The following is a 144,179-nucleotide window of genomic DNA, read 5'->3' on the forward strand; positions in this document are numbered from 1 at the left end:
GCTTCCCTTTCCTCTTCTGTAAAATGGGAATAGAAGCCGAGTCCGGCTCAGGGCGCTGTCTGAAGTACACGAGCTCCGCGCGGGGCCCGGCCGAGCGCTCCAGGCGCCCCAGCTCTGTCCACGAGGGACTGGCTGTTAGTAACAGAGCAAGATGAGGAGGCTGCGCTCTCCCGGGACTCGGTGAGCTCGGCCGGCCAGTCCGAACGGCGTCGCGGGCCTTGCGGGGTTCTTCGAGCCCTGTTCTGTCCCGACCCGGGTCCGAGTCGTCTAGCAGGGGCCCGGGCACCACGGGGACCGCTCAGTGAGGCTGACCCGGCCGCCTCCGAGGCGCGAGCCCAGGGACAGCCCTGGCCCCAAGGTGGGCGTGGGCTCGGGCGCGGCGAGCCGAGGGCCGGGGACGCCACGTGCCCCGCGCGCCCGGCCGGGGCCGTTCGGGCCGTCCTGAAGGACGCCCGCCGCCCGGCTCGGGGACCGGGGTGCCGCGGGGCTCTCGCACCGGAGCCCCGGGGTGGCTGGCTGCCGCCCGCCAGCCCGCGCTGCTATTTGCCAGGCATCGCGTCACCAGCGCCGCTCCGGGTCCGGCCCCCGCGGGCTGGCCCGGGAGGCGGCGCGGCGGCGGCGGCGGCGGCGTTCGCTGCCGCCTGGCCGCCCCGCCCTGGGAGCCGCCCTGGCCCTCATCAAGTGACCAGTCTCCCTCCCTGGAGAACGCTGCTTCGGAGGGGAGCGCGCTGCGTCCCGCAGGCCGGCGCCAAGCCGTCGTCATCTCCCTTCCTGTGCCGGGTGATCTGTCTCCTCACCCACCCGGAAAAACATAGTCCCCCCGCCTGTCCTTGTAGGGGAGCGCGCGCTGCCCAGCCGGGCGCCTCTCTTCATCCGCACCCTGGCTGTTTCTCACTTTCAAGTCCTCTAGCGCCCACCAAGCAGATAAAGGAGCTCCGCGGGAGAAATCTTAGGGGACCAACGAACGAGAGGGAGAGCGAGAGAGCCGGGGAAACTGACGGGAAAGCGAGGTTGGCGGAGGAACACCGCGACCGCCCGCTCAGTGCGCATGCGCGCGGACGGAACGAGTTCCGGTCTGGCCCGGGCCTGTCTCCTAAAAATAGCCCCGGTGTGGGGATCCGTGCGCGGATGTCCCAGCGAGTCCGGGGCTGAGGGAGGCGTCTCCGGGAGACGCGGGTGCTGGTGGCGGGTCCCGGCTGCAGCGTGTGCGCGCCCGCCGGCCGCTCCGGGGACACGGTAAGGGCCGCGGGCGCTCGGGCTCGGTCCCCGGGGCCGGAGGTGTCTGAGAGGGCGGCCTTTCGACGAGGGGGCCGGGTGGGGGCCGCGGGGCGCCGGGGCGGGACGCAGGGCGCCCGAGGCGGGGAGCCCGCCGGCCCCGGGGACGGCAGGACGGGGCGGCGCCCGGCTGGCGGGAGGCCGGGCGGCCGGCTCGCGGCGCTGCGGCGGGCGGGGTGCGGGTCGGCAGCCCGGGGTGGTCGGGTCGGCACCGAGGGGCGAGGCGCCCTGCGGGGTGGGGGCGGGGGGCCCCGAGGGCGGGTCCCGGGGGCCGAGGGTGTCGCGGGCCGGGGAGGGCGCGGGCAGCGCGGCCGGGGCGGCTGGACCGTCCCCCGGCGCGCAGGGCGTTCGGGGCTGGGGGGCGGCGGGGTGCGTCGCCTCTTTGAAAGTTGGGGGAGTCCCCCGGGGGCCCGGAGCCTCTCCCAGGGGCCATCCCTTCTCCTGAGCCCGGGGGCCGGGGTCTCCCCAGAGGGCGGACCCCCGCTGTGTGGAGGGTCTTCTGCGCTGTCGTTGGACTGGAAGTTCCCCTACTTCTGCTGCGGGAGAAGCTGGGTCTAACGGGCCGGAGCGTTTCGGTCCGAACTCGGCGGCGTGTGGAGGTGTCTGTCAGTGGCGGGGTCGGGGAGGTGGCGCGGCCGCGGGCACCTGCGGGTGCGCACACGGGGACCCTGCGTGCAAACGTCTTGGGTCAGGAGGGCTCAGGGAGGGACCCGCGGGCTGCCCCCGAGTCCAGTCCGGCTCGCAGGGAGGGTCTGCGGGATAGAAACTTTGCCTTTCCGTTCGGTCTCCTCTCCCTGGGAACGGTGAGCGTTCAGGGAGTAGGTGACGGTGCAGACAACTTGGGGAAAGGTGAGCGTGTCGGAGCTAGAAGCACCTTTTTGTCGCCACCCGTGGAAGTGTGTCGTTCCGGAGATGCGAGCCTCCGGAAACGGTCCGGGAGGGACCCGCGTGCAGCTTGGGTTAAAGCCGCGCGGCGTCAACCTGCAGTTTAGTTTTCAGTAGGATTGGGACCCAGGCTTGTGCTATCGGAGAGGCCTGCTGTGATGCATATAACCATTTAAAATAAACACTGTTTCAAATGCTTCCAAGTTTCTTTCCCCTTTCCTCTTGAAGCGCAGCATGTCTCCGTGTCTTGTATCGTGTGAGTGTACGAAGAGAAGGTAATTAGGGGGACGTTGCACAAGAGTGCTTTCCCTTTAAGAATCCAGGTGCGTTGTTTTGGCAACTGCCGAGTACTCCAGTTGTCAGTTTTAAAATCTGTTACCTTGGCAATGCTTGAACAGTCAGCCTGTGGAAAAGATAAACAACATAGCTTTTACAAAATAAATTTTTTTGAAAGCATAATACGACATTTATTTTAAAAACATGAATTAAGGAAGTGAGGATAAAATAACTATTGTGCTGTTAAGGCTTCTTCTGTATGTCCACTTTTGGGTTTTTTTGGGGGGAGGTATATTATTGGAGGGCTTAGTCTACTTGTTTCTTTAACTGTATGGTAACTTTTGTTTTAGTGAAAAATGATATTTTCACTGATGTGGATGGCAGTTTTAGACTGTCTAGCAAACGTAATGGACACATGGTATGTGTCATAAAATATGAAGATTAGTTGGTTCTATGTATATGACGCTGTCCTAATTGATTCTGGAATTGCTTTCAGTTTTCAGTGAGAATTATTGTAAAATGTTGCCATAATGGTGTTAAGATAATGAAAGTATTCTGAAGAGCTAAAACTGGCATTTAAATACTTTGTAGACTCAGTCTGTAGATTAACAATTTGTTTGCAAGACTGTTTCCAATAGAAACTTAATTACTAAAGCAGTCAGTATCTTGAAGTAATAGTGACCTGCCAAAGCAAATTTGCTTATCTGTTTCATTTAATTCACATTATTGTTACATGTGTATATAAAGTGTGGTTTCTTTTCCCCTACAGTGGAACAAAGGTGATAAAATTATATTTAACTCAAATTAATTTCAAGCAAATGTATTTTTTTTTTAAATTAAAATGGTAAGGGATGTGCTAATGGTGGTTGTTCAATGTAAGTAAGAGGTCATTGGGGCTCAGAAATAATAAGTGTAATGTCACCATTTTGAATTGTGGTTGGAGAATAACCTTGTTATGTTTCCTTAATTAGGCATGTGTGACAAAGATTGTTTTTTGTAAATGCAACTGGAAATAATCTTTTAAAGATGTTGAGTTGTTGGATTGGTGCTTTACTTTTCAAAACAATTGTGTTACAGCTTTGCATTTTCCACTTAGAATGCCATGAGCGTTAATATTAATTTTATTAATTTCAAGCAATAGCAACGTCACTCAGTTTGGTCACCAAGAGAGAAATAGTGAAGTGTGTTCTAAGCATGGTTACATCATTATGGAATGTTTAGTAAAACGTGATTTTAAAGTTTGAACTATTTCGATGCAGTCTTTAGGAGATTTGTGTTCTGATTTAGGAGAAGGAAGCTATAAACAAATTAGTTGTTGGGAAGTAGCATGCTGTCAGCCAGGTTTTTGAGAGCCTCCTTTTTTTTCTCCACTTGCTGCTTTTAATCTGGCTAGAGGACATAGCAATGCTGGTGGTTCTGGATTGTCTATGGGCATTTGTTCTGTCTGGTAATCAGACTAGACTGCCAGTTTGGTTTTTTTTTTTTTTTTGTATTTTTCTGAAGCTGGAAATGGGGAGAGACAGTCAGACAGACTCCCTCATGCACCCGACCAGGATCCACTCGGCATGCCCACCAGGGGGCGATGCTCTGCCCCTCCTGGGCGTAGCTCTGTTGCGACCAGAGCCACTCCAGTGCCCGGGGCAGAGGCCAAGGAACCATCCCCAGCGCCCGGGCCATCCCTGCTCCAATGGAGCCTCGCTGCGGGAGGGGAAGAGAGAGACAGAGAGGAAGGAGGGGGGGGGAGTGGAGAAGCAGATGGGCGCCCCTCCTGTGTGCCCTGGCCGGGAATTGAACCGGGACTTCTGCACGCCAGGCCGACGCTCCACCACTGAGCCAACCGGCCAGGGCCTTGTTTTTTTTTTTTTTTTGAAGATGCAAATACTCATAGTACCTGTGACTATTACAAAGTTTCACTGAAGTTTTCTTTGATCAGTGACAGGGCAATAAAAAACAACTTTATAGACTGAAAATGATCAGTATTGCTTTTTTCTAGACTAGAGAGAAAATCTGTGAACGTTCTTAGTAAATGAAGAATGGAGAGTCCTCTCAGTGTTTAAATAATTAGAGAAGTATATATAAACATAGAAGCTCAAATCAATCTTCCGGTTAGATAACCCCCTTCAAAAGGACACTTGAACATGTGCTGGTGTGCAGGTCCTTTGAAAGGAAGACTTTCAGATTGTCATGTCATGGGACTGTGGCTCAGGTCTTGCCCTGCCACTGACAAAGTTGTGAGGCCTCTGAAGAATCTGAAGGCACTGCACTACCTGGCCCTTGGAGTGTTTGGAATTGCATGGAATACTCGATATGAAGAGTTACGACACACTGCCTGAGGCTTCATGTGCACTAATGCACATTGCCTGAGCCCTCCTTCCTATAAAGAGTATGTGGGCACTTGGCCCAGCACCTGTATGTGTCGTATCTGTGACCGAGGACTCCACATAGTGCGTACACACAGGAGAACACACATGTATTTGTGTGGGACACAACATCCCAGTCTTGTAAATTTATTGTCAGGTTATACGTAATATGTTTAGTTGGCTATTCTACACCTGGTTTCTATCGGTAAGTATTGTTTGATTCTAAACTCTATAGTCTTCCCAAAGAGTAAAAAAAAAAAAAGGTTAGTTAAATATAAGTATTTTTCCTACTTTTCAATGAAATATGTCCTTTAGGACATACTGTGTCTTCAAGGTACAGTAATTAAAATTAGTAAAGTATTTTTATAACATACCTGGAATGGGTATATTTTAAGTATAGCTTTTCTGTAGTAGGTAGTCTACAAAGTGAGGTGAAAGTAGGTTTATGGTTGTGAGTATGTGAAATAGTTTATTCTTCTACTATTTATTAATTGTATTTTCCATACGAACAACTGTAAATCTCTTTTGCTCTACCCTAAGTTTTTATACATACTTCATTCTACCTGCTCTGTGGAACTAAATGATTTTACCTGTCTACTCTACACTGTATAGGCCTTTGTCCAGTTTATTATAATTGAGTGTAAACTGGCTTGTTAATCTCATGCATAGCACAGATGTGTGTTGACATAGAGTTAATAACTACTATATTTTAATGTGTTTGTTATTTACTGATTTTAATAATTATTTATTGAATTTAGTTGATATTGATTGAACTGAATATTGTATTTAATATCAAATTGTCTTAGTGATCCCTTGAGAGGAAATCATAAGCATGTAAGTTAAAGTTAGCTGGTGTCTGAGGTAAAATGCTGATACCTGAACATTGGCATGTGAGAGCGGGCAACTTACTCCTTTAGTTGAATAACTGATGGCGCAGAAAGCCAGGGGAGTGGTGCACGTGGCTGAAGAATAAGCACGAGTCGCTTAGCCTTCCAATAAACAGCAAACAGGGCACATCTTTTTATGGTTGTCCTGAGTCATGACTCATTTTATTTTCTTCCTCATACGAAATAATCTGTGAACTGAAATTCAACCATCAATAAAGTTATACTGTGAGAAATATTTGGTAGTGGATAGTACATATATAGTGCATGAGCTGGATCCATTTACTGGGTTATATCTGTGGACCAGCAGCATGCCTATGCGGGTTGACTTGGGTTAGTGTGAAGTGTGTGATTTGTGACCCTTGGAACAACAAGGTCCTCAGTGAACCTGGGACGTAACTGTTGGCTCATTAAAACCAGGTGCTTTTGTGCTGACGAGCACTGGATGTCTGTCTCACCTCTTATTCCATCACTAACAGTTACTGGTCTTTTACATGGAGACGGAAATGAAATTTCTGAAGTTCAAAATGTTGTTTTTTTACAGAGACAGAGAGTCAGAGAGAGGGATAGACAGGGACAGACAGACAGGAATGGAGAGATGAGATGCATCAATCATTAGTTTTTCGTTGTGACACCTTAGTTGTTAATTGATTGCTTTCTCATATGTGCCTTGACCGGGCTACAGCAGACTGAGTGACCCCTTGCTCGAGCCAACGATCTTGGGTCCAAGCTGGTGAGCTTTGCTCAAACCAGATGAGCCCACGCTCAAGCTGGCGACCACGAGGTCTCAAACCTGGGTCCTCGGCATCCCAGTCCAACGCTCTATCTACTTCACCACTGCCTGGTGAGGCTCAAACTGTTTTTTAAGAAAAACTTTGAAGGCACAGAAAATCAGAGAGGCAGTCATGTAAGGGATGAGAGATTGGCCTTTAAAATCATGCCGTCCGTCAGGACACCTGCGCTAGTACTTTGTGTTCTTTGGCAAATTCTCACTCCTCTGCAGCTCATTGTGTAAAATAGCAAATATCATATTATCTGCTTCATACAGCTGTTGAGAAGGTTAAATGAGATATGTATTGTGAAGTTTTGGCACAGTCCTTGGTACCTAGAATGCGGTCATTTTTGTTCCCTCACACTACGGTTGTTACTGCTACTGCTGTTGCTGTTGTGTAGTCGTGGTTCACTTCATAATAGGATTCCACCCTATCTTTCCAGGTTCATTGTCAGCCACCACCTTCATTGCCTCTGACTCAGATAACGCCACTATTTGCTCTTCCCTGAAAAGGCCATAAATGCTGAAGGTTGCCACCTTTATTTTCCTAGCCCAGAAATTTCCCTGAGTTTGATACCCACTTGGAAATCTAGTTGGAATTTCAAACATAATATTAGCCATATGACTAAAATACAGCTGTTTATTTCTGTCCCGCAACCTTCCTCCCTTCTATCCCCAAACCTGGTGTCCTTGCTGGCTTCCTTTGTCTCAGTAAATGGCAACACCTATGTGGGTTCATTTTTCTCTCCGAGCCGGTTCATGCATGCAGTCTGTCGCACCTTCAGAACTTACCTGGAGCTGGCCTACCACCTCTCTGTCTCAAAGCACCATTATTTCTTGTGAATTACCACATAGCCTCCTCCTGGGGCTTCTTGTTTCTCTTCTTGCTCCCCACAAGTGTTTTTATCGCACACCAGTGCCAGGGATTATTTTAAGAGCTAAATCATGTCATTTCTCTGCTTAGACTCTTCCCATTTCTCTGGAATTAAAGGCTGTACTCCTTCCCATGACCCGAATGGCTCCAAAGGAGTGTTCTCCCTGCCTCCTTCTTCCTCGCACTGTTCTTCTCTCATTCATTGGCCACCAGCCACGCGGACCCCTCAGTGCTCTTTAAACTCACTATGACCTTATTTTAGGGTCTCTTGAACTTCTTAAAACACCTGCTTGGGATGCTCTTCATAGGACTGGTGTGGCTACACCCTTCAGAACTTGGCCAGCATCTCACTTCCTCCCTCAGGCCATCCTGTTGAATGTTAGACTTCATTAGTTAATCTCACACATTTAGTTCCTTTGGGATACTTACCTGTAATTTATATGTGTCCCTGTTTGGTTAGTCACTGCTTACTTACGGTCTTTCTCTGTTATCTGAATGGAGGCGCTGTGGAGGCACAGGCCAGGTCTGTCTTGCTGGTGGCCAGCTCTCCAGGACGTAGCACACTGCCTGGCACTCGGAAGACAGTAACTATGTGAACGAGTGCTTCTGTGTCTGTTCACGTGTTTGCCAGGAATTGGCCTGCTCCTTTGCTGCTGTCCCTATTCTACTCAATGTCCTTTACGTTGTAGTGCTAACGTCATGTGAGATTCCAAGGTTAATCTCTCTAGACAGAGTTTTCCTTCCTTGCTCTTGATACAAGATTTGTGGTCTAAACACCATTTTAGAATATTTGGAGTGTTGACGTCGTTCCCTTCTGCTAGGCTGCATTCCTACATCACAGACCATCTTGCTCCATTTGTGCACGCAATCGATTGTGGGCCTGGTGGACGCTCAGTGAATGCTGACGTTTTTTCCTAATCAGCGACAAGGTACCACCACAAACTTGTTTTCCCAGTCCACCTATGAAAATGATAAACCTACTTTCCAGACTAAAACACTACCTTATGAATATACATGTTGATTTACCGTCATCAGCATTCTGGGTCAAGGCAGTAATCCCAGAGCTGTTGAGCTCAAGTGGCATTTCCTGATCGTCCAAGCTGCCATCTTGCCAAGGTCTGTATTTCCACTTTGAAATGCCTCTCTCTGTAAAAACAGTGTTAGAAAGTGTAGTAAGTTATTAGTTGCTCCTTATTGACCAATATCCCTTCCATTTCCTCCCTTCAGCTTATCCACCGAATTTCACGTTATTTCAGAAAGTCTAGGGGGAGGGGACTCTGCAGTTTAACACAGTATACATGAAATACAATACTGTGCGAACTGTATTGCTAACAAAGATTTACCAAGAGCTTTTGTAGCCAGCGTTAGAACCGAAGCTCTATTTGTAGCAGTGAAAATCATTCCATATTTTAAACAGCTGGCTTACAAATGGGCTTTTGGATTAGATCCTGTTTGCAAGTTGGGGACTTCTTTAGCAAAATGTTTTTGATGCTGAAGACCTTTTTCTTAATGGTGTTAACCTTCATTTGATGTGGATGATGGAAAGAGAGGGAGAGAAGACTCTGGAAGTTAAGACTTGGTTCTTCAGAAATGGCTCAGTTCCCGAAAGTGAAATTTTAGTGTTGGCAAAGAAGGTTTGTTTGTTTAAACTTTTAGTTCTAGCCAAAACTTAGAGAAAAGTTACAAGAATAGTACAATGAGCTTCCATCTACCTGTCACGTAGAGTCACCAGTTATTAACATTTGGCATGTTTGCTTTATTATTCTTTGTATTTACAGAGCAACCCCGAAGTCTGGAAACAGATATTATTAGCGTTGACTGTATTTACAGTTTGGGGCTCCTTGATTCCACCTTTGGGAGTCTGCCCAAGGTGGAGGTTTGCTCAGTTAAAGTCAAGAGCTTGTCTGAGGCAGAACATCACAGGTGCGTGCAAGGGATGATAGGGTTCTGCATTTACGCACTGTGTGCTCCGGTGACAGGGGAGCCCCATGTTAGACGTGTAAGCTCACTGAGCATACTATGTCTTGTGAAGTAATAGCAGGAATCCACTCCAAAGACTCCTTTTGCTTCCTCTCCTTCCTTTTCTCCCTCTTCCTCTTATAAATATTTTTATTATGGAACTATTTGAGAGTGGGTTGACCTACTTCATGATCTTTTATTCCTAATTGCTTTAACGGATATCTTCAAAGAACAAGGATATATTCTTACATACCATAATATGATGAGTTCGATAAATTTAATATTGATCCTATAATACAGTTCCTGGTGACATCTCAATTGTGCCCATTATGTCCTTTAATAGCATTTTTCTAACTCAGGATTATCTATTACGTCATAGTTGGGATTGTACTATAGTTGTCATATCTCGTCTCTTTTAATCTGAAACATTCCTTCCCCCTTTTTTCCTTTTTCCTGACATTAGACGTCTTGAAGAGTGCAGGCCCTTTGTCTTGTCGGCTGTCTGGCAGTTTGGGTTTGTCAGACTGCTTCTTTGTGGTTAGATTCCAGCTATGTATTTTTGGCAGGAATACCACATTAGTGATGCTCTGTCCGCAGGGTGCTACATTTGGGGGCAGTGTGATGTCAGTTTGATCCATTCTTCATGATGTTTGCATGGATCACTTTGTGAAGATTTGCCTGCTGGTTGTCTCTGTATAAAGTTACCATTGTCATCTTTGTTATTATGGAATAATTTGTGGGGAGACACTTTGAAGCTGTAAATATTCTGTCCTCCCTAAAGTGTTCACATTCTAGTTTCAGCACCCATTGATGATTCTTGCCTGAATCAGTTACTACACAATGGTTCCAAAATGGTGTCTTTCTATTATTCTTTCCACGTGTATTAGTTGGCATTTTATTCCATTGTAAATAACATGTTGCTTATGTAACATCAGTATAAAGTCATAGCTCTTTTTATTAAGTAGGTTATAGTCAATTACCTATTAGTATAGTATTCATGTTGCTGCTGCACATGAACTCCCATGTGGTCAGTGGGTGCTCCCTCAGCTTAATGCATTGATTGTTCTGACACGTTCCTGTCACTTTTGGAGCACTTCCGTCTTTTGGGACAGTAAGTTATTCCAGACTTATCTGCTTTCCTGCTGCTGTCTTAGAATCAGCCATTTCTTCCAGGAGTCCTGGTTTCTTTTATTGGGTCAGAGTATTCAGAGATCGGACTGGGCAGTTGACGGGCTTGCTGAGACTGAGATTGTGATGCTGTAGAGCCCGTTCAGCTGTGCAGGTTAAGGAAACGTGACTTTATGATGACTCCTCAGGCAGGGGATAGCATTGCTCTTTGTGGTCCCGAAACTCCTTAGAAGATAGTCCTTCCCTTTGAAAGTGTGAACGATGTAAGTGACTGCTTTCACCTAATTTTTCTATTTAATTTTGTAATAGTTGGGTGTTGTTTTCTAAGACATTTTAGGGTTCTTGGAAGTAAAAATCCTGTTCTGTATCTCTGTATATTCAGTGAATATGTCCCACAGGGCCTTGAATGTAGTTTGATACCCATATGTTGTTTACAACATGTAATTATAATAATGACTCATTATCTTTATTACTCTTATACCATAATTAAATATTCTTCTGTTTGTTATAACATTTTAGGTGATTTTGTGGATTCTTTCAAATAAATCGGTGATTTATCTGTTCTGCTTTTAGTAACTGTTATCCTGAAGAAATCAGAAACTTCAAAAGTTTTTCACCTTCAAAATTTAAAGCCCTCATTCCTGAGATGAAAGTCTATAATTAAAGAGCATCAGTGGAACTGACTTTGGCATTGCTGTTTTATAGGGTCTTGTTCTTCTGCAAGTCGCAACCCTTCTGGGCATCACTTTCATAATAAAATGAGGTGCTGTCTAGAGCCTTTTTAACTTTACATGCTTTATACCTAATCAACGTTGAATTGTTTATGAAAGTAAAATGAAGTGCCACAAACTCTAGTGCAAAGAATATCGCACTCCTGAGCCAGGAGGCAGTGGGTCCAAATTCCCTATGAGCATTGTGTTACATTGGCAATTTGCGTCCCTGTCGTTGTCGTTACCTTATTCATTCATTCTGCTGGGCCAGGCGATGACGCACCAGTGAATGGGCTCTGTGTTCCATTGGGTGGATGGCAGTGTGGACACGTGTTTAGAGTCCACTTTGTGATGTGCTGTATGTGGACAGTGCAGAGTTCTCTAGGAACACAAAGAAGGGGCAGTTCACCCGGTTTCACGGAGGTGGAAAAATTTGTTCCAGAGGAAGTGACGCCTTCAATATAGGTTGGCACCTGCAGAGTGAATAGGACAGCTGTGTGAAGAGGGAGGTGGGTGGAACCAGGCCTGTGTTGGTTAGGACAGGGATGCACTTAAAAGAGTGTGAATTGCTTGCTGAGCCTTGGGAGCAGAGTGTGGACAGACGGGCGTGCGGGGGTGGGCATGCGGGAGTGGGAAGCATGGGGCTGAAGGGGGAGACGGGCCAGGCTGTGAGGAGCCCCTAAGCTATGCTAAGGACTTTGTACTTTGTCCCAGGTGAAATGGAAGCATCTTAACTCTGGCAGGAGATTAATTAAAAAGATAACTGATTGCACTGTGGAGAATTCTCTGGGGAGAGTTAAAACTGGTAGGCAGGGAGAATGATTAGAGGGCATTACAACAAATGGGTTAAAAGGGGTAAGGTGGCCTGGGCTGGCGTGGTGGGATGAGGATTGAAGAAATTGGTAGGTGAAAGAGAGAGAGAGAGAGACAGATAGACAGAGGAGGTGTAATGAGAGGACTCAGTGATGGCAGGCAGGTGGGCGGAGACAGAGAGTGACAGGTGAGGGTTAGGTGTCTAGGCAGCCAAGGGAGGGAGCGAGTGGGCTGTTTCCGAGACAGGAGGAACGGGAAGAGCAGCAGGCTTGAGAAGACACTGCGCTTGCCTGTGAGCGTGCGCCTGGCTGGGTCAGAATCTATGTCCGCGCGGTGTTTGATTCCCTGTACGACGTGGAGCAGCACCCGGGCATGGCAAGGCCTGAGGAGGTGGCCGTGCAATGGGTGGTTGAAGAGGAGTGGATGTACAGATGGGAAACGGGCAGGGAACTGACAGGATTTATCTACAGAAAGCCTAAGAAAGTCTGCATAGTAACTCGTTCTCTTATTGGAGGGCGGCATTTAGAAACCAGGATCTGGATGCTGGGTGTGCTCATTGCTCCCAGGCTGCCCTCGTTTCTAGGCCTTCTCAGTAGAGCTACGGAGTGCATGTGTGTGCACTGAACCACACATCCACTTCTGCAGTCAGTTCTGTAACACGGCCTGTGTGTTCCTGCATTCGCTGAGAGCGATGCGGAGTTGTGCAGTCAATATGACAGGGTTAGTGGGATCAATGGAGTTAGGGGGACAAACTCAAAAACTCCCAGTGACACATTAAAAAGAAAGACTAGGAGCCTGATAAACCTATTTAAATAGCAGTACGGCTTAGACATTATGGTTAAGAAATACATAAATACATAGCGAATACAGTACTTCACTATGAAAAACACTTGCGTGTTTGTAGAAAGGGTATTGCTTATAAGATATTATGACGTGGTGGACGGGGAGTTAGCTGAGATCAGATGAAGCGTGACCCGACGTGGTGGGGTGGCTTATAGACCTGCGGTACTGCCGTAGCCTGTTTTTTTTGGAATCAGTTCTCCCTGGGGTGCTGTGCAATTTATTCTTCACTTCCCTAATAATTTTTAATTTTTTCCATTTCTTTTCTGAATTCAGCCAGCTTTTTTGTAGTTGGTCCATTTTTGTTTTTAATGTTGACATTTCCAACTCAGAGTAGTTTTCATGTCTTCAAATGCTTGTATGAATATATTAAATCCTACTTGGGATATTGAGTTACCTTTTTCTATTTTTTCTGCTTTGGGGTTATAGTGGTAGGGAGTTTTCCTCAAGTGACATATGTCAAATTCTGTTTTCTTTCTGGATTTCACATTTCCGTTGGTCATTTTATGGAATCGGGGTATTTAATAGTATTCCCAGTTTAATGGTGCCTTCTTCTTCTTTTTTTTTTTTTTTTTTTGTATTTTTCTGAAGCTGGAGACAGGGAGAGACAGTCAGACAGACTCCCGCATGCGCCCGACCGGGATCCACCCGGCACGCCCACCAGGGGCGATGCTCTGCCCACCAGGGGGCGATGCTCTGCCCCTCCGGGGTGTCACTCTGCCGCGACCAGAGCCACTCTAGCGCCTGGGGCAGAGGCCAAGGAGCCATCCCCAGCGCCCGGGCCATCCTTGCTCCAATGGAGCCTTAGCTGCGGGAGGGGAAGAGAGAGACAGAGAGGAAGGAGGGGGTGGGGGTGGAGAAGCAAATGGGCGCTTCTCCTAAGTGCCCTGGCCGGGAATCGAACCTGGGTCCCCCGCACGCCAGGCTGATGCTCTACCACTGAGCCAACCGGCCAGGGCCGGTGCCCTCTTCTTTCCGTATAGAACTGTCCTGCTGTCTGCACGGTCTTTGTTCTTTGTTTGATGGTTGGAGAAGGCTTGTAAGACTTCCAGTGTTAGGATTCTCTTTGGCCTTAAAGACCTTAAATTTTTCCCCTTTCCCTTTTCCTTTACTGTCCAGTTGCCGATGGACAGGTCCTTTCTTTTGCCTGTTTCCTCCACCAGGAACTGGGGTTGCAAAGTCACATCCCTTTCTGGCCGGTGGCGTCTTCGCTGGGGCCTGTCCCTTTAGATCACCAGAATTTTGAACTTCCTTCCCCATTCTGATCCACCCGATACGTTCCCAGTATTTCCAGATTCAGGGCGGGTGGAATATCCTTGGTGGTCCTTGCGCAGGACTGAGGCCCTTTCTGAGCCCCCTCGCCATCGTGGAGGGACAGCCTGAGATGCAGGTGCTGGATTTGGTGAGTTTTCTGTTTCCATTCAGTGTTTGTGTGGGATCAGCATTCTTGTCTGGAGCCCATGCTGCAAGCGTGGTTTTGTGTCGAGTTTCCTTTTCCTTTGTTTTTCCATATGGTTTAGGGAAATATTTTTAGAATTACTTAGATACTCCAGCACCATTGTTCTCAATAAAGTCTCTACTTCTGAGGGAGAGGGAGTGGGAATCTATTGATTTATGCCAGCAATTTTCACCTAGTGCACTGCAAGAACTTCTAAAACACGCAGTACCTGACTGTTTAGTCAGGGGCATGACCTCTTTTCCCTTAGATTGCCAAATAAATAAATGACAACAGCCCACATAACAATAGCCGTCAGGAGTGAATAAATCCAAATTATACCTATTTCTTTTTTTTTTTTTTTAAAGAAGTCTTTTGGGTTCTTTTTTTTTTTTTCTTTTTTTTTTTTATTCATTTTTAGAGAGGAGAGGGAGAGACAGAGAGGAGAGACAAAGAGAGAGAAGGGGGGGAGGAGCTGGAAGCATCAACTCCCATATGTGCCTTGACCAGGCAAGCCCAGGGTTTCGAACCGGCGACCTCAGCATTTCCAGGTCGACGCTTTATCCTCTGCGCCACCACAGGTCAGGCTTTTTTTTTCCTTTTTGTCAGATTGTCTAAATATGTATTTTTTGGTGTGTCGTAGAATTTTAGTAATTCATTTGTGTGCCATGAGATGGAAAAGGTTGAAAACCACTGATATATCCTGTCAGTGCTACAGAGCTTTTAGTTAAGAGAAGACGTGGGCAGTCAGCTTACACTGCTGAGCTAGGCAGAGACTGCAGAAAGTACCTTGAATGAGAAAAAAACTGACTAAATATAAATACTCTGACTGTGTTCTGATAGCATGGAGATGTGGGTTCTGGGGGATTGCAAGCACCCTAAGTGCTGTTTTCTGTACAGCACGGTTATTAATCAAAGGTTTGTTTCTACAGTGTCTAGTGGGAATGCCTTGGCTTTATTCTAACGTGAGTGACTGATAGGCCTGTATTGAGCTGTGGTCTTTGACACTTCCTTATGCTAATGGAAATTTAATATATAAAGTTTTTTGAAAAGGCAACTTGTAAATTTATGATTGATCTGTTAGATATTAACTTCCTTGTAAACTAAACCACATATGCTTATTTCCATTTTTCTACTCTTTTGGTTTTCTCAGTTTTATTTTATGATCTTGATGACTGTTCTCTGATTATAATGAATGGTAGGAGTGGTGTTATTCCTTGACCCCACTCCTTATTGTGTTTAATAAGGTGGGACTATATCTGTTTATTGTAGCTAATGTTAATTGGTTTTCTGTCTTCTATGCTCTTTAACATGAAAAATTTAAGAGAATGTTGGAATTATGCATGGACCTTCTTCATGATTGTTTTCCAGAGTTGTTTAAAATATTTGTTTTGGTTAAGCATTTCTTTCCCTAGAATTAAAGTTTTTTATATCAGGTTGTATGTTGTTGGAGTAGACATGGACTTTTTTCGTTAGTCCTTTTACATTAAAAGAACAATTAAAACTAAAAGGCATATTGACCTTAATTTAAACATCAGAAATTTTTAATAATATTAATGAAAACCTCTTGCTGTTCATGATGTGTCTTTGGAATTCTCCTCGGGGCTTTCTAAGGGTGTTTAAAGGAAGTCAGTACCTGTGCCCAGCTGTCTGTCTTTGGAACCTCATTTATGAGCTTTTGTTTCTTGTTTCAAATTTTCTTTAAGTCTTAAGTAATGACTTGACATGCTCTTTTTTTTTTTTTCCTGTATTTTCCCCAAAGTTAGAAATGGGGAAGCAGAGAGACAGACTCCTGCATGTGCCCAACTGGGATCCACCTGGCATGCCCACCAGGGGGCGATGCTCTGCCCATCTGGGACGTTGCTCCGTTGTAACCAGAGCAATTCTAGCGCCTGAGGTGTAGGCCATAGAGCCATCCCCAGCGCCAGGGCCAACCTTGCTCCAATGGAGCCTTGGCTGCAGGAGGGGAAGAGAGAAAGAGAGAGAAAGGAGAGGGGGAAGGGTGGAGAAGCAGATGGGTGCTTCTCTTGTGTGCCCTGGCTGAGAATTGAACCCGGACTTCCACACGCCAGACCGACCGACACTACCGCTGAGCCAACTGGCCAGGGCCTTGACATGCTCTTTATACATTTTCTTTCTATTGCCCCCTTCTTTCATGTTTACCTGCTAAATATGGTGACCCCGAAGCAAAGTCCATGGCATGGCTTCTGCACCCCTCTTCTGAGCTCAACCCCATGTATCTTACCACTGTAACTATTTCTATGTTTTTGATTCTGAAACATAAACACATCGAGTTCTTTGCTTCTAGGAGGTAATGGCTTAGGGAGGCTAGAACCACATTAATTACTGTGGTTAATTACCAAGTGATTTGTAAATAAATCTCGGACACATTGGAGTAGGGAGTTTGGGGAAGATGTTCAGAAGTGACCAGGGGCCACTTCACGGAAGGATTGGCATTGGAGCTGGATGTCAGATTTTATTGTCAGGCGTGGAAAAGATTCTAGGCAGAGAAAAGGGTTTGTGTGAAAGAGGTGAAGCGGGAAAGATAGAGGTAGGTATGGGACACCATCTGGCTGGAAAGGTGGGCTTTTCAGAGGGTGGTAAGGTGGTAAGGTGGGAATGCGAGCTTGCGGCCAGATTGTAGAACATCTCGACTGCAGAGCAGGTTGGGCTTGGTTTTTTAGGTAAGGAGGAGCTGTTGAAAGTTTGTAAAGTTGGCTTCCTTTACTATGCCAGTGCAGGCTAATGAAGATGATGTGTAAATCTTTTATTACTAAAGCGTGGTTCCTTAGAGAAAAAGGCTTACTATCACTGCGTGTGTGTGTGTGTGTGTGTGTGTGTGTGTGTGTTTGAGAGAGAGAGAGAGAGAAAGAGGGGGGGAGGAGACAGGCAGGAAGGAAGAGAGATGAGAAGCATCAATTCTTTCTTGTGGCACTTTACTTAGTTCATTGATTGCTTCTCATATGTGCCTTGAACAGGGGCTCGAGCTGAGCCAGTGACCCCTTGCTCAAGCCAGTGAACCTTTGGCTTCCAGCCAGTGACCTTTGGGCTCAAGCCAGTGACCGTGGGATCATGTTAGTGATCCCACACTCAACTTGGCAAGCCTGCACTCAAGCTGGCGACCTCGGGGCTTTGAACCTGGGATCTCAGTGTCCCAGGCCGACGCAGTATCACTTTTCAGAAAGCACGGTGCCAGGTTTGTTCTTTGTTTGAAGGGAATTGGTGAGAATGCCTGGCTTTCAAGTAGAAGACATAAAGATAGGTTATCCTTTTCTCATTCTCCTTTGTATCCCACTTCTTGATCTTCTTTCCCCTGCCAGACCAATGCTGTGTGCTCTCTGTAAAGAACAGATTCCTTCAGATGAGTGTTTTCTTTAGACACCTCTAGTTCTTTGTATCTGTCTTACCATACATATCATGTGTGACCTTATACAAAAGGCAGGAGAAGTATACACACACTGCATTGAGGGTTTTTGTGCTGTGACTTAGTTCCTGCATTTTTCTCCTGTACATTCTCAGTAAATATATCTCTTAAATTGCTGTCTTTCAAATGACCCTCAGTTTTGCACTTTGCAAAATTTGGACTGAGCTGAGGTTTTGAAAAGATAACTTGAAGCCATTTCTACCCTGCTTTTCTAGATCAGTGCTTCTCAAGCTCTTTTCTGCTGTGAGATAGGACAGGTGAGATTCTGACACACACACTCCCACGGAGCTCCTTAGCTGAGAAGCTCAATAGCACGGGATCTGTCGTTGCCACAGCCCTCCCAGCGCGCGGTGGAGCTGTGTCAGGCAGCGGGTCCCTGCAGTGCTCAGGGCTGCAGTCACCATTCTTCCCAGTTCTCGCTGCTTCAGAAGGCGTCAGAATGCAGGCTGAGGTGAGGTGAGGTGATCTGAAGACCCTCCCTTCATTTTATTTTAGGGTTCAAACCAGCACTTTAGAAGCATTCAGTTATACTCAAGAGAAATCCCAAGTTATCTTTCAAGATAACTTGAAACCTTCGGACTTCTTTTCCACTAGTTCAGGTGTTCTTGTTTTCTGTTTGTTTCAAATAGATCCTAAACCCCGTTTGCACGAGACTGGTAGTCTAGGTTTACTCCTGGCTTCCATTTCGTTTCTACAAACTCTAGTTTGTGTCCCTAAAAAGACCTCTGAGGTCTCTTTCATTTCATTCTTTAGGAAATTGCAGCATATCATGAATACAGTGTCCAAACTCATTCTAGATTCCAGCCAACATCCTTATTAACATAGACATCTGTTGACAGGCTTTGCCCGTTGACTGATCAGACTTTCATCAAAGTGATGTATATTTTGCCATTATGTTAAATGCATAGTGCCATATTTTAAAGTGTGCTCATTTTTAAACTTGTGTGTGTGTACAAAATGGGCTCCTTTTTATTAGTCTGGGTGGTTGAGGACGGCAAAAATGATAGCGTCCGGTACATAGATGCCTGAGAGATAATATTGGCTGTGTTAACTCTTTAAGGTCAGGTGACGGGCAGAACAAATGGAACTTCAGCATTTGAGTAGCCAAATCCTCCACACAAAGACTGACAGCATCATTGAGATGTTTTGTAAATATGAATATTAACAATTAATGTGAAAACTGTCAGTATGGTTGCTAATTCTGAATTGGAGGGATGATAAATAATTTAAGAGAATAAATTATTACGTACTAGTTATTTACCTAAAAATGCCTCCTAACCTGTGGATGACAACAAATATGTGTATCACGACAGGGAAGGTGCTTGCTACCATATGAAGTGAGATTACAGAAAAGAAAGCCTGAAGCACTTTAAATTTATTATTAAGAATGGGAGCTGGAAATGAACACAGATTTCCACACAGAGCTTGTGTGCCAGTGTTCATAGGAGCGTCATTCAGAACAGACGAAAAGTGTCCATCAACTGATGAATGAATAAATACAGTGTATTTCCGTACAATAGAATACAGTTTGTCAGAAAAAATGGATGAAGGATGGATACATATTACTACATGGGTGGATCTTGAAAGCATTTTTAAGCGAAATAAACCAGTCACAAAATACAGTACATTGTGTGGTTCAGAGCAGGCACACTATAGAGACAGACAGTAGATGGCCCACTGCTTAGGACTGGCGTGAGCACTGGTGACAGTGGATGGGGACAGGGAATGGGGAGTGACTGCAAATGGGTCCTAGGTTTCTTTTAAAGGTGATGCCACTGTTCTGGAGTTAGGTAGTGGTTGCACATTCCTGTGAATATAAAAAACATGCAGGTGTATACTTTAAATGGGTGAATTGTGTGGTATGTGAATTATATCCCATTAAAGCTGTTTTGTATTTCTTTAAAAAAGCAGAAGCTGTGCTTTGGGCCTCATGGGTAATTTAGGGGGATATTGATGGAGGTGGAAGGGCTTGGGGGACAATGGGCATTCCTTGACGTTAGTGTACTGTCACATGCGGCACAAATGCTGCCTCCTCTGTCCGCTAGCAGAGAGTGTAAGCAGTCGTGTTTCAGTGGGGACTGTGTGAGAGCTGAAACGGCGCATCATTCCAGTTGGCAGGATTAGCCTGGCCTTTCTCTTATCTTTGCATTTTTTTGTCACGTTAAATTCAGTGTTTTCCTGTTTTCAAGGTGGTACGTGATTGTGCTGTGCCCATCTGTCTGTCCCGCACCCTGCTTTGCTCTTTTTGTTCACACCTGCTCAAGTCTGTCATCTCCCTTACATCCTGTAATTGGAACTGTCCCTGGGTGATTACAATCACTCTCTTCCTCAAATGCTAGCTTCTGTGAAATTTTACTGACTTGAAAATACTGTTTCTTGTGACTTACTATGTATTTGTAGGCTTATAAATCCTTTACGGCCTCAGCAGTATTTTTGTTCTCAATTTTAGTCTCAGATATGAAATGATTCCAAAAGTATTCCAAAACTTCTGATTTGACCTTTGCTGTTGTATTTGCCTCTTTGATGTCAAATGATTTCCAGTGACATCCATCTGTTCCATTTGTCCCTTTCTGGGTTCTCCCTTTATAAATGTATTGTCCCTCCCCCCATAAGTAATTAGAACTTTTGTGATGATGAGTAAAAAACCAGCCCCAGTCAGTAGTACTACTAAGTTCAGACTGAATGCTGGGCACTCCGCTAAGTACATTAGATGCTTATTTAATCCTCACAACTACATTTGTGAAGTGTATGAACTATTAGTGTATTATTATAGACGAAGAAACCAAGACTTAAAAGATAATGCTGGTTGTTCTTGGTCTGCACTTTGTAAAGTCAGAATTATGTATCTATAGCTTTCCAGTGTTGAAGACTGGCTTTCAATATGTGTGAATTGTGGATCTTTGTACGTTCTTTGGTGGTAGCTCAAAAATTTGCAAGTTTATTCCTATGTGGAATCATACAACATGGACTGTAGTATTTGGCTTTTTTCTCTCACCAGAAAGTTTCTGTGATTCATTGATGTTTGTGTCCATCAGTACTGTGTTCATTCTCCTGTTGCCTAGTGTTCCATTGTATGTTTATACCACAACTTCTGCATTCACCTTTTATGGACATTTTGGTGTTCCCAGTTTGGAGCTATTATGAATGGAGCTCCTATGCACATTTGAGAAAAGCCTTTGTGTAGACATATACTTTCATTATTTGGGAAAATACCAAGGAGTAGGGTTTCTGGATTGCATGCTAAGTGTATGTTTTACCTTATGAGAAACTGTGAAATTGTTTTATCGAAGTAGTTGTATCATTTTACAGTTCCACCAGCAATAAGAGTTGCAGTTTCTCCATATCTTCATCAATACTTTGTGTTGTCCACTTTGTTAAGTGTAGCTATTTTGAGAAATTTACAGCAATCCCCTCCTTACCCACGGGGGATACATTCCGAGACCCCCATTGGATGCCTGAAGCCATGGATAGTACCAAACCCTACATAGACTGTTTTTTCTGCACATACATACCTATGATAGATACAGTAAGAGATTAACAACAGTAATAAAATAGAACAGTTATAACTGTGCTTTAATAAAAGTTATGTAATGTGGTCTAATTCTCTCTCAGATAGCCTATTGTACTCTACCTACCCTTTTACTTAAAGGAAGCCCTTTATGGCTTCTCTTTGGCAGATCCAAATAGTCAGCTTGTCTAACTCTTGCGCTTTGGGGCCATTGTTAAGTAAAATAAGAGTCCCTTGAGCACAGGTGCTGTGACACCATGATGGTGCTGTCTGATAACCTAGAAGCCACTAAGTGACAGTGGGTGGGCAGCATATACAGTGTGGATGCTTGGACGAAGGGACGACTCGTGTCCCGTGTGGGACAGGGCTAGACAGCATGAAATTTTATCACGCTACTCAGAATAGTGTGCTGCTGAAAATTTATGAATTGTTGTTTTTGGAATTTTTTACTTACCATTTTTTCAGACCCTCACTGAATCCGTGGAAAGTGTAACTGCAGATAAGGGGGAGGGGGGGCTGCTGTATTCTGGCATTGTTATTTTAGTCGGCATTTCTCTGAGTAATGAAGTTAAACATTTTTTTGTGTGTGTGAGAGACGGAGAGAGAGACAGAGAGAGGGACGGATAGGGACAGTCAGGAAGGAGAGAGATGAGAAGTGTCAATTCTTTGTTGCGGCACCTTGGTTGTTCATTGATTGCTTTCTCATATGTGCCTTGGGGGGGGGGACTACAGCAGAGTGAGTGACCCTTGCTCAAGCCAGCAACCTTGGGTCCAAGCTGGTGAGCTGTTTTCAAGCCAGATGAGCCTGTGCTCAACCTGGCAACCTCGGGGTTTCAAACCCTGAGTCCCAGTTCAACGCTCTATCCACTGTACCACAGCCTGGTCAGGCTGATGTTAAACATTTTTAATTAATTTACTTAATGGTTAATCACATGTCATCTTTGGTGAAATGTCTGTTCAGATCTTTTTCCCATTTTTAATTGGGTTGTTTGTCTTCCTATCACTAAACTATGAGAGATCTTTATATATATATTCTGGATAGAAGTCTTTTCTCATAATTACCATTGTTGAATATATATTTTTTTACCATATGTGGCTTGATTTTTATCTTAATGGTGTCTTTCAGAAAGCAGAAGGTTTTAATTTTGATAAAGTGCTGTTTGTCAATTTTTTTGTTTATAGTATTTGCTTTTTGTGGTGTGTCTCCTAACTCTTTGCATTACATGAGGCACTGGACATTTTTTTAATCCTGTGTTTACTTTTGGAAGTTTCACAGTTTATCTTTTACATACCAGTCTATGATATACTTTGAATTTTTGTGAATTGTATGAGGGAGTATCAAAAGTTATGTATTCTAGAAGACAAGGTAGCGATGGAGTAGGCGGACGTGCCAACTTCCACCTCCTAGAAACAAAGTGTATTACAAACTAATTTTAAGAACCATCATCTGGAAGAACCAACTTTGGACTAAACTAAGAGGACTCTTCAACCAAGGAACACTGAAGAAGCCACACTGAGACTGGTAGGAAAAGTAGAAACGCAGAGAGGGCTGCCCAGTTCCCCAGAGTGAATGGCAGCTGGGACAGACTCGCATGGCAGGAAGTGAGTTTAGCAGAGAGAGGAGGGTCCTGAGTCCCAGGAACAAAGCCCCCGCCTGCAGCCCCAGAGCCTAGAAGAGGTGTATGGACAGTATTGAGCTGGAAACAAGACAGGATACTGTTTGTGAGAAAGAGACTGATTTCTCAGACTCAGGATTCTTCTTAAAGGAATCGCGCAGAAAACCTCTTTCACAACCACTCACCCAGGGCTCCGGGAGATGGGTAGAGAGGAGAGGACCGGAGTAGCAGGAAGAGAGTGTAATCTAGGAGGCATAGGGAGAAACATTTTGAGAGACAGCCACCCTAACCCCTGGGACGAGTCCCTCCCCAAATCTGAAGTGAATATTTCCCCTGGAAACAGCAATACCAGCAAAGGGAAGCAGGACACCAGCCAAACAAGCTCTCCCGCAGCACTCAGAGCAGAGTCGCTTAGAAGGAGGGAGCTTTCGGGACTACAGTAGTGAGTGTTAGGGTCTGAGCTGCAGCGCCCGCACCCACATGGCTGAGGGCTCGCCCGCAGGCGGCGGCGGGACGCAGAGCGCGGTTCTGTTGGCAAGGGCGGAAGCCGGCTGGCCACCACTGGGCCCAGGTGTGAGCTCAGTCTTGCCCGGCTGGGTAGGAGGGGACGTGCGAAAGTGGTTAAGCCCAGCTGTGGGCCGCCTGCAATCCAACCTGCGGGGGGAAGGGCGGGAACCCCGGAAGGGGCGGAGACCAGCCCTTGAGCAAGGGTGCAGGAGCACAGCCTTGCCTCGCCCACGGAACCGAGGCTTGTGGCCTGACTTGGGAGCAGGCTTCTCCCGCAGAGGTGAAGCCAAAAGCCCAGAACAGGCGGAGTCCCGCTACTGAGCGTGGGCACGCAGTCCCGCCCAGCCTGTGGAGCCAAGGCTTGCAGCTGTCCAATGAGCAGGCTCCTCCTGCAGGGGCAAGGTGAAAGCCTGTAATCAGGCGGAGACCCCAGCTGGGCAAAGGTGCTCACCCCTGCCCTCAGGGCCGAGCATAACGCTAGAAAAAGCCTGGCTGGGCGGTTGCTCAGTGGAGAGAGCATCGGACTGGGATGCACATCACCCAGGTTCGAGACCCCGAGCTCGCCAGCTTGAACAAGAGTTCATCTGGTTTGAGCAAAAGCTCACCAGCTTGAACCTAAGGTCGCTGGCTTGAGCAAGGGGTTACTCAGTCTGCTGAAGGCTCGCGGTCAAGGCATGTATGAAAAAGCAATCAATAGACAATTAAAGTGTTGCAGTGTGCAATGAAAAACTAATGATTGATGCTTCTCATGTCTCCATTTCTTTTTGTCTGTCCCTGTCTATCCCTCTCTCTGACTCTCTAAAAAGAAACAAAAAACTAGAAAAAGCTCAAATAAACAACTTGACCCTGCATCTAAAAGAACTAGGAAAGGAACAGCAAGTAGTAGAAGGAAGGAAATAATAAAGATCAGAGCAGAAATAAATGACGTAGAGGCTAAAGAAATAATACAGAGGATCAATGAAACCAGGAACTGGTTCTTTGAAAAGGTAAACAATATCAATGAACCTTTAACCAGACTCACCAAGAAAAAAAGAGAGAGGACTCAAATAAATAAAATTAGAAATGAGAATGGAGAAATAACTGACACAACAGAAATACAAAATATTGTAAGAAAATACTATGAGGAACTGTATGCCAAAAAACTAGACAACCTAGATGAAATGGACAAATTCCTTGAAACATATAATCTTCCAAAAATTAATCTGGAAGAATCAGAAAACCTAAACAGACCAATTACAACAAATGAGATAGAAAGTTATCAAAAAGCTCCCAAAAAAAGAAAAGTCCTGGGCCTGATGGCTTCACAAGTGACTTCTACCAAATATTCAAAGAAGAACTAACTCCTATCCTTCTCAAGCTATTTCAAAAAATTCAAGAGGAAGGAAGACTTCCAAGCTCCTTTTATGAGGCGAGTATAATTCTGATTCCAAAACCAGGCAAAGACAACACAAAGAAAGAAAATTATAGGTCAATATCCCTGATGAATTTAGATGCTAAAACCCTCAACAAAATATTAGCAAACCGGATCCAGCAATATATGAAAAAAATCACACACCATGATCAAGTGGGATTTATTCTTGGGAGGGAAGGCTGGTACAATATTCGTAAATCAATCAATGTGATTCATCACATAAACAAAATGAAGGAGAAAAACCACAAGATCATTTCAATAGATGCAGAAAAAGCATTTGATAAAATCCAGCACCCATTCATGATCAAAACTCTCAGCAAAGTGGGAATACAGGGAACATACCTCAACATGATAAAGGCCATCTATGACAAACCCACAGCTAACATTATACTCAATGGGCAAAAATTAAAAGCAATCCCCTTAAGATCAGGAACAAGGCAGGTGTGCCCCCTTTCACCACTCTTATTCAACATAGTTCTGGAAGTCCTAGCTATAGCAATCAAACAAGAAAAAAAATAAAAGGCATCCAAATTGGAAAAGAAGAAGTAAACCTATCATTTGCAGATGATATGATATTGTACAATATATAGAAAACCCTAAAGTCTCAGTCAAAAAATTACTGGACCTGATAAATGAATTCAGCAAGGTGGCAGGATATAAAATTAATACGTAGAAATCGGAGGCATTTTTATACACTAACAATGAACTGTCAGAAAGAGAAATTAAGGAAGCAATCCCCTTCACCATTGCAACCAAAAAAATAAAGTACCTAGGAATAAATTTAACCAGGGAGATTAAAGACTTGTACTCAGAAAATTATAAAACATTTATAAAAGAAAGGGAAGATACAAACAAGTGAAAGCATATATTGTGCTCATGGTTAGGAAGAATAAACATAGTTAAAATGTCTATATTACCCAAAGCAATTTATTAATTTAATGCAATACTGATTAGAATACCAATGACTTACTTCAAAGATATAGAACACATATTCCAAAAATTTATATGGAACTAAAAGAGAACACGAATAGCCTCAGCAATCTTGAAAAGGAAGAAAAAAGTGGGAGGTATCACACTTCCGGATATCAAGTTATACTACAAGGCCATTGTACTCAAAACAGCCTGGTACTGGCATAAGAACAGGCGTATAGATCAATGGAACAGAACTGGGAACCCAGAAATAAACCCGCACTTTTATGGACAACTGATATTTGACAAAGGAGGTAAGATCATACATTGGAGTAAAGACAGCCTCTTCAACAAATGGTGTTGGGAAAATTGGACAGCTACCTGCAAAAAAAATGAAACTAGACCACCAACTTACAGCATTCACAAAACTAAATTCAAAATGGATAAAGACTTAAATGTAAGCTGTAAAACCATAAGCATCTTAGGAGAAAACATAGGCAGTAAGCTCTCTGAAATCTCTTGCAGCAATATATTTGCCGATTTATCTCCACGGGCAAGTGAAATAAAATACAGGATAAACAAATGGGACTATATCAAACTAAAAAGCTTCTGCACAGCTAAAGACAATAAGAATAGAATAAAAAGACAAACTATACAATGGGAGAATATATTTGACAATACGTCTGATAAGGGGTTAATAACCAAAATTTATAAAGAACTTGCAAAACTCAATAACAGGAAGACAAACAATCCAATCAAAAAATGGTTGAATGAAATGAATAGACACTTCTCCAAAGAGGACATACAGATGGCCAATAGGCATATGAAAAAATGCTCAACATCACTAATCATTATAGAAATGCAAATTAAAACCACAATGAGATATCATCTCACACCAGTCAGAATGGTGCTCATCAACAAAACAACACAGAGTAAGTGCTGGCGAGGATATGGAGAAAAGGGAACCCTCCTGCACTGCTGGTGGGAATGCAGACTGGTGCAGCCACTGTGGAAAACAGTATGGAGATTCCTCAAAAAATTAAAAATCGAACTGCCTTTTAACCCAGCTATACCACTTTTAGGAATATACCCCAAGAACACCATAGCACTGTTTGAAAAGAAGAAATGCACCCCCATGTTTATGGCAGCATTGTTCACAATAGCGAAGATCTGGAAACAGCCCAAGTGTCTGTCAGTGGACGAGTGGATTAAAAAGCTTTGGTACATATATACTATGGAATACTACTCAGCCATAAGAAATGATGACATCGGATCATTTACAACAACATGGATGGACCTTGATAACATTATACTGAGCGAAATAAATAAATCAGAAAAAAACCTAAGAACTATATGATTCCATACCTAGGTGGGACATAAAATGAGACTCAGAGACATGGACAAGAGTATGAGGGTTACAAGGTGGGGGGGGGGAGGAGAGGGAAGGGTTTGGGGGAGGGGAGGGGCACAAAGAAAACCAGTTAGAGCCTGACCAGTTGGTGGCGCAGTGGATAGAGCGTCGGACTGGGATGCAGAGGACCCAGGTTCGAGACCCTGCGGTCGCCAGCTTGAACGCGGGCTCATCTGGTTTGAGCAAAGCTCACCAGCTTGGACTCAAAGTCGCTGGCTCAAGCAAGGGGTTACTCGGTCTGCTGAAGGCCCGCGGTCAAGGCACATATGAGAAAGCAATCAATGAATAACTAAAGTGTCGCAACGAAAAACTGATGATTGATGCTTCTCATCTCCCTCCGTTCCTGTCTGCCTGTTCCTATCTATCCCTCTGTCTGACTCTCTCTCTGTCCCTGTAAAAAAAAAAAAAAAAGAAAAGAAAACCAGTTAGAAGGTGATGGAAGACAATTGGACTTTGGGTGATGGGAATGCAGCATAAGCAGATGTCAAAATAACCTAGAGATGTTTTCTCTGAACATATGTACCCTGATTTATCAATGTCATCACATTAAAATTAATAAAATAAAAGAGTTATGTATTCTAGTATCATTTGTTGGTACGCTTTCTTTTCCCCATTGAATTACCTTGACGTCTTTGTTGAATATCAAGTGACAGTAGGGGTGTGAATTCACTTCCGGATTCTCTAGTCTGTTCCATTGATTTATGTTATTTTGTTGTATTTTTGTTTTAAAAACACAATACATGCTGTATGTAGCCTCCAACCTTTATTTCTTTACAAAAATTTTTTAAGTATAATAAATTCTGCATGACCATTGTTAGTTCCTACAAGGATTTGAATTGGGATTATGTTGAATTGTAAATCAGTTTGAGAAGAACCATTATCTCAAGAATATTGACTGAGTGTTCTGATCCATGAACATGCTATAACTATTATATGTAGGTCTTCCTTTATTTCTCTTGCAGTGGTTTTTAGTATTCAGGGTAATAATCTTGCACATACATTGTTAAATTTGTCTTTAAATAGTTCATACTTTCAATATTGAGGGGAATGGTATTTTATAAAAGTTTAATTTTGTATTTGTAATTACCAGTATATAGATATATGACTTAAATTTATTTTTATTTTTATTTTTACCTTGTATCCCACACCCTTGCAAAACCTACCTTTTAGTTCTAGTTACATTGTTATAGATCTTTGGGGGATTTCTATGTATGTTGTCATGTCATGCAAATAGAGGCTGTTTTATTTGTTCCTGTGCAATCTGGCTGTCTTCCTTCTCTTCCATGCGTTACTGCACTTGTTAGCACTTCTACTATAATTGTGATTAGAAATGACAAGAGTGGGTGTCCTTGCTTTGTTTCCAGTTGGGGATAGGGCATAGGTTAATGCCTTTCATTATTAAGTATGATATTTGACTTAGGTTTCCGTAGATGCCTTTCCTTAGGTTGAGGAAGTTCCCTTTAGTCCTGGTTTGATGAGAGGTTTCTCCACATACTCCAAGGTATGGAGTATGTTTTATCATCAGTAAATGCTTTCTCTCTTTTGAAATTAATCCTGTTTCTTTCTTCTATATAGTATGTTAATGTGAATTACTTTGATTTTGGGATACTAAACCAACCTTGCATTCCTGAGACAAACTCCACTTGCACTGGTATGTAGTTTCTTTCCTTGTGGTCTCCTGCCTTGTTTTGGTATCAGGGTTATGCTGACCGCTTTAAATATGGTAAGTGTTTTATTTCCTGAAAGATTTTGTAGAAGAATGATATATCTTCAGATACTGAAAGAATTCACTAGGGAAGACATCTGGGTCTGGAGTTTTCTTTGTGGGAAGCCTTTTTATTTTGAATTCAATTTCTTTATTAAATAAAGGGTTAGTTAGACTTTCATTTTGCATCTGTTTTGATAATGTGCATGTTTCAAGGAATTTTGTCTATTTAAGTTGTCAAATTTATTGTCCACATTGTACTTAGTATTACCTTAATGGTCTTTTTTTGTTTTTTGTTTTTGTTTTTTTTTTTGTATTTTTCTGAAGCTGGAAACGGGGATAGACAGTCAGACTCCCGCATGCGCCCAACCGGGATCCACCCGGCACGCCCACCAGGGGGCAACGCTCTGCCCACCAGGGCGCGATGCTCTGCCCCTCCGGGGTGTCGCTCTGTTGCAACCAGAGCCATTCTAGTGTCTGAGGCAGAGGCCATAGAGCCATCCTCAGTGCCCGGGCCAACTTTGCTCCAGTGGAGCCTTGGCTGTGGTAGGGGAAGAGAGAGACAGAGAGGAAGGAGAGGGGGAGGGGTGGAGAAGCAGATGGGTGCTTCTCCTGTGTGCCCTGGCCAGGAATCGAACTCGGGACTCCTGCACGCCAGGCCGACGTTCTACCACTGAGCCAACCGGCCAGGGCACCTTAATGTTCTTTTAATGTTGGAAATACCTGTAGTACATTCCTCTCTTTCAGTTCTGATGTTGGTAATTTGTGTCTTCTCTTAGCTGTTCTTGACCAGTCTGGCTAAAGGTGGTTTTCAAAGAACCAGCTTTTGTTTTCATTGATTTTTATCTATTGTGTATCTGATCTACTTTACCAATTGCTATCATTTCCGTACCTCTATTTTTTGTTTAATATGTTTTATCCCTTTAGCTTCTTAAGGTGGAAACTAATTTATAACAGTGTTAAACTTTTATTCTTTTCTAACATAAACACTTAAAAATTATAAATTTCCAAGTATTCTTAGTTCCACACCACATTATCAGATGATATGTTTTTGTTATTTATTTCAAAGTATTTTTAATTTTCCTCATGATTTCTTTGACCTATGAGTTATTTGAAAAGTGTTAATTTCCAAATACTTTGAATATTTTACAATATCTTTCTGGTATTGACCTTTAATTGTTTTGTGGTCAGAAAAACTTTTTATAGCAGCGGTTCTCAACCTGTGGGTCGCGACCCCGGCGGGCGTCGCGACCCACAGGTTGAGAACCACTGTTTTATAGGATTTCAGTTCTTGTATTTCTCTGTGTATCTTATTTTATGGTAGAATGTGTGTTCTCTTGTTGACTGCACTCAGAGAGGTACACAATTAGACTGGGCTGGTTCATAGTGTTGTTCAGGTGTTACATTTCTTTACTGATTTTCTTTCTACTTGTTTTACTTATTCTGAGGGAGTATTGACATCTGCAGCCATAATTGTAGATTTATCCCATTCTCCTTTTAGTTCTATCAGTGTTTGTTTCATGTATTTTAAACCTGTTACTGGCTGTATAAACATTCAAAGTTTATTTTGTATTTCTGATAAGTTGACACTTTAAATAGTATGATCTATGTCACTTTTTATCCCTGGTAGTAATCATTCTCCTACAGTCTACTTTGAGATTGGCACTCTAGCTTTCTTAAGATTACTATGTGTATGGTATATCCTATTCTAGTTTGTTTAACCTGTGTATAGCATTATATTTAAATTGGGTACCTTTATCAAATTTGACAATGTCTACTTTTAGTCAGATAGTTTCTACCTTTTTTTTTTTTTTGACAGAGAGATAGAGAGAGGAACAGATAGGGTCAGACAGGCAGGAAGGGAGAGAGATGAGAAGCATCCATTCTTCCTTGCAGCAGCTCAGTTGTTCGTTGATTGCTTTCTTATACGTGCCTTAAGGTGGGGGGGAGGGACTACAGCAGAGCCAGTGACCCCTTGCTCAAGCCAGCGACCTTTGGGCTCAAGCTGGTAAACCCATACTCAAGCCGTGGACCTTGGGTTTTTGAACCTGGGTCCTCTGCTTCCCAGTCCAACGCTCTATCCATTAGTCACTGCCTGGTTAGGCAGTTTCTACCTTGTAATTGGATCATTTAACCTTATATATATATTTAATGTAATTATCCATATACAGGGGGTCCTTGGGTTACTACAGTCTCAACATGCAATGTTTTGAGTTTACAATGCTCACTCCCATAAAAATCTAAAAAAAATGAGACGTGAGTGTTTTGGCTTATGCCGTTAGCATCATACTTACGGACTATTGGGCAAACTAGTTTGGTTGCGCTTGGTGGAAGAATATGTAGTATTCTTTTTCTGTGGCTTAGTTGTGTTTTTATGTTCTAGATTATGATTTCATAACTGTGCTAGGATAAGTAAGTGACTTAGGCTAGGGTGTGTTTTGACTTGCACCAAAATTCGGGTTACGTCACTGTAACTGTGGGAAGGGAACTGTGTTGTAACCTGAGGACCCCCTGTAAGTTGGATTTCAGTTGACCATCTTGCTGTATGGTTTTTAATTTTATTCCACGTATTTTGTGTCTCCCTTTTTCTCTTTTTCTACCTTTTCTTTTTTGGATTGCATATATTTTAGTGATTCATTTTATCTATCTTGGTTAATTAGTCTTATTTTACTAGCTTCTTTAGTGGTTGCTCTAGGGTTTTACAGACTGCATTTGAGCTTCTCACAATCTACTTTCATCACTTCATGAATAATGTAAGATCCTCACTGCAGTGTACTTCCAATTTTCTTTCCCTTGTTCTTGCCTCTATTTGTGTCATTAGTTTATTCTACATGTTAATATTACTTTATATTATTACCTCCTTTGCTTTACACAACCAAGGATCTTTTTAAAAAATTAGAAGAAAATACATTAAATGGTAAACTCACCTATTTATCAATTCTGTTGTTATTCCTTTGTGTAGAATTAGGTTTCTGTCTCCTATTTATTTTTAATTCATGATATATCTTTTAGAGCACTTTTAGGTTTACAGAAAAATTGAATGAAAAGTACAGAGTTTCTACATACTCACCCCTCTATTCTTTCCCTCACTCCATGTCCCCTGTTATTAACATCTTTTATGGGTGTGGTACATTCATTATGATTGATGAACCCATATTGATACTTTATCATTAAATAAGTCCATAGTTGACATTAGGACTCACTCTGTTGTATGGTTCTGCTGTCCTTTTTCTTTCTGCAGAACATCTTTCAATGTTCCTTGTCACGCACACCTGCTGGTGACAGATTCTCAACTTCTGTGTCTGAGATGTCTTTATTTCCCCACCATCTGTGAAGGATATTTTTGTTGTATGTAGATTTTAGTTTGCAGATTTTTTTTTCCTTTCTAGCACTTTAAAGGTGCTGTTCCTTTGTTTTAAACTTGTGTGCATAATTTTTGACAAGGAGTTTGTGGTAATTCTTTGTTCCTCTGTATGTGGTATGTCTTCCCCCCACTTTGGTGGCTTTTAGATTTTTTTTGTATCTCTGAATTTCCCCAGTTTGATTAGTACAATGACTTGATGTAGTTTCTTGGCGCTCAAGTGTTTTTGTTTGTTGAGTTTCTTGAATATATGGGTTCAGTTTTCAACTTTGGAAATTCTTTGTCTCCTATTTTTTCTGACATTTCTTTTCTTCCCATCCTTCTAGGACGCCAATTATGCACCATTTTTAGATTGCTTTGATATTCTCACAGGTCCTCCATGTTCTGCTCTTTGCTTCTTTCTTTTTATTTATGTATTTTTCATTCTGTTTTTACATCTTTGATTTAGGGATCTTTTCTTTTTTTCCTGCTTAACCTGTTGCTAAGTCTGTCTAGTTACTTTCTGAGATACTATCTTTTACATTTTAGAAATCCATTTGATTATTTTTAAGTACTTTCATATGTTTGTAATATTTTAAAGTATATATTTTAATATATAATTATATTTTAATATTTTAAAGTTTATATGTCTTTAAAGATACCATCTCTCTGTTCCTGTGTCTGTGTCCTTTTTCAGATTTTTCTGCTGGCGTGGGTCACACATTTTCCCATCTCTTATGTTTAGTAAGTTTTGATTGACTCTTGGACATTCATCACTTTACTGTTGGGATTTTGTGGATTTCCTCACAGGAGATTTAAACTTTGTTTGGTAGGCTGTTGCAGTTCTTGTAGATCTCTTTGAACCTTTTAAGGCTCATTTGTAGACTTTGTTCTGGCAGGTCTAGCATAGCCTTGACTGCAGACCTAGTTTAGCACTGCTAGTGGGGGGGATTCTGCTCCAGGTTCAGTGAAGGCTTTCTCCCCACTGGTCAGAACGCGAACATCCCCCAGTCTTCTGTCACCTCTGGGAACTGTTGAGCCCACTGCTTCCTCCTGATCCTTGTCCTTCGCATGGCTTTGTGGAGTTTCTTCCTGCAGGGCTCCTGTTCAGTGAAAAACTTCATTGTCAAGTATGGTAGCAGTTAGCCCCGTGTGGCTGCTGAGAACATGAATTGTGGCTCGTTCAGATTTATGCTGTAAGTATAAAACACACACTGAATTTCAGTCAGTTATTACCTGAAATGATAATGTTTTGAGGACAGTGGGTTAAGTGAATTGTGTTAAAATTAGTTTCACCTGCCTCATTTTACTTTCTAATGTGGTTACTAGAAAATTGAAAATCACATATTAGGCTTACCTTACATTTCTTTTGGGAAGACATCTCTGCAGATTTCAGAAACACTCTGTCTTCTTGAGCTCCGCCCTCTCCTGCTCCTGCTCCTGCTCAGTGGCACGGATTCCCACGGCCTCCACCTCCCTGCGGTCTGGTCCATTTCCTCTCTCTCCTGGTCGCTGTGAGACCGCACTGTGCTTGGCTTCCATTCCCCAGGCTGCCCTCCAGACTCGGCCTGTTTGCAGGCACCGCAGTGCTGAGCTGCTAGCTGTCCAGTGTTTTAACATCGTCGTGTTTCATACCTGACTTATCTTTCCATTAAGTTTGGGGGAGAGCATGTCTGGTACGAGTTACTACACCATGGCCGCTAGCAGACTCCTTTTCAGGCGTGAGTAGTGTGATGTCCATGTATGACAGCTGACCGTCATTCTAATCAAAACAGCATTGCCACTAGGTCCAAGTTCTGATTACAAACCGAAATTCCTATTTGAGCAAATATCACATTTTATTGTGTTTGAGGACTGATGTTATCTTTACACCTGTTTCACTTTTGTCCTAATCTGGATTGACTTTAAAGCTGTTTATTTTCATGCAGAAACCTTTTTTTTTCTTTTGACACTGCATTATGTGCAGGGTGGAGGTGTTCAATGAAGTTTTTATACTTTCCAAACAGAAGACAGTGATTTCCATTATATATGTATTGAGTTGTTTTTTTTTTTAAATCAAGATCTGAGGAGATGCTTAGGTTAATAGGCCCTAAGGGTTGACAGTAGAGTTTTAATATCGTGTCGGCAGCACATTGGCCTCACTTTGCGTATTGGCACTCACCGATCAGGCGCTTAAATAATAAGCAGATATAGCAAGAGAGAGGAGTTAGGGAGCAATTTATTTATTTGGGGTCATTTAGGTCTTAGTTCTCATCAACAGTTGTTCTCGGTGTTGTGTGTCTGCTTGGTAAAGTGCACTTGAGACATTTGAAGAGAGGAGTTTGAACTGTGATCATTTCATTTAACCTGTTTTGTTAATACGGAAAATTGGAAATTGACAGCACCTTGTCACAGTATAAAATAGGATATTTAGCATCAAACTATCGCTGAAACAATAATGCCTTCGAAGGTCTTATTTATTTCCGAGTGCCTTTAAATTTTTTTTTACCGTGTGATTTTCGTGATAATGTCTTGTGTAATTTTTCTTTGTGGTAACTGTCATATTGAAATTTAAAACATATTTCACAAGTTATTGTTATGTGACTGTCATTCTTGTTCAGAGCAGACACCCACCTGTTAGTTGTCAGGGTGCCTGCCACAGGTAGGTGTTGATGCACAGTGTTTATCAACATATAGCAGAAGCTGCTCACATGGCTCGGTCCTCTGAGACAGAGGTTTACCTTGCTGTCTTTTGAATCTGTTGCTACAGTATGCGTTCATTTTTTCCACTTATTTAATTCATTCACAAAAAGCATGAACTGAACTGTGGTTAGGCATCACTGTTAAAGCCTGCCTGAGTTAGAATCCTGGCCCCACCCCTCACTAGTTTAGCAGCATGCTCTTGGCATGTTGCTTCTTAGTATTTGTTTCTTCTGGAGGATGATAGTGAGGTTCTTGTTGGCTTTCCCTTAGTTAATACATGGAAGGCAATTAGGATACTGATTAGCCGATGACAGTTACTGACTGCTGTTGTTGCGGTTGTTTTTGTTGGTCATCCCTGGATACCCTTTGTCATGTTTTTGTCCCCTTCCTATGGCAGTATTTCCTCTCTTGCTTAGTTTTTTTCTCACAAAGGACTTTGTGTCTATCTGCCATGCCTATTACATATGCCTCATTCACTGGGGTAAAAACTTGAACAAAGTTACGGAATTTGACAGTTTGTACAATGGCTTGTAGTCCTGGTTAGAAACAATGTAGGTTAAGTGGAGGTAGAAGGGAGCTGGGGGGCTGGTGGTACCAGGTGTGGGAGGTGCCACAGTTAGCAGAACAGTGTCTAGCCTCGCCTGGATAAGGGGAGCGGGATTTGGAGGTTCAGTGTATGAAACTTAATTTTAGCTGGCTGCAGTGTTAACCTTTCAGTGTTTTATTTTTTGAAGGTCAGAGTATGTTTCATTGTGGATCATTATAAAAGAACTACAAAAACTTGATTTTTAGTCTATTACCTTTAGAAACTATTTGAGAACTATGTGCAAAACACCAAGTGATCCTAACAGTTTGTTTATGCAGGCGGGCTGCTTGCGGCCCCCTGAGGCCATTTATCTGCCCCCCCCCCCGCACTTCCGGAAGGGGCACCTCTTTCATTGGTGGTCAGTGAGGAGCACTGTCTGTGGCGGCCCTCCAACGGTCTGAGGGACAGTGAACTGGCCCCCTGTGTAAAAAGTTTGGGGACCCCTGGTTTATAGAATCGAGGCATGAGTTTTGATGTAAGAACATGGATATGATGTGTAACTATTCAATCTGTGTTTAATCAGTTATTTACCATGGGGTCCAATTCCTGCTGTGATGTTGATACAAAGCTATTGCTAAAATACATATTAAAATAATTAGTTTTGTTTAGATTTGAGGAAACATGAGGACTAGTTTGACTTTGAATTACTGGATTTTAGAAGTTGGTAAGAACACTATATTTGAGGAGTTTTCTTCTTTCCTACATTTCAATGCAATTGGAGTACAAGTTGAAATTGGCTTTTTAAAGCAGGCTCCTTTTAACCTCGCAAAAAAGGCAGACTTGAGAGTGTGAATATGTATTTTAAAGTTCAAGCTTTTAATACTTAATTTGTTAATATAAAGAGAATATGGAAGTGGGAAAGCTGAAAAAGGTGTTCATTTCAAATAGAAATAAAATTACAGCATCGCAGTAATTAATATGGTTGAATCAGTATTTCTGAGGAGAAACTTGGAGATTGGCAAAATGACCTAGCATGCAATTCCAGATTATTAGATGAGCATCGTAATTGGGGTGATTTTTACCCTAGTTACTACATCATGGCTGCTAGCAAAATCTTGTTAAAGCATGAAGAGTTTGATGCCCATGTATGAGAGCCGATTGTCATTTCAATGAAAAACACCATTGTCATTGTCTTGCTATTATGTTAAAGCAGAAATGTAGCAGGACTGGTTAGTATTCACCAGTTTTCCTTTATTAATATGAATTATTGATGATCAGTGTTATATTCGTGTTTGGTATGTTATGGTTATTATTTTCATTTTATGGTCCTTTTAAAAGATGTTGAAAGCTATAAGGATATACATTGCATATGAAGACAAACATGTTTCTGGCAGGAGAAATTACTGACCCATTGACAATTTTCTTTTTAAAGAAGAGCATAGTGCAGTGAATATTTTCAACTATTTTATCAAAACATAAATTCACTGCGCTGTGTGTAGCAGGTAAATACATATAAAGCATTATCATGTGATACAGAGGATAGGAAAATGGAATATAGGAGACCATCTTGTGAATCTTGGGAGTGCATAGACTGTTACTGAACATCTAAGTACAACTCCCTGAAAAACTGGGTAGTGACATTAGAAATGCTCAGTTGGCTAACATTGTTTTTAGTAGCCAAATAAAACAACTGACTTTAACATTTTTATTTTTCTATTATTCGGCAAGTGTTGTGGAGCTGCCAGCATAGTGTTATTATTGGAATTTGTAAAAATGAGATGTATATTTAATTCTCTGTCTGAGAGAACAATTACTAACCCATCTCATATTTTTTTTCTTTATTAAGGAATTGCATTTTGTGACAAAGAAACAAAGAAGAGTTTTCTGCAAGGATTGTATCTAAGTGCACTTTTTGTTGATACATCATTTGTAGTAAAACGCTTTTCATTTTCCTATGCTATTAAGTAAGTAAATATAGTTGAAATGTTTTGTTAAGACACTTGACTCTGAGCGTTAGATGTAATCCATTCAGACTGTCTTGTGAGTTTGAATGGTGGGCATCTTGAGGTTTATTTTGGGGATTAATGTAGGTGAATTAGGAAATTTATAGACTCCAGTTGACGTGCTTAATATTATATACAGTTCTCGTGTATTTTGTCTGACACTGCTCAGATAACCCCAGATCTTTTCATCTTTGCTATTTCCTTATCAATTTTTTTTATAAAAAAAAAGGAAGGGAGGGTTTGAGGATATGAATTAATTAATAAGCTGAGGAAGAGAGTTTTCAAATGAGACAGCTCTAGCCTTGTTTTTGGAAAGGTGGGATGAGTCAATGAAAAAAAGAAGCTAATTTAAGAGATCCTTTAAAATGGAACTTTTTTTGTACTTTGAATTTATTGCCTTAAATCCCAGGCCCATAATTGCAAAGCCCTTGTTTAGGCTGTTATGAGTTAAAAACTTAATTGGTCCAGGTTAATAATGTAAGATATGTAGTCCTAGTTAGAAGTTTTCTGAGTAAAACCTCATCTGAAGTCTACCTTTTTTTTTTTTTTTTTTAAACTGAGACAGAGAGATAGACAGGGACAGACAGACAGGAACAGAGAGATGAGAAGCATCAATCATTAGTTTTTCGTTGCGCATTGTGACACCTTAGTTGTTCATTGATTGCTTTCTCATATGTGCCTTGATCAGGGGGCTACAGCAGACCAAGTGACCCCTTACTCAAGGCAGCGACCTTGGGTCCAGGCTGTTGAGGTTTTGCTCAAACCAGATGAGCCCGTGCTCAAGCTGGCGATCTTGGGGTCTCGAACCTGGGTCCTTCCGCATCCCAGTCCGACGCTCTATCCACTGCGCCACCGCCTGGTCAGGCTACCTTTTTTTTTAAGTGGAAAGAATATTGTATTGATACTAGACTATTTAAAAATAATGCAATTTTGAAAAATGTTAGGGAGTAGTTTTTTATAAGAAGTTAGCATTACAATTTTAAATATTATATATTACTGATTATGCCTGATTATATCAATACAAAACTTGGGAAAGGCACTTAAGAGATTTTTTTTTTTTTTTTTTTTTTGTATTTTTCCGAAGCTGGAAACGGGGAGGCAGTCAGACAGACTCCCGCATGCGCCCTACCGGGATCCACCCAGCATGCCCACCAGGGAGCGATGCTCTGCCCATCTTGGGGCGTCGCTCTGCCACAATCAGAGCCATTCTAGCGCCTGAGGCAGAGGCCATGGAGCCATCCTCAGTGCCCAGGCCATCTTTGCTCCAATGGAGCCTTGGCTGTGGGAGGGGAGGAGAGAGACAGAGAGGAAGGAGAAGGGGAGGGGTGGAGAAGCAGATGAGCACTTCTCCTGTGTGCCCTGGCCGGGAATCGAACCTGGGACTCCTGCACGCCAGGCCGACGCTCTACCACTGGGCCAACCATCCAGGGCCAAGAGATTTTTTTTGTTCTTGTCATTTTAAGAATAATTTTTCTATTTAACATAAGATCTAATTTTTTTTCCTTGAGTAATTAAATGTTATAAAGCAGGGGTCCCCAAACTGCAGCCCGTGGGGTGCATGCGGCCCCCTTGAAGCCATTTATCCGGCCCCCGCCGCACTTCCGGAAGGGGCACCTCTTTCATTGGTGGTCAGTGAGAGGAGCACATTGACCATCTCATTAGCCAAAAGCAGGCCCATAGTTCCCATTGAAATACTGGTCAGTTTGTTGATTTAAATTTACTTGTTTTTTATTTTAAATACTGTATTTGTTCCCGTTTTGTTTTTTTACTTTAAAATAAGATATGTGCAGTGTGCATAGGGATTTGTTCATAGTTGTTTTTTTAAAATTTTTTAAAATTCATTTTAGAGAAGAGAGACACAGAGAGAGAGAGACAGAGAGAAGGGGGGGGGGGGAGAAGCAGGAAGCATCAACTCCCATATATGCCTTGACCAGGTAAGCCGAGGGATTTGAACCGGCAACCTCAGCATTCCAGGTCAACGCTTTATCCACTGTGCCACCACAGGCCAGGCTCATAGTTATTTTTATAGTCCGGCCCTCCAACGGTCTGAGGGACAGTGAACTGGCCCCCTGTGTAAAAAGTCTGGGGGTCCCTGTTATAAAGTATGATTGTGAACTTACAAAATAAGTTTTTTTGTTAAACTGCTTATTTCAATATCAGTTTCTTGTGGCTATATAACAGTACATTTTGTGAAATTCTCAGTGTGGGGTGCCAGGAGAATAGACCTTGTTTTCAGTTGAAGTGAAGAATCTTTCAGTCCAAATCTTACGTGTATACAGACAGGCTGGGAATAATAAAGTTTTATTCATATTTTTAAAACACAAGCTTTGGTTACTGTTGTGTAAAATCTCTGAATGTTTATTTGCTTTTTTTTTAAAAAAAGTACAAATCTTGGAATTCCTTTGTTCACTAACTGCTCAAAAGGGTGTGATTTGAGTTAAAGCTCTGTAGGCATTTAGCCATTCTTACACCCGTAGCTCAGAACTCTGCACCTTCTCTGAACCTGGATAATAATGGCTGTGTGCGTAACTTCGGCTGTTATATTTGGGTCCTTTAGGGCAGTGGTCCCCAACCTTTTTTGGACCATGGACCGGTTTAATGTCAGAAAATATTTTCACGGACTGGCCTTAGGGTGAGATGGATAAATGTATCATGTGACCAAGACAAGCGTCAAGAGTGAGTCTTAGACTGATGTAACAGAGGGAATCTGGTCATTTTTAAAAAATAAAACATCGTTCAGACTTAAATATAAATGAAACGGAATAATGTAAGTTATTCTTTTTCTGCAGACCGGTACCAAATGGCCCACGGACCGGGAGCGGTCTGCGGCCCGGGGGTTGGGAACCGCTGCTTTAGGGCATGTTCTTTGATGCTTCCTTCCCTATGCTCAAGTAGACAGTGTCTTATTCTCTATTGCAGGCTGCCTATGGCTCCAAGGGTGTGCTTGAGTTAGTAACTACTTGTTTAGGAGTTTCAGTGAGTACTTAGATGGAAGGTGCTCTTTCCTGTTGAATAGATTCATATGTTGACTGAGTAGCCTTTTTTTTTTTTTTTTTTTTTTTCTGCAGGGAGGCAGAGAGACTCCCCACATGGCCCAACCGGGATCCACCCGGCATGCCCACCAGGGGGCGATGCTCTGCCCATCTGGGCCGATGCTCCCTTGTGGATAGAGCCATTCTAACACCTGAGGCGGAGGCCATGGAGCCATCCTCAGTGCCTGAGTCAACTTTGCTCCAATGGAGACTTGGCTGCAGGAGGGGAAGAGAGAGAGAGGAAGGACAGGGAGAAGGAGTTGGGTGCTTCTCCTGTGTGCCCTGACCGGGAATCGAACCCTGGACTTCCCTATGCCTGGCTAAGGCTCTACCACTGAGCCAACTGGCCAGGGCCCTGAGTAGCTTTGTGTGTGTGTGTGTGTGTGTGTGTGTGTGACAGAGAGAGGAACAGACAGATTGGAAGGGAGAGAGATGAGAAGCATCAATTCTTTGTTGCGGTACCTTAGTTTCTCAGTGATTGCTTTCTCATATGTGCTTTGACTGGCTACAGCAGACTGAGTGATCCCTTGCTCGAGCCAGCAACCTTGGGTCCAAGCTGGTGAGCCTTGCTCAAACCAGATGAGCCCGCGCTCAAACTGACGACCTCGGAGTTTTGAACCTGGGTCCTCTGTGTCTCAGTCCGACACTATCCACTGCGCCATGGCCTGGTCAGGCCCTGAGTAGCTTTTGATTAGGGATTTCCCCCTATAATTCTACCCTAATATAGAGTAGAAATTGAAGGATTGGCACAGAGATTGGGCAAAACTTTCTCCTACTTTTTTTCTTTTCCTTCATGTCTTGGGACTCCTTTGGGCTCTTATATTTTAGGTCTGTGATCCACTTTGAGTTAACTTTTTTATCTAGTGTGAGATAAGGGACGAGATACATTTCTTTGCAATTGGAAATCAGTTGTTCCAGAAGCATTTTTGAGAAAATAATATTTTCTCTTGTTGAGTTACCTTGTCACCTTTGTTGAAAATCAATAGAGCATCATATGTGGTTCTATTTCAGGACTTTCTCTCTGTTCTGTTGACCTATGTATCTGTCCTTATGACAACACTGCACTTTCTTAAATACTGTAGCTTTATAGTGAGTCTTAAAAGCAAGTGGTGTAAATCCTCCAACTTGATTCTTCTGTATCTAAGCTGTTTTTCTATTCTAGGTCCTTTCCATTTCTCTGTGTAGTTTAGAACCAGCATGTCAGTCTCTACAGAAATGCCTAATGACATTTTGATTATGAATGCTTTTATCCTAGAGGCTACTTTGGGGAGAGTTGATCTCTTAAGTGTGTTAAGTATTCCGATGCATGAACTTGGTATTTTTCTTCATTTAAATTGTCTTTAGTTTTTCTCTGCAGTGTTTTGTAGTTTTTAGTGTAAATGTGTTAATGTTTTGTTAAACAGATCTTTATATTTTTGTCTTGTGAATGGCAACTTAGAGAAAATCAGTTTTTGTTGTGGTAAGTATATAGAAATATAATTGATTTTTGTGTAAAACTTTGTAATTTGTGGTTCTGCTCAACTCATTATTAGTTCCAATGGTATTATTTTATATTCTTTCTTATATTCCTTCAGATGTTTGGTGTAGACCATCATCTTGTCTGTGAATAAAGAATATTTTGCTTTCTCCTTTCACATCTTATACCTTTTATTTGCTTATTGCATAGCCTTGTGGTCCCAGTGCAATGTTGAACTGGAGTGGTGAGCTGACATCCCCGCCTTAGTCCGGATCTTAGGTCCAGAACATGGTCTTTCACCAGCACTGCTGGCCACCGTAGGTGTTGTAGATACTCTCTCAGATTGAGGGTGACAGATTTCCTTCTATTCAGAGCCTGCTGAGACTCTTTTTTCTTATCATGAATGGATATTACATTTTTTATCAACAGTTATCTGTGTCTTTTGAGATAATTACATTCTTTTTTCCTCTTTGTTAATGTGGTAAATAACGTTGCTTGATTTTTAGATATTGAACCAACAAATCATATATTTCTGAGATAATCCCCACTTTTGGTCATGATATGTTATACTTTTTATATATTACTAGATTCATTTACTAAAACTTAGTAAACATTTTTTAAAAATCTGTGTTCATTGTAGATATTGGCTTTTTATTTTAAATTATTTTTGTTTTATCCAGATAATAGACTGAGTTGGAAAGCTTTCCTGGTTTTGAAAAATTTCTGTATAATTGGTGTTATTTCTTTACGTCTTTGATAAAATTCACCAATGAAGACCTCTGGGTTTGGAGTTTCTTTGTGGGAAGGTTTTAAGCTATGAATTCAATTTTTTGATTCACACTGGGCTATTTAGATTTATATTATTCTTGAAAAAGAGTTGTTTGAATATTTCAAGGGATTTGTTTTATGGAAGTTCTGTAATTTATGAACATGAAGTTGCATATTATATTATTTTAATGTTTAAAGGATCTATGATGGTAATCCCGACTTTTGTTCTGGTTTTTGAGACCTTTCCTATTTCTCAAAAGAGCACTTAATGTGTAATATTTTTCTGTATTTGTCTGCATCCTACAAAGTTTATGTGTTCATTTACATTGAGTTCAAAGAATTTTAAAATTCCTTTGTGATTCTTTTTGATCTATTTAATTTCCAAATATATATATAATATGTATTTTTATTCAGTGAGGGGAGGGGAGACAGAGAGACTCCCACATGTGCCCCAAGCGGAATCCACCCAGCAAGCCCACTAGGGGGGATGCTCTGCCCATCTGAGGCCCTTGCTCTGTTGTAACTGAAGCCTTTTTTTTTTTTTTTAAGTGTCTGAGGTGGAGGCTATGGAGCCATCCTCAGTGCCCGGGGCTAACTTGCTCCAATTGAGCCATGGCTGCAGGAGGGGAGGAGAAGAGAGAGAGAGAGAGAAAGAGAGAAGCTAGAGGGGGAGAGGTGGAGAAGCAGATGGGTGCTTCTCCTGTGTGCCTTGACTGGGAATCAAACCCAGGACATCCACATGCTGGGCCAATGCTCTACCTATGAGCCAACTGGCCAGGGCCTCAAATATTTATCTTCTAGCTATTTTTCTCTAATAGGCTTCTAATTTAATTGTCTTGCAGTCCAAGAACATACTTTGTATATTTATTATAAGTATAGGATGTTGCCTGTTAGTGACTGTGTGGCGTGCACTAAACATTCTGCTGTTTTTGAATGGAACTTTCTAAAAATGTTAATTAGGTCAAATTGGTTAAGAGTGTTCTTCAAGATTTATCCCTTCTGATTTTCTATTTGTTCCAGTAATTGCTAAGTGAGGAGTGTGGAAATCTTCAACTTTAATTATGGATTTGTCTGTTTCTCCTTTCACTTTTTGGTTCATGTATTTTGAAGCTCTGTTATCAGGTGCATGCATATTTAGTTTTTTATTGTCTTCTTGATGAAGTGGATGCTCTTTCTTGACATGTTCCTCTTTATCTCTGGTCATATGTTGTGAAATAGTTTGCATAGTTGCTGACTGAAAGTCTGATGTTATTTTTATTTTGTACCTCCAAATGTAAATTTCCTATTTTTTTGGACTGCTCTTGAGACTTTTTCAGTGATTGTTTTAGTCATTTCATTAGGATGTACCTTAGAATGGTTTCCTTTGAGAAAAAATACTGCTTAGATATTTTCAGGGTTTTTTTTAAAATAAAATTTGGAAACACTGGCCAATGTTTCTTTCAAATATTTCACTCCCCCCCCCCCCCACCCTTTACTTTTGAGTGGTGGAATTCCAGTATACTTTTGGTATTGTTTCTCTTAGTACTTCTGCTCTTAGATTTTTTAATTAATTGATTTTTTTATAATGTTCTTTTTTTTTCAGAGACAGAGAGAGTCAGAGAGAGAGAGAGAGATATGGACAGACAGACAGGAATGGAGAGAGAGATGAGAAGCATCATCAGTTTTTCATTGTGACACCTTAGCTCTTTGCTTTCTCATATGTGCCTTGACCACGGGCTTTCAGCAGACTGAGTAACCCCTTGCTGGAGCCAGCGACCTTAGGTCCAAGCTGGTGAGCTTTGCTCAAACCAGATGAGCCCGCGCTCAAGCTGGCGACCTTGGGGTCTCGAACCTGGGTCCTCCGCATCCCAGTCCAACACTCTATCCACTGTGCCACCGCCTGGTCAGGCTGCTCTTAGATTTTAAAAAAAAATAATTTTCTTCTCTGCTTTATTTGTACGGTTAATATTTTTCATGTCTTCAGGTTCACTGGTCTTTACTTCTGCAACATATAATCTGTTCTTAATCCCATCCAGTGTGTTTTTTATTTTTATTTTTTTTCTTTTTCACTTCTCCGAAGCTGGAAACGGAGAGGCAGTCAGACAGACTCCAACCGGGATCCACCTGGCATGCCCATCAGGGGGCGATGCTCTGCCTGTTTTTTATTTTTGAATATTATTTTTTATTTCTGGAAGTTTTATTTCTTCCATTTCTCTCCTTACTATGTTCTTATTTTCCTTTACCTTTTCTAACATACAGATCTTATTTATAATCATTGTTTTAGTGTCCTCATCTGTTAACTCCATAAACTTTACTGTTCCTGGGTCTCTTTATGTCAACTGATTTTTCTTGTCATAAGCTACAATTGTCCTCCTTCTCTTTACTTCCTGTAATTTTTGTTTGGATGTTGGACATTGTGATTTCACATTGTTTGGTGAAGATTTCACATTGTTGGGTGAAGAATTTTTCTGTATATTGTTATACAGTGTTGAACTGTTTTTTTGTACACATATAAATAAATTACTTGGTATCAGTTGAATCCTTTTAAAGCAACTTGTCCAGAGCAGTCTTTATTGTAGAGTTATTTAGTCATCCATTGAACTTACAGCTTTCTGAGGCTAATCATGCATGCCCTTTTGAGGATTATTTTCCATTCTAATTACAGTTGACCTAACCAGGTAGGTTTGAATTGCACAAGTTTACTTTTCAATTGACTGCAGTTCAGTTGACCCCTTGCTGTTAAGTTGATAGCAGTTCACTTGGCCCGCACAGTTCAAATCTGTTATTTAAGGATAAATTTTGGTTGGGAACCAATGTATTTGGAGGGCTACCTGTAATTATACATAATTTTGGAGAGAGGTTGGTGCTCCAACCCCAAAATTGTTTAAGGTTCAACTGTAATTCCAATCAATATTATTAACATTCTATTAGTCTGTTTTTCTTTTGTGTTTTAAAGGAAATTTAATGGCCTGAGAATAGCTTAGGGTTTTCTAGATACACTATCTTGTCATCTGCAAATACTGACAGTTTTACTTCTTTTCCAATTTGGATACCTTTTATTTCTTCTTTACTGACTGCTGTGGCTAGGACTTCCAGTACTCTGTTGAATAAGGGTGATGAAAATGGATATTCCATTCTTGTTCCTGCTCCTTAGTTTTTTCCTGTTAAGTATGATGTTAGCTGTGGGTTTTTTGTCATATATGTTCTTGATTGTGTTATGTTCTCTGTATTCCCACTTTGCTGACAGTTTTTATCATGAATGGGTATTGAATTTTGTCAAATGGTTTTTTTTTTGTATCTGTTGATATGATCATAAGATTTTTATTCATTTTAGCTTAGTTGAAAGAAAAGATCAAAGTGGAAGGGACTTTCTGTACTCAAAACTTAGAAATCTACAATAATTACTTCTGTGAAATAGTGCCCCAGGGATAAACAGAAGCTCTACAGAGCCCGGGAGAGGGTCAGTATGTCTCTAGACACTTGCTTCATGACAAAATGGGCAGTTTAGAGTATTAGGGACAGAATTGTCCAATAAATGACATGAAAACAATTGGTGATCCTTACAGAAGAAAATCACTCATGCTCCATGACAAATGCAAAAGTCAGTGTGAGATGATTGCACATCTCAACCTGAAAGGCACAAACTGTACAATTTTAGAAGCTAATACATAAAGAACATGTTTATGATCTTCAGAAAACCAAAGAGTTATTGAAATAAAACTCTAATACAAATGAAACAAGTGATAAATTTTATTTCCTTATGATTAAGAAATCTTGTTCTTGCTAAGTTACTTTCGGAGAATAGTGAGGCAAGCCGAAGGGGAAGAACATATTTGCAATGTGTAAAACGGACAGAAGGCGTATATCAGGATATTCAGAGCAGTCCTACAAATCAACATGACAGAGACAAGCCAACAGAAAAATGGGCAAGAGACATGAAAATAATCCAGATATTTATGAAGCATGTGAAAAAGGTGCTTAACCTTATCAGTAATACGGGTAATATAAATTAAAACTGCAAAGAAGCTTCTAGAGTGGCTAAGATTAAAAAGAGTTCAGTGTATATGAAAAATTCATTATACACTATGGGTAGGAGTGTATGCTATTGCAACCATGTTAGGAAACTTTTTGATAGTCACATGTCCCATGACCCGTAATTTCTTTCCATGGGCATGTCCCTAAGAGTAATGCTGATCACGTGCACTGATATGTTAGTAACATAGGGAGTGGCAGTATTTGTGAATGCTTCAGACACAATCCTTTGTTCATCAACAGTTGATGGACTGAATAAAATTGTGATCTGTTAATATCATGTAGTAAAAATGGGTGAACTACAGCTACATACTGCACAGATGAATATCAAATACTCAGAAATGCCAGAAACAGAAGAATTTATAATTTGTGATTCCATTTATGTAAAGTCAGATCAAAACACAGAAATTAAACAGGTCCAATGTGTACATTTTATTTGTACACAAGATATGTTAACACCAAATATGCCAATTCCTCATTTCATTGCTTTCCTGTTTCTATACTCTTTCAGTGCTCCTTTGAACATTCATTTAGAAATCTGATTCTGAGTATTAAGGTATACCCCAAGTCAAATGTATTATTATAAGCAGAGATAGGGTTAGACCAGAGAAGCATTTATATACAGGTTTCATTTGAGTGATATAAAGTTAAAAGTTTTTAGTGAACTTACTATTTGAATCATTATGCAGAGAACTGAGGTGGTTTCTAAGTGATAATTTATCTTTATTCGGGATGCCATTGTTGGCAAAGCTTCTTCCTCCACCCCTAGAAATCATGACAACCTGAAAAATATTTGGGACAGGTATAATAAGTTCCTGCAGCTCACAAAGAGGGAGTGTTCCTATTGAGAGGATGGTGGTGGTGGTACAGCTCAGAGAGAGGGAGTGTTCCTATTGAGAGGATGGTGGTGGTGGTACAGCTCACAGAGAGGGAGTGTTCCTATTGAGAGGATGGTGGTGGTGGTGGTACAGCTCAGAGAGAGGGAGTGTTCCTATTGAGAGGATGGTGGTGGTGGAGGTACAGCTCACAGAGAGGGAGTGTTCCTATTGAGAGGATGATGGTGGTGGAGGTACAGCTCACAGAGAGGGAGTGTTCCTATTGAGAGGATGGTGGTGGTGGTGGTACAGCTCAGAGAGAGGGAGTGTTCCTATTGAGAGGATGGTGGTGGTGGTACAGCTCAGAGAGAGGGAGTGTTCCTATTGAGAGGATGGTGGTGGTGGTGGTACAGCTCACAGAGAGGGAGTGTTCCTATTGAGAGGATGGTGGTGGTGGAGGTACAGCTCAGAGAGAGGGAGTGTTCCTATTGAGAGGATGGTGGTGGTGGAGGTACAGCTCACAGAGAGGGAGTGTTCCTATTGAGAGGATGATGGTGGTGGAGGTACAGCTCAGAGAGAGGGAGTGTTCCTATTGAGAGGATGGTGGTGGTGGAGGTACAGCTCACAGAGAGGGAGTGTTCCTATTGAGAGGATGGTGGTGGTGGTGGTACAGCTCAGAGAGAGGGAGTGTTCCTATTGAGAGGATGGTGGTGGTGGAGGTACAGCTCACAGAGAGGGAGTGTTCCTATTGAGAGGATGATGGTGGTGGTGGTACAGCTCACAGAGAGGGAGTGTTCCTATTGAGAGGATGATGGTGGTGGAGGTACAGCTCACAGAGAGGGAGTGTTCCTATTGAGAGGATGATGGTGGTGGAGGTACAGCTCACAGAGAGGGAGTGTTCCTATTGAGAGGATGGTGGTGGTGGTGGTACAGCTCAGAGAGAGGGAGTGTTCCTATTGAGAGGATGGTGGTGGTGGTACAGCTCAGAGAGAGGGAGTGTTCCTATTGAGAGGATGGTGGTGGTGGTGGTACAGCTCAGAGAGAGGGAGTGTTCCTATTGAGAGGATGATGGTGGTGGAGGTACAGCTCACAGAGAGGGAGTGTTCCTATTGAGAGGATGGTGGTGGTGGAGGTACAGCTCACAGAGAGGGAGTGTTCCTATTGAGAGGATGGTGGTGGTGGAGGTACAGCTCAGAGAGAGGGAGTGTTCCTATTGAGAGGATGATGGTGGTGGAGGTACAGCTCACAGAGAGGGAGTGTTCCTATTGAGAGGATGATGGTGGTGGAGGTACAGCTCACAGAGAGGGAGTGTTCCTATTGAGAGGATGGTGGTGGTGGAGGTACAGCTCACAGAGAGGGAGTGTTCCTATTGAGAGGATGATGGTGGTGGTGGTACAGCTCAGAGAGAGGGAGTGTTCCTATTGAGAGGATGGTGGTGGTGGAGGTACAGCTCACAGAGAGGGAGTGTTCCTATTGAGAGGATGATGGTGGTGGAGGTACAGCTCACAGAGAGGAAGTGTTCCTATTGAGAGGATGATGGTGGTGGAGGTACAGCTCACAGAGAGGGAGTGTTCCTATTGAGAGGATGATGGTGGTGGAGGTACAGCTCACAGAGAGGGAGTGTTCCTATTGAGAGGATGATGGTGGTGGTACAGCTCACAGAGAGGGAGTGTTCCTATTGAGAGGATGATGGTGGTGGAGGTACAGCTCACAGAGAGGGAGTGTTCCTATTGAGAGGATGATGGTGGTGGAGGTACAGCTCACAGAGAGGGAGTGTTCCTATTGAGAGGATGATGGTGGTGGAGGTACAGCTCACAGAGAGGGAGTGTTCCTATTGAGAGGATGGTGGTGGTGGAGGTACAGCTCACAGAGAGGGAGTGTTCCTATTGAGAGGATGATGGTGGTGGAGGTACAGCTCACAGAGAGGGAGTGTTCCTATTGAGAGGATGGTGGTGGTGGAGGTACAGCTCACAGAGAGGGAGTGTTCCTATTGAGAGGATGGTGGTGGTGGTGGTACAGCTCACAGAGAGGGAGTGTTCCTATTGAGAGGATGGTGGTGGTGGTGGAGGACTGGAATGTCCTTTTCATTCCCACACTTTGCCTTGTTGTGGCCTTTATTTCTTTTGTGTGGACCATGTGTGTACAGGACATTGCTCTTTTGTAGGTGTAATCAATCTGGTAATGGAAGGCCATGTGTGGGTGGGCTTTTGTCTTAATAAGGGCAGTTTATACCATCTCCCTCCTAATAATGCTTGTAATAATACTGTGAGTGTCGCTAAGGAGCCCAAGGTGCCCTGCGGTTGATCCTGTGGGGCTCAGAAGATAACTGGCCTTCGAGATTCTAAGTTCTAGCTGCTCCGATCATCTAATTAACATGAAACAGATTAAGGCGAGAAAATACTCCAGATTTATTGCTGGTGTACATTTGAGGGTGCCATGAGATAATTAGACCCCTCTGACGATTTTGGAGAGAAGGAAAGGGGACAGGGATTTCAAGGGGACAGGTAGCCAGGAAACAGCAAATATGTGGTAAACAAATTCTTGCTGGGCAACCCAGGAACCATGGGACACAGAGGGAAATCTAAGAGCGGGTGTTTGCTTGGCCCCTCCCTGGGTGTCACACTTAAATCAGATAGGCTAAGGTGAAGGAGCTAAATTCCCTTCCATTCTGGGATCAGGTTCTTTCCGAATTCCTTCAGGCAAGTTAGGGGGAGGGTCAGAGGTTTTCTGCGTGTTTTGTTTCTTCATAGCCAGCATAAAATCCATATCCTGAAAGGCATATTTTGTGACGGCAAAACTTGGGTCCCTTCATTTTTCTTAGTGTCCTGTAAGAGTTCAAGCGATGTTCTTGCTCCATTTGTAGAGCTGATTGAGGTTCCAATATGGCCCTTCGTTGGTATATCTAGAAAGAAAACGTACATTTTACAGACTGGTCATTCTGTAAAAAATTTGAACTTATATTGTCTTTTTAGTCAGTGTAATATGGATTATTTCATGTGATTAATACTTTATATAATTTTTAAGTTAAAGTGTGTCTTGCCTTAAGGAAGCACAATTTTAAGAAAACTTTATACTCTCTGTACAATTAAATGGAGTGATTACTTCTAGTTTCCATATGTTTAAACTCTGTAGCAAATTTAAAAGGATGCCTTACTGACCAGTATTTTTGACCAGTACATACATTTTAGCACTCTACTGCGTATTGTATAAAACAAGGTGTGTGTTTCTCCGATGGGAATAGAGCAGGGGTTGGGAACCTATGGCTTGCAAACCAGATGTGGCTCTTTTGATGGCTGCATCTGGATTGCAGACAAATCTTTAATAAAAAAAAAAATAATAACATTAAAAATATAAAACATTCTCATGTATTACAATCCATTCATTTCCTACCGTTCATGTTCATGGTTGCGGGTGGCTGGAGCCAATCAGCTGTCCTCCGGGACAACACCAAATTTTTATTGGATAATGCGTAATGTACACGGGTCGTTGTATGGCTCTCACGGAATTACATTTTAAAATATGTGGCGTTCATGGCTCTCAGCCAAAAAGGCTCCCGACCCCTGGAATAGAGGCTAATAGGAATGTGCTCCTACTGGTTTACCCCTAAGTTTTTCCGCTTTTAGCATCAGTTTTAAAATGTCTTTGATCTAAAAATAATGGATCAAAGCATACAAAAATATCTAACCTGTTATTAGTCAGAGAAGTAAACCACTTTTAAATTGTTAGATTTTACCCCAAACATTTGAAATAGGTGGTATTTGGTGTTCTAACTCAGGCCATGGCGCCCTATTCGGTCCTCCAGGGTCCTAACTTTATACAGGTGGCTGGTGGGGTTAGAGCCTGGCGGCAGCTCACCTTTGCAGAGGTGGAGGAAGGCTCTTCTCCAGTGCGGGGTGGATGCGGCCCTCCACTGGGGCCCAGTCAGGGACGTGCAGAGTGGAGGACAAGCTATGTCGGTCCCGGTTCCCCTTCTTGCTCTGCACCCATGGGTAGGGCGCAGCCTCCACTATTGTTCGCAGTGGCCTTGAGTCACAATGGTTTCTTGCCTTTCTTTGGTAGATTTATAGCACTTGGGTTGTTTTGCAGGCCAGCATATCTGCTATGAGAACTGCTGAATTCTTACAGCCTTCCTTCTTGAGTTACTAAGCGTTATTTGCTCCCTGCTATCTGTCGTTTGGACTTCTTGAATCAGATTTCAATGTTTTGAGTTTTATAAGTCAGAACTTTATAATTAAGTTTGAACGTTTGATCCTTTATGAAAGTTTTATATGGCAAAACTGTATTTATATGCACAGTAAAGTGGGTCATTTTGTTGTTGACTCATTTCTTTAAGTAGTCACTAATAGCTGTCATGTGTTCATACAACATATCATTGTATTTTAGAAATACGTAATTAGATACAACATGTACAAATCTGGCTACAGTTCTGGCTGAAATGAAATGTTGAGTGATTTTCCATAAAACAGTAGATTAATGATAGTCTTAAGTTAATTCAGAATTTGAATTTCTGCCCAGATTTTGTTTGTAAACACTAACTGAAACATCCTGTTTTAGAAGAACCAAAGACCAATTTCTAATATTAAAAGTAATTGAAAGCTAATTCTGTGAGGGCCCAGAGCCTCTGACTGCGTTCCAAGTCACCGTAAATAGTTTCCGTCCAGTGTGTCTAAGAGAATGGACAGTAGGAGTGGGTTTTTCTTTATGTATTTTATAAAGGGGTATAGTGCCTAATTGTGTGTCTGTCTGTGTGTGCGTAAAGTAGTTGCACTGTCCGGTACTGACACTGTGATGAAAATTATTATTATTATTATTTTTTTTTTCCATTTTTCTGAAGCTGGAAACAGGGAGAGACAGTCAGACAGACTCCCGCATGCGCCTGACCGGGATCCACCCGGCACGCCCACCATGGGGCGACGCTCTGCCCACCAGGGGGCGGTGCTCTGCCCATCCTGGGCGTCGCCATGTTGCGACCAGAGCCACTCTAGCGCCTGAGGTAGAGGCCACAGAGCCATCCCCAGCGCCCGGGCCATCTTTGCTCCAATGGAGCCTTGGCTGCGGGAGGGGAAGAGAGAGACAGAGAGGAAAGCGCGGCGGAGGGGTGGAGAAGCAAATGGGCGCTTCTCCTGTGTGCCCTGGCCGGGAATCGAACCCGGGTCCTCCGCACGCTAGGCCGACGCTCTACCGGTGAGCCAACCGGCCAGGGCTGTGATGAAAATTATTTGGCATTGCTTGGTTTTGTTTTTTCAAGGAGATCCTGACAACTGACAGCCTTTAAAAGGTTGGCTCCTAGAGAGAGCTCACAGCCTGGAGCCTGAATTCTTTCTTTATACATTGATTTATTGCTCACTCATTAACTAAACAATTACTTATTGAGCTTCTCTTGTGGGTTAGGCACTTTGGTATCTGCTTAAATTATAGGGGCAAATACAACGGATTTGATCCTCTTCCTCACTGAGCTTACAGTTTGGCGGGAGGGGGTTGGGGGAAGAAATGAAACATTTAATTGTACAAGTACTTAAATTACAGTTGTGGTAAATGCCATAAGAGAGAAGGACAATGTGCTCTGAAGTGTATGAGGACCCCTAACAGTCTGGGTGTTAGAGGACGTTTCATGGGGGAAGTAGTGGTCATGCTGAGACATAAAGACTGTGTAGGACTTAGTACGGGTGCTTGGACAGCGGATGGTGAGGTAGGAGCTTCCTCATGCAGAAGGGCCTGTGCCCGGGAGCTCACTGGGCAAGCTGCGTGGCCCAGAATGAGGATGGTGGCCCAGAATGAGGATGGTGGCCCAGAATGAGGATGGTGGCCCAGAATGAGGGTGGTGGCCCAGAATGAGGGTGGTGGCCCAGAATGAGGGTGGTGGCCCAGAATGAGGGTGGTGGCAGAGGCGGGACAAGGTTAGACGGGACTTTCTAGGTCAGGGTCACGGCCTTGGTAGGGGGTTGATGACTTGAGTTCCTGGTGTTTGGTGTTTGTCTTTTGCACATTGCACAGCAATTTGAATGCATCTGTTGTGGTCTTCTTTTTTTTTTTTTTTCATTTTTCCGAAGCTGGAAACGGGGAGGCATGCGCCCGACCAGGATCCACCCGGCATGCCCACCAGGGGTTCTGCCCCTCTGGGGTGTCGCTCTGTTGCATCCAGAGCCATTCTAGCGCCTGAGGCAGAGGCCACAGAGCCATCCCCAGCGCCCAGGCCATCTTTGTTCCAGTGGAGTCTCGGCTGCGGGAGGGGAAGAGAGAGAGAGGAAGGAGAGGGGGAGGGGTGGAGAAGCAGATGGGTGCTTCTCCTGTGTGCCCTGGCCGGGAATCGAACCCGGTACTCCTGCACGCCAGGCCGACGCTCTATCGCTGAGCCAACCAGCCAGGGCCAATTGTGGTCTTCTTAACATTTGTAGACTTACCTATGCTGCCAAGGATTTTATATCTTATCTCTTTTAATTCTCACAAGTGTCTGAGCATTATTCCTGTTCTAATATTTTTAGGATGTGGCAGCTGAAGCTTAGAGAAGTTCAGTAACTAAGGTGCTTTGTTAGTGAGGGGCGGAGCTGGGGTTGAGCCCAGGCAGGCTCACTTGCAGGACCTGCCCTCCTGACCACTACCGTGAGCCGCTCCTCTGTGATATGTGAGCCAAGCAAATAAACAAAGCCAAGTGGTGGAGGAGAAAGCATTTACCTTTTATGGAAGATTAGTGTGTACTCTGCATTGATTGTGCCTTAGTGGCTTTAATATACTTTCTCATTTCCCTTAATATGCACACGCCCTAAGTATGTGGTATCGGCCCTGTTAAATGAAGAAACTGGCCCAGAGAGATTGTGACTTCGTCAAGATCTTAACAGCTTGTTCATGACAGAGTGAGGGTTTAAAATGGGCTCTCTGACTCTAAGGCTAGTATGTTTTCTATTCTGTTACTTAAAAATAAGACCTATGTTGACCTAAAAATGAGAACTTTCTCCTTGAGGAATATGATTGAATTTAATGGTTATATCCCAGGCTCCAGTCTTGTTCTTATGAATAAATTAAGCTCATCAGTGTTTAAGATTGTGCATTGAGTTTTGAGGATAAACAGTGGAGCAAATTGAAATACTTAAAAACAAATAGTAGGTAGCTCTTATATGTATACGTAGTAAAGATTTTTCTTTTTGTAAAGATTTTTTTATTAGAAGAATGTGTACAGATTTTTCTTTTTTAAAATTATTTTAGAAGACATAAAATGGGAAGATGTTATCTAGCAAATTCATATTCATTTATAATGTCTCTGAAGAATTCAGACAAAATTACAATATTGATGTATTCAATAGCTTTTTATAACTCACAGATAATTGTTAGCATTTGTGTAGGGCTACATCTTGATCCTGCTCAATTTAGTCAGCTACTTGGTTTTCTTCTTTTTGAATTTGAGAGGGCAGGTGAAAATGTAATGAGGTAAGTAGACTAATGCATTTTAAATATTGGCTTAGCACCAGAGTTCAAGACTTTCATATTACTGGCACTTGGTAACTGTCCCCTGAAACCCAGTGAGAGGCATGTAAGCTTGGTAGTAACGGTGTAGTTTCTTCTTCAGGATATGGTTTGGGGATGGATGGATGGATGGATGGATGGTTGGATGGATGGATTCATTCATTCATTTTTAGTAAGCCCTCTGCAGAATGACTTAGTCTGAGGCATATTCTTTTAAAAAATTAATCACCTGTCATCTGCCTTCCCTTTCATGCTGTCAGTGGATGATGTGGTGTCTTTTGGGTACTGAATGCCTGTAAAGTCATTTTACATTGAGATTCTCTGGGTTGATGGATACACTGTTCAGAGCTGTGGCCATGGGGTTTCTTATTACAGTGAAGGAGAAAACCTGTCTCACCGAGCCAGCAGAACCTGTCTGAAAGGACCCTGGATTTTGATTGGTTGGCCGGATGTGTGAGAATTCCAAAGCAGTTCTGAGAGGTAGCTGAGAATTTTAGGAAGCAACCAGTAGCTAAATCAACACACTTACTGTTCTGTTGCCTCTCCCTTTATCATTATTAGTCATCCATGAATTTGCCTTTTTTCTGAGTATGATTATGGTCTGTATATATTATCAGAATTGATTTTATAACCTTAGGTACCAATTTGACAATAAGTTATTGGAAATTACATATGTGATTCCATTTTTTAAATTTCTATTATATATGCAAAAGAACTATTATGTTTCAAGGGAATTATACATGTGAAATTGCAGGCACACAGTAAATAAAACACTTATTTTCTGGTCATAAGTATTAATAACAGCATGCTTGCAAATCTGTTTGTTAATAGTAACAGTCACCTTCCCTCAGATGTTCCCATGGTATTTTATTCCAGCCTCTTGTGGTACATACACGGTTTCTTTTCCTTCGGAATTGTCAGGTACCAAAGGTCATGTGACTAGTTTAGTAACCTGTTTGGGGCTAGGACGCAGGAATTTTTTACTCAACTTCTAGTAGTCCTCAGTCAGATAATGCTTTGAAATTTAAGCAATTTGTGAAGAAAGAGTAACTAGAAATTGCACATAATGCTAATGTAGAAGGGACTTTTTTTTTTTTTGCAAGGGGGGGTGTGGGGACAGACAGACAGGAAGGGAGAGAGATGAGAAGCATCAATTCTTTGTTGTGGCACCTTAGTTGTTATTGATTACTTTCTCACATGTGCCTTGATAAGTGGTATTGGGTGCTCCAGTAAAGCGAGTGACCCCTTGCTCAAGGCAGCAACCTTGGGCTCAAGCCAGCAACCATGGGGTCATGTCTATGATCCCACGCTCAAGGTAGCAACCCTGCATTCAAGCTGGTGTGGTGAGCCCGCACATAAGCCAGAGACCTTGGGTTTGGTACCTGGGTCCTCTGCATCCCAGTCCAGCGCTCTATCCACTGCGCCACTGCCTGGTCAGGCTAGGTGGGACGTTTTAATCATTTAAAGTCATGCTTGCTTGCTTTTTCTTCTTAATTTTATTTTATTTTTTCATTTTTCTGAAGCTGGAAACAGGGAGAGACAGTCAGACAGACTCCCGCATGCGCCCGACCGGGATCCACCCGGCACGCCCACCATGGGGCGACGCTCTGCCCACCAGGGGGCAATGCTCTGCCCCTCCGGGGCGTCGCCATGTTGCGACCAGAGCCACTCTAGTGCCTGAGGTAGAGGCCACAGAGCCATCCCCAGCGCCCGGGCCATCTTTGCTCCAATGGAGCCTTAGCTGCGGGAGGGGAAGAGAGAGAGAGGAAAGCGCGGCGGAGGGGTGGAGAAGCAAATGGGCGCTTCTCCTGTGTGCCCTGGCCGGAAATCGAACCCGGGTCCTCCGCACGCTAGGCCGACGCTCTACCGCTGAGCCAACCGGCCAGGGCTCTTCTTAATTTTAAAAGCAGGTGTTGGTTTTTGTTGTTTGTAATAATTCTCATCACAACAATGGCATTTATTTTAGAAAAAAAATAAAAACTGTCCACAAGTTATTAATTTCAATAATGAATATACAATGCAGTGCTATCTTTGTTGGTACGTATATCATATCAATAGAATTTTTAAAAGCAATACTAGAATCACGTATTTTTTGCCCACAACAATAAATATATTGTGAATATTTGTTGTAAAACGGTCAGGCCTTGTAATGGCTGCCGTATTTTATTGTACAGACAGGCTGTCACCGTGCGCTCACGTGTTTGCCCTTTATGTTTTCACACTTTGATTGCATTGAGATGAACACCTAGAGACATATCTTTTGTCATTGTCTTATTTCCTTAGAATTTTGAAAGTAGGTTTTTCAAGGGAAGTTGAAATTCAGATTTATTTTTAGTTGAATTTATTGGGGTGACGCTGGTAAACATAATTATACAATTTTCAGGTGCCCAATTCTACAGCACATCTCTGTGCATCGTTTTGTCTGTTCCCCTCAAGTCCAGCCCCTGTCCAGCACCATTTGTCCCCACGATGCCCTCTTCTACCTCCCTAGATTTCTTTTTTAAAAAAAGTTGTTTTTAATATTGTCCAAATTGTTTAAAAACCTTATACAGTGGTACCTTGAGATATGAACAGACCAACATACAAATTTTTTTAAGATACGAACTGCGACTCAGTCTGTATTTTTGTTCGAGATCTGAGCGGAATTCCAAGATACGAGTCCTGATTCGGGAAGCTGCCGCTAGTTGGCGCATTGGTGCACGGGTCCAGTATCGACAGTCTGATATACGAGTTGACTGATTTACAAGCTCGGTTACAGAACGAATTAAATTTGTATCTCAAGGTACCACTGTAGAGGATAGTTTGGGCTGTTCATTTGCAAAGACAATAATATTTTGTTCTTGGTACTTTCGCTTTCTTTCATTTTTATATTTTACCCCAGGGGCACATTTCCCCTGCAGTACTGTCTAGATGCCCAAGACTCCTCAAGGCGTATTTTGAGCTCTCATGTCATTTCTGAGTGTTCTTTCTAGCTTCCTATTTGACATTTCCAGTTGTGAGATCTGTGACCACTTCACGTTTAATATGCTCAAAATTGAATTCTCACGTACTTCTCTTTCAAAGAAGGCATGAATCATTCAAGACTTTCTGTTAGATAGCTGTTTATTAAAAACATTCAGTTGCTGATTTTACATAGTTACTTTATTAGAACATTTATTTTAGAAGCTTTTGAGCAAATTTTATACATAGTTGATTTACTAGAATCATCAAAATGTTGTGTTCTAGATTGGTGTTTATTTAATAAGGGCCCGGCTGAAAGTAAAGTTCACCTTCTGTTTAAAGTCCATGCTCTTAAAATATTTATGTACAGAAGCAGCAAGGTTCTTAAAAACAGTAAACAAAATTGATTTTAAAAGACTGAACATCTGTAATCGGTATTAGTATGACTTGGTCTGAATCTGTGTGCAAGATTCTATGGTGTGTCCTAAATTAAGACAGCAAAACCCGAATCGGGAATCTTTTTAAAACTCTAGTTCCTGATTTTAAAAAAATGACATACAAAAAAAAAATTTCTGTTACCTGAGAGTTCAGACTGATTTTTTTTTTTTTTTTTTTTTACTGTACTAATGTTACCTGTATACATTTATAGGCCTGGAGATTTAATTAGAGAGATTCATTTTTACCCCGTGGGATAAGATTTATTTCTCTGGGAGGGGGGGGGAATGCCAAACTATGCTTGCTAAAGCTAGGCCTTACTTTTAAAGGTAGTTTTTAAATGTTGCCATTTCTACTAAAACTTATTGTATTAATAAAATTTTCAGTTATTTTAAAGGTATGCACATACTTTTGAAACAGTGCTAAAAGATACATAATGTAGTATTTACCATTTCAGCCATGTTTAAGTGGCCAAGTGTGCATGCAGTTCAGTGGCGTTCCGTAAACTCTGCTGTGCAAAGATCACCACCGCCCGTCCCCAGAGCTTCTCATCACCTCCCACTGGAACTGTCCATTGAGCAACAACCTCCCACCCTCCCTCCCTGCTGGCCCTGGCAGCCGCCATTTTACTTCAGTCTCTGAACTTGACTGCTCTGCTAGCACATACGGGTGGATTTATATTGTATTTGTTCTGTGACTGGCTTATTTTACCGAGCGTCATATTTTCAAGATTCATCAGTGTTATGGCATGTGATAGAATTTCCTATTTTAAGGCTAAAAACATTCCACTTGGTGAATATATTTTACTTCTCTGGGTTGGGTTTTTGTTTTTTTTCCTCGCTTCTCCACTTTTGTGCCAATGGACAGTTGGGCTGTTGTCACCTTTTGACTGCAGTGCTGTCAACATTAGTGAATATATATGTTATTTGGGTCCTTTCAGTCCTTTTGTTGGTGTTCCTAGAGGTGGAATTGTTGCATTAAATGGTAATCCTGTATTTATACTTTTGAGTAACCAGACTGTTTTCCACAACAGTGGTACCGTGTTACACTTCTAAAACAAGGCACAGGGGCTCCAGTTGCCCACATCCACATGAACACTTGTTTTGTGTTTTGTAAGAGCCCTCCAGGTGGGTGGGAAGCGGTACCTTACTGTGGCTTTGATTGCTTTGGTGCAGGAGTGAGGAATGATTTTGCACATCTTTTCGTGTGCTTATTTGCCATTTGTATATCTTTGGAGAAATGTCTAGTTAACTCTCTTGCCTATAGTTTTAAATGGGTGATTCATTTTTTTGTTATTGAATATTAGGCATTTTAAAAAATGTATTCTGAGCCCTGGCCGGTTGGCTCAGTGGTAGAGCGTCGGCCTGGCGTGCGGGGGACCCGAGTTCGATTCCTGGCCAGGGCACATAGGAGAAGCGCCCATTTGCTTCTCCACCCCCCTCCCCTCCTTCCTCTCTGTCTCTCTCTTGCCCTCCCGCAGCCAAGGCTCCATTGGAGCAAAGATGGCCCGGGCGCTGGGGATGGCTCCTTGGCCTCTGCCCCAGGCGCTAGTGTGGCTCTGGTTGTGGCAGAGCAACGCCCCCTGGTGGGCAGAGCTTCGCCCCTGGTGGGCGTGCCGGGTGGATCCCGGTCGGGCGCATGCGGGAGTCTGTCTGGCTGTCTCTCCCCGTTTCCAGCTTCAGAAAAAAAATAAATAAATAAAAATAAAAGATACTGTATTTTGTCAAATCCTTTTTCTGCATCAGTTGAGATGATCACGTGGGTTTTATTTCCTTTTCTTCGTGTGGAGTATCACCTTGATTAATTGTAGTATGTTGAATTATTCTTGTATTTCAGGCATAAATCCCACTTGGTCATGCTGCTGAATTTTTCACTATTTTGTGTCTTTAAATAATTCTTCTCCCCCATGTTCCCCTTCTCTGGGGCGCCAGCTCTATGTATCTCGGAACTTCTCTCCACGTTTCATAATTTCTTCATGCTCTTTTTGGTATTTTATATTTTTATATCTTTTGGGGCTGCAGTATAGATATTTTCCTCTTTATAATCTTTTGGGTCATTGATTCTTCAGTCGTATCTAACCAATTGTTTGAACTCACTCATCAACTTCCTAATTACTGTTTTCAAAATCATATTTTTTAGTTTTGTATTTTAAAGAATTATCTGCTAAAATTCTTTGTTTTTAATTTTTTGAGCATATTAACTTATTTTAAAGTCCTTTTCTGATAACATTATCTGGATCTACTGTGCGTGTATTTCTCTGGCCATTTTTAAATTTTGGTTTTCAGTCAGGTCTTGACTGGTTATTTTTTATTTTTAGACATTTTATATAAAAATTATAAACTAATTTGAATTTCTGGATGGTATCATTTTTTTCTAATGAGATTTACTTTCACTAAAACCTTTTGAAAAGCTTTAGCATGCAGCTGGCTGAATGACATTGGGTCAGTTTGAGCAGGGCTGAGGTGACAGGGAGCTCTCCCTCCCTCCTGCTGCCCTGGTCTGGTGCTGGTGTACCTTCTTACCCAGGCTGCAGTACTTGGGGCTCCCTGCAGCCCCCTGGTGTGCTTGCCGGGGCTGTCGCTACCCAGCAGGCCCTGGGTCCTATGTCTGTGCCGACCTGTAGAACCTCGCTTAGCTCCTCGGCTCCTCTTCTGCGGTAAGTGAGCCTTAAGTCGAGTCGCACCGGCTTCTTCCAGATCTCGGTCCTACTAGTTCTTACTGTCTGAAAGTTCTCCAGTGGTTTTAAACAGATTACGTACTTAAATTAAAATGTTTAAAATTGATCTTAGAGGAAGGTAGTGATAGATATATGAATTTCCAACTGCCCTTTGGTCTTACCTCCTGACTGCCTGATCCCACCCTTAACTACCGGACAATCGCTCCTGGGACAGGGGTTCCAGGAAGCTGGTCTATCGCCCCAAGGAGGAGTATTCAGAAAGCAGAACATACTAGCACACCCTTGCTTGAGGCTATCCCCAACCCTATAAAATTTTTCCTCAGTCTGTTTTTGGGGCCCTTCTTTCAGAGAAGTGCCCCGGCAGGTCTTTCTCCTCTAATAAAGCCTGCACACCTGGAGTTGAGTGCTGTCTCATTCTTACAGGTAGTGCCTAGGGGGGAGACTGAGAAGAAACAGAAACATCAGTTTGTTTTTCCACTCATTCACGCACTCACTGGTTGATTCTTGTATGTGTCCTGACCAGGGATCAAACCTGCAATCTTGGCGTGTCGGGATGATGCTCTAACCAACTGAGCAACCTGGCCAGGGCTGGGCAGATTACTTTTTGTTTTGTTTTTCTAGTTCTTAGAAGAAGGTTTGTTTGAAGGAGCCTACTCCATCATTGTCAAAATCAAACTGCTCAGATACGTTCTAGAATTCAGTTTTTGCCATGGTAGCGATAAAAATGGAAAAGCTTATTACTTTTGAGCAGAAAGCCAGATTTAATCAAATACTCAATTTCTATAGTACAATTGAAGTTTTATAGATATACATATATAGTATTTCATTTAAGTGTGTATTAGTACAGAAGTATATAGTATCTTTGTGGATTGATAAATGGTCATTTTGCGGCTGGCATCTACAACAAATTTGCAAGAAGAGTTTGTAAAGGCAGATGGGGGCTATCCAGGTTTTTAGTTTATCGTTTGACATAGAGGCCATCAGAAGTTTTTAGGATATTTTATAATATTAAAGAGGAGAAGCTATGGATCTTGACTCCCTGAGTTCCTGTTCTAAGCCACGCCTCTTGCTGTGTGACCTTGGACACACTTATAGCTATTACCTCCGTGCTTCTTCTGTAACCGTATTTATAAAATGGGATGGTAGTTATAACTGACTAGGATTGCAGTTAGGGGTAAATGAGTTAAAATGTATCAGATGTTTAGAAAAGTGTCTGATACATTGAAGGATCTCCCAAGTGTTGGCTCTTGGGCATTGCACAAAACTCAAAGGTGACAATTGCACTCATTTTGCCAGAACTAGAGACATAGAAAGATTCAAGAGAGATTTTAGGGGTAAAATTCATAAGGCTCTAACTTATTTACTAACTTTATATAACCGAAAATTTCAACTACTAATGCTGTCAATGTGCAGCATAAAAGCAGGTTTGAAATTAGTATAACATTTTCATGGTTTGCAAATTTATAGAACTTAAATTGTCTAATTTGTGTTTTCTTTTAGATCGTAGAGAAAATTTCAGCTGTAGCCCTTGGAGTAGAAGCTGAAATAAAGAAGTTGTGTACAATGCTTTGGGGTATTGGAGAGAACTAACTCGTGAATTAAACGTTTGGACTGTAAGGAAGGAAAGGTGACTGAAGATGGGGCGGAAGAAAATACAAATCACGCGCATAATGGACGAAAGGAACCGGCAGGTAATGAGCCTTTTCATTGATCCCGTTGAGGTGTTTTTTATAAAAGGGCTTAGGTTAAAGTGGTTGGCTTTTTCTTAAATTTAATTTCAAGTCTACGCAGTGGATAAAGTGTTGACCTGGAATATTGAGGTCGATGGCTCGAAACCCTGGGCTTACCTGGTCAAGGCACATATGAGAGTTGATGCTTCCTGCTCCTCTCCCCCTTTTCTACCCCCCCCTCCACCTCAAATGAATTAAAAAAAAAAAAAAGCAGTGGGTTCCATGAGTCTCATTTGGCCCTGGCCAGTTGGCTCAGCGGTAGAGTGTCAGCTTTACGTGTGGAAGTCCCAAATTCAATTCCCGGTCAGGGCACACAGGAGAATTGACAGTCTGCTTCTACACCTCCTTGTGTGTGTGTCTTGTCTGTCTGTCTCTCTCACTCCCTTCTCTCTTTCCTCTCTCTCTTCTTTCTTCTCTCCTTTTTCTCTCTTCTCTCTCTCTCCTTCTCCCACAGCCATGGCTCAAATGATTTGAGCAAGTTGGCCCCAGGCGTTGAGGATGGCTCCATGGCCTTCACCTCAGGCCCTAAAATTGCTCAGTTGCTGAGCAGTGGAGCAGTGGCCCCAGATAGGCAGTGCATCGCCTGGTAGGGTGTTTGCCAGGTAGATCTTGATTGGGACACATGCATGAGTCTATCTCTGCTGCCCTGCCTCTCTCTTAATAAAAAAATATAATTTCAAGTCTAAATATTTTTTATTTTTGTACTAAATTAAATATTTTGGAAATTATCAAGTTTTGCTTTTTAGTATGTGCTTTAAGGAAACTTTTTTTTCAGAAATGATGTGTTAATTACAAAAAACATAAGTAAGAAGAAAAGTAAAATCACCACAGTTCTACCACCTCCATCCATTGTGTAGATTTATCATCATGTATTTAATATCCTGTACATTGTTTTTATATGTTGTTCATTTTCTTTACTTCTTAAATGAGAAGTGGGGAGGCAGAGAGATTCTTGCATGCTCACTGACTGGGATCCACCCAGTAAACCCCCTACTGGGCAGTGCACTGCCCATCTGGGGCTGCTGCTCTGTTGCTCAGCAACCAGCCTACTTTAGTGCCTGAGGTGGAGGCCATGGAGCCATTCTCAGTGCCCAGGTCCAACTTGGTCCAACTGAGCTATGGCTGTGAAAGGGAAAGAGAGAAAAAAGAGAGAGAGAAGGGAAAGGGGGAGGGTAGAGAAGCAGATGGTTGCTTCTCCTGTGTGCCCAATACTAGAACACGGCCATGCCTGTTTGCTTACATACTGTCTGTGACTGTTTTCATGATACAGCAACATAGTTGATAGTCAGCCCAGAGACCTTGTGGTCCTAGGTCTAAAGTCTTTACTCTCAGGCTCTTTAAGGGAAATTTTGTCAACCCCTTGGTTTAAAGAAAAGAAGTAAAAACGATTTCCCAGGTTATGTAAATGAACTATGCAAAGCAGATGGAGGAGGGAGAGATGCCATCTCTGGACAAGTTCCTTATCAGGAGATGTTTTCAGAACAGCTGGTTTCTGGGAGCTTACCAGGAACAGAATAGCACTAAAAACGTGTTCTGCGACATCTGAGTCGCAGCTCACCTGGTAATGCGGTGTCATTCACGAGCAGCTGGGAGTGAGGTCGGGGGGGGGAGCGGCGAGGGCTGCCTGCGGAGTGAATGAGGAGCCCCGGTTCCGGCTCGGGAGGGCTCTACAGCTACAGTGAGAGGCTCACGCGGCAGGGCCACCCACAGGTGAGACACTCGGGAAGACCGATAAAGTAACCATTCCCTAATTCGAGGAAGGATTCTCAGCAAGAAGGCAAGTACATTTCCAAATCTCCACAGAACAAAGGGTTTTGACATGCAGAGGAGGCATAGGCATGCAGGCCCTGGCCAGTTGGCTCAATGGTAGAGTGTCGGCCAGCATGTGGAAGTCCCGGGTTCGATTCCCAGTCAGGGCACAGAGAAGACGTGTCCATCTGCTTCTCCAGTCCTCCCCTTCTCTCTCTCTCTCTCTCTCTCTCTGTCTGTCTTTCCTTCTCACAGCCATGGCTCTGAATGATTCTAGTGAGTTGGCCCTGGGTGCTGAGGATGGCTCCATGGCCTCCGTCTCAGGTGCTAAAATAGCTTGGTTGCTGAGCAATGGAGGAGCAGACACAGGTGGGCAGAGTGCTGCTGGATAGGGGGCTTGCTGGGTAGTTCCCAGTCGGGGTGCGTGTGGGAGTCTGTCTCTGCCTCCCCACCTCTCACTTAATGAAAAAAAAAAAGAGGCATGGGAACCCACTTCATGAATACATGCAGTGTGCATGTTAAATAGAGTTTGTTAGGGAGCAGCATTGAAGTAGAGCGCTCATCACCCCATAGAGATGGGGTTTAAGGTGGGAGAGACCTTAACATGCAGAGAGACTGCACCACCAGTAGAGAGAACTCCACGTGATCAGAGGGAAGGGTGCAGGAAAGTTAAGTTGCAGCTTTTTTTTTTTTTTTTGTATTTTTCTAAAGTGAGAGGTGGGGAGGCAGACAGACAGACTACTGCATGTGCCCGACCAGGATCCACCCGGCATGCCCACCATGGGGCGATGCTCTGCCCATCTGGGCCGTTGCTCTGCTGAGGCCGGAGCCATTCTAGTGCCTGAACCAGAGGACATGGAGCCATCCTCAGCACCCGAGCCAACCTTGCTCCAGTGGAGCCTTGGCTGCAGGAGGGGAAGAGAGAGACAGAGAGGAAGGAGAGAGGGAAGGGTGGAGAAGCAGATGGCACTTCTTCTGTTTGCCCTGACTGGGAATCGAACCTGGGACTTCCACACGCCGAGCCGATGCTCTACCACTGAGCCAACCGGCCCAAGCAGTGCAGCTTCATAAATGAAGAAAATGACCTGTGAAAACGATGGAGCCTGCCGCCCTAACTCAACAGTTAGAACCAGACGTCTTATAAAACTTGATGTCTAAAAGGAAGGTCTGTGACAGCCATAAACACCGAATTAAAAACTTTAAAGTTGAGGCAAAATGTAGACTCTAAATGATTCTTTTCCTGCTTTGTATCTTATTTTGTTATGTCTAATCTTTTAGGCAGAATGGTCTTATCTTAAGCTACAGTCAGTTCAGAAAGTTCTCCCTTATCCATGGGGGTACCTTCCAAGCCCCAGTGGCCACCTAAGACTATGCAATGTATGCGCCCCCCTGCGTGTACTGTGCTTTTCCTGCTCACGCCCACCTTTTCACTTAGAGCATGCACTGGCCAGCCTGTCTCTGGCAGGTCCACATTGCCAGCATCACACGTGTGCTTTGGGGCCATTATTAAGTAAAATAGGTCACTTGAACACAAGCACTGCGATGCCAGGACAGTGGATTTGACAGCTCAGATGGCTGCTGAAAGACTAATGGGCGAGTAGCACGCACAGCACAGGTATGCTGGACAACGGAGACTCACGTCCCAGGTGACAGCATGAGATTTCACTGTGCGACTTAGAAGAGTGCCCGATTTAAAACTAACGTGTTGTTTATTCTTTTCCTTGCACCAATCCTAACACTAAGCCTAACCCTAGCCTAAGAATGAAGAAAAACAACACTTATGAATTGTTTATTTCTGGAATCTTCCACCTAATATTTTCAGACCACAGTTGACCACGGGTAACTAACGCCTCATAAAGCAGACCCACAGGTACGGGGTTCTGCTCTGTCGTCTGGGAGAGACTGGAGAGTACGGGTACGATCTCTGAAATGTGCGGTAGAATTCTCCAGCTGGAGCCTCCTGTTTTAGAAGTTTATCAGTTATTGATCCAATAACAGACTGTCAGGTTAGACCTAGTCCTTCTTGTGTAAGTTTTGGCAGATTGTGTCTTTCAAAGAATGGGTCTCTTCATCTACATTATTAAATCTGTAGGTATAGAATGTTTTATTGTTCTTTTATTACCTTTCTAATGTCTCTGGATGTGAGTGTATGATGTCCCTCTTTTATTTTTGATATTTAGCAATTTGTACCTTTTTTTTTTGTTACCATGGCTATTATTCTAAAGAAGCTGTTACTTGTTAGGTCAATTAAAAATAACAGAAAAGAGCATCTGATACTCTTATTTACGTAGCTTGGTGTATGTGGTCTGTGTTTTTCTCCTCTCTAAAGAACTTCTTTGAACATTTCTTCACGGCAGGTCTACTGTTAGTGGACTTCCTCAATTTTTATTTGTCTGAGAAAGTCTTGGTTTCTTTTGAAGTGTGATTTCTCAAGAGACAGCACTTTAGGTTGGTGGGTTTTTCCCTTGGACACTTTAAACATAGCCCTCTGCTCCCCCCTTCACTGCAGTTTCTGAGGAAGCTGGAAGTAATTCGTCTACTCACACTTCTGTAGGTAAGGCATTCTCCCCTCAGGCTTCTCAAGATTTTTTTTTTTTGTTTGATTTTTATAGTTTATATATAATATACCTTGGTATTGTTTTTGGGTTTTGAGAGGGGTTTTTTTTGGTTGGTTGTTGTTTGCATTTATCTTGTTTGGAGTTCTTTGAGCTTCCCAGATGTGTGGTTTGGTGTCTGATGTTAATTTGGGGAAATTCTCAAATGTTATTGATTCAAATATTTCTTCTGTTATTTCTTTCTTCTCCTTGTGGTGTTCACAATTTCTGTTGACATATCCCCAAGCTCAGAGAGTCTTTCCTTATTAGTTTTCAGCCTGCTCATGAACCCATCAAAGACAAAGACCCATCATTTATGTTAGTGTTTTTTCATTGCCAGCATTTAGAAAAAAACATTTTTTTTTTTTTTTAGAATTCCTGTCTCTCTGCTCACCTGCTGTTGCATGTTGTCTACTTTTTCCATTAGAACCCTTCGCATGTCAGTCATAGTTGTTTTGAATTACTGGTCTGATGGTCCCCAGATACAGTCAGATTTCTGCTGTATCCAACCCTGCATCGGGTGCTTGCTCTGTGGATTCAGTTGTGTTTCTGGCCCTAGAATGCCCTGTAGTTTTTTTGTCAAAAGTCAGACAAGATGCCCCGGGTAAAAGGAGCCACAGGAACAGGCCTTTAGTGATGTGGTGGTGTGGTGTGGGGGCGAGAAGTGACCTGTACCCCGTGATCAGGACTCCGTCTTTAGGGCGATGTGGACCGTGCACTGTGAGGGCTTTGTGGTCCCCACCGCCACCTCCAGGGGACCAGGATGGCTGGAGGGAACTGGAGCCGGTGGTTCCCTTCCCCTCAGGCTTGGGGAGGATAGGTCCCAGGGCAGGCCTTGTTAGGAGCGGAGTGCTCTGGCCTGTTTCGAATGGCTACTTCCCCCTTCCCACTGGAAGCCCAAGGGGATCTTCTCTGAGCTTTATCGGTAGGACCTGATACAGGACCCAGAGGACCAGAGGGCAGTAAAACTCACAGAAGTGTGGGCATGTCCCCCTAAGACTGGGTCCTCCGGAGCCTTTAGCTTCTAGGCATTTTCTTAATTGTAGTTCCGGTCTTCCTCCTCTGGTACTGCTTCTGATTTTGTAGACCAAAGTTGCCCTGTGACTTCAGTCCTCTGAGGGATCTGAGAAGAGCTGTTACTTTGTTTTGTCGGCTTATGACTTGTTATTAGGCTGGAGTGGCAACTCCCAAACTCCTTTACATGCTAGACTAGAAACCGTGTCTCTCACGGACTTTTAAATTCAACAGTGAGATAAGGCTAGAGGGTAAGGGCCACCGGTCAGCTGTCTCCTCTGGTTCTTCACTTTTTGCAGCGCAGTGGCCGCCAGGGATTAAGGAATGTCCTCTGGATCCTGCTGCCAGAGCCCTGGAGACGCAGGACGCCCGTGGGCCGGTGGTCCTGCGGCAGGCAGGGGAGGAACCTTCTCCACCTTTGAAAGCTTCAGTTAAGAAGACTCGTTTTCAGGCAGCCTGCTTGCAAGAACCACTAATGCTTTTAATAAACATGCCCATTTTCCTTTGGCTGGCTAGGTCACCTTTACAAAGAGAAAGTTTGGGTTAATGAAGAAGGCCTACGAACTCAGCGTGCTCTGTGACTGTGAAATCGCGCTCATCATTTTCAACAGCTCCAACAAGCTGTTCCAGTACGCCAGCACTGACATGGACAAGGTGCTCCTCAAGTACACCGAGTACAACGAGCCCCACGAGAGCAGAACCAACTCCGACATTGTCGAGGTAACGCTCCCGCCCACCGCACTGTGGGCGGTAATGATGTCTCCCATTCAGTGCCTTCAGTGTCAGACTGCTCTTTCCTCCGACCTATAGATCAGCTATGGGTGTACCTCTTTTCTGAAGCATTCCTTAGGTCTGATTGCTGCTTTGTGATGAACCACTTACCTTATAAACATATCCTATATTTCGGCCTGTTTATTGGGCAGAATACACTAGGCTGTTGTACCATGTAGCTATAGAATATATGGCATTTCCTCTATGATTACTTACTTTATGATTTTTAAAATTTGTATTCTAAGAAACCATGATCACTTTTGACAGGACAAAGTGACAGTTTTAGTGTCTTAGTTATTTCATTATGTCAGTCATTGCCCACAACTCTAAACTCGAATGAAATGACAGAAAACAGGATGAATAATACTTGTTTTATGAATTGTGCGTTAGCAGCGGGAGCAGGAGGTCCCATTCTCCTCTGTCCGCTGCCCTGCGGTATCGCTTATAATCCTGCCAGCCTAACTGCCTGAAAAGAAAGAAAAAGGATGTTTTTAGAGTGATTTCTATCTATTCAGAAATAGTGTTTAAAAAGAAAACCTTAAAAAGGATAACCCAATATGCTTCCCCTTTAATTCTTTTCTCTTGCAAAATCTCATGAAAGGTAACTTGCCATGTGTATTTCTAATAGCTAATCTTTACTTCTGTCTTTTGTTTATATTTAGCAATTCTGCTTCATTTTTACTCAATTATTTTTATACCCTTGGGCTTAGTTCTGTAATATTGCAAACCTATTTCAGTAAATGAGGTATTTCCTTGGTTACAGTACTGAAACCATGTGAGTGATGCCTAACTAACTATGGAACAAGAAATGAAGTTCCAATCTAGATTTTATTCAAGTAATTGAAATTAATATAAAGATACTTTTTGTGTAGGAATCTTAACGTCTCCACAGATTATATCATAGTTCGATAATGAGTTTTAAATGTACCCTATATCTTTCAACCGTAGCTGTCTTAGTTATGCCTTTTTGGACAGTAATTGTTACTGCAAAAAAAAAAATTCTGCTACTTGTATTAAAAGAGTACTTCTGTTACTCTCTAACAGTTAATCAATTGTCTGAAAGAGAAGAAAAAGTATAGCATAATCACAGTGAGGACTCATCTCTGTTGTTGGATTTGCCCAGTTGTATTTAAGTGGCTTCCTACTGTGAACTCGCCTGAGATGTGTATGAAGTTCTCATTTGGGCTTTGGTTGAATGCTTCAGTTACACTACATGGTTACATCTTTAGCCAGACCCCTTACCACAGTTAGATGAACTGTAAATTATTTTATGTCATTGAGCATTTTTGGTATACCTTATCACTGACATGCAGTATGAACTTTTCAGTAGTCTTTCGCCCTCTTACAGAATGAACTTTGAATCATAATTTTGTAAATTTGGGATCACCATTCAGGTGAGCTTTATAAAAGACTTTGTAACTGACTTGCCTTGAAATGGGGAGTATCCCTGGTGGGTTTAGTTTAAAATACCTTAATTTTGAAATCTCTATTTCTTTTACAAAGTTGCACTGCCTTAAGTCAAACAAAGAAATAGAGTTGACTTTAATACTGTCACAAATAGATGTTTAAGCTGGTTGCACCATGGGAGGCAGCAAGCCCCTTCTTAACCCTAACTACTGTGTTCCTTTATGGGATCCGTTTTGCTCTTGGCCCTTGAAGTTGTGGGTACTTTGCACAACCTAAAGCTAACTTTTCTTTTTCTTCTTCTTCTTTTTTTTAATCAAAAGAGAGGTAGGGAGGCAGACAGACTCCCGCATGCACCCCAGTCAGATCCACCTGCAACCCCGGTCTGGGGCTGATGTTCTGCCCATTTGGTGCCACTGCTCTGTTGCTTAGCAACCGAGCTATTTTAGTGCCTGAGGTGAGGCCATGGAGCCATCCTTAGCACCTGGAGCCAACTTGCTCATTTGAACCATGGCTGCAGGAGGAGGAGAGAGAGAGAGAGGGAAAGGGAGGGAGGGAAGGAGGGAGAGGGCAAGAGAGGGAGTGAAGGGGAAGGGTGAAGAAGCAGATAGTCGCTTCTCCTGTGTGCCCTGACCAGGAGTCAAACCCAGGACTTCCACACGCTGGGCCGATGCTCTGCCGCTGAGCCATTCAGCCAGGGCTAACTTTTCTAGAGAAGATGAATATAGTTTGATTCAGTCATTACAGAATTTTCAAGAAACTCCCTTAGTCTTCACCTCTGTTGTGATCAGAGAGTAGAGCCCAAGCATTTTTTTTTTTTTTTTTTTGTATTTTTCTGAAGCTGGAAACGGGGAGAGACAGTCAGACAGACTCCCGCATGCGCCCGACCGGGATCCACCCGGCACGCCCACCAGGGGCGACGCTCTGCCCACCAGGGGGCGATGCTCTGCCCCTCTGGGGCGTCGCTCTGCCGCGACCAGAGCCACTCTAGCGCCTGGGGCAGAGGCCAAGGAGCCATCCCCAGCGCCCGGGCCATCTTTGCTCCAATGGAGCCTTGGCTGCGGGAGGGGAAGAGAGAGACAGAGAGGAAGGGGGGGGTGGAGAAGCAAATGGGCGCTTCTCCTATGTGCCCTGGCCGGGAATCGAACCCGGGTCCCCCGCACACCAGGCCGACGCTCTACCGCTGAGCCAACCGGCCAGGGCCAGCCCAAGCATTTTTTAGCAGTCTCCCATATTACAGTCTGCTTCAGTATGGAGGAAAACTTGTGCAGCCCAGTTACCAATTGGGATTTTGATTATTTTCTTTATAATTGAAATACTCATATGTGAACACAAATCTTACTACTGTAGTAGGTTTTTATGAAGTTCTGAATTACATAAACTTAGTGGATAGAAGGTACAGTTGGTTATAAGGGATTAATTTGTTACGTTAGAATAAATTATAAGACTTAATTCTCCTTTCTGGTATGTTAATGACTTACTGAGTTAGCCTTTGTTATATTGTAAGACAGTGGTGGTTACACTTGTGAGATACTGTCTCCCACATATAAGGTGATATAATCACAGCCCCACAGTAGTGAGTGAGTAGCTGAGTTCTTGTATCAGTGGGATCACAGCTGATGTTAATGCAGCTACACACAGTGTTGTGAGCTAGACGAAGTTTACCAGGCAAGAGCAATAATAAATACTTATATTGAGCTTCCTATGGGTCAGACACTTTTTAACATGCTTTACAGAGATCTCACTCAGATGTTTTTAGAATACTAGGATAAGTATTTTTTCCTTTTTTGTGTAGTTTCCTCTCAAACAGTTGTAGCAACCAGAAGCACACTTTCCGATGTCCACTGATGCATTTGAGAAGACTGTGTGAGGGGCTCCTGTGTGCCGTGGGCTTGCACAGGGGTGTGTGGAGAGAGCCCTAACCAAGCCCAGGCTGTTCTTTCTACCGGAGTTTTGTAAACCACAAGGATCGACTTTTCTAACCGAAGATTTTACACCTGTAAACTTCTAATGTGGTGGTGTATGATGGTCTAGGCTCTCTGGCCATCTCGTGTGTCGAGCACATGAGCATTAAATGGAGGCACATACACAGCCGTAGTGATGCTTGTGTGTGTGTGTGTGTGTGTGTGTGTGTGTGTGTGTGTCCCTGTGCAGTACGTTTAACAGGGAATCTGCCTGAAAACTCCGGAGCGGCTTTCCCGGGGCCTCTCGCCTGGATGCACCCATTTCCTGTTACGTGTGTGTTAGTCTTTAATAGCAGCAGGGTTTTACTTTCCCTCTTACCACCAAATGCCCTTTGACAGAGTTGACTATATTGAGATGGGGTCTTCTGTAGGTGTGTGTCTGCCGTGTCCCGCACACAAGCCCTGTGGGGCGCACTGTGAGGAGAGGGGGCGGTGTCCTGTGTTGTCAGCCCCTTGGCAGAGCCCATGGCTGTGGGAGCAAGGCTGGCGTGTTTCTGGGGGCACCGCAGGAAATACAGAGTGCAGTTGTTGCTATTTGAGTATTGTGAGGATAAACAGAGAAAGACAGACATGACATATTTATCCACCTTTCAGGTTTTAACCATGGGTGTTAGAAACCCTTGGCAGAAGGGTGTCTATCTTTGCTCTTTTGTGTTGCGTATTTACCTGTATTTTAAAACTATAGCTTTAAAAAATTTTAATCAGCCCTGGCTGGTTGGCTCAGTGGTAGAGCGTCGGCCTGGCATGCGGGGGACCCGGGTTCGATTCCCGGCCAGGGCACATAAGAGAAGCACCCATTTGCTTTTCCAACCCCCCTCCTTCCTCTCTTCCCCTCCCGCAGCCAAGGCTCCTTTGGAGCAAAGATGGCCCGGGCGCTGGGGATGGCTCCTTGGCCTCTGCCCCAGGCGCTAGAGTGGCTCTGGTCTTGGCAGAGTGATGCCCCGGAGGGGCAGAGCATCGCCCTTGCCGGGTGGATCCCGGTCAGGCGCATGCGGGAGTCTGTCTGACTGTCTCTCCCATTTCCAGCTTCAGAAAAAAAAAATTTTTTTTAATCAACTTTAACATTTCAATGATGGCTGATAACAAGTTATTTGTATGTAGCCTTTTAAAAATCAATAACATTTACATATTTTAAGTGGCACTTAGGTATTTTAAAAGAAGGTCTGAGTGTCTTGTAGGATGTATCAATACATGCCACCCACATTGAGAAAACTAAATGTATGAAGATAGAAACTTACACATTAGTAACTTAGGTTGTCATTAAGATAAACTCTAGAATAGCCTTCATCCCAGGATGTCTTTGAAATGGAGAACATCATGCTGTGTTTAAAATGACATCTTATTTGACCTGACATGTGGTGGTGCAGTGAATTAAGAGTCGACCTGAATGAAGGCTGAGGTCGCTGGTTCAGAACCCTGGCTTTGCCTGGTCATGGCACATATGGGAGTTGATGCTTCCTGCTTCTTCACTTCTCTCTCTCTCTCTCTCTCTCTCTCTCTCTCTCTCCTCTCTAAAATGAATAAAATCTAAAAATACATACATACATACATACATAAATAAATAAAATGGCATCTTATTTGAAAATGTTTATACACTGCTTTTTAAGGAATGTATATATATATATAATGTGTGTGTGTATATATATATATATTTTTTTCTTTTTACAAAAAATGAGTTTCATTACTTTATTTCCTATTTTTTATTAGGCATTATGCAAAGATCACCAAAGATACACATTGTATACTTTCATGTTGTTAAGCATTGATACACTTAATGTGGCAAACTTTTGTTTGGTCCTATAGAAAGTAGTAATTTAATTGAAGTGTACAAAAAATGTTATAACCCCAAGTTTTCAGTAAATTAAGATTTAAAACTGGTGAGTTGTATTATGCAATTGTAGAAGAACATGCGATACATCCTAGGAGTCCTAGAAAGTAGAAATGAAAATCGCCGGTCAGTTGCCATTACTTAATATGTATGTGTGTATATATTTAATTTATACTAAGTAAAAGCCCAGAACCAATAGAAGGGTTCTGTGTCAAAATAAATATTATGCTATATAGAGTGAGGATTTAAGCAGCTGCTACACAATAAATGCCTGAAAATACTTTCATATTCTTTTTTTTTTGCTTTGCAGCAATATTTAATGTTTCAAATATTTCAGTATTTTTTAAATAGCTGTGACTTGGTGGCATTGAAGATCAATAAATAGCTTATGTGGGGGGTCAGATCCTGCGCTGCCATTTAAGGGCGGAGATACAAGGGCAGCGTCCACTCATCCCTCTTGTTAATATCTCGTGAGTTTCCCAAGTAGAGGTATTCTGTTCCCTGTGGGAATAGATGGTACTTAAACATTTTGACTTGCATGATCTCATTTGGTCTTCAAATCCAAGGTAAGCTTTTTCAGAAGCAGGGACGATGACTTGTGTACCCAGTGTGTACGACTTGTGCTGAGTCACGTAGCATTTAGCGGCTGAGCTGCAGTTAGAACCTTGCTCTTGGACGTCGCCTCTCGCCTGGTCCCCCATTTATGGACGCCATTGGCGCTCTGGACTGTTGCACCGTCGATAGATTAGATTCTGTGCCTGTACCAGTCATGTGTAACATGTAGCAAGTGGGAGTAAGATTTTCTCAGTAATGAATGGATACTAAGTGAGGATGATTGTGATAAGAATAATAGATAACTTTTATCAAGTACTTCATATGACCTGGTACTCTCCCCAGGGCTTATATTTCTGTCACCTTATGACATTCCTCTGCTGAGCCCACTTCACAGGGAGGAAACTGAGGCACAGTGAAGAATGAAGTAAGATGATGACAATTTAGATTCTAAAAAAAATCTGCTCTTTGGAGTCTTAATAATCCTTGCCTACTTTCAAATTACAAATAAATTTAGAAATAATATGATATTATTTCCAAATTAACATAAGATGTATCTTAAGGAAATCAATATAAGACATAAAAACAGGTGGTAATAAAAGCGATCATTCCAGGAATACATTATTTAAAATCAGCTATTCTCAAAGTGTTGTACCTGACCAGAGGTGTCGGCATCACCACAGAACTTACTTGAAATCTAAGTTTTGGGCCCCACCTCAGACCCGCCCCATATGAACTTGAATTAACTTGCCCTGCATGCAGCAGGCTTCAGGCTGATAGCTTCAGGTGAATGTGAAGGCGCCTGGCTGTTGTTAGCCAGCTTTCAAAATACTTTTATTCCTGGGGATATCTTCTGAAATAATTTCAGGCAGTGAGCAGGCAGAAATTACTTTTCAAGATCTTTCTAAAAGCAATCCAAAACAGTATCCCAATATTGTGAATTGCAAAGTAGGGATACGTTTCTAAATAGATACCTTTCAGTTCAATTCTGCATGGTTGCATGGACTGCTGTGAGTGCACTTAGGGGTCCGAGGGTGTGAGGGAGATGGACTGCAGCTCCTCAGCTGAGCGAAGGGAAGATAAGTGACTGTCTCCTGAGCTTATCTGGTCCTGACCTTAAAGAACTGGAGGTGTGAGCATGTCAGGGTTTCACGACAGTACTGTGACGTTCTCAGAGAACCTTTATGAGCCTGCATTACATATGAGGACCTGGGTGGACAGGGGGGTGTTAAGAGGCTGGCCTAATGTTTTACAGGGCTGCAGTGGGATGTGGGGGAGGGGGAATAATGAGACTTGGGCACACGAGATAGCTTCCTCCACCTCCAGCCCTGCTCCTGTATTCCTGAGCCTGAGCACAGCCTGGTGACTCACTGGGTGGGGCAGCCCTCCTCGCGGCCCCGCCCACGTGTCCAATCAGCACCTCACACAGCCGTCCAGGCTTCTGCAGTTTTCACTCACGACTGTCATTTGCTCTGTTTGAATATTATTACTCATCCCACAATCAGTGGTTGTCATTATGTGCTTCTTATCAGGAACTATGCATCTCTATGTGTGATTTCAATTTTCTTGAGGTCACATTCTTCTCCATCAGAGATTGATGTTGATATATGAGTAGGTGATCTTGGGGGGAAGGGGTGACACATGTCACTTATAGCTTACATTTCTGTGATGCCTCTCCTGTGATTATTGACAAATACCTATGTGTCCTTTTTATGTCTCTAGATATCAAAGATTGAGTGTTTAGTACTGATGATCAGATAAGTTTTTCTTTTTTATCTGGAAGTTCTCTGATACATTGGCCAGATTGTTGACCAGTGAGAGCAGGCGGGTGCAGAGGTTTGGGAGGGTGGTCAGAGAGAACTTCCTCTAGAGGTGACACCATCACACGAGTCCTTTAAAAGATAGGATTGGAGAGGAGAAAGGGGTAGAATAAAGCTGTTCTAGGTGGGGGGGGGGGGTGCTTATGTGGGAAATAGGATATGAGAGTTATTTTATAGAGGTTAGGTCTGCTAAGTATAGCTGTAATAGGGCGTGAAGAGTGGAACTAGCCGAGACCCGGGAAGTAAACCAGGTCCCAAAGAAGTGTATATGAGCCGACTCTCTCCTGAAGGTCTGGGTCGCTATTGGAAGAACTCAATAGGACCTGTGGTGGCGCAGTAGGTAAAGCGTGGACCTGGAACGCTGAGGTTGCCGGTTCAGAGCCCTGGGCTTGCCTGGTCAAGGCACATATGGGAGTTGATGCTTCCTGCTCTCCGCGTCTCTCTCTCTCTAAAAAAAAAAAATATATATATATATATTTTAAGATTTTATTTATATTTATTCAGTATTTATTCAACAACTTGATAGACTAGCTGCCTAAGTTACTCTCTTGTACTTTCCGAGCTTTAAACTGTTAGATTTGAATTGTAATTTTTCTTGGAAGGGGTTAAAGAGAAAGGGTGAAAATATTGAATAAAATGCATTATTTGTCCATTTTTTATTTTATTTTATTTGCATTGGTGTTTATCGTACTGTATACAAGACATTGTGCCAGACACTGGGACTATAGTGGTAACTGGCTTATATTTCTGTTGCTTTTTTTAACAAGATGATGTGTTGGTTATTTTATTATCTTAATTGGTAAGTCCCTTTGTTGGATAGGCTTCAAAAGGATTCAAGACACTTGCAATCCCAAGATTTTTGTATGTTTCCCACCAAAGATGAATCACTCAGCATGTATACATTATATTACAGTTAGAGCTACAAGCTCATTTAGAGCAAAAATTCGGGGTACTTACTGCATGCAAAACAATGTCTGTGTGCCTGGAAAGTGAGATATATATAGTCTAAGGCAGTGGTAGTCAACCTGGTCCCTACCGCCCACTAGTGGGCGTTCCAGCTTTCATGGTGAGTGGTAGCGGAACAATCAAAGTATAAATAAAAAGATAGATTTAACTATAGTAAGTTGTTTTATAAAGATTTATTCTGCAAAACTTAGCGAAAATCCGACATAAAATACTTGGTAATTGCCTGACCTGTGGTGGCGCAGTGGATAAAACGTCGACCTGGAAATGCTGAGGTTGCCGGTTCGAAACCCTGGGCTTGCCTGGTCAAGGCACATATGGGAGTTGATGCTTCCAGCTCCAACCCCCTTCTCTCTCTCTCTGTCTCTCTCTCTCCCTCTCCCTCTCTCTGTCCTCTCTAAAAATGAATAAATTAAAAAAAAATAAAATACTTGGTACGTAATTATTATTATACGCTTTAACTTGCTGTAACTCTGCTTTATAAATTTTATAAAGTTAAGTTACTTCCCTACTTTATAAATCACCATTACTGTGGAACTGATGGGCGGTTAGAAAACTTTACTACTAACAGAGATACAAAAGTGGGCAGTAGGTATAAAAATGTTGACTACACCTAGTCTAAGGGATATTTCAGTTCCCTCATTAATGCAGACATGCATTCTTTTCAAACACACGGTTTAAAATTAAGCAGATAGCTATATAGTTTTCATATTTATTTTGAAGTTATTTTTGTAGCTTAGTTCTGAAATTATTTAGGAATCTAAAGAAAGAGAGTGTCTTCTTGGCATGGATTAGTTGTAACTCTACTTTTTAATTTATAATTATATAATCAGCGCCATGCCTGTAAACAATTCCAAATGGTAGTGTGAACTTTATAATTTTGTTTGGTGGGTTGATTCACAACTTCTTTTAAATAATACTTTTTCTTTATTTGTTGATTTTAGAGAGAGAGAGAGAGAGAGAGAGAGAGAGAGAGACATCAACTTGTTTCATGTATTCATTGGTTGATTTGTATGTGCCCTGACTGGGGATTGAACCTGCAACCTTGGTGAATGGGGAGTGTCTCCGTCCAGCCAAGCGACCCAGCCAAGGCGTTGATTCACAACTTCTAATGTGTGCTTTGATGCTAGTACATCCTAAGGATAGTCTATGAAGACTCCTATGTAGGCATCCTGATGTGTGATGATATTTCTTTACTCAAAGACTGTTTCATGTAGTTCTTATTTTAATTCATTAGCAGTAAAATGTCAGAAGGTAAACTTTTCAATTGGTTTTGAAGTTATTGATTAAAACTTTGTTAAAAAGCCACATGCTTGTGTCTAGTAAACCAAAGCTTGATTATTTATATTGGAATTTACCTCTTGTAATTCAATGGAGAATATTTTTCTGTCATGCTCTGTTTTTATAAAAAGTTTTTTCCATATAACTAATTTATTATTTTTTTGGTAATTTCTGGGTTTGAGTTGTCATTTCCAGAATCTGTCTTGACAATCTCAAAGAGTATTTATGTTATACAAAAAGAACTTAGAAATAGCAAATAGTATTTGTACAGGAATTTTAAAATTCACCATGCTTTTATTACACTATCAGTGTTCATATAGGATTATCCCATAATATTAATTAACCCTTTGAGTAGTACAAATGTTCACGTACGTCCTCGTGCCTCCTGACCCTCCAGAGTACGATCAGTTTATTTTAAAATGTGGAAAGCAACATTAAGAAAAGGCAAATGTATATTCTTCTTGTTTCCATAAATTAGTTATCAAACAAACATGATTTTAAGTTAATAAAACTATAACTGGAACTAATTTCATTTTGGGAAAAAATCTCACTTCCAGGGGTCAGCGAGCATGAAAAAAACTTGTACTCAAAGGGTTAAAATATTTTATTGCTCTTTTCCACATTTGTTCAGTTAAGTTTGTAAAAATAGTTGTTGCTTTGCGGTATAGAAAACCTATCAGCTTTGCTCTGTAGGGTGATAGAGAATAAAGGTATAGGTAGTTGGTCAGCTGGTTTGTGAAAGGTATTATCATTCTCAACTCCTATTATTTGATAGTCACTTAATAGTAATTCAAAGTCAGTTTATATAATTAGTATTATAATTAGCATTTCTTGGCTATACTAACCAGTTATTTATTGAATGTTTATGGCCCCAGGTCCTCCGCGTGTAATGGGGAGAGAGAATCATATTGAAGTACTAAACCTGTGGGGTTTGTGGCTGAGTTGATGTATGTGAAAGCATGCGTGAACTCTTCCATGTTGGCCAGGTTGTTCTGGTTGTAAGCAACGGAAGACCAGAGTGAAACCGGTCTCTGATATAGGGATTTGTTATGTCACGTAATGGACTACCCAGTAGTGTGGCAGAGCTTGTCTCTGCAGAGGAGGTGCCCGGTGCCCGCCCGCCCTTGGGCATGTGCTTCATCCTGGTGCCGGCTACCTGGTGTGGGCAGTGGCCACCCCGGCCTGGGTCTGGCACAGTGTCCTCTGAGCAGCGCGGTTCCACAGCACTTTGTGAGGATGGACGTGTTCTCTCTCTGTGCTGTCCAGCATGGCAGCCGTCGGCCAGGGGTAGTAGCGACTGAGGAACTGGATCTTTTACTTTAATTAATTATAATTTAGGTGGCCACATGTGCAGCAGGGGTGCCATAGTGTTGAGCACTGATAGACAGCATCAGAGATGAGCTCTGTCCCAGAATTCCCAGCAAAAGTCTGAGAATTAGTTCTGATAATACTGGTTTAGATTGCGTGCCTTCACACCCACTCCCGATGCACTGTCGGGGTGGAGGAGAGGGGATGGGAGTTACCGATGGGCTTCTCCTAGCCAAATGCTTTGCCTCCAGGACACTCCATAAAGCTACAGCAATACACAGTTTGGTGTTTGCATAGGGATAGATGTGCAGATCAATGGGACAGAATAGAGAGCTCAGAAATAGCCACACCTATGGTTAATTAATGGTTGACAGAAGTAACAAGGTACATTAATGAGAATGAAAGTCTTTTCATTAAATGGTGCCAAGAAAATTGGATATGCATATGGGAAAAACTAAAACTTCTGTATTTACTTTACACTATAGACATCAGACACGAGGTTCCTGTGCAGAGTTTGTGGGGAGGAGCAATACGGAGAGGAGACAAGACTGGGAGGTGGTGTTGCAGAACGCCTTGAACACTGCCTGCGGCATGTCATGTCGCATTGTCTGGTGGGCCCCGCGCAGCTGGTTGAGGTTTAAAGGGACCAGTAATTGTTACAAGAAGACTGATCTGGTAGCAGTCAGCATTTTTAAAAAAGTTTATAGCTTTTAAAAATAGACTGCTATCTCTTAAGTACGATAAGTTTTTAGTGCCATCGAGGCTTGTATGGAGAAGGATGCTGTCTTGCTTGGGGAATGGAGGTTTAAGTGGGGGTATGGGCCGTGCTCTAAGGAAAGAACAAGTGCTCTTCTGCTGTAATGCATGTGCGTTCCTGAACATTCCCACGCTGCAGAGCCACGCAGTGCGGCATTCTGAGGAGCCCACGGAAGTCATAACCCTAAATGGGAAAGGCAACAATGAAAAACTTTGTAGAAGATAACATAGGAGCTTGTCTTCATAATGTTGGGGTAGGGAAGGATTTCTTATACAGGACATAGAAATTGCTACCATAAGGGAAAACTGTCAAGGGAGAAATTGGTAAATTTTGGTCTGTTAAAATTAAGAGCCCATTTTCATCTAAAGACAAGTGTTAAAAACAACAACCTGCCACAGGATGGGCAAAGGTTTTTACAGTACAGAAAATTAGTAAAGAGCTTATGTTGGTCACAAATAAAAAATGACTCTAAAGCAGTAAGAGCAAGAGACAGCCCAGTAGAAAACTTGGCAGAGGACCTGACAGGCACTTCATGAAAGAGAAAACGCAAATGTCCCGGAGATAGGACATATGCTTCATTTCTAGTTATCAACGTCATACAATTAAGTCCTCACTGTGGGGAGGAATGTTTGTTGATACGACTCCTAAAAACCAGTTTGGCATTGTCTAGTATAACTGAAGACTAACACATTTACAAACTAACAGTTCCACTTCTATGAGTGTATCCTAGAGAAATGTGTGCAGATCTGCAGAATTGCACCTAACACTGTTTTTATAGTGGCCCTGGACTGGAGCAACTTCAGTGGTCGGTCTATGGTAGAGGGATGGCTTTCCCCCATAGGAGGGAATACGTATTCAGTGAAGATGAGCTATATGCAGCCCCGGGGCTGGCTCTCATCAATGAGAGAGGCAGCAGACAGTGATACGCTGCATATAAAGAGGCTCAACATGATAGTCTATTGCGTATGCTTCATTCAGGTAACATCTAACAATAAGGAAAGCTAAGTCATATCGTTAGGGATATGTATGCCTGTGGTAAACTTATAAAGAAAATTTAGGAAGGTGTCATCCCATAGTTAGGAGGACTTACCTGGAGAGGGCTGTGGGATTGAGGCAGACATGGAGGGTTTTGGTTCTGGTCTGGTTTTTGATGCAACTAGACTTACTGTTGTTCACTTTATAATCATTGTTTTATATACATATATATATATATATATATATTTCTTTATGTTTATTTTACAAATTTAAAATGTTCTTATGTATTTTCAACATGTCTAGGAAGTATAAGAATGATCTTTAAAAGTTGGAAACAATGATTAAAAATGGAGAAAAAGACCTTTTCTCATTTAACAAAACCCTAATAGTCTAGGTTTCTTATAACTTAAGACCTGACTCCCTTCCTTCACAAGCGCTCCTTCTGCCTCGGGCTAGAAGGGTGCCGGCCACTCAGCCCTCTGTCATGGTCACAGTCACAGAGCGGTTCTGCTCAGCTGCCTCACGAATGAGATCTATGGGGGTGGGGGCGTGGGGAGGTGGCGATGCTTTGGATTTATTGAACTGATGAGCTCTATCATTTGATGAGCATGTCTACCATTTGAGAACTTTCAGTTCCACAGTTTTACTTCTGAGTGCTGTGATTCTGTAAGTTTTGAATGGAATTAGACAATTGGTCCAGCATTGAGCATATTTAAAGAACATTTCAGTGCATTGCAGGCGGTAGCTGAGAGCAGCCCTGTCAGGCACGGTCTCTGGTAAACACTTGGGCAGTACAGACTCCCGGACCCAGAATTTACCAGCGTATCTTAAGAGTCCAGAAGATGCCAGTGCCCTGGGATTTTTATCAGTTCTGATACCACATAGCTTACTTCATGCTTCATATAAATATTTATTTAAACATATTTATAATGAAAAATATCCTGAATACTAGATTTCCTTACTGTGAGCACAAACACCAGAGTTGTATGTGTGTGTATGTATATCCTTAATGGAGAACAAATGTATCTAAAATGTTTAAATACATTATTTTTTGCTGATCAGTTCTTAGATCAGATATATCTTATTTCATGCTGAGGAGAGACTAAGGTAAAAGAAATATTAAGTTAACTGCCCCTCTTTAATTTATGATTTATTTTGAAGTATGTTTCTTAAGTGTATTGTGTCAAAGAAAACCTGGGTGTATTCATAAAGTAGACAGCATTGTTCTTGCTGCCTCAAGTCTCCCTTCCCGTCCCCTCCCCACCCTCCCTTTTTCTTTTGGATGTCTTCATGGAAACCCCGGGGCGGAGGTCCTGGGGCTGGCGGCAGGGTGCACCCAGGTCTGCACCTCTTCCTGAATTGAAAGGTTGCTAATATGTTGTAAATAGAATAGTAAACATTTGACTTGAGAGGCCTTTAGTGGTGTGTGTCCCATGATGAATCAATTACCTTTGGTCTAAAACAGTAAGTAATTTTCAGTCATCTTACTTCCGGGTCTGGGGCCCTTTCTGGAGGGTCTGCACTCTGGGTTGTGGGGGCACCAGCCCGACTTGTTTTGGGACTTCATGACTTAGACAAGGAGGCTATTAATTTGTGACCTAAAGGATTAGGACAGTTTTCTTCCTAATGTTTCTTTGATTGTAAGGAATAGAAATCCATTTTACATAGCTCAGGCTAAAGGGGGATTTATGAACAGAGTGGGCAGAGGGCACCGGCGGCCGGCAGGGCGGAGGCCTTGGCTTCCCGAAGGCCCAGCTCTGAGAGCCACCACCGCCCGGTTTGCATGACGAGTCCCCCCGAGGCACAGCTGACGGTCTTTATGTGGAAACTATTAACGTTCTGGGTCTTTATCCCATTGACCATTTTTTATGATCAGAACAGAATCCCCAGCCTTTTACGTCTCAGTGGGAGAAAAGATTGAGAACACTGATATTAAAGACACAGAACAAGTTGTATCAAGTCAGCTTGAAGTGATGAATAACTTATCTGCTCATCACAGTAGATCCCCGAGGCAGTGTGTGTTTTGTAATGTGTATTTCAGAATATAATTATTTAAGAAAAAAGCCTCTAGGATAAATCAACCTAAACGGTATATGCTGCTGAAAGTTGAAATCATTTTGGCACAGTTGAGGTTCCCCTTGAGCTTGCAGTGATGGCACTGAGACTGTCACATGGACAGTCAAGTCACACAAGCGGAGTCCTTCTGAAGTCGGTTCACTTCAGAGGGGAGCGTTCTGGGCATCGGGAATAGCCCCGGGGCGTGCACAGTGCGTGACTCCGGTGACCTCTCCTACCCGCACACAGACTCCCTGCAGTGGTGACGTCTCTCATGGTCTCCGTCCAGCAAGTGTTCTCAGGCGGCTGCCGGAGCAGGTGAAAACCCCGGAGGCAGCCTGCTTCCTGTGCCCCTCGCCTGGCCTTGTTAACAGATGACAGCATTCCACTTGTTAGTACAGTGACACAGGAGAAACTCCCACTACTATGCCGTGCGTGATGATAAAGAAGACAGAAAAGGCCTTTTTATGGAAGTTGAGCCCTCAGAACAACTCTTCATGTCCTCGTGATAAGGAGACACAAGTTGGCTGTCCAGCAGGGGTACATGAGCCTGTTATCTGCGGGGCTGATAGAGGCCCACATTCCCGCCCGGAGTGAGGGCAGGCAGGGCTGCTGGTGCCTGAGCCGCGTCTCCTCCCGGGGACATGCGGGGTTAACCCTCCTGTGCTGGGACAGAAGTGCGTGATTATCAACAAAGGCCATACTCTTTGCCTTCTGTAATTAAAAAACGTTCAGAGGTGCGTGCTTGGTTACTGCTGTTAGTGGGAGTGCAAGACTAGGCATTTCCTGGTGTGAAGGTCTGTGAATATGGGAGAGAACACGTGGAGACTTTAGACGAGAAGAAACCAACGACTTCATGGAAAATCTGTGTGTACTTGCTGTGTTCCCAGGGCCGGCCGGTTTCGAGAGCTTGTGCGCTAGCGTCCTGTGTGCTGACGCCGCCACTGAGGTGGCAGCGTGTGGAGCTGTGCGCGAGTGGGGAGGGCGCAGTCTTCACCCATAGTTCTGCACGGCAGGGCTGTGACGGCTAAGGGCATGTAGGTCCCTGTGACCAATGAGGCCGTGGAACCCGGCCGTGGGTGGTGCGGGGAGTGGACGCAGGGTGTGCTATGCTGGGGGTCAGGCTCTGGGGTCCCCACTGCTTACCAGGTCAGTTGTGAAGCTGACATGTATCGCTACTAATGATTTTTCAGGATTCCTGGAAAACATCAAATTTACTAAAGTGAAATTTTAACTTTAGAGAAATGAAGAAAAATTCTCAAATCTTAATGGATTGTGTTTACTTTCTACTTTTGTCAAGAAAAGAGTAAAATAAGCTTTTATAATTATTGTAAGTATTGTATTGTCTTAAAAGGTAACAAGATTTATTATGAATTAAAATATACCTTAAATCTAATTAAACTAATTATTTATTAATGACATTATCTAGTATTAGTCTGTTGATTAAACCATTTCCTAATTAAACGAGCTTGCCAGGAAAATTTTTACTTCCTAAATCTTCTCTGTGGTTGGCTGGAAAATCCACAAATCTCAAAGCAATTTAAGTTGTTGAACCGAGTTATTCTACTTTGAAATAAGACCCATCAGGATTTTAAAATTTTAGATAGTCTAGAAGTAAATTAATATTCTATAGATTGTCAAGTGCGTGGTTTAAATACTGGACAAGTCATTTCATGATGATTTTAATTTAAAAAATTAGAAAACCAGTTGTTCACTGAATTTTTACAATATTAGTAAGAAGAAAAAAGGTCATTTTGGTCCAGGGGATACTTTGATGACATTTGAGAAAATTCTTCAGAAAATCACGTCAGTGGATTAACAAGAAGCCCCATGGAAAGAGCTAACGACCGGGGCAGGGAAGACGCATACGATGAGCTCTTTTCTACAAAGTTTAAAAAGGTGTAAACTCACACACATAGTCATCTACATAAGAACAAGTATTAGGGTTTTTATACTTCAGAGTTACGCAGGGAAATGATAGTACTTCAGAGCAAATTGAGAATGAAATTATTGGGATATTGCGCTCATTGTTTCTGGGGACTGGGACGACTCTGGAAGGGCTGTCAGTAGAGGAAGTTGCCAAAATGTTCCTTTTATAAAGATACGGTCTTAACTTCTCCCAGCATCATTCTGATACATTTCTGTTTGGTTCTCCCACTCCCTGGCCTGTCAGAAGTGGGGACGAAGCTTTACTCAGACGGGGCTGTAACTGTAGAGCCATGAGTGATGTCTTAGTGTTCTCTTGCAAGTCTGGAGAGGAAGAATCCAAGCAGATATTTCTGTGCTCTTAATGCACAGTGGCGACATGAACTGTGCTTATAGCCCAGCCCACCTTACCGGGGCATTAGGGGGCATTAGAGTGCATTCGTGATCATGTGAAACCGTGTCAGCGGCTCTGTGTCGTCCATTCAGTATGCGCTCTCTGAATGCATTTGACAAGACAGCTCGCGCCCAGTGAGTATCCTGTGTGTGTGAATTTTCCAATTGTATTTCAGACGTTAAGAAAGAAAGGCCTCAATGGGTGTGAGAGCCCCGATGCTGACGATTACTTTGAGCACAGTCCGCTCTCGGAGGACAGATTCAGCAAACTAACTGAAGAGAGTGATTTTATTTTCAAACGAGGCCCTGTAAGTACTTTCCGCTTTACCTCTACGTTTTATTTGTTGATCCTCTCTGTTAACTTGTTATTTAGGCTCTGAACAAGAAGGAGCACAGAGGCTGCGACAGCCCAGACCCCGACACCTCCTATGTGCTCACCCCGCACACAGAAGAGAAGTATAAAAAAATTAATGAGGAGTTTGATAATATGATGCGGAATCATAAGATCGCAGTGAGTACTACAGTCCGCTTTGTGCTTTTCCCTGTGCATGGAGGGACTGACCCCACATCGGGGTGCTTTTCCCAGTGGGCCAGGACAGCAGGGCTAGGAAGGGAAGAGCTTTTGTTTCGGTTTTGTAGAACTTTATAAGATCTCGGCAGTTTTATTCTTATACATGTTCAGTGCCTTGAATGTAGAAGTGAGGAGAAACACCCCAACCCAGGTCCTCACTGCCCCGCGTGCCTGTGGGTAGGGCACCTTACCTGCCCTGGCCTCGGGTCCCTTATGCTCACAGTGACTGAGTTGGCGTGCATAATTTTTATAGTCTTGTCCAGCTCTGGATTTCAGTGATTTTAGCTGTAGGGTACATTTGACTTCTCTCTCCCTCCCATGACCCTTAAAAAATATTTCATGTACTTTATATAGACCTTGAGACTATAAAGTATAAAATGGTTGGATTTATTACAAAATTTGGCATTTTAAAATTATTATTTTTGTATTCAGTGAGAGGAAGGGAGGCAGAGACGGACTCCCACATGTGCCCCAACTGGGATCCACACAGCAAGCCTACTAGGGGGTGATGCTCTGCCTGCCTGGGGTGTTGCTCCATTTCTTAGCAACCAAGTTCTTCTTAGTGCCTGGGGCTAACTCGCTTCAATGAGCCATGGCTATGGGAGGGCAAGAGAGACAGAGAAGCGAGAGCAAAAGGGGTGGAAAAGCAGATGGGTGCTTCTCCTGTGTGCCCTGACTGGGAATTGAACCTGGGAAATATGCCTGGTGGACGCTCTATCACTGAGCCTACTGGCCAAGGCCTCAAATTATAATTATCTTGTATAGTTGCTGTAATCGTGGTAGCGCACGGTTGGGCTCTTTGTGATGGTGCTCTGACCACTTGCCAGCAGTGCCTACAGACCTCATGCTTCTCCCCCCACGGGGACTGGGGAAGAGAGCCTGGGAGCGGTTTTCTTAAATAGGCTGCAAAGCCCCGTTTTCTGAGCCATCCCATGACAGTGCTTCAGAGGGACCTTGTGGGGCTGCACTGGGCAGCTCCGTCAGGCCGCTGTGACCCCCCCACACACACACACCAGAGACAGCACGAGCTGTTTCTTCAGCGGCGCTGTGCTATACAGGCCGCTCACAAAGTAGACTTCCGGAGGTACATTTGTGCTGACACCATCACGGCTCTCTAAAACAAACAGAATTCCTCTGACCTCGTATGGGTGTTGGTGACCATGCAGTTAATGTTAAGCTGCAAAAATACTGTATAAATAAAAGTGCTTTATCTTTGAAAAAATTTTTAATCTTATAGCCACTGTTTTATATTTAATGACTCATTATAATATTCTACCTGAAAGAAACTATTGACTAAAATACATAAACCATTTATATTCTTCCAACTTTGAATTGGCGGTATTGCCTTACTTTGCAAATCACTGTTTTAAAAGTCATAAATGGAAAAGAAAGCTTTTTTCCTCTCTTTTTAAATTATAAAGAGGATTGTTACTTATCATGGTTATTTAACAACTATATTGTAAATGGTCTGTGGAGGAATGAATGAGGAAAATAGAAAATACTTTAAAGGGGGTGTGGAATATTTTGGAGAGAAGGAAGAAACCACTGATAATGTAATTTAATCATTTTTAATATAAAATTTTAAATTGAATTTTATTGGGTGACACTGGTAACAGAATTATACAGGTTTCAGGTGTCCAATTCTACCACACATCTCTGTGCCCTGATTGTGTGTTCACCCCCCAAGTCAGGTCTTCATCACCATCTGTGCCCCCATTCCCTCCTCCACACCCCCAAAAACTTAAAGTCAGTAATTTTATTGTTTAGTTTTTCACTTTGATTGCATTCAGATTGCCTTGTGTTACATATGTAACTTTCTTTTTTTTAGTTTTGTCCATTAAGAATGTCAGTGAGTTAAATCAGACCAGAACTTATTTATAACGTCTGAGATTTTATGTACTAAGTTTATAATATTTTTACACACTTTCTCCCTTTTATTATAATTGGACTCTCCCAATAGAAATGTAAATGTTACTACTGGTTTTCATGACAGTGCTAATCTGTGCTTACTTGGTAACATGAAATGTCTGTATTTAATAACGCTACTTTAATATCAGGTTCTGACCGCTAATTCATCTCTGAATGTTTGAAATATGCATACATTATTTTTCTATCTATGTATTAATATGTGAAATTGGGAATTGGAAGGGTTCATGTCAAACATCCTCATGTTTAAATGTAATTCTGAAGAGAAGAAGGGCTTTGGTCTGCCCGCTGACATAGTGAGAACCTACCCCTCCCGTCCATGTCAGAACTAGTTGCCCTGTGACATGAGCGCTCTAAGTTCTGTTTACTGTGGATGAGACGCAGCTAAGGGCTCCCGTCCTTGTTCTTCATCTGCAGCCGGGCCTGCCGCCACAGAGCTTCTCCATGTCCGTCACGGTCCCGGTGAGCAGCCCCACGGCGCTGTCCTACAGCAGCCCCGGCGGCTCCCTCGTGTCCCCGTCCCTGGCCACCAGCTCCACACTAGCAGACGCGAGCATGCTCTCTCCACCTCAGGCCACGCTGCACAGGAACGTGTCCCCCGGCACCCCGCAGAGACCGCCCAGCACTGGCAGCGCAGGTATGGAGGGCGTGTTCTCCTGGCTCTGGCGCTGCGCCAGGGCCTGGGGCCCAGTGTGGGCAGCCTGCGGTCTGTGAGCTCTCCTTGCGGGGCAGGCCAGGCTGGGATGGGTGGGCCTTCCTCGGGGTGTCCGAGCACAGAGCTCCAGCAAGTGTGGGCATTTGTGTTCAGACCGCGGGGAGCGGACTTACCTGACCAGAGTCAGTGTCTGGCTTCTGTCCCTGCCCAAGTTTGTTCACTAGCTCGGAGATTTGCAGAGCCTTTCCTGCGCCCCTCTGCACTGCCTGTCCCCTCGCCCTGTCCCCTCGCTCCTGTCCTGGTTTGCTGGTGATGCGTTAGCACCGCCCTCGGGCTTATCACCCTGCGAGCTGCTGCTGGAGCCCTGGGGGCGGGCGTCCGGGTGCAGCACATGCAGCTGGGAGTAGGCGAGACAGTTCCTTGTTGTATTATTATTTATTGTACCATTTATTTGTATTATTAGTTTTATTGTTATTTCATAGCCTTATTTATTTTCTAGGTAATGATGGCTGGTAATTTAACCAGCTATGTGACATGTCAATGCTGAGTTCAGAGTGGGCTGTTTTTTTTTTTGTTTTTTTTTTCATTTTTCTGAAGCTGGAAATAGGGAGAGACAGACAGACTCCCGCATGCGCCCAACCGGGATCCACCCAGCACGCCCACCAGGGGGCGATGCTCTGCCCATCCTGGGCATCGCCATGTTGCGATCAGAGCCACTCTAGCGCCTGAGGCAGAGGCCACAGAGCCATCCCCAGCGCCCGGGCCATCTTTGCTCCAATGGAACCTTGGCTGCGGGAGGGGAAGAGAGAGACAGAGAGGAAAGCGCGGCGGAGGGGTGGAGAAGCAAATGGGTGCTTCTCCCATGTGCCCTGGCCGGGAATCGAACCCGGGTCCTCTGCACGCTAGGCCGATGCTCTACCGCTGAGCCAACTGGCCAGGGCCAGAGTGGGCTGGTTTTAATTGTGTTGTTTAGGAGCGATGAGGGCCACTCTATATTCTGCTCGTCCTTCAGCGAAGGGGCCCGGTTCCTACTCATTCTCTGTGCTCTCTCTCCCCTGCACGTTAGGTGGGATGCTCAGCACCTCAGACCTCACAGTGCCAAACGGATCTGGGAGCAGCCCTGTGGGTGAGTGCGCCTGCGTCCCCTGAGGCTCCGCCCTCCCGCCCTCAGAGGCAGCCCCTGAGGAGGAGGAGGAGTGGGGAAGGTAGAGGAGTAGGGAGAGGGGGAGGGGGAGGAGGAGGAGCCGGGGAGGTAGAGGAAGAGGAGGGGGAGGAGGAGCGGGGGAGGTAGAAGAGGAGGAGGGGGGGAGGAGGAGGAAGAAGAGGGGGAAGGGGGAGGTAGAGGAGGAGGAAGAAGAGGAGGGGAAAAGGGAGGGAGAGGAGGAGGAGGAAGAGGAGGAGGGGGAAGGGGGAGGGATAGGAGGAGGAGGAAGAGGAGGAGGGGGAAGGGGGAGGTAGAAGAGGAGGGGAAAAGGGGGAGGGAGAGGAAGAGGGGGGGAGGAGGGAGAAGGGGGAGGGGGAGAAGCGGCCACATGGTTGAAGCAGTCATGTCCCCCTGTAGACTTCATCCCCCCCTCTTACAGTGGCCGGCCTTAGATTCAGTAGCTCGTTCCCTCACTGTTATTGAGTGCCTGCTTCAGGGCAGACACTGCCCTTTTTTGCAGACTGAAATGCCTTTGTACGAGCTCCACATCAAAACTGCCGAGGAGGAGCTGTCTGAGTCCCCTGTCCCCACCAGTCAGACCGACAGACTGACAGACTGACGTGCCTTTCATAGAGTGCAGTGTGCGAGGCGACGGCGGGCCTCCCCCCGAGAGACACGAGAACCAACACGTGTGTCTCAGGAGGGCGTGTTTCCGTGGTCACAGGCAAAACGTTCCCATGTTGTCATGAGTACAGCGACTTTGGTTCCTTTAACTGTGGGACCCCTCCCCCTCCCAAGACTACTGGCAGTTTAGTCCCGTGTCAGCTGTGTGCCCGCCACCCTGATGTGCTGGTAAAGACGGAGGATGGCCTTCCGGCGACAGGAATGCAGCACTAGTCAGCGCTGAGAACTGTCCCCGTGGAGTGAGGCAGCCTGGCCTCCTCTCTGCGAGGATCAGTCTGGTTCTCTGAAAGGAAGAGCAGGTGTTCCCTCTGCTTTTAAATTCCGTTGTGTTCCTGGGGACATCTGGAGACAGAGCTCTTACAGGGAGCACTCCCAATAGCCTTCAGCCAATTCCACAGAAATGTTACAAGCTCCTGCCTTAAGAAACTATGGAGGTAATTGAGTAATTGGATAATTTTTTTTTATTGATTGATTTTAGAAAGAGGAAGGGGGGAGAGAGAAGCATTTATTTGTTGTTGCAGTTAGTTGTGTGGTCATTGGTCACTTCCCATAGGTGCCCAGACCAGAGATCAAACCCACAACTTCAGTGTTTTGGGACAATGTTCTAATGAATGAGGAACCCAGCCAGGACTTAAATAATAATGTAAAAATGACGAGAAAGAAATAAACAGGCATTATTAGTGAGACAAGTTACAAAACAGTGACCTAAAGTAGGAATTAATGCCTAATTATCTGTCTACCACTGTGTTAATTGCGATTTTAATGGAATGAAACAGATAAGACCTGTTGTAGGATCTTTTTCAAGAGTTAATTAATGTGGAAACATTCATAGAGGTCTCATGAGTCATCCATTGGGTCTGGTGCGCTGGGTGGGCACCTGGATATGTATTTCTGAAGAGGCGCAAGTGTCTCTGCACCTGCTGTTTGCACGCTCGTTTCTCATGTGCTCTTACCCTCAACTCTCTGCCCCTTTTGCTCTGGCTGCTTAAGGCTGGACTAATCGCTCCTATTTCACTGAATGTTAATTTTAACTCTGTCTTGGTTTATTTCCAGAATTGCTTTTACTTCATGGAATGTAGCTATTTGGAACATTCTCGTGCCTTTATTTCTCCCTGTCCCGCTGGTGTGCGCGTGGCTCTTTCTCTGTTCAGACAAGGGTTCCGGTTCTCTTCTCCTTGTTGTTGTGTTCTCTCCGCCCTGAATTGAGACTTGGTCTTTGCTGCTCAGTTTTCTGCATTCCCTTTGGTGATTGCAGACTCGGACTTTGTCATCTTCTGAATTTGACCTTCTACATGTCGTACTGTTTCTTTGATTTCTTTTTTAATTTTTCCACCCATTTATTTCTTTTGTAAGTCTCCCCCCACCCCGTAGACCCCCAGGTGTAGGGGGCTGCATTGAGCGCATTCCTCTGGTTGGACATGCCATCAGAGGTTTGCAGAGCGTCTCACCGTGTCCCTCGACCCTAAAACCGCTGTGCACCACCATCCCCTCCCCGTCACAGCAACCATTGTAATACAGTTAGTGTTAATAATCATAGTTAGTTAACACGAGGTTTTATTAAAATCTAAAATCAACTTAAGTATAAAGTATTTTTAAGTGCTTAGTGATTTACTTTAAAGCATTTCTATACACGCAGAGATAAATCCTGTTTCTCAGCGCCCCTCACAAGGTCTTCCAACACATCAACGTTGGCTGTCGTGGTGCTTGATTGAGCTGTACTTTCATATACTTTGTTTCCTATACCTGGTCTCATTCTGCTTAGGCTGCTTATTTGGATTCTGTCCTAAATGACATTTGTGTTATGACTGTTCTTGAACATGTGCTCCCTCAGAATTAGATTCAACTTAGTGGACGTCTGTGTCACTTAATTCAGACACCAACTGGAAGTAATTATTCCTGGGCAGTGCCTGGCGTGTGTGTGGATTTACAGTGTTAGGTTCTGAGTGCTCCCCTCCAAGTAAGGGGTCTCGCGTAGGTATTTTAGAAGTCTTATTTTTGTGAGGGAGAGTCAGATAATACATCTCAGCTCATTTTCAATAGTAGTGCCATTTGGGTTTAGTGGTTTTGAATTAAAAAAAGTTTAAACACGTTTATACCTATATAAAATCTCTATGAATAAAAAGATCAAACATTTAAAATTCCCAAGAAATTAGAAGAAGAAAATATATTACAAACTGGGGGTATGATTTGTGATCTACAAAGTATGTTTCTTGGAACTGTAGTTACCTCAAAAAAATTAAAAATGGTACTACTGCCTTATGACCCAGCAATTCCTCTTCTGCAAATATATCCAAAAAACCTGAAACATTCACCGGACAGAATATATACACCTGTCTGTTCACTGCCGTGCTGTTTACAATAGCCAAGATCTGGAAGCTGCCCAAGTGCCCCTCAGGAGAGGGGTGGATAAGATGCTGTGGTACATTTACACAGTGGAGTACTATTTAGCTGTAAAAAAGAAAAATCTTATATTAAGTCTTCAATCCATTTTGAGTTTATTCTTGTGTAAGAACATGGTCTGATTTCATTTCTTTGCACTTATCTGTCCAGTTTACCCAGTACCCACTTATTGACTAGACCAGTGGCAACTGTGAGCCACATGTGGTTCTTCGGCCCCTTGAGTGAGGCTCTTCCACAAAATACCACGTGCAGGCGCTACCTCGATAAGGAATGCACCTACCTATATAGTTTAAGTTTAAAAAATTTGGCTCTCAAAAGAAATTTCAATCATACTGTTGATATTTGGCTCTGCTGACTAATGAGTTTGCCAACCACTGTGCTAGACTGTCTTTACTCCACTGTGTTCTTGCCTCCTCTGTCATAGAATAATTGACCACATATGCGTGGGTTGATTTCCGGGCTCTCTCTTCTGTTCCATTGATCTTATGTCTGTTTTTATGCCAGTACCAGGCTGTCTTCATTACTATGGTCTTGCAGTCAGGTTTGGTATCAGGTAGCTTGTTATCTCTGACTTTGTTCTTTCTAAGAGTGCTGTGGCTATTTGTAGTCTTGTGCGGTTCCATGTGAATTTTTGGATTATTTGTTTTAGTTTGTAAACTATGCTATTGGTATCCTGTTAGGAACCGCAGTGGTTCTCTAGGTTGCTCTGGGTAGTGTGGACATTTTAGTGTAGTTCTTTCTATCCGTGAACACAGCAGATGCTTCCATTTATTGAGAGATTTTTTCTTCAGTGTCTTAGTGTTCCAAGCACAGGTCTTTTACTTCCTTGGATGCAGTCTTAAATGGAATTTTCTTAGTTTCTCTTTCCGATAGTTCATTATTGGTATGTAAACATGCAATCAGTTTCTGAATATTTATTTAGGATTCTGCTACTTTACTGATTTTTTTGGTGGAATATTTCTCATCTTCTATATACGTATCATGTCATCTGAAAATAATGACAATTTTACTTCTTCCTTTCCAATTTGGATGACTTCTATTTCTTCTTATTGTCTGATTGCTGTGGGTAGGACTTCTAGTGCTGTGTTGAATAAGTGTGAGAGCAGACATCCCTGTCTTGTTCCTGATCTTAAGGGAAATACTTGTAGTTTTCCGCCACTGAGTATGATGTCAGCTGTGGGTGTGTCATATGTGGCCTTTTATTATGTTGAGGTATGTTCCATCTATTAGGAATGGAATTCTTAATCCAGTAAATGTATCCTTTTATCCAGTATGTTTGTGTGTGTGATTTTTTGTGTGTGACAGAGACAGAGCAAGGGACAGACAGGAAGGGAGATAAGAAGCATCAGTTCTTCGTTGCGGCTCCTTAGTTGTTCATTGATTGCTTTCTCATATGTGCCTTGACTGGGGGGGGGGGAGACTACAGCAGACTGAGTGACCCCTTGCTCAAGCCAGCGACCTTTGGGCTCAAGCCAGAGACCATTGGATCATGTCTGTGATCCCATGCTCAAGCTGGTAAGCCCACACTCAAGCCAGATAAACCTGCACTCAAGCCGGTGACCCCGGAGTTTGAACCTGGGTCCTCTGCGTCCCAGTCCAATGTTCTATCCACTGCACCACTGTCTAGTCAGGATTATCCAGTGTTCTTGAATTAACATCTATGTATTGTATTAGATACCAGGGACTATGCAAAATAGAAAAATGGTACACAGTATTCATGGTACAAAGTTCCTATTACCAAGTACACTATTGCATGGTAAACTTAGTTATTTGAAAAATTTGAAATAGTAGAGTGACTTATGCTGTATTTTTTATGGGTAATTAACACCATATCTTGGATTTAGTAATCAAATTTTCACAAAATATTTTAAAACTATATTGTTAATTTTGTTTTTCTTTTTAAATTTTATTTGTGATTTACCTAGAAATTAAAATAGCGTAGTAGCCTTTATTGTATAAATAACATTTTATGGTGTACTTGTTACTTTGTAACAAGTTATACCTTCCTCTCCACTGTTGCTTTGTAAGCTGGTGAACAGTTGCAGGGAACAGAGACCCATCTGAATTAAGCACAAACAGTACAGGGTGTTATTGACTTGCCGTTAACTGAGAGCCCCGGACGTGGTGCAGACTGCGTGGGGAGGGCTTCTTCCCTCCCCATCTCCCTTCTCCATCAGCTCCCTGCATCTGGCTTCTTCTGAGGCTCAGGATGGCTGGAGACCCACTGCTTCCTCAGTCATCTTCAGAGGATTTGGAAGCTCTCCCCTACCCCACTGTGTGACAGCTCCTCTACCTGGTTTCCAGGGGACACTCATGGGTCCCACCGCTATGGGGAGGGAGAGTGCTGCTCACTCCCCGGCATGGGCCTGAGCACAGTGCCTATCACTGAGCTGGCCTGGGGAAGGGGAGGTGGTGTGGAGTCACCCATCTGGACCACACGTGCTGCCGTGACTGCAGCACCGTGAAGGTTTCTTTTCTGTCTTGGCGGGCACCCAGAGCACTGTGCACAGAACATCCGGCACAGAGGACCATGTCCTTACTTCCCCTGAGAGGCAGACGCTGCTATTAGAGAGGCTAAAAAGCAGGAATAAGAGGACTAAAGTAGATAAACCAGAGAGACAGAATGAAGACCTAATGACAGCCGAGGAGACAGAAAGCAGAGGTAGAGCCACAGGAGTGGTGCTTGGTGACAGCGAGGCGTGAAAGCTGAGTGCTGAATGTGCCCTGGCAGGGACCTGACCCGCCTTTGCCCGGCGCCTATGGTCAGGACCTACCCCAACCCTCGCCCAGAGCCCGGGACCTGCCCACCCTAGCCCAGAGCCCGGGACCTGCCCACCCTAGCCCAGAGCCCGGGACCTGCCCCAACCCTCACCCAGAGCCCGGGACCTGCCCACCCTAGCCCAGAGCCCGGGACCTGCCCACCCTAGCCCAGAGCCCGGGACCTGCCCCAACCCTCACCCAGAGCCCGGGACCTGCCCACCCTAGCCCAGCGCCCCGGATCTAGGAGAGCCTCCGCTTCCGCTGTCACAGAGCAAAGGAGAAGGCTGGTCTCACAGCTCCTGCGTCTCCTTGGTCCCCAGCTGGTCCCGGTTAGAAATGTGTCTTTGTTCAGCACTGTCTCAGCAGGTCCAAGCAGCAAGGCCAAACACAATGGAATGAATCTTCAGCTTTGTATCTATTTCAGACTTTGGTTGACTTTTTTGGTTTTAACATATTCAAAGGTCCACGGTTAGCTCCTCTTGAGCTGTTACAAACCCTGAAGACAGAGCTGGGGAAGACTGGCTTTGCGTGGGACCGGGGAAGCTGGACGACTCTGCCTGCTAACAAGTGCTGTTTCTTTCTTCCAGGGAATGGATTCGTCAACTCCAGAGCTTCTCCAAATCTGATTGGAACGACTGGTACAAATAGTTTAGGCAAAGTGATGCCCACAAAATCACCCCCTCCTCCAGGGGGCGGCAGTCTGGGGATGAACAGCCGGAAACCGGACCTCCGTGTGGTCATCCCGCCATCAAGCAAGGGCATGATGCCCCCCCTGGTACGTGCCGGCCCGCCATGCTCTACACATGCGTTCACACACGGTCGGCATTCTTCTAGAATGTTCCATACTTCCAGAGAGTCTGAACTCCTTCCTCACGATTATTTCTATTTGAAATTAGCATTTGAAGAAACAGCTCTACTTTAAATATCCAAACCAGATTATGAAGAAATAGGAAATAAATTAGGCTTAATAGTTCTTTTAAAATTAAAGTTAAGTATGGAAAGGTTAATTTTGTGCTTAATCTGAACTGAACCAGGCTAGGATCTTTACTTAGAGACCTCATCCCCAAACTGTTACCCGCACACGACCGGAGTATTCTCCCTGCCCGGTGCACGGTCCCAGTGGTCAGTGTGCAGGCTGTCCCGTGAGGAGACAGCAGAGTATGTCAGGAAGTCACACATACCAGAGAGAGTGTGGTATGTGGGACAGGGACAGGGAAGGGTGCATAACAACTTCTGGATGAGTTACTCTCCCAATATTTTTCTTAATTCCTTCTCATAACCTTCCCGTTTATAAAGACCACAGGTCTCTCCAGCCCGGCCCTTGCCAATGTCTTCATTTACTTTTGACTCTGTGTTTCAAAGTGGAAGACATGTTTATCCCCCTAGGCAGTTTAGGAAAAAATTAGACTCCAGGGGCAGGTTTTAAAGCAGCTCTTCATTTGACAGCTATTTGACATGGACATGCAGTGAGACAGCAGTCTCCCCTCTGCTCTGTGGCCGCTGCACCCCCAGTCGAGTGTCCGTGAGCAAGACTGTCCGGTTTAGATGGGGGTTCTGCATTGGGCAGTGCTGCACAGACCCCCGACCTCTTCATGGGCGTTGTCCCGTTTACCCGGCAGCTGAGGGGGGCTGGGCGGAGATGGTGAAACTGAAGGAGAGGGTGGCACTGCTCTGGGCAGGACGAGAGAGCACCCAGGCCAAACCTCTCCGAGGCAGAACACAAAGCAGCATGTGTCCATCTGGAGAGAGGGGACGCGGGAATGGCCGCCCGGCTCCCAGTGAACGCAGGCTGGACCCACAGCCAGTCTCAGTTCCCCTCAAACCCACAGTGCTGCGGAGAACTGCGTGGCTGCCTGGCCAGACCCGGCCTCGGGAGGGACAGTGCAGCGGGCAGAGGTCACCCAGCAAGACTCCCCCAGGCAGGGGGCACGGGACAGTGAAGCTAGGGGCCTGGGGCACTATCCGAGGCCCAGTGTTCGCGGGCCAGGCTGTGATGTCCCTGGGGACACCTGAGGGGAGTCCAGTCCTCCTATCGGCTCTCTCTGTGACCCTCGTGGTGCTCAGGGGAAAGATCGGGGTGTCCTGAAGCGTCCTCTGAGGGGGCGTTTGGGAGGGGACAGCCCTGTGGTCAGGGCGGGGGTTGTTGCTAGCTCCTTCTCTCCTTTCTGTCCCTGGAACACAAGTCTGACTGTGTGACGAGATGAACCCCAAACTGTTACCCGAGGGCCTGCCGACATCCCACGGGATCTGGAGAAACGGGAAAGGGGAACTCTCTCACCGGTGTCTGCAGGAATGGCAGTTTAAGGACAAACTATATTTAGGAATTTAGCCACTTGTCAGGATTGTTTCTGATTTCTTAAAGAAGAGATCATGACGCATCTCCATGGAGTACTTGGAACTGACCCCACAAACCAGTGTTTTCAGCCACCCGTCCACAAACCCAGTGGTTATAGACTGTAATCCTCACGCATCAGGTGGTTAGCTCTTGTGCGGACCGCCACCGGTCCACAGACCGGCAGTTGAAAATGACTGTTCTGTTTACATCCTTATAGTGTCTGAATAAGATGCTTTCCTAAAGAGATGCTTTATTTCTGAGTGCCAGTAGTCTCAGTAACTCTCTTTCCCTCTATGTGCCGAGTGCAGTCGGAGGAGGAGGAGTTGGAGTTGGTGAGTGTGGGCTTCTGCCTGAAGGGAGTTGCAAGGTGTAGAAAGTGCTGGTTCTCGTGTGTGCTTGCCTCCCCAGTGACCCCTCCGTTACAGACCCCCCAGGACACTGCTGTCCTGGTGTTACATGCGGCCCAGACATCTGGTAACCAAACCAACCTGCTGTAATGCAGTAGCTCCTCCTCCTGTGTGTCCTTGTGTAGACTGACCCATCCTATTTGTTGAGGGAACATTGGAATGAAGCATTTAGAACAAATAGCTGTTCGTGATCACAAGGCACTTGCTAAGATTTTCTTTAAAGAGAGATGCAAAATACCTTATATAGTTCCCCAAATTATTAACCTATTTTTAGAAAGTGACCTCACCTTACAAGTTCCTCAGATTGTAACACATGGTCTTGTGTTATTCCTCTTTCTCTCAAACTTATTACATCATTTTGGGTGAGGTCACCTTTTTCACAGAGCTGGGCTTACTCCCATGTGAGGCGGCCAGAGCCACAAGGGGCTCCCTGTTTGCCGAGGAGCCTGTGGCGGAGCGGACACGGAGTCACCGGTTTTTATCAGAGGCTGCTCCGTTCTCAGGAGTAGCTATTAATACCTACCTCCTTTCCCAAAACATGGTTTCTCTTTGCTTTCCTTCTAGAAAATAAGTTTGACTAAAAATAACTTTCAGTTGATTTATTTCTTCTTTGGGAACTAAAACCCACACCTCACAGACATGACGGTGTGAATTCCAAGTGGGCTGCTTACGCGAGGCCCCTGGTGGGGGTGGAGGGGTGCTCGGGACCCTGCGTCCAGCATGGCGGCCGGGGCTCAGGCTGCATGGAGCATGTGGGGGGGGGGTCCCTGCATATACCTGTGTGTGCATGCTGGTGTTTGCAGTGTTTATTTGAAATAAGACTGTCTGTGCTGTGTCCGTAAAATAAGAGCTCATTCTTGGTTTAACTTTGTGTCACTCACGTTGGGTGTGGTTTTGTTTGGTTAACAAGACTAGTCAGCTGTCACTGTGATACTGGCTTCTATGATGTGCACACTTGGACTTTCTTTTGGGAAAATACTTTACTTAATGATACAGCAATGGCAACCGAATGGAAGTTTACAGTTCGCGATAAAATAATTCTTATTAGATTAAGCCCCAAGATTTTACCCTGTTGTCACGAGTGCTCCCTGTGAATAGTCTGGCGGCAGGCTGCCCTCTAGTGGTTCTGGAAGTCACTCGTATAAAACTCTGCCAAACGGCCTGTTAGAATTGAGGGCAGTCATATTGTCGTGGATGGCGCTGACCCAGGTGAGGGAGGACAGGTTGTCCTGGCGCCCACACTCGGGGCTCTCACATGAGACCCGGGCTGGAGACTCCCTAGAAACATCGCAGTTCTAGAACAGCCCAGCTTCACGACAGCTCCAGGGACCAGCTGTGGATCATGAGTAACTGTTGATCCTTTTGCTCACCAGTTACATAGACATCTGGAGCCGAGGGCTCTCTGGGACAGTGGTACGAGCACACTTGCTAGAACTCGGTCACCTCGCCGGTTCTCAGAGCAGCGCCGCAGGACAGGCAGCATGGGACCACCGCCTCCCTGACACACGAGAGGCTCTGGAGGGGTGGTGACTTCCCCAGCTGACGAACAGTGGTTCTGGGCTCTCCAGTTCAGGACTGTATAGAAAACACCGTTCTGGGGCCTCACCACACAGTCAGCGTTTAAGTGTGTGATCCAGCGGGAGGCCTTCATCGGTCCCCCCTGGGAAACCAGGAAGGGGTAAAGCGAACCACGCCCTGACTCCTTTTCTGACCTGGCTGAGACCCCAGGAGGCCGGGGTCCAGAGCACTTCTCCCTGTGGAAACATCCCCCAAGGGCCATGCTGGCCTGTGTCCTGCCCATCTGGGCGTGGCTCTTGCCCTGAGGCCTGGCCTTGGGAAGAGCTCCCTCAAGCCCTTGGTGGGACACTGCCGGCACACACCTGCACAGAAGACAGGGGTGTCCTTAAACTGACTCGGTTCCTCCTGGGTGATTTCATTCATGCATTCCCAGTGCAGGCTGGACGCCGGGCAGGTGGGGTGGCCCCGTGCACTTACTGCTGCCTGGTCCCAGCTGTCAGCGCACTACCCCTCCCGGAGAATGGGGGTGCTGGCTGCCAGGGAGGCCTGTACCTGCGGGGGGTGGGGGTGGGTTCGGTTTTGCTGTGAGCCCAAAACTGCTCTAAAACAAAGCCTCCATTTAAATATACATGTATTTCCTTAAACACACACACACACTGCAGGGTTGCAGGGACAGAGATACAAACCCAGGCCCCCTCAGTAAGCCTCACTGACACGTGGCTCTGCAGCCTGTCCTCATGGGCCTCGGCTGTGAGCCGGGGCGCCCACAGTGCCCATGGTGGGGCAGCATTCCCCTGCACACCCCTGGGCTGGGCTGTCTGACACCAGTCAGCCGCAAGAACAGGGAAATGCGTAACGAACGTTAATAGGCCCCTCAAAATGAAAGTTACTCCCGTTAGTATTTATTTAGTTTCCATACCGTCCTGCTTCGGAAAATGACATTCACGTCAGACACTGGAAAAGGTCACTTTTCAGTGGGATGTCATGTTGAAGTCTGGGGTCTGAGCAGCAGGCTCTGTAGTAACACTCTCCCTCCCACAGAACGCCCAGAGGATCGGCAGCTCCCAGGCCACACCGCTCGCCACCCCCGTGGTGTCCGTGACGACCCCCAGCCTGCCCCCGCAGGGGCTCGTGTATTCGGCCGTGCCCACCGCCTACAACACTGGTGAGCCACCCTGGCGGGCTTCCGTCTCATCAGTGTGTGCTTTGTGATCGTGTTTTAAAGCATGTTAATTGAAATACGTTATTTCCAGTCTTTAGAGCAGCGGTAGTCAACCTGGTCCCTACCGCCCACTAGTGGGTATTCCAGCTCTCATGGTGGGCGGTGGCAGAGCAACCAAAGTATAAATAAAAAGATAGATTGAACTATAGTAAGTTGTTTTATAAAGATTTATTCTGCCAAACATAGCGAAAATCCGACATAAAGTACTTGGTAAGTAATTGTTATTATATGCTTTAACTTGCTGTAACTCTGCTTTATAAATTTTATAAAGTAAAGTTACTTCCCTACTTTATAAATCACCATTACTGTGGAACCGGTAGGCGGTTAGAAAATTTTACTAGTAACAGAGATTCAGAAGTGGGCGGTAGGTATAAAAAGGTTGACTACTCCTGCTTTAGAGTCACGTTTGGGTCAAGACACAGGCCAGCCTTAAACATTAGAGAAGATACACAGGTCAGAGCGTGATCCCAGCACAAACTCGTGTCCACGGGTCAGACACGGGCAGCCTCCCGCTGGGCGGGGACAGGCTGGGAGTGGTGGGCCCCTGGCCGCAGGACTCGGGAGTTGCACACAGACGATCACCCTGTGACCACCTGCTTGGGGGCTGGTGTCTGGGTCTGAGGGGCAAAGCGGACCCTTCCTGTGTCCTCAGAACCTGCCAATCCGGCCCTTTCACCCATTTAGGATTATTTAGATGTGTCGAGGGTATGCTAGAAAGTTTAGGGGCGCTCTGGTGACAGGATGGGAGCTTTTGGCAAGTGCCCACAGAGTGCCGGGTGGAGGGTGGGGGCACCATGCCCAGTTCCTCAGGGAGAGGAGAGAGGGAGATGGGAGGCCAGGCCATTGGTCCTGCAGCGCAGGAAGCTCCTTCTTTCATGCTTCTGCAAGTGGACCTTCAGGATAAAGATCATCTCATTTCAGACCCCAGGGCGACACCTGGGCATGGCCCGAGGCTGATGCATTTCGTTGCTCCTGTAATTCCTCCAAGGAGTTTTTAAAAACAGAAGCAACTTGAAAAGGTTTTATTGAGAAAGAAAGTGTCTTAGGAACTCCACTATGTTTTCCAACACCCACTGTGAGAGAATGTCCAAACCCATCGCCCGCCAGTCTGGAGTGCAGCCGGGGTGATGCGTCCATGGAAACGGTCAGCTCCCCTACCCTGTGCGCCCCGCCTACAGTGGTCTGTGTGCTGGTGCTCCCACACGTGGGAGTGCAGGGCAGGGGCCTCGGCGGGAACGGTCATGTGGCTGAGGAGATGGGACTGAGCATTTCCTGACAGGGTTTTCAATATACATAGAAATTCCACTAGAGTTACTTGTGATTTTCCAATTACAGTTGATGTACAGTATTTTCATGTGTACAACATATCGATTAGGCATTTCTATAACTTGCAAAGTGCTCTCTCTGATGTTTCCAGTGCCCACCTGTCACTGTAGTTATCACAGCATAGTGACTGTATTCACCGTGCTGTACGCCACGTCCCCGGGACACTCTGTAACTGCCCAGCTGTGCTTCTCAGTCCCTCCACCTCTCACCTGTCTCCCCAGACCACCCCCATATGGTGACACCACAGTGTTCTCTGTATCTGTGAGCTTGTGTTTTATTTTTAGATTCCACATATAAGTGAGATCATATGGTATATGTCTTTCTCTGATTTCACTCAGCATAGTACCCTCCAGGTCCGTGCATGTTGTCCCAAATGGGAAGATTTTGTTCTTTGTTATGGCTGAGTAGTATCCACTGTGCATATGTACCCAGTTGTCTGGGTAGGGCGCTCTGGCTGCTTCCGTATCCTGGCTATTGTAAATAACGCTGCCGTGAACATAGGGATGGATGTATCTTTTCAAATTAGTGTTTTGGATTTCTCCAGAAGTGGAATTGCTGGGTCATAATATATTTTTAAATTTTTGAGGAAATTCCATAGTTTCCCACAGTGACTGCACCAATCTACATTCCCACCAGCAGTGCAGGAGGGTTCCCTTTTCTCCACACCCTCACCAGCACTTGTTTGTTGATTTATTGATGAGAGCCATTCTGACAGGTGTGAGGTGATATCCCATTGTGGTTTTATTTTGCATTTCTCTAGTGATTAGAGCCTTGAGCATCTTTTATGTCTATTTGCCATCTGTACGTCCTCTTTAGAGAAATACTTATTCAAGTTTTTGCCCAATTTTAAATTGGATTGTTTCCCTTGCCTGAGGAGATAGCAGAAAAAAATACTGCTAAGAGAAATGATAGATTTTACTGCCTGTGTTTTCTTCTAGGAGTTTTATGGTTTGGGCTCTTACATTTAAGTCTTCAATCCATTTTGAGTGTTTTCTTGCACATGGTGTAAGAATATGGTCTAGTTTCATGTTTATATATGTATCTGTCCAATTTTACCAACACCATTTATCCAGTAGACTGTCTTTACTCCATTGAAGGTTCTTGCCCCTGTGTCATAGGCTAATTGACCATATGGGTGTGGGGTTATTTCTGGGCTCTCCCCTGTTCCATTGGCTTGTGTGTTTGTTTCTATACCAGCACCATCTTTGTATTTACGGCCACACAGTATGGTCTGACGTCAGGCGGAGATACCTCTGACTTCGTTCTTTCTCAGGAGTGCTGTGCTCATTCAGGGTCTTCTGTGCTTACATATACATTTTTGGATTTTATTTTCTGGTTTGTACAAAACACCCTTCAGTTGCTTTTTAGAATAATTCACTGGGAAGACTAACTTCTCTAAACACCTCTCTTGAGAAATGAAAAAGTTAAAAGTAGAAGCATTTTTGCCACCTCTCTTTAGAACTAGTTGGAAAAGGCAGGTGTTAATGGGGAACTGAAACAACTGTGTGTGAATGATAATGTCCCAAGTCTTGGTCAGAACGATTGTGACCGAGCAGTCTGTATACATACAGTGACCTGTGTTATACGCTTGTGACACAAAGTTTTTCCTGAAAATATTCTGCTTGCCAACCAAGGTGTTCAACAGTCCCTGTCCTTTGGACAAATGGAATGAATTGTGTAACACTGTATTTGCTGTCGAGAGCACTGGGCTGGGCAGCCTGGGAGCGGGTCCCGTGTCTGTCCTGTCTGTCCCCACTCTCCAGAACATCAGACTGTGAGGTGTGTGTGCAGTGTTTGCTTGCGAGGGGAATGTGGGAGGATTTAAAATAACAGTTGCATAGGAACAGCCTTTAGCAATGGCCTTTTCACTATTTACAAGTCTGGAAAGAGTGTCTCAACTTTTTTTGTGAAATAAACTATGAGCATTTAGTACAAAATTGATACAGTTCATTGAAACAGTTCATTGAAATAATCTCAGACAATTAAGTATAGCTAGGTTTGTAAACCTCCCAAATGAAAATATTTGTGGGTTTTAGACTATTAGTATGTTTTCTGTTATAAAGCACCTGGCTCCTCTCAGCCTGGCAACTTCTGAACCTGCTATTTGAGAAACAGGTTGCACATACGAGCCCTGGTTCCTTCTCTGCAGATTACTCGCTGAGCAGCGCGGACCTGTCAGCGCTACAGGGCTTCAGCTCCCCAGGCATGCTGTCCCTGGGCCAGGTGTCCGCCTGGCAGCAGCACCACCTCGGGCAGGCAGCCCTCGGCTCCTTGGTGTGAGTACCCGGTGCTGCCCGTGTGCATCCTGTCCTGTCCTATGGGGCCCCTGTCCCACAGAAGCTGCGGATTTGTCGTCAGTGTTCCCAGCAGAGGCCTGGGTGGGGGGCTGCCATGCCGGCCAGATCCATGGCTCCGCCCTCCTGGTTCTCAGCGGGGGTGGCGGCCCAGGGTGTGGGGGGAACACTGTGGATGAGGCTCCAGTCAACCGCTTGGACAGAGGGAGTGGACTGCTTACAGGGCATGCGGAGGGGACCTCGGTGTCCACGGGAGGGCGGGGACCCCCTTCTCCTGACCTAGCGTGATGAAGCTGCTCGCCGGCCCGTGTCTGGGTCCACTGCTGGAAGAAGCAGCTTGAAGGGTGACTAGTGACAGGCAGACTAGGACACACCCTGGCTCTCAGGGGTGGCAGGTCAGGGGTCTGGTGGCCGACTGCTGCCTATGGTGCTCGGCCCTCCCCAAGGAGCGTTCAGCAGCGCACGCTGCCTGGGGGGGAGGGAGGATTACAGTTATTTATTAACTGTGTTATTTTCCATACAAACAACCGTAATGGTACTCTTGCAACCCGCGCCCCTGTGAGGGAGGGGTTGGCAGTGGGCAGGCCCCGCCAGCAGGGGGGACAGTGTCTGTGCAGGACCAGGAGGCCCGGGGAGGGGTCGGTGGGGCGTCCCAGCAGTGCCTGGCCTCAGGACATTGTGACGCATCTTCCTACCTTCAAGTCCCTAGATGGACCCTCCCCTCCTGCCATTATCAGCTGTCTTGCTGAGCAGGACTGGGGGGGGGGGGGCGGGGGAACAGAGGACGCAGGCCAGGGCTGGTCTAGGGGAGCCCCTCCCCGTGCGGAGCCTGTCCCCCATGCTCTGGGTGAGGCAGCCTCACTCACAAACCCTCTAACACCCCTCCCCCCCCCGCCCCCCCCAGTTCTGGAGGGCAGTTATCTCAGGGTTCGAATTTATCCATCAACACCAACCAGAACATCAACATCAAGTCTGAACCGATCTCGCCTCCGCGGGACCGAATGACGCCGTCGGGTTTCCAGCAGCAGCCGCCACTACAGCCCCCGCAGCCCGCGCCCCCGCCGCGCCAGGACGTGGGGCGCTCCCCCGTGGACAGCCTGAGCAGCTCCAGCAGCAGCTACGACGGCAGCGACCGGGAGGACCCGCGGGGTGACTTCCACTCTCCGCTGGTGCTCGGCCGACCGCCCAACCCCGAGGACAGGGAAAGCCCTTCGGTGAAGCGCATGCGCATGGACGCCTGGGTGACCTAAGGCCCGGCCCCCCGCGCTGCTGCGGCCCGCACGCCTGCGCCGGCGAGGACAGAGGTAACGTAGCTCAGTGCACACGGACATGCTGACCCTCCCCGTGTGCGGGCACCCACCTGCACGGCCTATCGTGCCGTGGGCAGCTCCCACCTGGCCCCTCCTCGGACTACTTGTTCCATAAGATAAGTCTTGGCAGAGAACCGTGTCCCCGTAGATCGCCCCACACTAGCTTGCAGACACCCAGAGGGCCAGGCCCGGTCACCTGACTGCGCGGTTGCTGCAGGACTCCGGAAATGCTTTGTAGACCAGAGCAGTAGGGAAGCAGGACCCCAGAAAGCAATACTGTACATAAACGTCGTTTCTACAACTACCCACCCTGGCATGGGTCTCTTTTGCAAAGGGGTGCATGGTAAAGGGCTGTCGATATTACAAAACAAAACACAAGAAGCCCCACACGTAACTGTTTTGCACGCGCAAAAATGTATTGGGTCAAAGAAGTGATCTTTAGCTAATAAAAGAGAGAATAGAAAACACGCATGAGATCTGCAGAGAATACTAGCCTAGAAATATAGAGCATTAACAATAAATTAATATATTAAGTTATAATTGGAATATGTAAGAAGTTTCTTTTTACATTCATATCTTAAAATGAAAGGAACTGATTTTAGCTCATGTATATTTTATATGAAAGAAAACACCCTTATGAATTGATGACTATATATAAAATTATATTCACTACTTTTGGAAACATTCTGCTATGAATTATTTATATAAGCCAAAGCTGTATGTTTTAACCTTTTTTTTTTTTAAAGAGAATAGCTTTATCTTGTTTTAACTTTTTAGTTTTATTCTAAGGGGGGGAAAATACCTTGCAAGCAGAACTTTGGAAATAAAAAGCCATGAACACTTATTATTCTATATATAAATTAAAAGTTGAGCCAAACTCTTTTCTGTACATAGCATCTAAAATATATTATCACCTTTGATGTAAGTACCTATGTATTGTATGGTCACCAGATTAAAAAGTATATTTTTGTGGGTTTGCCGCCAATTTAGGGGGGAAAGGCAAGATCCTTATTAAGTAGAGTATTCACTGTTTAATATTTACTATTTTGTTAAATATACTGTACTTTGGATTTTAATTATTAGCCCAGTCTTTCCAGAAGACTGTCTGTGGGCTTGCCCTCTGGTGGTGAGTGTGTGGTGCATTGTGATCCTTGTGCTGTATGGGTTGAGCATCATTATATTTTATATGTGTACATAAATAGCAAAGTGGCAAAAAAAAATTGGTGTTAAGTTCATCCTGCATAAATATAAAATGTGTTGTAACAGATTTTATAAGGCGTTATTTAAAACTTGCCTTTTGTGAGAAGAAAATATAGTAGAAAAAGCTGACCTAATTTAATTAGTATTAGAGAAAATGGCAAAACAGATGAGCACAAAGGTTTTATAAGTGGTAAATGATTAGGGTAACTTCGCTAGGGCTGGGGCTTCCTCCTGGCCCTCCAGTCCAGCGAGGTCGCTGTGCACGGGGAAGACCCTTCCGTAGGGAGGATCGTGGTGCAGAGCTGGGCACCGCACGCCACGCCTGCGTGGACTGTGACCAAGGCCTTACTCTCCCGGGAGGGCGGACACCAAGCGGGGTAGCAGGTCATCTATTTCCCGGGCTCATGCCACGAGCAGCTAAGTCCTGTAGATCTTTACCACAGGTTTTTAAATACTACTTTTCCTGAGAAACTCAAAGTAAAGGTGTAAAAATGCTGCTATTTTATATTTTAAACTTACTATTGAGCAGCTACCTACAATTTGTACTTAGGTTTTGTTTCCCCCTAAATTGCAGTCCTCTGACGCTCTCCTTTCATGCAGTCTGTGACCCATCGTCAGCCAGGCTCTGACTGACACCCAGGTGTAAACCTGTGGCGTCCACAGCTGCAGGTGGGACTCTGTCGCAGTGACAGTCTGGGAGGTCACTGTTGATAGAGGCCATCCGTACAGACACAGCTCATTCAGAAAGGGTTCGTTTTCCTTTAAAATGTTCTTAATTTACTGAACTACTTCCTCACAGGCCCATTTCTTCATAAGGTCCCACCTAACGGACACGAGTCTCCCGACTCGGACCTCCAGGATCACCCTTACCACTTACTTGTAAGCCATCTGTAGCTTTGAGATGTTCAGTGATCCTTCGTTATTACTTATGCATGTTCATGAACTTGTGCTGTACATCGGAATAGGAGTTAACAGTCACATTTACTGTTTATTTTCTTGTGTGCCTTATGAGATGGCTTTTCTGACTGTATCTCAATAGTCTTTCTTTCTATGCAGGTTTATAATCAGAACAACTACTGTTTTCTAAAATACTACGACATAAGGCTCAGAGTTTGTATTTCAATCATGACGACCAAGTAACAATGTATTGCGTTTTCAGGAACTGAATACAGACTGTTAACCCTTTTCCCACACGCGCAGAGACTTGGAGCCTACAGACTGACGACACCCCCACCCTGACACCACGTACGAACACACACACATTTGGTGGAAACCAACTCAGACTGGGCAAGACACTAACGGGGTTATGCAGAGCCTCTACTTCTTACCCTTTCAGACTCCTGTTTTGTATGCCACCATCACAAGAAAAGCTTATCCATTCAGATAAAGTATTTTATTACTAAAAAACAAAAACAAAAAAAGCTGAGAGCGAATTGCACTGGTTAAAGTACAGCTTGCCACAGCGGTACTTCATTCCGGACCCTCGCTGTGAGGGCTCCAGGGCAGCAAGTGTCTGCGGAGGGTCCCAAACAAAATGCTACCTTTGAGCCCTAACTACATCCATTGTGTGAGAGACTAAATCAGGGTCTGTTCTGAAAGAGCAGTGTGTTTTCCATTCCCTTTAGCTAGAAGGACAGCTAGAGCCTTCCCACCTTTTCTGTCATAACCATCAGCGCACAAGAAATACATAGTAAATAAGGAACCAGACAACTCCTGGCAGGATCATAAGAAGCTAGACGATTATTAGAATGTGAAACAGATTTTACAAATGTAAAACGTTTATTTCTCTGTAGAAACTTTCTTCACTTTGCTGTGCAAGAGGACACTGCTTTGCTATATTTAAAATGGCTTTTTTAAAAGAGATTTATGTAAATGTTTGTAGTCAACAGTTCACACAAGAAGCTGTATGCAGTTTGATCATGTAAAACCGTTTGGCGGCACAAGCTGGACTTTGTTGCCACCCTTGAGAAAAATAAGTTAATCTCAATTTCTCCCTGACGTGTTGTTTTTCTTCATTATACAATAAATACTATAGTGAACTTTTTAGCAGATGGTTAAGAAAATGCTAGAAGTTGCTGTAAACTATTTGTATCCTGCACTCACTCCAGTAAAGACGGACTGGCTTCTGTGGCCTCCAGACTCTGTCGTGTTTGCCACCAGCCGTCCCTGGGCCTCTCCTCTTCCCTCCCCTCACAGAAGAGAGCTTAGGAAACTGCTGAGCGCCCCCCCCCCGGGGGCCCTGGGCTTCAAGTCCCCAACATCACCACAGCTGGCTGCACCCGGCCAGCCACCCTGGCTCCCAGTGACTTCCCGCCGGCCCCACCACAGGCTGCAGGGAGGGACGCGGTAGCTGTCATGGGCTCTACTTCTCTTCTAGGCTTGGGGAAATTCTTTCTTGTATCCAAAACGCATCCACAGTACCCATCCAGGGCAGCAGACAGGGTTCCTGAGTGAGTGTCCTGTGAACAGCCCCGGGGTGAGGAGTGGGCAGTGGGAAGCAGTCCTTCCGCCAACTCGCCTTCTTGGAGACCTAAGCAGGTTCCTGCTATTAGTTAAAGTAAAAGCTACCTTTTCCTGCTGGTCTCACTTGACGGCTACAGGGAGGCTGCTGGCAGTTTGAAAGCTGGCCCCTCCGGTGGCTGCAAGTCCTCTCATCACACCTGCAGCCAGCGGAAGGCAGCGCCCACCCCCGACTCCCAGTTAGCTCGGGCAGTCCCCAGGCTGCACTCGCGAGCTGCTGCTGTCGGACTGGACTGTCAGTGGGAGCCCTCAGCTACGACGGCCCCTCCTGCCTGGCCCAGGGCCGCCTGCTGTGGAGCTCAGAGCAGTGTTTCCTCATCTTCCACGATGGCCCTGCACACCAGGGAGGGGGCTCCTGCCATCCGGGTCGGGCAGCACATAGTGAGCCCGGGAGCCCTGCTCCCAGCTGTCCCCCGCCCCCATGGGGCTGCTGCCCGGAGGCCCAAGTGACACCTCCTCCCCATCTCTCTGTCCTGTTTCTGCCACAGCAGGTGAACGTCACTGGGGAGGGAAAGAAAAACCAGTTGTACTAACTGGTTCCACTGTATATCCCGCCCTCGCCCCTTTTAACTTTTTTATAAGCTAATATCTGAACTTAAAAAAAGGTGGGAAAAATAGTCTGCACCTAATGCGGACACTGACACCACGGCAGCGGATGCACGTCCTGCCGGACATCACAGCCCATCAGAGCCAAGACAGCAGCGCCCGCACAGTGCTCTCTACCCTGGCACCATAAACACTAAATCTGGGCAGAGTAACAGGATAGTGTTTAAAACGTGATCAAATTAAATAAGCAGCATAGAATCCACTGTTGTGCCTTCTGTCAGCCACATGGGGCCCCCAAAGCAAAGATGCAGCCGCTGCACAAAGATGGGAGAGAAGCAGAGCTCACCGCTGGGAACCCATCACTTCACTGAGGGCGGGGCCGGGAAGGGGCGGGTCCTTCCCAGTCAGCCGCTGCTCTCAGTGTCAGCGGACGGATTCTCCCATCCCGGACTGGCTGGTAAAAAACACATTACTAGAGGCCACAGGAGACTCACAGTGAGGGCATGGAAACGATACTCCACACAAGCGGACACGAGAGCACGGGCAGTTACACAAAACAGACAAAATGGACTTCAAGCCAAAAATGTAATTACATCATAAGGGAGTCAATTCATTAAAAAGACACAACAAATATATACACACTTAACATCAGATAACCTTGACATACTAAGTGGATACTAATAGATCTAAAGGCATACACAACATCACAATATCCCACCTTCAACAAAAATCCAGACAGAACATCAACAAGGAAATGTGGAGCTTGAGTTGTACTTGAGACCAAATGGACCTCCAGACATAAACATTCTGTCCGAGAGCAACACAAAGCATAGTCTTCTAAGCATACATGAAACATCTACCAGGCTGGGTCACATGACAGGACACAAGTCTCAGCATACTTAAGAAGGCTAAAATCATACCCATTAGGTTCCAATCATAATGGTGTGAAACCAGAAGTCACTGGCAGGAGAAAAGCTGGAAAAAACATCAATGGAGACTAAACAACACGCTCCTGAGAAACCAGTGGGTCTAAGGGCAGAGCAAAAGGGAAATCAAGAGACATTTCGAGACCACTGGAGTGGAAGCAAGTGGACGACAGCCCATGGGATGTGCAAAGCTGTTCTGGGAGGGACGTGCAAGATGATGGACACCCACACTAAGAAACAAGAAGGAGCCCTGGCCGGTTGGCTCAGCGGTAGAGCGTCGGCCTGGCGTGCGGGGGACCCGGGTTCGATTCCCGGCCAGGGCACACAGGAGAAGCGCCCATCTGCTTCTCCACCCCCCTCCTTTCTGTCTCTCTCTTCCCCTCCCGCAGCCAAGGCTCCATTGGAGCAAAGATGGCCCGGGCGCTGGGGATGGCTCCTTGGCCTCTGCCCCAGGCGCTAGAGTGGCTCTGGTCGCGGCACAGCGATGCCCCGGAGGGGCAGAGCGTTGCCCCTGGTGGGCGTGCCGAGTGGATCCCGGTCGGACGCATGTAGGAGTCTGTCTGACTGTCTCTCCCCGTTTCCAGCTTCAGAAAAATACAAAAAAAAAAAAAAAAAAAGAAGGCACTCACGTAGGCCCTGGCTGGTTGGCTCAGTGGTAGAGCATTGGCCTGGCGTGCAGGAGTCCCGGGTTCAATTCCCAGCCAGGGCACACAGGAGAGGCGCCCATCTGCTTCTCCACCCCTCCCCCTCTCCTTCCTCTCTGTCTCTCTCTTCCCCTCCCGCAGCCGAGGCTCCACTGGAGCAAAAGATGGCCCGGGCGCTGGGGATGGCTCCTTGGCCTCTACCCCAGGCACTAGAGTGGCTCTGGTTGCAACAGAGCGACCCCCCGGATGGGCAGAGCATCGCCCCCTGGTGGGCGTGCCGGGTGGATCCCGGTCGGGCGCATGCGGGAATCTGTCTGACTGCCTCCCCGTTTCCAGCTTCAGAAAAATACAAAAAAAAAAAAAGAAGGCGCTCCCGTAAACAACCTCACTACACCCTGGGGCTAGGAAAAGAAAAAGCAAGCCCAAATTTAATATAAGGAAGGAAATAGAAAGATCAGAGGAGAATAATGAAATGGGGACAAACAACAGAAGGATTGATGAAACCAGGAGCCGATGTTTTGAAGAGAAACAATTGACAAACCTTTAGCTACAAGGACTTAGAAAAACAGACTCAAAATCAGAAATGAAAAAGGAGACATTACAACTGATTCCACAGCAATACAAAGCATCATGACTATGAACAACTACAATAGACTCCAACAAGCGTTTAACCTGGAAGAAACAGATAAGTTTGTGGAAACAGCCTACCTGAACTGAGTCATGAAGAACAGGATACTGTGACCAGACCAACACTGACTAAGGAGATCGTGTCAGTGATCAGAAATCTCCCAACGTGGAAAAACGCAGGACCAGAAGGTTCCCTGGTGAATTCTACCAAATAGTTAAAGAATTAAGAACAATCCTTCTTAAACTGTTCAAAAAAACTGAAGAGGAGGGGACAGTCCCTAACTCAGTTTACGAGGCCAGCATTACCCTGACACCAGAGCCACAGAGGACAATATAAGAGAATTATGGACAATATCCCTGAAGAATATAGATGCAAAAATTCTCAAAACATTAGCAAACCAAATTCAGCAGCACATTTAAAAGGATCATTCACTGTGATCAGGTGGGATCCACCCTGGAAAACAAGGATGGTTCAACATACAAAATCAATGGGACAAACCACCTTAATAGAATGAAATAAAAACATTTCACAATCATCTCAATAGATGCAGAAAAAGCATGACAAAATACTCCTTTTCTTGATAAAAAAAATAAGGCATCTACATAGGAAATCAAGAAGTAAAATTGTTTGCAGATGAAATGATCTTATATACATAGAAAATCCTAGACACAACTAAAAAACTGCTAGAACTAATCAAAGAATTCAGTCGGGTGGCAGGATACACAGTCAAATACAGAAAACAGTTGTGTTTCTCTAATAAGAAAATACCTGAAAAGGAAATAAAATCCCACTGACAAGATCATCTAAAGCAATGACATACTTAGATTCATACCTAGGCAAACAGAAGGTTCTGTGCCCTGCAAACCCCACCAGTTTGATGTAAGAAATGGACACTAACCAGTGGGAAGAGGACCTGGGCTCCTGGGTCAGAGGAACGCAGTGAAGGAACCCCCACCCCCACCCTGTGCCCAAAGCCACCGCAGGTGAGGGGTTCTGCATCAAAATTCCGGTGGCATTCCCACAGTACAGACAACACACCCTGAACTTGGTCCGGAGCCACAGGGGACCCTGGCACAGCCTGAGTGGTCCTGAGCAGGACCACCAGGGGAGCACACTCCGGAGTCCCCGCTGCGCCACAAAGCTCTGGTGCCCCAAACAGCACGAAACAGACTTGGCAGCGACGTGCCAGGCTCCATCCGCAGATGAACCCTACCTAGACCGTCAATGCTGACCGGGCGGGCAGCCAGCCGCGGCTCAGTCAACGGTGCCCGGAACGCAGGACAGACCCAGGCCCAGGGAAACTGGACCCCCACCTTACTCCGCTCACAGAAAGTAACTCAGAATGGGCGAAAGCAGGGGTAGGGAACCTGTGGCTTGCGAGCCAGATTGTGGCTATTTAGATGGCTGCATCTGGCTCGCAGACAAATTTCTTAATAAAAAAAAATAACGTTAAAAATATAAAACATTCTCATGGATTACAATCCATTCATTTCCTACCGCTCATGTTCATGGTTGCGGGTGGCTGGAGCCAATCACAGCTGTCCTCCGAGACAACACCAAATTTTTATTGGATAATGTGTAATGTACACGGGTCGTTGTATGACTCTCACGGAATTACATTTTAAAATATGTGGCGTTCATGGCTCTCTCAGCCAAAAAGTTTCCCGACCCCTGGAAAGGCTTCAGCACAGACCTGAAACAACGGAACTCCTGGAAGGCACTGGGAAGAGTTCCTTGAGAGTGGTCTCAGCAGGGAGGTTCTGAACAGGACACTTCATGCAACAAAAGCAAAAATCAACAACGGAGAGGGGGCGACATCATACTAAAGTTTCTACCAGCGAAGCAGTCACCGAGAGGGAAGGCCCACGCAGATGCAGACGGGAGGGAAGGCCCCCTGCAGACCGGCGGGAAGGCCCACGCCATGCAGACAGGAGGGAAGGCCCCACGCAGATGCAGACGGGAGGGAAGGCCCCCTGCAGACGGGGGAGGGGCACGACAAACACGCGTGCACTCCACCAGGCCGCTAAGGGCTTGATCTCCAAAGATGGAAAGAATGCAACAGCAGGAAAAGCACAAACAATCCAGTGTAAAAAATGGGCAGAGGCCTTTTTTTTTTTTTGGTATGTCATTCAGCATACAACATGTGATGGTAGTTTTATAATATTTGCAACACTTAGCTCCTGGAAAATTTTATAGTTTACACATACCTGTACTAGGGTTTTCCCTAATTCCTACTGTATCCATTTTCTGATTCAAGGCATTTGTGTATACCATGAAGTTTGTATTTTTCCCCATGTAATATTTCTGACGCATAAAATAAAATGGGAAACGTCATTATATTTGACTGTGACCTTAATAGTCTTCTTTGTAGGCTTAAAAAAAGTGGAGAGGAGAGGACCTGAATAGACTTTTGTCCAAAGAGGACATACCGATGGCTGGTAGGCATATGAAAACATGCTCAAGGTCACCAAGCAGAGAGATCTGCATAAAACCTCAGTGAGACACCACCTCACACCTGTCAGAATGGCGCTCATCAATAAACCAACAAACAGGCGCTGGTGAGGATGTGGAGGAAAGGGAGCCCTCCTGCACTGCTGGTGGGAATGCGATGGGCAGACCCTGTGGGAAGCCAGTGTGGGGGTTCCTCAAGAAATTAGAACTGCCTTATGAGCCAGCGACCCCACTTCTGGGAATCTATACAGAGGAGATAAACAGGCCACCAGGTACCTGCACTCCCGGTCCTACTGCAGACTTTCTCTATGGTGAGGGAATAGGAACTTTTCATGTCAAAGGCCACAGTCATCTCTTATGTGTGTAAACTGTTCGTGTCTTCTTCCCACTTGTCTGTCAGGCTCCATCCCTCAGTTTTCAGGAGTCAAGAGTTCCACTGCCAGCCCTGGCCGGTTGGCTCAGTGGTAGAGCGTCGGCCTGGCGTGCGGAAGTCCCGGGTTCGATTCCCGGCCAGGGCACACAGGAGAAGCGCCCATCTGCTTCTCCATCCCTCCCCCTCTCCTTCCTCTCTGTCTCTCTCTTCCCCTCCCGCAGCCAAGGCTCCATTGGAGCAAAAGATGGCCCCGGCGCTGGGGATGGCTCCTTGGCCTCTGCCCCAGGCGCTAGAATGTCTCTGGTTGCAATGGAGCAAGGGCCCCAGATGGGCAGAACATCGCCCCCTGGTGGGCATGCCGGGTGGATCCCGGTCGGGCGCATGCGGGAGTCTGTCTGCCTCCACGTTTCCAGCTTCAGAAAAATACAAAAAAAAAAAAAAAAAAAAAGTTCCACGGCCCAGACACCGGGACAAGGATGTCCTTCCCAACTGTGCAGCGGAGATAATACTTAAACAGGAGCCTGGCACGGACACACTGGGGCCGTCACTTTATATCAGCGTCAGGTGCACAGCATGGAGGTTACACATTCACAGACCTCACAAAGTCTCCCCCTGGTCAGTCCCCTCGGGTGCGCCGACCCCAGTCAGTGACAGGCCCCCAGCGCGCCGTCTCGGTGTGTGGAAGTCCGTGGGCTCACCGCAAGCCCCTCCAAGGAGATCGGCCCTGACCTTCCGGCCCTGCGCCTGGGCCGGGACCCCAGACCTGCTTCTGACTGTCTGCCACCCGGCGTCCCTGACCCGACTCGGGTCTGCGAGCTTCTGCTCTGGGCCCGGGGAGAACATGGCCTGGGGTAGTCCTCCACCTCGAACAGAGACAGGGACACCGACCACAGGCAGGGCAGGAGCGTCACTGAGAAAAAGAGGACACGGGGTGAAAGCGACAAGTGCCCCACGCAGCGCCCACAGGGTTACACTACCGTCTCGCTGGGTGGAGGGGGGGGGTTCAGAGTTCACGGCTGTGGCGTGCAGATTTGTGGGGAGAGCACGGGGAAGACTGCTGGACCGAGATCCCCAAGTCTGCAGAGGACAGATCTGCGCATAAGTCAGGCGGTCACAGAGGCTGGTGGGCGGGACCCTCGCAGAGCTCAGCGGGCCAGGGGCCGGGTGAGGAATTGGAGGGTCTAACTGGCAGTCACAGAGCAGCCACGGGATGTCATGTACAGCACAGGAAATGTAGCCACTAATATCGTGGTAACTGTACGTGCCAGGGGACTCACCAGAGGAACACTTTGAAAGGTGCATGAATGTGCTGCACACCCGAAACGAATAATGACTGTCAACAACAATGGAAAAAAAATTAGAACAACGACAAAGCAAGCTCACAGACACAGAGGACAGACTGGTGGGAGAGATGTGACAGGGTCCCCAAGTCACCGAGCCCCAGCGACAGGAGGTGGTCTGGATGTCGAGCGCACACAGGGACGGCAGGGACAGCCCTGTGCTGCACACTAGAGTTGCTGAGAGAGGAGATACTTATTGAAAGTTAAAAAAATCACAAGAAAAAAATTACCTTTGTAACTGTGGTGCCAGGTATTAGCTAGACTCGTTGAGATCACTTCACAGCGAACAAATACGGAATCATTGGAGGTTCTGTGCCAATTATGCCTCAATAAGAAAAAAACCAGTCTGCCTGCCCTGGATACAGACTGGCGATAGAAGCGGGAAAAGGAAAACTATCTTGTTCTTTAAAAGGATGGCTATGGGTCATCTGCATGCAAGTGACTGGAACTGTACCACCAAAAGGTTGATTATTTCACATCAATCAAAGAAAATCAACTTTAAAATAAGCAAAAGCACGTTGCTACGGCAGGGTGGCTGAGCCAACCCTGGAGGAGGTCATCCCAGACCCACCTGACAGCATTGAAAAGCAAACATCAAAAGGCTCAAACTGATTCCAAGTCCCAAATAAAGCCCAGAATTATTTAAAGAAAGATAATGAAATCTAGTGCCCAATACCACAAAATTCACAGAATCTACCATCCAACCGAATGCAACCTGGTGTGCAGAAAAACAAGAAAATACAAAATGTAGCCCTGGCTGGTTGGCTCAGTGGTAGAGCATTAGCCTGGCATATGGAAGTTCCGGGTTCGATTCCTGGTCAGGGCACACAGGAGAGGTGCCCATCTGCTTCTCCACCCCTCCTCCTCTCACTTTTCTCTCTCTATCTCCCCCCCACACACACATGGCTCGATTGGTTCTAGCAAGTTGGCCTTGGGCACTGAGGATGGCTTCATGGCCTCCGCCTCAGGTGCTAAAAAAAATGGCTTGTTGCTGAGCAACAGAGCAATGGCCCCAGATAGAGCATTGCCCTTGAGGGGGCTTGCCGGGTGGATTCCAGTCGGGGTGAATGTGGGAGTCTGTCTCTGCCTCTCCTCTCACTAAAATTAAAAAAAAAAAAAAAAAATGTAACCAGTGTGATCAGGTGGTGGCGCAGTAGATAGAACATTGGACTGGGACACAGAGGACCCAGGTTGGAAACCCTGAGGTCGCTGGCTTGAGTGCGGGGTCGGTGGCCTTGAGTGTGGGATCATAGACATGACACCATGGTTGCTGGCTTGAAGCCCAAGGTCCCTGGCTTGAGCAAGGGGTCACTCGGTTTGCTGCAGCTCCCCCCCCCCCCCCCCAGGTCAAGGCATATATGAGAAAGCAATCAATGAACAACTAAGGAGCTGCAACAAAGAATTGATGCTTCTCATCTCTCTCCCTTCCTGTCTGTCCCCACCTATCTCTCTCTGAAAAAAAAAAAAAAGTAACCAGAAAAAACATACAAATACAAACAGACCCAGGATGACACAGATGATGGAACTGTCAGATAAAGATGCTAAAACAGCCACTATAAATGTATCTGACAGGTTCAAAAGTATGAGAACACAATGATGAAACATATAAAAAAGACTTAAATAGAACTTGGAGAGATGAAAAACACCTGTAATGACAGGTGTCCTGATCAGACCCCACAGAGGACGGGGCAGTGGGAAGGACCCAAAATGAAAGAGAAGATGTCAGTCAAAAAGGAACACAGCCTCAGTAAGCATTGCCACTCCAAACCGCCTAATGTATGCGCAACTGGGCGGGAAGAACCAGAAAACATATGTAAAGAAACAATGGCTTGGCCCTGGTCGGTTGGCTCAGTGGTAGAGCATCGGCCTGGCGTGCGGGAGTCCCAGGTTCGATTCCTGGCCAGGCCACACAGGGGAAGTGCCCATCTGCTTCTCCACCCCTCCCCCTCTCCTTCCTCTCTGTCTCTCTCTTCACCTCCCACAGCCGAGGCTCCATTGGAGCAAAGTTGGCCTGGGCACTGAGGATGGCTCTGTGGCCTCTGCCTCAGGTGCTAGAATGGCTCTGGTTGCGGCAGAGCAACGCCCCAGATGGGCAGAGCATCACCCCTGGTGGGATCCCAGTTGGGCGCATGCGGGAGTCTGTCTGACTGCCTCCCCGTTTCCAACTTAAGAAAAATACAGGAGATGACATCAGAGTAATGGCGCGGTAGGAAGCGATACCAATAAATCTCCCCCAAAACTCAACAAGATCTTCAACCAGAAACAGAAAAACCTATCCTTGGAGCCTCCAGATGTTTCGCAATACACCCGAAGGTATGGTTGAGTGAAAAATTGGCTAAATATATAATCAAACCCAGAAGGAAATAAGGAGTAAGAAATGCTCCGCCTTCCTCACTAACCTAAATAGGGCTGCTTTCACTGGGAACTGAGAGTATAGAAACTAAGGTGGGCACAGGGGGTGAATAGATCCAGGCCGTGGCACAAACGGCTGAACCAGGCTGTGGCACGGAGATCAAGCCGAGGAAAAACTGTGCCTGTGGCAACCCAGGCAATCAAGCTAACACTCGCGTCAAACCCAGACAAAGAAAGACAAGTGGGGCAGCCATTTTCCCCGATCTCCTGGTTGGCACGCACAGATAGTGGGTGAGAGATTCCTTCCAAAGCCCCGGGAGTGGGCACCCGGGTTATCCCACAGAGAGGCAGGGTCAGAGGCCTTTGTGTGGGCCCAAAGCGGAATCTCTGGGCCGCCCCAGCGCCCTGAAAAAGCCGTGCACGGGGAGGGAGCAAGAGATTCCTGAGCACCTCAGGAGTGGGCGCCCGTGTTACCCCACAGAGGGGCAGAGTCAGAGGTCTTTGTGTGGGCCAAAAGCAGAATCTCGGGCCGCCCCAGCGCCCTGAAAAAGCCGCGCACGGGGAGGGAGCGAGAGCCAATTCCAACGCTGGAACTTTTCCGTGGGGGCAGGGGTTTCACTCAAAGGGTGAGACTGCCGGCCTGTTATCCTGGTCTGCACACAGATAGTGAGCGAGAGTTTCCTCCAAGCGCCCCAGGAGTGGGTGCCCGCCCGTGTTACTGGACAGAGTGACAGAGCCAGAGGTCTTCGAGTGGGCGGAAGCCCGCCTGATTATGCTAGCAGCTCTGACTGACTGAGCCTTACCCAGAGCCCTGTGCTGAGTGGGAAGAGAGTGGGGAGTTGCCAGCTCTTTGAGCCTCTTACTATCCAGGCAGAGGCAGCAGCAACCCCATAGCTGGATTATCAGGCTACTAATTGAGGAAGGAAAGACTAGGAGAGAGGCTCCAGGAACACGGACTCTCTCACTGTCGGAGCCTATAAATGCTAATGAGCCTCGACTGCCAACGAGACTGAAGCACAATACATGACATCGCCATAGAGACTTATCAACTGCAAACCTCTACCTGAGCATGCCAAAGGGGCAGAACCCGGGGTACAGAGTCACCGACCAGGAAGAGGGAGAGAAAAGAAAAAGCAAGAAGATAACCTCTCAAAATCAAGAATAATCCGCAGACTTTATAACCTATCCCATTTTATTGTATTTGTTCGTTTGTTTCTCTTATCTTCATTCTTGATTTTTTTTTTCCTCCTCCAATTTGGTCATTTAACTCTCTGCCGGTCTTACTCTCTCCTCTCCTTGAACTACACTACCCATAAGTGTTACATCTCCCATTATCTTTTCTTTCCTCTTCCTTTCTCTCTATGAGGGTTGCACTCCAAAACCCTTAACTCTCTCTCTCTCTCCTTTTTCTTTTTTCTTCTTTTAGTGGTTTCCTCTTTTTTATTCTCTCTCTCTTTCTTTTCTCCCTCTATATTAGTTTCTTCCTTTCTCCTTTACGTCTCCTCTCATTCAAACCTCAATAACGAACAATATCTTATCTGGGACTCAAACTTATGTTTGTGGCATTTTGGGGGGTTTTTACTTCACCTTTTTAACTCACTAGCAGTGCTCCCATCCCATCTCCATTTTATCTAGTTCTTGTTCCACTAAATACAATAGTAATTTTTTAATTTGTCCCCCCATTTTCCTGTTTCCCTCTTATTCCTCTCATCATAACTCTTAGTCAACCAACACCTAAAAGCAAATCATTTTACTCTTGACCCAAATTTTTTCCTTATTTGCTTTTTGTGGGTCCATACCTCCCTTTTTTTCTTTTTTTTGCCCCTTTATTACTTCTCCCCAATTCAGGCCCTCCATTACAGGCATTATTTGTTCTATTTAGTACAATATAATTCACAGTTCATCACAAGATTTTCTCAAGAAAGAGGGGAGAGGAGAGGAGAGGAAAAATAGAGGGGGGGGGGAATAATTTCCTTTTTTAAATTTTAATTTAATTTAATTTTTATTTCATTATTAATTTTTTTTAAAAAAACAACTCTGATTTTTTATTTTTTTAACTTTTTATTCTTTATCAAATCTCATTAATACTATTAACAAAACCACCCTCAGATGCCATTAAGGAAGAGAAAATCGAATATCATGGATACAAAAGAAAGGTAACAGATAGATGAGGAAAAATCTATGGAGAAAAAATTTAATATATTGGAAACCTTGGAGTTAAACAACAGAGAATTTAAAATAGAAATCCTAAAAATACTCCGAGATATACAAGAAAACACAGAAAGGCAATTTAGGGAGCTCAGAAAACAACTCAATGAACACAAAGAATACATTTCCAAGGAAATTGAAACTATAAAAACAAATCAAACAGAGATGAAAAACTCAATTCATGAGCTGAAAAATGAGGTAACAAGCTTAGCTAATAGAACAGGCCAGATAGCCTGACCTGTGGTGGCGCAGTGGGATAAAGCATCGACCTGGAACACTTGAGGTTGCCGGTTCGAAACCTTGGGCTTGCCTGGTCAAGACACATATGGGAGTTGATGCTTCCAGCTCCTCCCCCCTTCTCTCTCTCTCTCTCTCTCTCTCTCTCTCTCTCTCTCACTCCTCTCTCTCTAAAAATCAATAAATAAAATTTAAAAAAATCTTTAAAAAAAAAAAAAAAAAAAAAAAAAAAAAGAACAGGCCAGATAGAAGGTAGGATTAGTGAAATAGAAGACAAGCAACTTGAGGCACAACAGAGAGAAGAAGAAAAAGACTCAAAAATTAAAAAAAATGAGATAGCCCTACAGGAATTATCTGACTCCATCAAAAAGAATAACATAAGAATAATAGGTATATCAGAGGGAGAAGAGAGAGAAAATGGAATGGAGAATATACTCAAACAAATAATAGATGAGAACTTCCCAAGCCTGTGGAAAGAACTAAAGCCTCAAATTCAAGAAGCAAACAGAACTCCGAGTTTTCTTAACCCCAACAAACCTACTCCAAGGCACATCATAATGAAATTGGCACAAACCAACGGCAAAGAAAAAATTCTCAAGGCAGCCAGGGAAAAGAAGAATACAACATATAAAGGAAGGCCCATTAGATTATCATCCGATTTCTCAACAGAAACTCTACAAGCTAGAAGAGAGTGGACCTCAATATTTAAAGTCCTGAAAGAGAGGAACTTTCAGCCACGAATACTATACCCATCAAAGCTATCCTTCAAATATGAAGGAGAAATAAAAACATTCACAGATTCAGAAAAGATGAGGGAATTTATCATCAGAAAATCCCCACTCCAGGAATTACTAAAGGGGGTTCTCCAATCAGACACAAAGAACAAAAAAAAAACAAAGCCACAAGTAAAAGCTCCAAGAAGAACACAATAAAACCAAATTTAAACTGTGACAACAACAAAAAGAAAGGGGGGGGGGAGGATGGAGATTAACAGTAGCAAAGGACGATGGAGTGCAAAAGTACTCACAAAATAGTGCACTACAATGAACAGGGTAGGAACCCTTTTCATTACTTAAAGGTAACCACCATTGAAAAAACCACCACAGAAGCACATGATTTAAAAAAGATAGCAACAGAGGAAAGATGTATGGAATACAACCAAATAAAAACAAAAGATAGAAAAACGAAAGAGAAGGATCAAACAAGACACAAAACTAACAGAAAGCAATATGTAAAATGGCAATAGGGAACTCACAAGTGTCAATAATTACACTAAATGTAAATGGATTAAACTCACTAATAAAAAGGCACAGAGTAGCAGAATGGATTAAAAAAGAAAATCCAACTGTATGCTGCCTACAAGAAACTCATCTAAGTAACAAGGTTAAAAACAAATTCAAAATGAAAGGCTGGAAAACAATACTCCAAGCAAATAACATCCAAAAAAAAGCAGGCATAGCAATACTCATATCTGATAATGCTGACTACAAGACAGCAAAAGTACTCAGAGACAAAAATGGCCATTTCATAATGGCTAAGGGGACACTGAATCAAGAAGACATAACAATTCTTAATATATATGCACCAAACCAAGGAGCACCAAAATATGTAAGACAGCTACTTATTGACCTTAAAACAAAAACTGACAAAAATACAATCATACTTGGAGACCTCAATACACCGCTGACGGCTCTAGATCAGTCATCCAAACAGAGAATCAACAAAGATATAGTGGCCTTAAACAAAACACTAGAGCACCTGGATATGATAGACATCTACAGGACATTTCATCCCAAAGTGACTGAGTATACATTTTTCTCCAGTGTACATGGATCATTCTCAAGAATTGACCATATGTTGGGCCACAAAAACAACATCAGCAAATTCAGAAAAATCGAAGTTGTACCAAGCATATTTTCTGATCATAAAGCCTTGAAACTAGAATTCAACTGCAAAAAAGAGGAAAAAAATCCCACAAAAATGTGGAAACTAAACAACATACTTTTAAAAAATGAATGGGTCAAAGAGGAAATAAGTGCAGAGATCAAAACATATATACAGACAAATGAAAATGACAATACGACATATCAGAATCTATGGGATGCAGCAAAAGCAGTGATAAGAGGGAAGTTCATATCACTTCAGGCATGTATGAACAAACAAGAGAGAGCCCAAGTGAACCACTTATCTTCACACCTTAAGGAACAAGAAAAAGAAGAACAAAGACAATCCAAAACCAGCCAAAGAAAGGAGATAATAAAAATCAGAGCAGAAATAAATGAAATAGAGAACAGAAAAACTATAGAAAAAATTAATAGAACAAGGAGCTGGTTCTTTGAAAAGATCAACAAAATTGACAAACCCTTGGCAAGACTTACCAAGGAAAAAAGAGAAAGAACTCATATAAACAAAATCCAAAATGAAAGAGGAGAAATCACCACGGACACTGTAGATATACAAAGAATTATTGTAGAATACTATCAAAAACTTTATGCCACTAAATTCAACAACCTAGAAGAAATGGATAAATTCCTAGAACAATACAACCTTCCTAGACTGAGTCAAGAAGAAGCAGAAAGCCTAAACAGACCTATTAGTAGAGAATAGAAAAAACCATTAAAAACCTCCCCAAAAATAAAAGTCCAGGCCCTGATGGCTATACCAGCGAATTTTATCAAACATTCAAAGAAGACTTGTTTCCTATTCTACTGAAAGTCTTCCAAAAAATTGAAGAAGCAATACTTCCAAACACATTTTATGAGGCCAACATAACCCTCATACCAAAACCAGGCAAGGATGGCACAAAAAAAGAAAACTACAGACCAATATCTCTAATGAATACAGATGCTAAAATACTAAACAAAATACTAGCAAATCGAATACAACAACATATTAAAAAAATAATACATTATGATCAAGTGGGATTCATCCCAGAATCTCAAGGATGGTTCAACAGACATAAAAGTTAACGTAATACACCATATCAACAAAACAAAGAACAAAAAACACATGATCTTATCAATAGACGCAGAAAAGTCTTTCGATAAAATACAACACAATTTTATGTTTAAGACTCTCAACAAAATGGGTATAGAAGGAAAATATCTCAACATGATAAAGGCCATATATGATAAACCATCAGCTAACATCATATTAAATGGCACAAAACTGAAGGCTTTCCCCCTTAAATCAGGAACAAGACAGGGTTGTCCACTCTCTCCACTCTTATTTAATGTGGTACTAGAGGTTCTAGCCAGAGCAATCAGACAAGACAAAGAAATAAAAGGCATCCATATCGGAAAAGAAGAAGTAAAGGTATCACTTTTTGCAGATGATTTGATCCTATACATCGAAAACCCCAAAGAATCCACAAAAAGACTACTAGAAACAATAAGCCAACACAGTAAGATCGCAGGATACAAAATTAACATACAGAAGTCAATAGCCTTTCTATATGCCAACAATGAAACATTTGAGAATGAACTCAAAAGAATAATCCCCTTCACGATTGCAACAAAAAAAATAAAATACTTAGGAATAAACATAACAAAGAATGTAAAGGACTTATATAATGAAAACTATAAACCATTGTTAAGGGAAATCGAAAAAGATATAATGAGATGGAAGAATATTCCTTGTTCTTGGTTAGGAATAAATATAATCAAGATGGCCATATTACCCAAAGCAATATACAAATTTAATGCAATTCCCATCAAAATTCCAATGACATTTTTTAAAGAAATGGAGCAAAAAATCATCAGATTTATATGGAACTATAAAAAACCCCGAATAGCAAAAGCAATCCTAAAAAACAAGAATGAAGCTGGGGGCATTACAATACCTGACTTCAAACTATATTTATAGGGCCACGACAATCAAAACAGCATGGTATTGGCAGAAAAATAGACACTCAGACCAATGGAACAGAATAGAAAACCCAGAAATAAAACCACATATATATAGTCAAATAATTTTTGATAAAGGGGCCAACAACACACAATGGAGAAAAGAAAGCCTCTTCAATAAATGGTGCTGGGAAAACTGGAAAGCCACATGCAAAAGAATGAAACTGGACTAAGGTTTGTCCCCCTGTACTAAAATTAACTCAAAATGGATCAAAGATCTAAACATAAGACCTGAAACAATTAAGTACATAGAAGAAGACATAGGTATTAAACTCATGGACCTGGGTTTTAAAGAGCATTTTATGAATTTGACTCCAAAGGCAAGAGAAGTGAAGGCAAAAATTAATGAATGGGACTACATCAGACTAAGAAGTTTTTGTTCAGCAAGAGAAACTGATAACAAAATAAACAGACAGCCAACTAAATGGGAAATGATATTTTCAAACAACAGCTCAGATAAGGGCCTAATATCCAAAATATACAAAGAACTCATAAAACTCAACAACCAACAAACAAACAATCCAATAAAAAAACGGGAAGAGGACATGAACAGACACTTCTCCTAGGAAGAAATACAAATGGCCAACAGATATATGAAAAGATGCTCATCTTCATTAGTTATTAGAGAAATGCAAATCAAAACTGCAGTGAGATACCACCTCACACCTGTTTGATTAGCTATTATTAACAAGACAGGTAATAGCAAATGTTGGAGAGGCTGTGGAGAAAAAGGAACCCTCATCTACTGTTGGTGGGAATGTAAAGTAGTACAACCATTATGGAAGAAAGTATGGTGGTTCCTCAAAAAACTGAAAATAGAACTACCTTATGACCCAGCAATCCCTCTACTGGGTATATACCCCAAAAACTCAGAAACATTGATACGTAAAGACACATGCAGCCCCATGTTCATTGCAGCATTGTTCACAGTGGCCAGGACATGGAAACAACCAAAAAGCCCGTCAATAGATGACTGGATAAAGAAGATGTGGCACATATACACTATGGAATACTACTCAGCCATAAGAAATGATGACATCGGATCATTTACAGCAAAATGGTGGGATCTTGATAACATTATACGAAGTGAAATAAGTAAATCAGAAAAAACTAGGAACTGCATTATTCCATATGTAGGTGGGACATAAAAGTGAAACTAAGAGACATTGATAAGAGTGTGGTGACTAGGGGGGGGGGGAGGGGGGAGAGGGAGAGGGAAAGGGGGAGGGGCACAAAGAAAACTAGATAGAAGGTGACAGAGGACAATCTGACTTTGGGTGATGGGTATGCAACATAATTGAACAACAAGATAACCTGAACTTGTTATCTTTGAATATATGTATCCTGATTTATTGATGTCGCCCCATTAAAAAAAAATAAAATTATTAAAAAAAAAAGGAAACAATGGCTTGACCTGGAAACTATTATGTTGAGTGAAATAAGCCAGGCAGATAAAGAAAAGTATCGTATGACCTCACTCATTTGAGGAATCCAAGGAATAATGAGAACTGAGGAACGGAATTGAGACAGAGGAGGGATCACAGGGACCAGAGGAAAAGAGGACAGAGGGAAAGGGGATGATAGGATGGGTTACACCTGAAGGGAAGGGGGGAGGGTGCTGTAGGGAAGGGGGTATGGGAGATGTTGAGGGGGATGAGGGGGGAGCATTCGGGGCAACACTAGAATCTATGTAAACACAATTAATTAAATTAAAAGAAAAAACAATGGCTCGAATTTCTCCAAATTAGATACTACCATATAAAGTTAAACCTAGATCCTAGAAACGTAATGAAGCCCAGAAGAACTATGAAGGAAACCACACCCAAGCTCCTTGTAATCAAAGGCCCATACCGCCTACATCCCTTTGCGAGGCCTCTCCTCTCCAAACTGCAAGGCGATTGTTCTCATCAACTGTCTCCTCTGCTCAGAGATCGATGGCCGTCAGACAGTCTCAGATCCCCGACACACTGAAGTCAGGGCTGCCGAGAACCTGGCTGAAACGATTAGGACTCCACTCCCCCACTCCCTCCCTCCAGGCCGCCAGAGAACCACCTGCACCTGACACACACAGACATTCTCTCCAACAGCAGAGGAAAACACAGCTTCTCCAGCCCCCAGGGAACATGCCCTAGGACAGACCATACGTTAGGCCACAAAACAATTCTTAGCAAATTCAAAGAAACTGAAATCACACCAAGGATCATCTCTGAACACAGTGGTATGAAACTAGAAAATTCAGGAACACATGGAAATTAAACCACTCTCCCGAACAACCAATGGACCAAAGAAGAAATTAAAGGGGAAATACAGAAGTATATTAGACAAACCAAAATGGAAACACAACAAACCAGAACTTAGGGGGTGCAGTAAAAGCAGGGGTCAGAGGGAAATTCACAGCAGTGAACACCTACATTAGGAAACTAACTTTGTACTGTGACACATGGTTACTGGACTTTTAGCATGGTGATCACATCATACGATCTGTAACTGTCAAGATGACTAATTTTATATGTTTGAAACTAATATTGTATGTCAATGATAATTTTAAAAAAGCAATTAAAAAACAAGAAAGTATTCTTCAAACTTAACTCTACATCTTAAGAAATTAAAAAATGAAGAACAAATTGACCAGTCAGACGAAGGAAGGAAATAATGATTAGAGCAGATAAATGAAATAGAGAACAGGAAAACAATAGAAAAAATAGCAAGAGTAAGCTGGTTCTTTGAAAACAAAAAGCAAAACAAAAAATTCACAAACCTCTGGCTAGACTAACCACAGCGAGAGAGAGAACCCAACTCAACAAAATTACAAATACATTATGACTGATAGCACACAAATTCAAAGGCTTATAAGAGGCTTTTATGGGCCCTGGCTGGTCGGCTCAGTGGTAGAGCGTTGGCCTGGTGCGCGGGGGACCCGGGTTCGATTCCCGGCCAGGGTACATAGGAGAAGCGCCCATCTGCTTCTCCACCCCCCCTCCTTCCTCTCTGTCTCTCTCTTCCCCTCCCGCAGCCAAGGCTCCATTGGAGCAAACATGGCCCGGGTGCTGGGGATGGCTCCTTGGCCTCTGCCCCAGGCGTTAGAGTGGCTCTGGTCGCGGCAGAGCGACGCCCCAGAGGGCCAGAGCATCGCCCCCTGGTGGGCAGAGCATCACCCCCTGGTGGGCAGAGCGTCGCCCCCTGGTGGGCGTGCCGGGTGGATCCCGGTTGGGCGCATGCGGGAGTCTGTCTGACTGTCTCTCCCCGTTTCCAGCTTCAGAAAAATACAAAAAATAAAAAAATAAAAAATAAGAGGCTTTTATGGACAACCTAGAGGAAATTGTTAAATTCTTCGACACAACCTACCAAGACTGACTCAGGAAGAAACAAAATCTGAACAGACCAATCTCTAGTAAGAAGACTGAATCAACACTCGAACCATCCCAACAAAGAAAGCCCAGGACCAGCTGGCTTCAATGGTAACTTTAACCAAAACTTAAAGGATTAATGCCAATCCTTCTCAAATTGCTCCAAAATCAAAGAGGAAGGAGCACTCCCAAACTTGTTCCACACGGCCAGCATTTCCCTGGCACCAAAGCCAGCACAGGACAATATAAGAAAAACCACAGGCCAATGTCCACAATGAATATCGATGCAAAAATCCACAATAAAATATTAGCAAACCAAATCAATCCATGTGCTACACCTCATTAACAAAATGAAGGGTAGGAATCATATGATCATCTCAATAGATAAAGAAAAACCATTTGACAGAATTCAACATCCATTTATGATAAAAACTTTTAACAAGTTAGATACAGAAAGAATGTACCTCAACATAATAAAGGCAACACTGTATAGACAAGCCCACCACGAACGTCGGTGGAAGGCTGAAAACTGTCCCTGAGCTCAGGTGTGAGACCAGGGGTCTCACCTCTCCTTGTCAACAAGGCATTGGGAGGCCCAGCCAAGAGCATTCAGGCAAGAAAAACAAAAAGCATCAGCAATGGAAAAGAAGTAAGATTGCCTCTCTTTGAAGATGACAACTTTATAAACTTATCTACAAAATCCTAAAGACTCTCCCCAAAAAACTGACAGGTTTAATCAATAAATTCAATAAAGGTCAAGGATACAAAATTAACCTACTAAAATCAGTAGTGTGTATACACAAAGAATTATCTGAAAAAAAAAAAAGGAAAAAGTAAATGATACCATTTAAAATAGCATCAAAAACTTAGAAACACATTTAACCAAGGAGGGGAAAGATGTCGGCGCTGAAACTGACATGACACTGAAGTAAGCAACTGAAGATACAAACATGGAGAGCCTTGTCCTGGACTGGGGAGGGTTAAGGTTGGCGAAATGCCCGTATTACTCAGTCATCTAGAGATTCACGTCATCCCTATCAAGGTGATGATGGTGTTTTTGTTCTTACAGAAGTAGAATAAACAACCCTAACTTATAGGAGAGCACAAGAGACTGCATAGCCAAGGCAATCCTAACAAATAAGTGCAAGGCAAGGGACAAACTTCCTGATTTCAAGGTCTATTCTAAAGTAGCCAAAACAGGACGGTCATGGCATAAAAACAGACATAAGCCAAAGGAACAGAACCGACAGCCCAGAAATGAACACATGCATATACGTATGGAGGCGTGTACTACCTGACAAGGGAGCCAAGACTGCTCAGCGGGGAAAGGACAGTGTCTTCCGTAAATGGTGCTGGGAAAGCCAGGAATCCCCTTGTAAAAGGACAGAAGTAGAATCCTACGTTGCAGCGCTCGCCAAAATTAACTCAAAATGGACTAAAGTTGAATGTAAGACCAAACACCACAAAACTCCTGAAGAAAACCTAGGAAGTAAGCTTTTTGTTGTTTTCATTTATCTTTTACTGAATTTATTGGGGTGACAATGGTTGACAAAATCAGCTAGGTTTCAGGTGTACAATTCTATAATATATCACCTGTATATTGTACTGTGCTCACCATGCCAAGTAAACCCTCTCTCCACTCCATCACATGTATCCCCCTTCCTCTCCGCTCCCATCCCTTCCCCCCCGACGGCCGTCAGTGTGTTCTCTACGAGGCTGTTTCTATCTTGTTTATCTTGTTCCTTAGCCTCCACAGGAGGGAGGTCACAGGGTAGGAAGTACTCCTGACGTCGGACTGGCGCTGATACTTTGGCCGTGACATCTACGCAGGTGCATCAGAAACAAGCGGGACGACATCAGACTAGGAAGCTTCTACACAGCAAAATGGGCAATCGACAACAACGACAACCCAGGGAACGGGAAAAAGTACTTGCTAGCTTCTATCTAATAAATAAGCGGTTAATATCCAAAATGTATCAAGAGCTCATACAACTCAGTAGCAAAAAACAACAAGAAATGAACCCCAAATAACCCAATTTTAAAATGGGCAAAGGACCTGAATAGACATGTTTTCAAAGAAGTGATACAAATCAACAAAAGTACACGAAGTGCTCAACATTCCTCATCGTGCAAGTCAGAGCCGCCGTGAGCTCACACCTCACGCCTGTCAGGGTGGCCATCCGCAAGGAGACAGGAAGGAAAGCGGGCTCCGAGGTGGAGAGCAGGGTTGTGAACTGGCCCGGCTGCTCTGGGAACAGCGTGGTATTAAAAATATCCACCATGGGCCCTGGCCGGTTGGCTCAGCGGTAGAGCGTCGGCCTAGCGTGCGGAAGTCCCGGGTTCGATTCCCGGCCAGGGCACATAGGAGAAGCACCCATTTGCTTCTCCACCCCGCCCCCCCTCCTTCCTCTCTGTCTCTCTCTTCCCCTCCCGCAGCCAAGGCTCCATTGGAGCCAAGATGGCCCGGGCGCTGGGGATGGCTCTGTGGCCTCTGCCCCAGGTGCTAGAGTGGCTCTGGTCGCAACATGGCGATGCCCAGGATGGGCAGAGCATCGCCCCCTGGTGGGCGTGCCGGGTGGATCCTGATCGGGTGCATGCGGGAGTCTGTCTGACTGCCTCCCCATTTCCAGCTTCAGAAAAAAAAAAAATATCCACCATACGGTCCAGCAATTCCACAGCTGGGAGCCTAGTCAGAGGGAACGAACACTGTCAAACAGCTATCTGCACCCATGTCTGCCGCAACAGTACTTACAATAACCAAGACGTGGAAAAGGGATGGATACAGAGGACACACACACACACACACACACACACTGAAATACTGTGCCATAAAAAAGGAAATCCTACCCTATGAGACGGATGCCCTTGAGGGCGCCATGTTAAGTGAAGTCAGAGAAAGACAAGTCCCGTACGGTCTCACTTATATGTGGAGTCTAAACCACAAGGAAAGAAAGGAAAAGCCAAACTCACAGAAAAAGAGATCGGATTTGTGGTTCCCGGATGCAAGGGGGAGGGGACGGGGAAATTGGAAGAAGGTGGTTGAAAGGACACACCTGCAGCTATAAGGCAAAGTCAGTCCCAGAGCTGTAATGTACAATGTACAACAGGATGACTATGGTTAATGTTACTGTGTGACATAGAGTCAAGTTGTTAAAAGTAAATCTTAAGCCTGGCACAGTGGATAGAATGTTGGACTGGGACGCGAAGGATCCAGGTTTGAAACCCCGAGGTCTCAGGCTTGAGCGTGGGCTCATCCGGCTTGAGCATGAGCGCAGTCAGCAGCTTGAGCGTGGGGTCATAGACATGACCACATGGTCACTGCTTTAAGCCCAAGGTCGCTGGCTTGAGCAAGGGGTCACTTCCTCTACTGTAGCCCCCCCCCCCCCCCCATCAAGGCACACATGAGAAAGCAATCAATAACAACCAAGGAGCCACAACGAAGAATTGATGCTTCTCATCTCTCCCTTCCTGTCTGTCTGTCCCTATCTGTCCCTCTCTCTGGCTCTGGCTCTGTCAAAAAAAAACAAAAAAACAAAAAAGTGTAAATCTTAGCGTTCTGATCACAAGGAAGACTTCTGTTCTCTTCTCTTGTGTCTGAGAACGTGTATGTTGAAACTCACCGAGGTGATCATCCCACAGCACCGCTAAGGAAATCGTGCTGTGCACCTTACCACACAGCACTGGACGCACACTCGAGCTCAGCACCACTCAGACAAGAGCTGCTCAAGTCCTCAGCAGGAGCTGCATTCCCGGCCCTGTCCTTCCCCTCCAGTGGGACAGCGTCCCAGTTACCTCTTGCGGAGGGCGTGGGAGGCCCCATCGAGCCTGGCCCTCTGTCTGGGTGACCCAGATGCCTCCGCTGTCTCTACAGCCGCATCCCCAAAAATGAGCGATGTGCCCCTGTTGCCAGCAGTGCCCCACAGCCCCGTAGTTTAATGTTAGCACCACAGTTCAACTAGGACTGAAGAAATTTAATTATTACTTTAAAACATTAACTCCCCAAAGACACTAAACTCATCGTAAACTACGCAGAAAACGGTCGTGGCACCTTGCACACCTGATAAAACAAACTGAAAGCATGTTACACAGACCAATCAGCGGGCCTGGGGGCTGGCATCACCTGTTGGGATAACCTTGGGCACAGTCCCCGGACAGGAACACCTCCATCTTCCAACACTGTCCCTCAGCTTTCAGCTCTGAATCACCAACCCCCAAGTTAAAAAAATAAAATAAAAAGATAAAAAAGAGTCAGTTTTCCTTCACAGAAGAAATTTTATTCTATTTGAAGAAAGTCAAGGGTACAGTTATTCGCTCTTTGCCTGGCAAAGTCATCTTCCTGTAGGTCTCCGGGTCCCACCTGGTGCAGTCCCAGTGGAACAGCCATCCCACGATGCACTTTGCTGTGGCAGAGGCCCCCAGGTCATCCCCCAGACCACCTGGGTTGAATGAAGGGCACATTCACCTCTGAAAATACATTACTCACTGAGCCCAGGGCAAGCTGTTTTCTCAAAACACAGAGGAGAGAAGAAAACCGGGAGCGGTTACCAACATTCGCTACACAGCCCCACCCCCAGCCCACAACGAGATCTCAATCTCCCACTACGCCTCGCAAGTCAAACACTTCTCTGGCCCGACCCCATCCACCTCCTGGGAGACAGACCCCTGAGGCCGAGCCATGGCACCAAAGTGGGCTCCAGCCCAGGCAGGCTGTCACCCATCCACCCCTGCTCCACCACAGGGCCTGAGGCCAGCCCATGCCCCCCTTGAGCCTCCACAGTGGGCACCGCTGTTGCCCTGACTGGGAGGAGATGGCCAAACCTCAGGTGGGCAGCCCCTTCTTACAGCTTTTCATAGCAAGGGTCACCTTTATGCCCCATTAAGTGTCTCCTCTCTTGACACGAGCCACATTGTAGTTACCCAAAAAAAGACACTAGCCCAGCTTCGTCCTGTGGCTCAAGGACCCCAGGTGTCAGGGAAGCAGCAGGAACCACAACTGCCCCTCCCCCCCGCCACACACACACCTCGGTGACCCATGGGCGCAGGGCTGCTGCAGTGGGAACGCAGGCCCGGCCACCGCGGGGCCTCACGGGTCCCATATTAGGACTTGGATGACTCGTGCTCTCCTTACTCAGTTCCAAACACGGGCCAGCAGGCACTCCTTCTAAGAAAGCTGTCTGTGGACGCCCTTCAGGTGAAATGGACCACCACCAAACCCGCCGCGCCAGGGAGCGCGGACACACCCACGCGGCTTCCAGCACACCTGTGCGGGCTCAGCGCTCGGAGCCACAGCGAACAGGGCTGCCTCCCCAGTATCACAGCGCTCAGGACCTAGGGTCTTTATGATTCTAGAAGTGACGCTGCCTCAAAAAGGCTGCCTGGTAAGGTAAGTATGAACCCGGGTTTGTTGTCGTACCTGTCACATTCTAAAACATGGTGACATTCCCCACTACTGGACAGCACCTTTGCAGGGAGACATGGAACACTGGTCAGGGCCAGTCACCCTCCATAGCAGTGGGGACACTGTGAACTACAGGGCCACCAAAGCTGGCCCGGGGCTCCCACCCTGCCAGGCCACCCCCTCCTTCCACGCGTGTCCAGTTGGGGGCCCACACACACTCATGGCCAGTCCGCTAAATGCCCTCCAGAAAAGGCATGTCATGCGTAAATGTGTCCCCTGCCACAACTGTCTGGATGTGGGCGGCTGAGGGTGCTGGTGCGTTGGCTCCATAGCCTTGGATTTGGCAGGTCAGAGCATCCTCACGCTATGACAGTGTCACCTGAGAATGCCCGGTGGCTTCCCACATGTCCCTGTACCACAGAAGGGAAACGCAGTCCCCAGGACGAGGCCAATGTCAGCAGAGGCGTTTCAGGCGCCCAATCACTCCAGCTGGCCTGAGTCTTGACAAACAGCCACAGCTAGTCCCCTCCCCAGGTGGTCTGCCTGGGCTGGCTGTTGGGAGGGGGGCTGGTTGGCATCGGAATCACCAATTTGGGAGCTTGTCCTAGAGCGGCACTCGCTGCCAGCGAGCCATTGGGGACAGCAGTCGTGTTCAGGCTGCTAGGAGTCCCCCCAATAGCCTGTATTTTAAAATAGACCAAATAAAACACGGGCAGCACAATCCCAACGAGAAGCATGACAAACACGGCGCCCCACCACCGAATCCCACAGTCTGCAGCTCCGGGCGGCGTCTCCGGGGGCCGAAGCAGTGGCTGGCCCGGGGCCTCCGCTCGGTCACTGTCGCCAATGAAGATGTCCGACTGCGCCGCACGCTCAATGTTCTGGTCAATGCTCTTGAAGAACTCCGTGAGCGGGCTGCACGGGGCCCCTGCGGCCGCCGCCGCTCCGTCTGGGGCCGGCGGCTCCTCCACAGTCACGTGGGTCTCTGCAGAAGGGCTGCGGAGGGGTCTGAGTTCTGTGTGGGTCTCTGTGAGGATCCCGTGCTTTCTCACCGGAATCTTAACCGATTTCAAAGCATACAGGTCTTGTTCTCGGATAAAGTTGTTGGCTTTCTTGATTTCTGCGACCTGGGGAGGCCAGGAAGAGAAACATCACGAAATACACACAGCTCCTCAGAACTGACATCCAACCCGGGGCTCTTCCCCTTCCCGGAGGACGGTCCGAGCCCATCCGGCCCAAGAACAGAGGGACCGTGGGAGAGCCACACCTACGCGAACAAGGAAGGCAGGATCTGCAAGGCTGCTGTCTGGCTTTCACGCAGCTTGGATAAAATTGAGCATAGCTTAATCAGCAGCATTTCCTGCAGACTGACAAGTCTGAACAATTTAAGATCGGGCTTGGAAAAGGCTTGTTTGTTTCAAGTGTGACAGCGACAAAAGGCTTTCGGGTGCAACATAGCGGCTGCGGTAAGAACGCCACTGCTCTTTCTACTTCTTTTAACTTTTGAGGCAGCAGCGCCCCCTTCTGGCCGCCCTCCCTCCCACCTCAGAACCCAGTCCAGTAGCTGCAGGAGGTGTTTAGCCATTGGCCAAAGCAAGCCCTGGACAGACGCTGGAACCTGACTGACTAGTAACAAACATTTTAACAGAGGTCCTGGTGACTCCACCATGTTTCCTTTTGTGACCTCGAGTTTCACAGCACATCTTAAGATATATGATTGGAAGCAAGCAGGGAATTATGACTCAGGAAACTATGGACTGAAATCTATTCCAGTATTAGGATGGGAGGAGAAAGGGACACTGCTATGAGTTTTATAAAGTAACAGAGTTCAGGACAAGCACCTCCCATAATCAAACCTGGAGATTTAAGGAGGGGTGGGGGAGATGTAAGTCAAAGATAAACCCTCCCTCAAGCTGACGGTTAAGAGCATCAGAGACAGGCTCTGCGGTTCTTAGAAGTTCACTTAAAATAAATACGACCGATAGACCTGCAGATAGAGGGTTATTTGAATCAATCATCTCCAGTCTTAATTACTTAGCAACCATTTTCAATCACTTAATTAAATTGGGGCAAGGGACATTTTTCATTTATTTCCTGAAACTCAAGCCTAAGGTGCTTGAGACCATCTTGTCTGTGTCCCTAACAAACTAACATCAATTTTTTCCAATCGGAAAACTGATCACTTATTAGAGGCAGTATGCTGTGTCCAGGGATTCATTAAATATTATCATTCCTAGAAACTCACTGCCTCTAGTCAGGTCTTTGTGGGGCCGGATTAATTTTTCAGCTCACGTGCGGTCCGCCACACAGTGTGTGGACAGCAGCGGATTATAAGACTCAAATGTATACATTTCTGTACAACTGAACGACCACTGTGCTCCCACAGACCAGCCTGGGAAACACCGCAACACCGCAACACCCCACACGTGTGTTTAACCATCTGAACTTTGTTAAGATAAATGACAGGCGCTTAAGGGAGGAAAAGATTTTAAAAGTTGCTCAGGTAGCCTTAGAGAAAGCCACAGAAAGTTGCAGCATGATGTCAACAAAGCAAAATAAACAGTTTCAAACCAGGAGAGGAAAATGCAGTGATGCTGGACTTTCCTACTTACTTTGCCATTGTTAATCACTCTGAATGCTAAAGACATAATTAAAGAGAGAAACAGGGTTATACAAAGGCACAGCACAGAGAAGCTGGATCATGCAGTTCCAAAAAGTAGAACTTTACCAATCAAACCAGTGACAACCAGCAAGAAAGGGCTGGGAATACAGAGGCAGCCAAATAAGCAAGCATGCCAAAGAAACCATGGATCAATTCCGCCTGGCACCCCCTGGCCCCATTAGGTCTTAAATAAAGGGTGCTCAAAAGAAAAAAAAAAGTTTCAGAATTTCAGTTTGGAGGGACACCGGAGAGTAGAAATATTCTGCAGAAAGGGAACAGCCCCATCATCTGCAGTTTATAACCCTCACTCTTTAACGACCCCAGGCTTCCAAGCTGAAAGCACCTCCACCTGTCTTCCATCACTGGCTAAACAGGAGCGAGTCAGTCCCTGCTTCCAGAGGCCCCTCCCAATCATCTGTCCGGGTCAGGAAGGGGCAGCCAGGGCTCCCACGCATCGGTGAGACGCTCTGAATGGACAGAGCCGAGGGCAGGCGGCCCCTTCCCCCGCGGGACATCTTACTTGGCAGCCGTACTGAAGAGCAAGCTTGTTCAGGCTGTCCTCCTGGGCTAGCTCCCGCCGCAGCAGCACGACGTTCCCGGCTCCTGGCCGGGTGGGGTGTCCGGCACCCTTCTTCGGGCGCTCCCTGCCCCGTGGCCGCAAGGCCCCTCGCTGGGACTCTTCCTCAGAGGAGTCCCCTGAGTCCCCACCGCCACTTTCAAACATGTAAACTTGGCTGGTCGGAGTCCCACAGACCATGGCCGGGCCTTGGAAGGTCTTGGCTACCACTCCCTTCTGTCTCATTTCTCAGCTGAAAACCAAACCCCAGGGTTAATTCCAAACAAGGCACATTCTTCCCCGACCACATTACAGACACGTGTCTTGTAAGAGATTATTCCTTTCCTGAAGCATTGCAAACATTAAAAAAAAAAACAAAAACCCAAAAAAAAACCCAAGCAATACAAAACAATGCTTTTATGCTAAAACGAGGGGGGGGGGCAGGCCAATAAAAAGACCACTTTTTCTCTAATTGCCTATTTTGCGCAGAAAAGACAAGAACCCCTCTTCCTCTCCTTACTCTTCACACCTGTGACTCCTCAACACCGCAAACTTCTCTTGCGGCTCCCCAAGCCGTCAAGACGTGCGGTCAAGACGTGGCTGGGACCCCCCGCACTGAGCACCTGAACGCAGCTCGTTAATTTGCACCAAAAATTCTTGTGCAACTTTGCACTTGTTCCGCGACCCGTCAGTCACTAAGGCCACTTGCTTAGAAGAACTAAGAACAATATAAAAAACACCGTTTTGAAACAGCTATATATCTAGGCAGCAAGTGAGGAGGAAAATTCCTGCCAGCCTAAGAAATCTGTCGTCTCCCCCAAGTCCCTCTGCCTTCATCACACCCCACGGCTGGCTTTTATTTTCACTTCCGGCCGAAGGCAAAATGCACAACACCCCCTGTCCCCTCTCCGAGTCGTTGTAAGGGCCCCAGGAGAGAAGTCTCAAACACGGGGCATGACAGTCTCTGAGAGCTGGCCTCCAGGCCCGCTGGGGACAGCCGGTGGACCCCAGGGCGCCCCACACCCGATGTCGCCGTCCCCACCGCGCCCTGCACCCCAGAACCCCCGCCCCGTACACTAGGGCCCCCACTCCCACCCCCGAGCCCCCACCCCGCCCCGCACACCAGGGCCCCCGTCCGCCCCGCAGGTCACCCCAGGCCGAACAAGGCTGGGGCTGCACCTCCCTGTCCCAACTCCGGGCCTGCGCCTCCCGGTCCCAACTGAGGCTGTTCCCAGACCTCAGTTTCCCGCAATGTCTCTTCCGCGAACGGAGGGAGGGCCCCCAACAGGAGCTGTCAATAAAACCGGGGAGGCGCCCAGACGGGCGGGGCCCCAACCTGCCACAAGGCACGACCTCTGACCTCCAACCCCAGCCACCTCGGGCCAGCCCCCGAAGGTGGCGGTCACTGCCCCTCCAGCCGCAGGCGCCCACCCGCGGGGCTAAGCCACCGCGTCGCTACCGCTGACTCGAGGGCTCCGCTTAGCCCCCTCGAATCAGAACCAGGACCCACTCCGCAACCCCGGTACCTCAGCTCCCAGGATTCGCCGCGACCCGCCGTCCGCGCAGCAGACACTAGTGCGCGTGCCCATTGGCTGCCAATATCAGCAGGTCTCGGGCCGGGGACGGCGACGCAGCCAATGAGACCAGTGGTGGGCGGGCACCGGGCTGAGCCTGCTGTCCCAATAGGTCAGCACAGGACCTGTAGACAGCAAGGCTCGAGGCATGGACCTAGGGGTGGGGCCCAGGCGGGGGCGGGGCTCCAGCTCCCCTCCCGGACCCGCGCCCCGCCCTCCTGCCTGTCACAGGCTGTGTAATTCCAGTGACCGCCCCACTCCCGTCTTTCAGCTGAGCCTCAGCTTTCTCACCTGTAAAAGTGGCCCGTGGCCCCGCTTTCTCTGTCAATAGTCTGCAACGAGGGGGCGGGTTCCCGGGAGAGTGGCTGTCGCCAGCTGAGACCCCAGACGGAGAAGGGTACCTACCTTAGCTCAGGTGCGCAAGGGGTCCGCAGGTGCAGTTTGCTCGGACCCGCCCACGAGGATACCAAGTCCACCAACGTAAACAGGGAGCCACAACAACGAGGGCCATCAGTTTTTTTTATTTATCAAACGTGGGATGGCAGGGGACTCCCGAACCTTACAAGTGCTGGATGAACCCGCACACTAAAAGCAAGAACGTTTAAAATTTCAACAAAGGAAACCAAAATTTAAAAAGTAGAACAGCAATTTGAGGAAAACGAACGCAACAAACACCATAAATGATTCAAATCCTTTATAGAGACCTCCTCAAATTAACGAGAAAGACCTTGAGACCGCAATAGATACATGGGTGCAGACAACCCACCAAAGAATTCGGATAGTTCACAGGGAAGAAGAACTCAACCTTGTTAGCAGTCAAATGAAACCAGACCAGAGGATTAAAACAGTAAGATCTCGGATACTCTTTCCATGGCGCCCCATCCTACTCAAAATAAAAGACAAATTCTTGACCTTGGCAAAGTCCAGGATGGTGTGAGGGCTCCAAAAAGCCTTCTCTGCTATTCTTACCCCTTTCAGCCACATTTGGCTTTTTTTCATCACATTTCCCAGTTAATTTACTCATTTTATTGCCCAAATCCTCCTGCCCCCAATTACCACCTCTGCGTCTGTTTTGCTCACTACCCCAAGTGCCCATATCAGGGCCTACACTTAGTAGGTGCTCACTAAATGGTGGTTCAGTAGGACAGACATTAAATGATGTGACCCAGAGGGCACAGGAGGGAAGTGGTAGGACCAAACCCCAAATCCCCAAGTGTCTGACTCCAAAGACCTGGTTGTCAGTCACAGCTGTGCTTCTAGCTCAAAAAGCTTGGATTTTCCCCAGGGCCAGGGTGTAGGGAGCTGCCCACAGACAGGAGCCTGACGAACTGGTCCAACTGTCCTAGACAATGTCAGCAGGGGCCACCACCCTTTGGACCGGGCGAGCGCCCTCATGGGAAGCCCAGCGCCTGGCCCGGGCTTGCAGGTCGTCATCTTCTGCCTGGACTTTCCCTTCCTGCTGGGAACCCAGAGACCACTCTGTCCTGTCCACCTTGGCAGAGACTCAGTCCTCAGTGTGGGTTTCCCTGAAAAAGATTCACCCATAGACCTTGGTGTATAAAGCAGGGTGTTTACAGGATTCACAGGCCCAACTTAACACCTGCACTTCATCCCTCTCAAAAGCAGTTACTCAGTGTCGAGTAAAATCAGGAATCAATTATTGAGGATAAGGGTCGAGGGTGGATAGTAATTGGTGTGAGCAACTAGAAATCTCTGCTGCAACTGCCTTCTATTTGCCATTTTTTTTTTCATTTGGTATTTCCCCCTTTGTTTCTATCAGTATTGTATGTATTAGGTTGAACTGTATGCAGTTGTTCACATTTTCCTCTTTTGGCCAACAAAAGCAACAATTTCTTATGAAGCAACCCAGTCGATACGAACCCTTTGTTGTTTTATCCCACCAGTTCAGCAGATCTCTTTTTCCAGAGTTGATGCTTGTCGATCAAATTTGTTGTCCCTTTTTGCCATTCAAAAATGTATAAAGTTTTTTTACACAGTCAGATGTGCTTACTTTGATAGCTTTGGGGTTGCTTGTTTTGGCAGAGAATTTTTCATGTAGATGTAATATCCTATATTTTCTTCTAAGATTTGAATTGCATTACTTAAAAAAAAAAACACATTTAAATCCCTCATTGTTCAGGGACATTTTTTTTTTTTTTTTTGCATGTGGTGTGAAATCAGGTCCAGCTTGATAATCTTCCGGCCAGATGGCCGACTGTGCCAGGACCACTTATTACGTAGCTCCTTTTCCTGCTGAGTTGAAATCCCATCTTTAATGAACATTGAAGTCATATTCACAATGGGCTCTATTTGGGGACGTTTTGGGAAAGGTCAGCTTTTATATGTTACTTGAAACTACTGAGTTTCCTGTCCTCCCTCTCTGCGGCTTCAAAGGCTGGCTGTGCGTGACTGGGCATGGCCCCGGCGAAGGTCAGATGGGAGGCGTGTGGTCATCTTCTCAAGTCACCCACACTCTTCTTTTTGCATAACCTGATCCAAGCTCTTCGCCCGTGTCATAGCAAGTTGTGCACCGAAAGCAACGTAGAGGAACAACTGAACCCACGGCCAGACGGTTTCCCCTGATGGATCATATAAAATGTCTGCAAAATAAAGAATGCAGACCTTCACAGGGAATCCTTCCCAGCTCCTTCTATGAGGTCAATAAAAAACCAAACAACAAACAACCCCCCCACACACACACACAAAACCTGAGAGCCAAAACTATAAAATTCTTAGAAGAAAACATAGGCTTGAAAATTTGTGACCTCGGATGAGGCCAATATTTTCTTGGATATCACATGAAAAGCACAAGCAATCAAAGAAAAACAAACAAACAAACAAACAAACAAACAGACAAACTGAATTTCACCAAAAGTAAAAACACTGTCCACGAATAACGTGATTAAGAAAGTAACAAAGACAGCCCACACAGTAGAAGAAAACATTCACAAATCAAATAGCTGATAAGTGTCTAGTATCTAGGGTATAGAAAAGAGTCATACAAACAATAAAGAGAGAACCCACTAAAAAATGGACCAAGAATTTGAATAGACATTTCTCCAAAAAAGACACGGAAATTACTGAGAAGCACGTGCAGAGATATTTAATAGCACTGTTGGTTGGCTATTTGGGATTGGATGTAAGAAAAATAAAAAAATAAAAAAACAAACAAAAACCTAAGAGGTCATTTGAGGCTCTGGATTCTTGTATTGACGTTTTAAGATTGCTTTTTCTGAAGGCAGCTGGACCGGAGGCATCGAGGGCGCCCAGCCAGCAGGGGGCACTATGCCATCGCCATGGGTCCAGCCTGGCTGAGTGCTCCTAGCCTTGGGCTTTCCCTCCAGATCACACAGCCTTGGGGAGTGGCAGGGCTTGGATTTAAAGCTGTGTCTCTTTGCTGCCAAAGCTCATGGTTTTCCTACCGTCTGTGGTTCTAGGTCAAGGTGCAGGGACGGATGAGTTTCGATGGGGGCTTGCTTTCTGGCTTGCCAACGGCCAACTCCTTGCTGTATCCTCACAGGGTAGAAGAGGTATATTTGTGTGTGTGTGTGTGTGTGTGTATTTGTGTTGTGTGTGTATATATATGTCTGTCCCAGCTATTATCCCAAGTGCATCATGAAGGCATCTGTTTCCTGGTGATAAGAACATAATTCACTTAAAGGGCAGCTGACTTCCTAAATATGCCACATGTTCTTGGTCTCTAGAAGGCTGAGCAGTAACCTCTACATTGTCTGTCCTACTCTGGCCACTCACCCAAAGCCAGCCACCACGAAATAAAGCTGTCGTCCCCCTGAACAGACACTGGGCTCCAGCAGGAATGCCCTGAAGCACAGGGTAGACTTAGTAACAGGTTTCTGGTAGGAGGAGACCACCAGGGCTGGCCATTAACACCACATTATTCAGGGCCATTGTTCAAGAACCAATCAATTGTGTGTTTAGAGTTTGAGCAGGGTGTGACTTATTTGTAGTGTGGTGTCACCATGAATCGTGTTCCGGACCGCTGAGGAAAGGCTGACGTGAGCTCAAAGTGGAAGGTTTAAGGTTTCTTGAGACAAAGCTCATTCAACGATATTCATGAGCGGGTGACGTATTGTGGTAACCGGTCCTTGGTATTAGTCCAATTCCATTAGTGATCTCAGGGGCTAGAACGCTGCCCAGCTGCTGAGCGCTCTGAAAGAGAGCAATTAGCATTCAGCCTGCACGGGGGGAGAAACCATACACGACACATCTTGTGTTTTCAAAGCCCTAAATGGAGACCGAACGAGAAAGGGGAGGTTTAAGATTTCCACCTAAAATTCAGAAAGTTGGAGGAGGCCGGAGAGAGGGGCCAGGTTTCCTTGCAATTGGGGACTCTGTTCCTCCGCGTCCCCAGAGGGCCGGAAACTGACCTCGACGTGAGCGTCGACTCTGGAAGAGCACGCTTGGAGTTGCATTCTGCTGAGGTGGCTTTTTAATGCTACCGGTCCAGTTATTCTTCTCATGAACAGCAGCATCTCTTTGGATCGGCTGGGTGCCAGGCTCTGTCTTGGTGTTTTGCGGACATTAACGTAAGTTGGCGTATATTTTAAGATGAGAAGACCTCATCCCTGCAGTGTTGAGCGTGCAGAAATCCCTGGGTTGGGGGGGGGGGGGTTCACGCGCCATCCTAATGCTCCTCGTCCCTGTTCCCATAGACCCACTCTGCGGGGCCGGCTCTTTCCCCGGCTCTGGATGGATGATAACGGCAGCCCATGAATTTTTCTGGTCCCTCCTAGATAATAAAAGCAACTCACCCACCAGTCACGTTCTCAGGTTGATTTCCGCTGTCAAATATGGTCTCAATTCAAGTAAT

The 144,179-nt window shown here is 44.8% G+C and overlaps 2 protein-coding genes across 11 annotated transcripts; one reads left to right on the forward strand and one right to left on the reverse strand.

Annotated features, from left to right (window-relative positions):
• The first annotated feature begins 1,090 nt into the window (after positions 1–1,090).
• On the forward strand, positions 1,091–109,818 carry MEF2A (myocyte enhancer factor 2A). 6 transcript variants are annotated; one of them, XM_066355702.1, is made up of 12 exons: positions 1,156–1,236; positions 37,097–37,214; positions 62,346–62,536; positions 68,449–68,652; positions 86,303–86,440; positions 88,844–89,063; positions 90,148–90,207; positions 96,657–96,844; positions 98,713–98,736; positions 101,371–101,494; positions 105,027–105,153; positions 106,076–109,818. In XM_066355702.1, the coding sequence occupies exons 3-12, from the start codon at positions 62,483–62,485 to the stop codon at positions 106,419–106,421; spliced, it is 1,485 nt and encodes a 494-aa protein (XP_066211799.1). In that variant the 5' UTR covers positions 1,156–1,236; positions 37,097–37,214; positions 62,346–62,482; the 3' UTR covers positions 106,422–109,818. The 6 variants fall into 6 exon arrangements, with proteins under 6 accessions (XP_066211802.1, XP_066211798.1, XP_066211804.1 ...); XM_066355704.1 differs by having other exon boundaries at positions 37,097–37,182; XM_066355705.1 differs by lacking the exons at positions 37,097–37,214; positions 86,303–86,440 and adding an exon at positions 86,106–86,237 and having other exon boundaries at positions 1,091–1,236.
• Positions 109,819–133,432: 23,614 nt separating this feature from the next.
• Positions 133,433–139,340, reverse strand: LYSMD4 (LysM domain containing 4). Of its 5 annotated transcripts, none has more exons than XM_066355165.1 (3): positions 139,301–139,340; positions 137,739–138,027; positions 133,433–135,683 (listed from the first exon to the last, which is right to left on the reverse strand). In XM_066355165.1, exons 2-3 carry the CDS (start codon positions 138,018–138,020, stop codon positions 135,075–135,077), a joined length of 891 nt encoding a protein of 296 aa, XP_066211262.1. In that variant the 5' UTR covers positions 138,021–138,027; positions 139,301–139,340; the 3' UTR covers positions 133,433–135,074. The 5 variants fall into 5 exon arrangements, with proteins under 5 accessions (XP_066211262.1, XP_066211265.1, XP_066211260.1 ...); XM_066355168.1 differs by lacking the exon at positions 139,301–139,340 and adding an exon at positions 139,135–139,294; XM_066355163.1 differs by lacking the exon at positions 139,301–139,340 and adding an exon at positions 139,012–139,294.
• Between the last annotated feature and the right edge of the window lie 4,839 nt (positions 139,341–144,179).

This window comes from Saccopteryx leptura, chromosome 13 (genome assembly GCF_036850995.1).
Source record: "Saccopteryx leptura isolate mSacLep1 chromosome 13, mSacLep1_pri_phased_curated, whole genome shotgun sequence".
In the NCBI taxonomy this organism is placed as follows: domain Eukaryota; kingdom Metazoa; phylum Chordata; class Mammalia; order Chiroptera; family Emballonuridae; genus Saccopteryx; species Saccopteryx leptura.

Excerpts from the sequence above, each read along its gene's own strand:
- MEF2A (XM_066355701.1), top strand. The coding sequence starts at position 62,483 with ATGGGGCGGAAGAAAATACAAATCACGCGCATAATGGACGAAAGGAAC. Across the intron at positions 62,537-68,448 it reads TGGACGAAAGGAACCGGCAG|GTCACCTTTACAAAGAGAAA; the intron begins GTAATGAGCCTT and ends TTGGCTGGCTAG. Across the intron at positions 101,495-105,026 it reads GCCCACCGCCTACAACACTG|ATTACTCGCTGAGCAGCGCG; the intron begins GTGAGCCACCCT and ends CCTTCTCTGCAG.
- LYSMD4 (XM_066355165.1), bottom strand. The coding sequence starts at position 138,020 with ATGAGACAGAAGGGAGTGGTAGCCAAGACCTTCCAAGGCCCGGCCATG. Across the intron at positions 135,684-137,738 it reads CTCTTCAGTACGGCTGCCAA|GTCGCAGAAATCAAGAAAGC; the intron begins GTAAGATGTCCC and ends TGGCCTCCCCAG.